Source organism: Haliotis rubra, unplaced genomic scaffold (genome assembly GCF_003918875.1).
Source record: "Haliotis rubra isolate DU_JTF1 unplaced genomic scaffold, ASM391887v1 Scf790, whole genome shotgun sequence".
NCBI classification, from domain to species: domain Eukaryota; kingdom Metazoa; phylum Mollusca; class Gastropoda; order Lepetellida; family Haliotidae; genus Haliotis; species Haliotis rubra.
The window spans coordinates 285,072-429,250 of NW_025767513.1; the positions used below are offsets into that span (position 1 = coordinate 285,072).

The 144,179-nt window shown below is 40.0% G+C and overlaps 6 protein-coding genes across 6 annotated transcripts in view; 5 read left to right on the forward strand and 1 right to left on the reverse strand.

Annotated features, from left to right (window-relative positions):
* The first annotated feature begins 30,180 nt into the window (after positions 1 to 30,180).
* On the forward strand, positions 30,181 to 52,413 carry LOC124261197. The gene is given in 11 exon segments (XM_046695515.1): positions 30,181 to 30,597; positions 32,385 to 32,492; positions 33,234 to 33,379; positions 34,358 to 34,516; positions 35,069 to 35,178; positions 35,740 to 35,851; positions 37,712 to 37,797; positions 37,800 to 37,838; positions 38,474 to 38,621; positions 39,431 to 39,546; positions 47,574 to 52,413. Coding segments are annotated over 10 exon segments (1,233 nt in total). The 5' UTR covers positions 30,181 to 30,324; the 3' UTR covers positions 39,483 to 39,546; positions 47,574 to 52,413.
* Positions 52,414 to 53,113: 700 nt separating this feature from the next.
* On the reverse strand, positions 53,114 to 75,601 carry LOC124261202. Its single transcript, XM_046695523.1, has 18 exons — positions 75,573 to 75,601; positions 68,933 to 69,157; positions 67,867 to 68,054; positions 67,157 to 67,299; positions 66,665 to 66,856; positions 63,373 to 63,597; positions 62,531 to 62,646; positions 61,891 to 62,019; positions 61,278 to 61,537; positions 60,303 to 60,498; positions 59,316 to 59,880; positions 58,530 to 58,645; positions 58,192 to 58,322; positions 57,658 to 57,860; positions 57,179 to 57,275; positions 56,748 to 56,906; positions 56,346 to 56,422; positions 53,114 to 55,639 (listed from the first exon to the last, which is right to left on the reverse strand). The coding sequence occupies exons 2-16, from the start codon at positions 69,079 to 69,081 to the stop codon at positions 56,863 to 56,865; spliced, it is 2,754 nt and encodes a 917-aa protein (XP_046551479.1). The 5' UTR covers positions 69,082 to 69,157; positions 75,573 to 75,601; the 3' UTR covers positions 53,114 to 55,639; positions 56,346 to 56,422; positions 56,748 to 56,862.
* Positions 75,602 to 75,762: 161 nt separating this feature from the next.
* Positions 75,763 to 82,385, forward strand: LOC124261191 (PEST proteolytic signal-containing nuclear protein-like). Its single transcript, XM_046695510.1, has 5 exons — positions 75,763 to 75,832; positions 78,117 to 78,316; positions 79,304 to 79,381; positions 79,709 to 79,764; positions 80,572 to 82,385. Exons 1-5 carry the CDS (start codon positions 75,781 to 75,783, stop codon positions 80,693 to 80,695), a joined length of 510 nt encoding a protein of 169 aa, XP_046551466.1. The 5' UTR covers positions 75,763 to 75,780; the 3' UTR covers positions 80,696 to 82,385.
* An 11,974-nt stretch (positions 82,386 to 94,359) lies between these two features.
* LOC124261194 (glycine N-acyltransferase-like protein Keg1) lies at positions 94,360 to 98,439 on the forward strand. Its single transcript, XM_046695513.1, has 5 exons — positions 94,360 to 94,596; positions 95,516 to 95,632; positions 96,511 to 96,622; positions 97,644 to 97,761; positions 98,133 to 98,439. The coding sequence occupies exons 1-5, from the start codon at positions 94,360 to 94,362 to the stop codon at positions 98,437 to 98,439; spliced, it is 891 nt and encodes a 296-aa protein (XP_046551469.1).
* Positions 98,440 to 126,054: 27,615 nt separating this feature from the next.
* LOC124261199 (glycine N-acyltransferase-like protein 3) lies at positions 126,055 to 137,288 on the forward strand. Its single transcript, XM_046695517.1, has 6 exons — positions 126,055 to 126,137; positions 126,938 to 127,059; positions 127,707 to 127,823; positions 133,814 to 133,925; positions 135,802 to 135,919; positions 136,545 to 137,288. Exons 2-6 carry the CDS (start codon positions 126,985 to 126,987, stop codon positions 136,957 to 136,959), a joined length of 837 nt encoding a protein of 278 aa, XP_046551473.1. The 5' UTR covers positions 126,055 to 126,137; positions 126,938 to 126,984; the 3' UTR covers positions 136,960 to 137,288.
* A 6,677-nt stretch (positions 137,289 to 143,965) lies between these two features.
* Positions 143,966 to 144,179, forward strand: part of LOC124261200 — a 2,549-nt gene continuing 2,335 nt past the window's right edge. The window contains exon 1 of the mRNA XM_046695518.1: positions 143,966 to 144,084. The gene's annotated coding sequence lies outside the window, so the exon portion shown is untranslated. The remainder of the gene's footprint in view (positions 144,085 to 144,179) is intronic.

Sequence of the window (144,179 nt, forward strand, 5' to 3'; positions counted from 1 at the left end):
CGTAGCCACTCGCTGAGAAGTAGACCATGTAACCAATACAGTACCGACCATATATAAATGACACTTGTTGTCCAGAGAGTTGTGGTGATATGACAGCTATTACCAGGTGTGTACGTCAATGTCACGAAGCCACTCGCTGAGTAGTAGACCATGTAACCAGTACAGTACCGATCATATATAAATGACACTTGTTGTCCAGAGAGTTGTGGTGATATGACAGCAATTACCAGGTGTGCACGTCAATGTCACGTAGCCACTCGCTGAGAAGTAGACCATGTAACCAGTACAGTGTCGATCATATATAAATGACACTTGTCCAGAGAGTTGTGGTGATATGACAGCTATTACCAGGTGTGCACGTCAATGTCACGTAGCCGCTCGCTGAGAAGTAGACCATGTAACCAGTACAGTGTCGATCATATATAAATGACACTTGTCCAGAGAGTTGTGGTGATATGACAGCTATTACCAGGTGTGCAAGTCAATCACGTAGCCACTCGCTGAGTAGTAGACCATGTAACCAGTACAGTACCGATCATATATAAATGACACTTGTTGTCCAGAGAGTTGTGGTGATATAAACATCATTACTAGTCATGTACGTCAAGGTCACCTACCCACTTACTGAGTGGTAGACCATGGTACCAGAACAGTAGAGATCATATATAAATGACGCTGGTTGTCGCAAGAGTTGTGGTGGTACAGCCATTACCAGGTGTTTACGTCAATGCCACCTGTCCACGCACCGAGTAGTAGACTATATAACAATCCTAATTAGCCGTCTCATACAACAAACTCTGTGTATTGGTTACCATCATCCAGCATCAAGAAATTATGAATAGTAACATCATACACTGTCAGCTGTCGCAACGTAAAGAATAGACCATTAGTGAACAGCCCATGTATAAATTCGCGCACTTTCAATTGTAGGTGGTTATTTTTGCAAGATACTGTAGGGTTGGACATATTTACACTAGTCCCTAATATCCCATAGCTTCATGGTGCCTTGACTGTAGTTGAATTATAACTTGTGGGTAATATTTCTGTAAGGTACGGTATGTCCTCAACAGTATCCCCGCACACAGTCTAACACTATTACTTCGGTCTGTCTTATTGATTTGAACGGTAGGTCAACTATAAAGTGTTTTATACTACCAGTTCTGTGCATTTTCAATGGCAAGTTAATTATATGAAGTGTTTACATGCACAATAGAAGTGTCACCCAGTGCTGTCGTGATCACACATTAACACAAAGTGATTTTTGCAGTCAATAGACTCTTAACAAAATGTTTGAGAGGTTACTATACTTTCTACAAATATTATTGCCGTGTAAATACCATGTAAAATTGTGTGAGTAACTTAGTTCATACTTTGGGGCTATATTCTTTTATCCCACAGGGTTCAGCCAATACATGTACTCTTCCAGGTTTACATTCGTGCAAAATAAATTCAGAATGTTTCAATTGAACACACCACTTCACTGCGACTTTTCACATTACATTCATATTTGTGTGAATAACTTTTTCCTCGGGAATTTTAGAATTGTGAAATTATAATCAGCATAGTACAAAGAGCGTTCCTTTAATATTACATCGTTTAGTACCTATGTAGGTATATTACATCTGTAAGTCACGAAAATTACAACTCTTTCAAGGAAGAAAGAAATATTCATAGTTACATTCAACGAGATATTTAACGCCACATCAAGGTGAAACATAGAAGCGACAAAACCATTTCCACAAACACGACAACACATTAATGTATTGCAAACAATAATCACATAATTTCATGTTGTTACAAGTTTACAGAAGATAAATACACTGTTTTATACGAATGCAAACGGGTTTTTTATCTGTCGTGGCTTCAATTTTAATTCTATCAATATCCTGTCATTAATGAACTCGGATATGTATTGGTTGTCACCCCCAGCCTATTAATACAATTGAAGGGGTGACAACCATTATTGTCATGGGTATATATGATCATGACCTGGCAAGAGATGCAGGGTAGCCTAATGGTTAAAGCGTTCGCTCGTCACGTCGAAGACCCAGGATCGATCCCCCACATAGGTACAATGTGTGAAGCCCATTTCTGGTGTCCCCATTGTGATATTGCTGGGATATTGTTAAAAGCGGCGTAAAACTAAACCCATTCACTCATTGCAATACAGATCACGAGCGATGTAGATGGTAGTTTTGGTAGATGCATAATGACGCTCACAGATTCTAATAACACCCACCGTGCTCCATTGACAATATATAGGTGATGTGGTGAAAGATTTTACAATATAGTCTTTCGTGGTAAAAACACAACCCGAAAGAACTCCTTAAAAGCGTTGGTTAGGATTAATAACTCAACCTAATAACGTCTTTCGTGGCAAATAAAAATTGAAAAGAATCCCTTATAACTGTTGGTTAGTATTCATAAATCAACCTCTTGACAATCCAATTTAAAACGTTTCAGATAATAGCGTTACAACACTCTGAGCATTAATTCCTGCGGTTCATATATATTCGATAATAGACGGGCGTGTACACACAACTCGACAGGAACACTTTGTGACAGTAATAATAGGCAGTTAACGCAGACAAAAACACGTTGTGAGGTAGAACACACACGGGCCCTTCTAATATAATTTATTCATCTAAAAGTAGTTATATGCATACTGTATTAAGTATATAAATAAGTCCAACTCTTTAATATTTTAATAAACTCTAAATGACATGCCACCCATAGGTAATACATTTAGTTCATATAAGTAATGTTTGATTACTGCAAAGATATACGAAATGAAATGCGTTGCTACGACCTGATCTATGCGGGGCGTCAGAAAGCTACACCCTGATATCAGACAGTCTTCTGTATTTGTACGAACACAGGTAAATATTCACTTTCCTGCTTCCAAGGGTGTAAATTTAAGTTGTGATCACATTAGCATCTTCGGAATGCGTTTTATGATTCACGAGCCAATTTATCTCACAAATGAGAACTTAGCATCGGGCATTGCCTCAAAATATAACATGTCATTGAAGCTTGGGGTGACCTCGGGCTGCTTTTACATAAAATACGTGACCTGATGAATAGACTCCTAAAACGCTCCGGTTCTAAAACCATGAAATGTCAACACTGTCTTTTTACCGATATCACTCTACATCGCCTCAGAGAACTATAGGAAAACTGGAGTGTTTGTGGGAGACGTTAAGTATGTAGACAAAGGCCAAACGTGTTATTTTCCCATCGAAATTACGCGTAAAAGGTGTACGGCGCATTTTCACCCTGTGTTCATTTAATGGCTGCAAATTCACTAAATTGGGTGGACTATTTCATCTCAAACGCAGAGGGTAGACAGCTGTTTCCAAGGTCATTGTTACCAAACAATTGATTGTTTGGGGATCACTGATACCTTTCCCGTCTACACAATCTCAGCCGGTCTGGTTGTTCCCGTTATAATCATCAGGATGTTTGAGCTGATTGCATTGAATATTTTAACAAGGACCGCATGGTTCAGTTTGAGGTTTTGGACAGTTCATGTAAAATGCGTCAAAAAATATTCAGGAGTGTTTTTTTCATATTCATAGTGTCATGTTATAAACAAGGCCTTGATCATCAAAATACGTTGCCAGGATCACTTTCTTTGTTGTTGGCGTAGTAATGCTCTGTTGATGTTATGTAGGTAAAACATATAACTCGTTCCTTCACATTAGGTTGTGGAATGAAATCTGTCAAATAATTAAGGGTCTCGTGAATGTGAATATGCGACACACATGTATACATACATCCGAGTACTTTCTAAATGTTTACATGAAAGCAAAACTATGACTTTTTTTTATTGTTCTTTGAGCAATATGAAATGTCGCACTTTCATTATAAATGTATACACATATTCAATGTCTTTTCTGTCGTGAGCGACTCAGTTTGGTTTTATGCTTCCTGTCACACTATCCCCGTCACCGTCATAACGTGCCACCTAAATGTGGGATGAAAGCATGATCCAGTTCTTTGGTGTTTATCACTTTGGTGAAACACACGACAGCTAGCATGATATGGTGCTGACGAACCATGAAACATAATCTTGGTGAAACGGGATTCGAACCCACAATCTCAGTTACCGGCGTGCCCATGGGATGTATCTTTGCACTGGATATCCTCTCAGAAATACTACTACTACTACTAGCACTACTACTACTACTACTACTACTACTACTACTACTACTACTACTACTACTACTCGGAATCGGGTGGTTAGGCTCGCTGTCATCGTAGCACAATTACTCTGTCATGATCTGAAGACGTCTGGGACGTCATTGGAAGACATACATGTATGGCAACGTCAACATCCACCCTGCACTCTTACTGAACTCTTACTGTGCTGCTCTCGCCAAATGACATTGGTCGACACACCAGAAAGATGTCAAATGTTGACATACCTGGCCAACAGTAATGGTCTTACCCGACATAAGTAACATTAGCTGCCAAATATTAAGTTCAAATGTGACCCAAAACCTGTAAACCTCAATCTCCTCGCGCCAACCATTGTTTGATTCAGTAAAATGTTTTTAAATGTGGTATCCTTGGCTAGCTCTATATCAACGACAATAGACCTTACTAGTATGAGAGAACAAGCACTCACACACATACCCACCCACCCCACACAGACAGAGACAGACAGACATACATACACACACACAGACACAAACGCGCGCGCGCACACACACACAATAAAAAAAATAAGACACACCGTGAGACATACATCACTAAACGCCAAAAGAAACGTTTACCTCCTTCCTTAATGACGGAGGTACCTATCTTCAGCTGGCGTTGTGATGCGTGGACGTCCACTTCTTGGTCTGTCTACGGTGACCCCAGTCTGTCTGTAGCGCTTAATAAGTCTTATAACCATGATACGGTGGCATCCGAGGGCGTTGGCATTGTATGTCCAGTGGCTCTTTCTCTCTCTTCAGCTGTTAATCATGGCCTATTTCTCGTACCTGTGTATCATATCAAGCATTCTAGTCTCTCTGTGTACCCTATAGAATCATTCTTCACGTGAAATGGATGCAAAATACTGCTTGAATATTGCTACGTTTTGGCAATTGATATTGCTATGTGTAAACAGAAAATGGAAAAAATGTTCTTTGCAAGCAAAAATGTTAACAAAGATAATTTTAGATGTTCATAAACTCTTTTTCACAATATCAAAGACATTTGTTTTCTCTCATGCAAATCAGCAGAAAATGTTTTAAAGGATGAAATCATAGGAAGGATTCTTTTACAATTTTACACACTCTACAACAGTTAGTTTCTTGTTTTAATAGTTGCGAAAGGGTGACTTTAAATGGTTTATGTTTGTCTCAAAGCAAAATTTTATTTCAACCTTTCTTTTGGACATCTAAATCACTATTATTGGTTTCTTTCGGAATGGTCGAAAATAGGACAATTTAACTCTTCTGAAAAAGATGCAGGTCACCTAAATATGAATGCATTTGAGAATTTCTTTTCGCTATTTGCATAAAGCTGTGTTATTAGGCTTTCTCGTAAACTAATACCTTCTAACATATCTTTGTTAGTTTTTCAGTAATTCATAAAGGTAGGAGGGTAACGTTTCTTTTGGCGTTTAGTGTATGTCCACGTTCAGATTTCATATATAATCGCCAATGGGACGTTCAACCCACTGCACCCAACCTTTAACCTGCAGTGTCTCAGTTATGACAGAAACATCACCATGAATGCCATTCGTCTTGGAAGCCGAGACTGCTTTGACCTGATCTGTCTCGGGAGCTGACCATGATCGAGAAGCCAGACAATCAGCATTCGCTTTCGTGTTGAGCTACAGCTTAGCGCGGTCGCAGAACAATACCGAAGAGACATTGTCACAATAAATACAAATCTGCAATAATTCAGAAAGATCAAATCTTTAGCTTCTTGTCAACGAAGATCTTGAAACATTATCGCTGTCTGAAAGTGTGAATGTCTAATGTCCCCTTGTACGCACAGTACTTCGCGTTGTTAGCATTTTTGTTGTAAACTTTGCACTCAGTACTATATTAGGTATGTGCTGTAGGTCGTGGCTAAACATTCCAGTGATTGAAATCATGAGCATCGATCGACGCAATTGGGATATGATGCCATACAACAACTGCTCTTCTTAATCGCCCTTTACGAAAAACATTGAAGATGAATTCCAACCTTGTTGGCATAAGTGGGTTGATGTTCTATCACAGTGGTCTTCATATGGGACGAAGCGTAAGGTGACTGTCACTGTGCTGATCATGGTTGGAGTGACGACGGAAAGTGAATCAACCATATTGTCTGATGGTTGTTAAGATGCATTAGGGATAGGGACTACAATGACATTTTTATCTCAAAAGAAATATATGATCTATGGGTTGAAATACCTCTCTATATAATAATGCACGTTCACTTACTACCAGTAAGGCCGTTTGCTGGTGGTCGGTAAGACTAACGCATGGTCTCTGAATACATATAATCAATATTATAATATTGATAGAAACAAACAATTCATTTTAAGCTGAAAAGGGCCCCAGTGTGAAGGGAGATTCAGAACCTGAGGAAATCTGTACTTGGTTAATATTTACGGTTGTATCATTGTCAGGGCAGCCGGTGTATAATCGAGTATGGACTATGTCATCTAGTGAGTTAAAGCATGTGTCACGATCCAAGCAATCGAGGAACGATGACACACAATCAGACCAGTAGCAGAACTCAAACATCCGTTACTCCGTAATTCATGCTTCACGCCTTATCCTCGATTCCGTTAACGTTGGGCGCGACAAGGATGGGTTGCTGAAGGCCAGTTCTAACCTGGATCTTCACGGGAGACCATTTTAATCACCACTTACGATCAACAGTGAGATGCCTACAGACCAATTATAACCCGGGACCCCAAATTTGAGAAATAGTCGGTTGACACAAACTGTGCTTCAGAAAATATCAATTATGCACCGGTGTTTATTGAAAAGCTCATGGTCACCGATGTCCGAACGTAGGGAGATCAACCACACGCCTGCTGCCCAATGTTGACTCAGGTATCTCACAACGCACGGAGGGGATTATTCTCACCTGGGTGTAATGTGGACACAGAGACTGCACGGGACGCGCTGTTTGCAGGGATGCATTCGAATAGGACCACAGGTGATGTCAGAGTTGGGGAACCACACGCGGGTTAATAGGGGGCATCGACAACAAATTTCATTGTTACGTTCAATCACATTATATATCAAACGTTTAGTTGTTTAATATGCGGTTTACCATGACACTGAAAAATGCTTGGTCTAATTCCATTCGCTACCTCAAAATTACCAGCCCTTTTCACACAAATAGCTTGGGATCTTTCAATACCCCAGCTACACATCGACAAATCCGTAACAATGACAGCCGATAACCTATTAGAATTGTGTAAGTATGTGTATAATAACCGAAGAAATTTTCATACACGGTAAAATCTATTTGAAAATCCACACCATGACAAGTCTCTTAGACCCTAGTGCTGTACAATTACGGTATTAAATGTGTATGTGTAAATGCGCGTTACATGAGAGAACAGTTGTAACAGCACACTTGTATGTGGTACAGTCTCGGAGATATACCATGTCAATTTGGGGTAAAGTAACTGTACAATAGAAAATATGTTCCTATGGAACCAAGGAGTGTGTGAGTGAGTGAGTGAGTGAGTGAGTGAGTGAGGGAGGGAGGGAGCAAGGGAGGGAGCGGGCGGCCGGGAATGCGTACGGGTGAGTGAGTGAGTGAGGTTAAAGCCGCCTATTGCAATATCACGGTGTGGGACACAAGAAATGGGCTTCTCACACTGTACCCATGTGGGGAATCGAACCCTGGTCTTCGGCGTGACGAGTGGAGGCTTTAACCACTAGGCTACCCCACCGCCTGGAACCTAGTAGAGAGACTACCCCAATTTTTAGTACACGGTTACCTACTGCATGTTTATTGTAAAGAACAGTGATGACTAAGTCTTGTTACGTTTACAACGTGCATTATCAAGAAACAAAACACAGACACCGTTACAGAAACAGTATTGGCATGTTAATCATAACACATTTCGTATTCGATTAACATTGATGCTACAGTATCAAGCATAAATGCATGAGACTATATCTTCACGTGTGTTTAGATAACATAAGCAATTTCGTTTTTAAGCCTTTAAAAATGAAACGCAACAGCAAAATATGGTGCCCACCGTTCAAGGATCATACTCGGGATGACTCTGGTATTCGATCCGACTGTCACAGGCCCTATGTAACAAATATGGGACGAGACTTTGTCAAACGAGTTGCATCGATTTACACTGCTTTTTTTATCAGAAGCAGTCTTCCGAATTGCGGACGAGATTTCGTAAAACAAGTTGCGACGCTTCACTCATCTATGGAACGAGAACGGGTCGCAACGCTTGTGAACCTGACTATCCTGTATCAATATATTCATGAGAACAAAATTTACCAACATGATAATATGATATATTTCTTCACAGGAATATGCTGGCTCGAAAACGATCCAACTAAAAATCCACATCACATGGGGCATCATTGTGTTTCACGTAACCACCAAGTTCTGAGCATGGGTCTGTCGGTCGGGGAAAAAAGAACTTAATAAAGACAAAATTATCTGAATAATTTTCTTGATTCTCATTTATTGTAATTCTTATTACAATTTCTCACGTACTTGGTTGGGACTTGTGCCCATATAAAATTTGCAATCAAAGAAAAAATATTTTTTTCTTAGCATTACGATACGTTTCAAACGCTTTGTACTTGAGGGCTGCCGTTTATACAATAACCTGTACAAAGAACGTGCTGACATCCTCCTTGACGACATGCCCCATCATCTTCCAGCACAGAGTCAGCGTACACGTATACCTGACAAAGTCACCTGTACTTGTGGCCCTGAACCTCCGTCCTTCATATTAATGTCGTCCGCATTATGTCAACAGATGCGATCTCTGCTGTCTTATAACTGGTGTTGCGGTGAGTCCAACACATTTCCTCACGTTTATACTATCTGATATCTGATGACTCGTATCGGAATAATATAGCTAAATAAACATGATTCGATAAGTCGATCCTGTCTCGAATATTAGGAATATGTTTCAAAGAAGATATCTGATCTTTTTCATAATTAATATCATATGTGAAGGCCAGGTCGCATTTGAAAAAAGACCCTATGGTGTAATCAGTTGCTGTTAGTGTACCAATGACGTTATTTTCAAATACCGTTTTTATCACTAGTGTATTCAAATGTACCTATCGTCGAACAGGGGTGTATTTTGCAATATACATAAGTACAACATGAATGCAGACACAGACCAGCCACCTTCGCGCACAGTGCAACTGAGTAAAGACGAAGAGAAACATTATCCGAGACCCACCAATCTTTTGTTGCAGTGCTGACACCAGGTGTTCATTGAACGGCTAGTATGGGATATGCTAGAAATATCAGCTGCGGAGGCTGACTATATGTGTCATCATGAAGTAGACCTAAGCAGTTGAGAGTTGACCTGTAAATGATACAAGTCAGACGTATGGTCTAAATCAAGAATTATAGACAAGAGGACCTTGTGTTATATAAGTCAATCATCGCTTTAGTAAACCAGCTTCAAGTGGGATAAGTTGTGTTAAGTGCATACTAGGTGAAGGGAGACATCTGCAGTGCTAATAGGGCAACAATCTGACATATACCCCGGCTGCGATTCTAGTTTGGCTAATCCTAAATCTTAGCATAATTTATGAATTTCTAAATATATCTGTCCAGAGTGAGAAGTGACAAGAATTGACAAGACCTTTCCTTTCCGATAAATGAAGCTTATATTTCTGTTAGCAGACAATATCTGCTCGGGCGATGCGTGATGAGTAATGATTATGAAAATGTATGAAATCCAAAATATATTTGGTTTGGGCTGTTCCACGTTTCTTTATGAGAATGAGAATGAGTTTATTTCTGTAAAGGGGCCACAGGCCCATTATACAAGTACATAAATGTTTGCAGAGTGATTTATGTTTCTTTATACTAGTACATATTGATAAATAAGTGTATACATAGCAGCAGATCCTATGTAGGCCATGAGGTTTGAAACCCCGTGGACTGGTTCCCATAATCTATCTATACTAAGCAGCAAAAGAAACGTCAGTTTGGAATTTCCTTCGCAGAAACGGATAACTGTAAACTCATTTAATGTTTTGATTGTATATTTTGACATCATCTCCAACTTTACCTGAGCAAAGGCGTTACTTCCCAAACTCAGAATGGAACCCAGGAAATTTAAATGGTCTCAAATACACAACCTGATCTCGGAGATGGTACGGCGTTCTCCGTGTTTTTCATGCAACTCATGCTGCACGTTCTGTTCACAAGGACTAGCCCTATAAAATGCACCCCCAAACCTGGTTGAAACATTCACATTACAACGTCAGCAGGGTGCCGCGACTAACGACAGCTCAGAGGAACCAGGCGCTACGAAGAATTAAAGCTGGCCACACTGCACAAGCCGTTGCCAATCACTTCCAGGTCAACTTTCGGACCATCTACAGGCTGCAGCAACGTTTCCAGGCCACCAAAACCACAAATGATCGCCCCCGTACTGGCAGACCAAGGGTGACCACAAGACGACAAGACCGCCATTTTGTGTGACAGCATGTACGGAATCCCTTCATGCAGGCATCCGAAACAGCACGTGGGAACACACGGAAGACCAATCAGTACTGATACTGTACGCCCATGTCTTAACAGCGGGAACCTCCATTGCCGTAGACCTTACTGTGGACCTATCCCCACCCCTCGTCATCGGCGTGAACGTCTACAGTTTGCCCTACAACACCCAAACTGGCGATACAGGCAATGGAGAACTGTTCTGTTCACAGATGAGAGTCGTTACTTCTTATAAACTGCAGATGGCAGAACATGAATATGGCGACGACGTGGCCAGCATTAGTCAGACCAATGTGTTATGGAAAGAGGCTCGTAGGGAGGTGCAAGCATCATGGTATGGGGTGGAATAGGCCTGAACCAGAGAGTATCTTTCAGCGTTGTCACAAACCCTAGTGTACAGTACACAACTCTGCGCACTTAAAAGAACCCACGAATCCGTTGGTATATGACCAGATGGTGGCCACATGAATACGTGCAAACACCCAGTTGCGGGTGCAGCAACGTGCAGTGAACTTGGACGAAGTACTGTGACTATGTGTCCCAGTCCACCCAGCTGTGAATGAGTACCTCGTTAGGATGTGAAAGCCACAATAACTCGGTGCGCCTAGTGGCTGCAAGAGTTGTATACTCCCAAGGGAGTTGAGATTGATAATACGATGTGCCATTGAGATTGACATCCAATGATCGAGGGAAAACATACCAGCGCCTTGAGCAAGCACTAGTTGCGTGGATATGTGCGCTATATAAATATCCTATAATAAATAAAGAGTGGGTCCTGTGGTGTTCCAGAACTTTGGTCCAGGGAGAGGAGGCGGCATCACAGCGGTGCGCTACATCGACCAAGCTCTCAAACCCAACGTCATACCACATTTCGCACGTCACTGGAACAACATTTTCCAGCATGATAACGCCCGGGCCCATACTGCCAGAGCTACACGGGACTTCCTATAGCAGAACGGTGTCAACATTATTCAGTGGCCAGCCCGTAGTCCTGATTTAAACCCAATTGAACTTCTTTGGGATGAAATTCAGAGGAGACTGAATAATGTCATACCAAGGCCGAACACAGCCGATTTATTGCGCCAGGCCTTTCTCAGAGTTTGGTTCCAGGTGCCAATGACCTTCATCAATCGATAGGTGCACTGCATGCATAGACGCTGTGCTGCAGTTATTGCCGCTCGTGGTGGTCACACTAGATACTGAAGTCAAGAGTCTGAATGGACTGCAAACGTTCACGTAATGTCTTGAAATTGTGCTGGCTATTCATTGATGTGTCAAGATATTGTACACAAAAATGTTTTTTCTTGTGACTAGGCTGTCCATAGCGTGTAATTCTGGGTGCTCGGATGACTGCTTCAAACCTCCTCCAGCAGCTTTGTCTCAGCTTCCTTATCCGGCCGGCACAGAGGATGCCCCTGATGTGTTCCAGCAGGCTGACATCTGGACTCAGGGTGGTCCTGATGAAGATGTGTGGAAGAAACTCTGTTATGAGTCGATATCGGCGTGGTCTCGCTTTATTGTCCTTGTTATCGTGTAGCCTAAGGATGATTAGCTAAATTTGGTAGACCGATTTGGTCCGTATCCGTACCTGTCACCCCGTCAGATTCCCATATGACGGTTATTATGTCCTGCTTCTGGTTGTGGGAAAGGCAGCCCCACTTCATGACTGGTGCTCAACCAAATGGAACTGTAGGACGAGTGTTCTTGAGGCGTGGAATGTGTTTGCCGCGTTTCTTTGCCAGACCTAAATTACACCCATTTGTGATACCCCAGAAAGAACTTGCTCTCATCCAACTAGTTCTAGACTTCCATTCATGTTTCGTGTGGCTCAAAGACTATGCCAAACAATCCCTGCGACGATGAATCGACAGCACTGGACGTTTGATAACTCCCCCTGACATCAAACAGGCAGTGATGACAGTTGTTTGTGGGACAGTCAGGTCCACTTCACATAGACACTTGCGGCAAACGGTTGTTGCCTAACAAGGCTGATCTTCGCGATGTTCGCGTGATGACGCCAGTCGACATCGTCCTGAACTATCGAACTAGACGGTCTTTCACCTCATTACTTGTTCTGTGCCAATCTGCTTGTTGCCAATAGCTGTAATCAAACCTACGAATAATAACTTTGGAGGACATTCGTGCATTTATTATGCTTATTATTCTCCTCCTTTCTGTCAGACGAGCCCCTCCGGGCTATGTTGATCAAGAATTAAGACTACAGATAAGAATATTTTCCAATTAAGCTTGGATTTAGCACCGACTGATAATGCGATTTCAGCAAGCCGCGACTGTATTGTTGCACGTTCAACCATCGCGTGTTTAAAGAGTCAGAATCGCTAGCAAGCAGTCACATCTATATGCATAACCGTTTTATTTGTTACATTTCGTGACAGTCATTACCTTTTTCATCCGTGCAGATCCGGGTTAGAATTGATCTTCAGTAATCCATGCTTGTCGTAAGAGGCTCGCTGACTTGGTTGACACATGTCATCATATCCCAATTGCGTAGATCGATGCTCATGCTGTCGATCACTGGATTGCGATTCAGACTCGATTATTTACAGACCGACGCCATATAGCTGAATGCGGCTTAAAACTTAACTCACTCACTCACGATTAACTTTTTCATGGGGAGCTCTACTGTTCCCCAGGTGATTATAAGTTCAGACTATTTGTTGTGTTACCTTTAAACTCTCTCTACGGGTACACTCGAACAGGCCCCACGAAACCCAGCTGTGGACAAGCAGTCTTTGTGATCAGTGTGTGCTGGAGTCTGCGTGTCTTCTACACAGTGTACTGACAGAGACCAGTCTGTATGTTGGGAGTCCTGCATTGTTGCTCCATAATAAAGATACTGATACAGATTAATTTCAATGTGAAGCACTCCACTCAATGAATACCTTTAGTGTTGTATGTGCTTTTGAAAGTTGACATAATTATACAGCTACTATAACAACACTAGGGATTACACTGTTTGGGCTTTGTTTGGCAGCTTGACTTTAATTATAAAATACAATGCTCATGGTTTGAAAACTAGACTTGGGATACTAGTACTTTCGATTTGAGAAATACTTGATTTATAATCACGCGGGTAAGGACACATGATGAGATGATGAGAGAACGCAACGAACTAAGAGGAAATATGGATTTTTTCCCGAGAGAATGTATTGATTCAATGTTATCCTGTATATTAATCATTGAAATTTGATGAGAAAATGAAGACAAAACGTAAGGAATGTCTTACAGAGAAACGTCACTGAAAGCAAGTTCGTTTTCGGATGACGTAATGTAATCGATCTGTGAAGTCATGAACAATGGATGACGCTATATCGTATCATCAACATAAAACACTGTAACGCCATGTAGTCATTTGACCTGTCAACATTTTGGAATCGATAGAAAACACGTGTAAATATCGGAAGGTTATTATACATTATCATTCTCTCATTATGGGTAATATTATAATAATGATTATGTTTACTTAACCACCAGAATAGTTTCATTTAGGTCGTTATGCCAGTACCACTCTACAAACTTTTAATTATGATAATCATGACAACTTAGGTGTTCATATAATTCTAAGAATATTTAACCTTTCTTTATACTTTTAGCATAATTTCATTACACATTAAAACAACAACTTAAATCAGCCTAATTATAATCAGAGTAAACATTACCTGCAAAGTGTTTCGCGTTCATTCACATACACGCACAGACATCCAACCCTAAATACAACCTAGAATAGCACAATAAACACCAAGTTCCTGCATGATCTAATCCTGCAACTTCTTCAGCAACCTTGGCCCCACATTAACCTCGGTCGTGAGTCGGGTAAATTAACATCGTGCACAGTGTTAGTATTTATCAGGCATTCCAGGCCGTGTCTCGCAGTTTGCTGATGTCATTGACTACATCGGCGCCCGTGGTGGCGACAAATCGCCAGCTTTACCACGGCAGAATGTGATTAATTCACTGTGGGACGCTAGAAAAGGTGCTCAATTACGGATTATTTACCCAAACAATATCTATTGCGCAACTCTGTTTTGAGAGACAATAAATGGTTTGATTGCAAACAGTAGCGCCACCTTTTCTCTAACATTGAGTGACTGATAGATAATGCCAATTATCAACATTAAACAGTACTGTTGACAATTCGGCAGTTGCATGAAACAAAGAATACAAATATCTATTGTAGATGCATATTTGGCATTGATGAAACGTGGTATCACTGAAACGATTTCGTTGCACAACAAGGTTTATTTTGATGGAACGTTTTGCGTCGCTTTGATTTAATAACTTGTGTCACGCCACTGCATTAAACTTCTTTTCAGATGAACCGTGTAATCACTGACCAGAGGGGAATAAAAAATATATATTTCAACGTTATCACTGTTAAATAAAGACAAACATGCGTTATTTCATGTTTCCTAAATTTGAACAATATATGAATTCCATCACAAACATTTACCAATGTAAATATGCCATATATCTGAATATATGAGATTACCATTCTCATGTTAAACATAAAACGTATTACAAGTACACTGAAACTCACTGGTTATTCCCCAAATGAGATGCTAATAAGACTGTGCATCCATGACACCCTGATTGTCGTCGACAGTGACCTACATCCAGAAGACATGTAATCTCCCAACTGATATGAAGGTCTTGCCACTGTTATACCACAGGCCCTCGTGTCTGGTAGGATTAAAGATGAAAACATATTGTTTTTGAGATGATCCCCGACTCAAAATGCTTCACAGTACAATACATGATTGTACTGTGAAGCATTTCGAGTCGGGGCCATCTCAAATTTATATAATTTATTTAAATCTGTAATCCTCACAAAGACACGAGGGTCTGTGCTGTATACGACTACTTAGAACTATAATCACAGTATGCCTTTTAAAACTAATTCATTTTATTCAGGAAAAAGGTTGAAAATGTTACAGCATCCTAAATAAATAACCGCTGGGGCAAAGGAGTTCTGTTACCCATACTCAAAACCGTGTCTGAAATACAGGATAAACATGAATATAATGAATTACACGCTTGGACACCATTACTCCGAAAACGTCATTACACCTGACCTCAACAGTACTAACTTGACTTCGTCAGCAATGGTGTTCCCATGACGTCATTTTATTGTTCTGAAATTTCAAAATGTCAACGCATCAAATAAAAAAGAGGGACCAAAATAGTGATGAAAACCATAATCATTATGACATCACATGTCCGCGAAGAGTGCCGACATGCCCTGCTCTACCTGTGTCGCCACTCACAATTTGTTTTGTAGGTGCCAGTAAGAACGTTTAAAACTCCTTTGTAAACATCATAACATAGAACAGCGCATCATGTTGACATGGACCCGTCGTTATACACTTGTATTTTTCTGAACTCATGAACTATATGCTATATATCTTCCCATTAAACCAGACCCAGCGCCGTCATCACGTCATGGTTACAAAACGGTATCTAGATTGTAAGAGGTCATTGTCATAACTATGTTCGAGGCCTACAATGTTCCTCTGGGGACTCGCCTGTATATAGAACACACATTCACCAGGTTTGAAATAGAAACCTGAGTCGTGCTTTTGCCGGAATATTTAACGTGACGTATGGTCAAAGGGCGACCACGGACACGAACAACTTAAGAAGAGTTGTAAGTAGTAATACCAAAGCGTCGCCAAAAAAAGTACCTTGGCTAATAAAATGTACACTTATACAGCCCACCGACCACGTGCTACCTATGTGTCGTGTCAGAGGTTAAGTCGACTTGTCATGTACATGGAGTAAATTGTAGCTGAAGATGCTGTTTACAGTTGTGGTTGGTGCTTGGGGCATATTACTATATATATGCTATGTATACAACGATAATGAGTTTCCACGTCAGAAAGAGTAAATTATAACCCGGTTTCCAGGTATCGGAATTAGATGTAGGATATTTTTTAGTTAAGTCATATTTAAATGATCTTTCAATAGAAGCAGGATATTTGGATTTGATGTACTTACTTTAGGTTGTATGCTTTTGTTTGATGCATAACGCGACACTCAGTCATACTTTAGCACTGTGACGGTGGCCTGAAATATTTTGGATCAGACAAACCATTGATATTATTAGCAACCATTAAGTCGCTTACGACTGTCATAAGTTGCTCAGTCCCATTTCCAACCCAGAATCCCCATTGGGCAATCAGTGTGCTAACTCATTTCATTATCATAACATAAAACCATTGTCACTTTGTTTTGCTACTACTACTACTACTACTACTACTACTACTACTACTACTACTACTACTACTACTACTACTACTACTAAATGCTAAATGCTAAAACAATGGCTTACGTTCGACAATGCCATTCAAATGAAGACAGATTGATTGATTGTGGTTTAACGCCACACTCAGCAATATTCCAGCAATATGACCGCCAAAAGAAGACTGTCTTTGATCACAAATCTGGTGAGGGTTCCTTCATTTTGGCAATATTTCATGACGTGATTCTCTTGAGTCGTTTGATGTCGTGTCTAGCAACACGTAGTTCTCATTGATTAAAAGGTTACGCATATTTTTCGATTCATCATTGGTGGCCATTTTTCAGATAGATCAAAGGTTTCCCAAATTCTAAACTTGTTCTGGATTATTTCGTAATTACACTTTATCGCAATAATGGTTTCCTTTATTCTGCCCTGTACATGACATGTGTCTAATTGTGTGCGTTTTAATAGTGTTATATGTTATAACGACAAAATATGCCTCACTGCATCAGACAGTTTTGATGTTTTTAGCTGAGTACTGAAGGCGTCAACAAGTGTGAAGTGTAATGAGTGAAATGTTTATATAGCTTCCATACGTGAATAAGACAGAAGAGACACATATTTATTGATTTTTTTAGTAGAATTCACAACAATTTCAAATTTTCGACACAAAATGCATTGAACTGTCAAGGATAAATCCTAAGGAAGAGCGATATTTGTGGCATTTTAGTTTTGATTTGCACAGGAGGATAAGGTTCTCTAACTTTCCTCGGAGCAAACACACCTCTCTACATCCCGCCTCACCAAACACGACGGCTCGCAAGCAATGTGCACCATGTTTATTCTTTGTAATATCAGGCTTCCGTTACGTCACACTTTTTCGACACTTCTCGCCTTATTCAATCAACATCTCGCCCTTTACAACGTGAAGTGACGAGACTTTCTGCTGAGATTTCGCCTGTCTTGACATAAGGAATAGACGATAGCTCGTATGTTTACTGAACGAATACCGGAAAACGACTTCGTTGAAAACCTGTGATAACTAAACAGAAGAGTCAAACGTCAGCTTAACCTTGGCTTTTCCTGGGGATCCAGGTAGATTTGTCGGTCAGTCGTTGTTGACCTTCATTTCAGTCCAATATCCGTCTCACGTTAGCTTCTCAGAGTTTTTTGTTGTTAAGCTTTGATGACGACTTTTCAGTTCAGTTTCAAATGTGCTTGTCTTTTTGCAGAAGGTTCTGTTCTTGTATGTTTGTCGTCGTTTTTACAATTCTGCATACTGTATAGGAGACAGAAAGGCCGGCTGTCTCAAGGACAGAGGGCCGACAAACAGGGTTTGGGATTGACAGGGCAGACGGACGGACGGACAGACAGGGAGACAGGGTGTCTGATTGACAGGACAGACAGTGTGTCGGATTGATAGGACAGACGGACAGATAGGGAGACAGGGTTTCGGATTGACAGGACAGACGGACAGGCAGGGAGACAAAGGTGTTGGATTGGCAGACAGGGAGACAGGGTGTCGGATTGACAGGACGGAGGGACGGACAGACAGGGGTCGGACTGATAGGACGGGCAGACAGACAGGGAGAGAGTGTCGGATTGACAGGACGGAGGGACGGACGGACAGGGAAACAGGGTGTCGGATTGACAGTCAGGGAGACAAGGGTGTCAGATTGACAGGACGGACAGACAGGGTGTCGGATTGACAGACAGGGAGACAAGGGTGTCGGATTGACAGGACGGGCAGACAGACAGGGAAACAGGGTGTGGGATTGACAGATAGGGAGACAAGGGTGTCGGATTGACAGGACGGGCAGACCGACAGGGAAACAGGGTGTCGGATTGACAGACAGGGAGACAAGGGTGTCGGATTGACAGGACGGGCAGACAGACAAGGGTGTCGGATTGACAGGACGGGCGGTCGGACAGGGAGGCAAGGGTGTCGGATTGACAGGACGGACGGACAGGGGTGTCGAATTGACAGGACGGAGGGACGGACAGACAGGGAGGCAAGGGTGTAGGATTGACAGGACGGAGGGACGGACAGACAGGGTGTCGGACTAACAGGACACACAGGGTGTCGGACTGAGAGGACGGACGGACGGACAGACAGGGAGGGAGGTAAGGGTGTTTGATTGACAGGGCGAACGGACAGGGATGTCGGTGTGACAGGACATACGGACGGACAGACAGAGAGACAAGGGTGTCGGATTGACAGGACAGAAAGGGAGACAGGGTGTCGGAACGACAGGACGGAGGGACGGGCAGACAGGGTGTCGGATTGACAGGACGGACGGCCAGACAGGGGGGTAACGGTGTTTGATTGACAGAACGAATGGACAGGGATGTCGGATTGACAGGACATGCGGACGGACAGACAGAGAGACAAGGGTGTCGGATTGACAGGACAGACTGACAGACAGGGAGGCAAGGGTGTCGGATTGACAGGACGAACGGACAGGGGTATCGGATTGACAGGACGGAGGGACGGACAGACAGGCAGGCAAGGGTGTAGGATTGACAGGACGGACGGACGGACGGACACACACAAGACGAAACATGAGTCTCATTAACCACTTCAGACAATGACCTACTTTCCAGCCGATCCGAATTTTCTCCTATGAAAGTGAAAAGAGACACTAAAACAACTATGGTTACACTAAATTCCATTTCCTTGTTTCATAACAAAATGGTATTTACACATTAATTGTAATTTTCAAATTTAAAAGAATCGTTCTTCTATATTTTATGTAGAGGTTTAGGAAGCATGTCGTTAACTAATACGTCACAGACGGCCCCTGTTTTAAGAGATCGTACAATGATTCACTATTCATCTGGCTCACTGGTTACACCTATTATGTGTTTTTTGCGCTTATTGAGTGTATTTTTGTAACGAACAATGTGATTGATATAATATCAAGTCCGTACCAGACCGCCAAACTTTTCTAGTGGCGGAGCCTCGTTTTGAGATTTCCACGATTTCCAGATTTCCGTTTGTCAGAGCATGCTGTACGACAGAGCACGCTGCGCGACATGTTTGCAAGGATTAGAAAGAGCGTAGTATTGCAATATACAAGTTAATAGAGGTATCAAATAATACTGATTAATATTTATATATCCAGTTGAATCAGTTGGTCTCAAAATTCTGGACTGGTTTTGTGCTAAGTTGCGCAATAGGACGGAACCCAGTCAGCAGGAAACGAGACTGTTGTGAAATCAATGTTTTGACTTGGCAGGGGCGGATACAGCTTTTTGAGAAAGGAGGGGGTGTTGCACACTATTGAAAAAGGAGGGGTGCACACTTCGTTTTCACCCGAGTTTCAATGGTCCTTTAACAAACTTTCAGCACAAAGGGGAGTGCGCACCCCTGCACCCCCCCCCACCCCCTGGATGCTTCGGAGACAGGTGTCGGATGGGCAGAACAGACAGACGGACGGACAGACAGGGAGACAGGGTGTCGGATTGACAGGACAGACGGCACCGATAGACCAGCAGATGAAAAGCTACTGAACACAAACGGATTGTATAATGGCATACCCCATAGTAACACAATAACACAATTTTAGCCATAGCGTGTTTCAGTCAGGTAATTTCAACAATATCCAGTCGCCGAATTCAAGTTAAGACTCGTGTTAAATTGACACATGTTACATAATATTATCAATTATTTTTTCATAAAATATATAGCTGTCAAGGAAAGCGTCGTGTGAATAAACCGAAAGTTTCCCAGATCCTTGTTTTTCTAATTAATATCATAATGGCATTTCCTCAAAACTTGAAATATTAGAATTAAATTAATTTTAATTAAATTAAATCAGGTTTTCTGATGACTCTGAGGCCAGTTTAATACACACAAACATATGTTCGTTTCACCACATAACGAGACCAGGAATGACGTCTGTGATTTCTTCAGTGGAATGAACAGTGACTGACATGTGGACGAGGTCGCTCAGCTACAAGTATGAAATGTTGTTTATTACATGTTTGTTTGTGATGGGCGTTAGGCCACGTTAAACGTGACCTACCGCCCTCCGCCACCTGGCGGCATATCTCACAGTTCGGGCAGAAGTGAGATAAGGCGCGTAGCAAGCCTCCTCCATCCGGGATATTTGCGCCCCGGACATCCAGGCGACGTCGTTCGACGGAGGTGGTTTTCTCAACGATGTAGGTGGACATGGTACGCAAGGTCAGTGACACAGGTAGAGACGGTCATATTAGGTCAGTCTGACCTCAGAGCACAGACACACGTGGTTCAGAGTGCCATTATAGTTGTAACCGTTTTTATCAACATTTGTGTATGATAATACAACGAAAGTTGTCTTTGGTCACAGCCACACTATTGATTACTGAGTTACAAAAATAAGTACAAAAAACATGTACATGTATATTTATGCAGTTATGATTGGTTTAGGCCACAATCTAAGTATTATGTTTCGTTTCGGGCATACCCCTAACTTCAATAATGTTTTAATATCATTGTAATATCTCTAGTAGGGTGATGTAACCCGTATACGTTTGAGAAACTAAAAGTTAATTTATGAAATTAATCATTGGCACGATGTAATGATTTGCAGTATAATCTAAACCTGATGCCCTTAACAGGTAATTAGCCACCTTCAGCTCTCTGACATCATAACACTGACAAGTGTTGGCTCAAGGACACAATAAAATACTGACAAGTGTTGGCCCAAGGACACCATAACATACTGACAAGTGTTGGCTCAAGGACACCATAACATATTGATAAGTGTTGGCTCAAGGACACCATGACATACTGACAAGTGTTGGCTCAAGGACACTATAACAGATTGACAAGTGTTGGCTCAAGGACACCATAACATATTGATAAATGTTGGCTCAAGGACACCATGACATACTGACAAGTGTTGGCTCAAGGACACCATAACATATTGATAAGTGTTGGCTCAAGGACACCATGACATACTGACAAGTGTTGGCTCAAGGACACCATAACATATTGATAAGTGTTGGCTCAAGGACACCATAACATACTGACAAGTGTTGGCTCAAGGACACCATAACATACTGACAAGTGTTGGCTCAAGGACACCATAACATATTGATAAGTGTTGGCTCAAGGACACCATAACATATTGATAAGTGTTGGCTCAAGGACACCATAACATATTGATAAGTATTGGCTCAAGGACACCATAACATATTGATAAGTGTTGGCTCAAGGACACCATAATATACTGACAAGTGTTGGCTCAAGGACACCATAACATATTGATAAGTGTTGGCTCAAGGACACCATAACATATTGATAAGTGTTGGCTCAAGCACACCGTAACATATTGATAAGTGTTGGCTCAAGGACACCATAACATATTGATAAGTGTTGGCTCAAGGACACCATAACATATTGATAAGTGTTGGCTCAAGGACACCATGACATACTGACAAGTGTTGGCTCAAGGACACCATAACATATTGATAAGTGTTGGCTCAAGGACACCATAACATACTGACAAGTGTTGGCTCAAGGACACGATGACATACTGACAAGTGTTGGCTCAAGGACACCATAACATACTGACAAGTGTTGGCTCAAGGACACAATAATATACTGACAAGTGTTGGCTCAAGGACACCATGACATACTGACAAGTGTTGGCTCAAGGACACTATAACACATTGACAAGTGTTGGCTCAAGGACACCATAACATATTGATAAATGTTGGCTCAAGGACACCATGACATACTGACAAGTGTTGGCTCAAGGACACCATAACATATTGATAAGTGTTGGCTCAAGGACACCATAACATACTGACAAGTGTTGGCTCAAGGACACCATAACATATTGATAAGTGTTGGCTCAAGGACACCATAACATACTGACAAGTGTTGGCTCAAGGACACCATAACATACTGACAAGTGTTGGCTCAAGGACACCATAACATACTGACAAGTGTTGGCTCAAGGACACCATAACATATTGACAAGTGTTGGCTCAAAGACACCATGACATACTGACAAGTGTTGGCTCAAGGACACCATAACACATAATAAGGATTGGAAGTGTTGGTTCAAGGACACCATAACATATTGATAAGTGTTGGCTCAAGGACACCATGACATACTGACAAGTGTTGGCTCAAGGACACCATGTTGGCTCAACATACCACTGATAAGTGTTGGCTCAAGGACACCATATAATATACTGACAAGTGTTGGCTCAAGGACACTATAACATATTGATAAGTGTTGGCTCAAGGACACCATAACATATTGACAAGTGTTGGCTCAAGGACACCATAACATATTGATAAGTGTTGGCTCAAGGACACCATAACATACTGACAAGTACACCATAACATACTGAGTGTTGGCTCAAGGACACCATAACATATTGATAAGTGTTGGCTCAAGGACACCATAACATACTGACAAGTGTTGGCTCAAGGACACCATAACATACTGACAAGTGTTGGCTCAAGGACACCATAACATACTGACAAGTGTTGGCTCAAGGACACCATAACATATTGACAAGTGTTGGCTCAAAGGACACCATGACATACTGACAAGTGTTGGCTCAAGGACACCATAACATATTGATAAGTGTTGGCTCAAGGACACCATAACATATTGATAAGTGTTGGCTCAAGGACACGATAACATATTGATAAGTGTTGGCTCAAGGACACCATGACATACTGACAAGCACCATAACATACTGACAAGTGTTGGCTCAAGGACACCATAACATACTGACAAGTGTTGGCTCAAGGACACCATAACATACTGACAAGTGTTGGCTCAAGGACACCATAATATATTGACAAGTGTTGGCTCAAAGACACCATGACATACTGACAAGTGTTGGCTCAAGGACGTATAACACATTGACAATTGTTGGCTCAAGGACGCCATAACATACTGACAATTGTTAAACAACATTTGGCTCAAGGTTGGGTGATACGTGTCGTTGAAAAATATTAGTCCGCTCCCGAAAACACGTCCGGACTAAAACAAGAAAATACAGACTTTCACTTGACATGGTAGATGTGTCATGTCGTGTTGTGGGTCTGTATAAACAATATACAAAGACATGGTCTAACTTTTGAACACGGCGCTAATTACAACGTCTTATCCTTGAGTGACAAGGAGCTTATTATCGAGGGCAACAGAATCTCTTTAAAGGGGATTCTGAGAGCTGGATGTTGAAGCTGCCTCACAAACTTGTACCTATGGTCAAAATAGAGTAAAATGAACAGAGTCCTTGAACTGAATTCGCAGCAGTCACAAAATATTGGCGATAAATATTAAATGACTGTTGGGTAGTGGTTGATCTGTTTGCTTGTCACGCCTTAGGCCCAAGCCTGATTATTCACAAGGGTACAAAGTGAGCACAAAACGTACGTTTGTGTGTCAGAGTATCCATTTGTGTTTGTGTTTTATTCTTATTATCATATAGAATATATATAATATCGATAATAAATCATGTTTTTCCGGTTATATTATAATATCCATTAAGGATGTTCAGCATACAGGTAAATTAAATGACAGCTCATTCTGTTGGACCTGAATACCCATTAAAGGGCTTTCAGAGTTCCCTAGTCTGTTTCCCTACTGTTTATTAAGTAGACACCGTACTAAGTACGCCATACGGTCCATATCATGATAATCGTAAGAATTTTTCAGCGATCAATAGATTAATAAAATCACAGTCACCTTTACCTTGAGTATATGTCCTTGCTTACGTTTTATACAATTTTGTTTGCAAACAAACATGTGTTCATATCGCACGGTGAAATGAGTTTCAGGGATAAAACCTTTAATTTTACAACGTATCGTACACAGACACCCACTGTTCACTTAAACCCCTTCCTATCCATCAATGAAACCGTCACCCGAACCCTTATGTTGTGTTATATCCCATCCATGGATAAAACAGCAGAAGTCTTGTCCGCGCAACAATCCAGGGATTATCCGGTCTAAAGCTGGCTGCTGCGTCTTGTCCCCCAACACTGTCGTTGAGCCCGGGGGGTTGGGGGTGCTGAACTCTGGGTAGAGGTTAACAACCTACCCTCACATGTTTGTTGACAAAAATAGGAAGAAACAGAGAGGGCAATTTGTAATTTTGAGCAGAGCTGTGAAAATGAAGTGACCCGTATTAATTTTAGTCAAGCGTTTTGACCGGATTTTGAGTATACATTGGCTGAAGTCAGCTGACCAGAGTATGATATAGGATAATTTGGTGGTGTGGGTTTTGAAAATGTGTAATGCCTGAGGGTAACTTATTTTTTAGTTAGGGGTAGTTGATGGGAGTGGTGGCTATAATTTCAAAGGGGACGTCTGCAAAGGCTTTTAACACGTACATGTAGTATGGCAGAGTGGATGATCGATAAAACCTAAAATCCTTTTCATTTGTCTAAAAATATGAATTTACTTGAAACCAGATATGATCACGATAACACTCATTAGGTGACACATGGTAAATATTGTTAACATGTGTTTACCTTCTTAACTCAATAATGGTTGAAGATAAGTAATTACTATTACAATGATGGATGATGATGGATGTTCTCTCTCTCTCTCTCTCTCTCTCTCTCTCTCTCTCACACACACACACACACACACACACACACTCACAACAACACACCTCTTTTGTATTTGTATCATGCAGAATATCTAAAATCATTTCTAATCGGGATCGGGTCGTCAGGCTCGCTGACTTGGTTCTGTCACATGTCATTGTATGGTCCCTTATTTACAGACCGCTAGCTGGAATACTGCTAAGTGCGGAATGATGTGTCATATTTCAATCAATCAATCAAGCAATCAATCAACCAAACAACCAATCAACCAATCAACAAACAACCAACCACCAAACAATGAATGAATGAATGAATTTACAACGAATTGAACGCCGAACAATCAATCAATCAATGGAATCAATAATCAATCAATCAATCAATCAATCAAACCAATGAATCAAACCAATGAATGAATCAATCCAATGAATCAAACCAATCGAACCAATGAAACCAATCGAATCAAACCAATCAATCAATCAATCATCCAATTTGCATATAATGATATGAACAGCCGGGAAACTATAAGCTTGAAAATTGGATTTGACCAAACGATTACAAACGTTTATAGGCTGAAACAGTGTCCGAAACAATGAAAACATAGGTCCAAAGCTGAAAACACTATAAACATAAGGTCCAAGACACATCCTGATACCCGTATCAAATACATCACTATAGGGAAACCATTTCGGGTTTGTTTCAGTATTAGCCAACATCAAACATACTTTTCTGTGTCAATAAAGTTCACATCTAAAAATCAAAAGATAGCATGTGCTCATGGAGTCAACACTCTTATCGAATATATACAGAAAGACACACTTCGTCAGCCATGAAGCAATTCCCTGAAGTGTGTATGTCGCGCTGTGTTACGGGGAAATACCCTGATACCATTAACATGTTTACCTGCTTTTACGTCGTTTACATTTCATGTCGTGTGCCCCAGCACATCGTGTTTCATCCCCATCCGGGTTATTAACGTTAATTGTTCAATTAACATGTGTTAGCAGAGCCCTGAGAGCACTTTTAGGTTAATACAGTCGCCCGCGGCTTTGACCCAATTAACCAAAACATGGACTAGACAGGGATATCGCTTACCTCCTATCTCCTTCATGGATGGGTGTGTTACATATAGTATTAAATATTACGTACAAGCTGTCGCCATCCCTGTAATTGTTTTACGTCTTCAATTGATATAACCATAACACCACGTTAATGCTGAGTCACAAGTAGTTTTATATCCTGTTCGGGTATGGGAATGTAAAAGACGTGTAATTATTGAAATATTCCTCTTCTGATACCAGATATTCAACTGCAGCCTCAGAAGAATATTGTTGTTCCGATGTAAGTTAAGGTAATTCAGTCACTGAAAAGAACACAACAACTTGGACAAACCAGCTGGTTTCCGGGGTTTCCGGGGTAAGGAGATATCGACGGGTGTGTCCTGCAGTAAAGGGGGCTTCCGGATTTAGAGGATATAGGTTTCCTCCCATTGTGTATACATAGTAAAACAACAAACTTAGGCTCACATTAATACGAAATTTTAAGCATACCTAACGTCATTAAGTACACATTAATCACTGTCAGTCGTGCAACCTCATGTCACTTGCACAGGCTATACCAACAGAAACGTATTACCTAATAATCGTGTGTCTAGCCACTGAATAATCCATGGCGACTCTTTCCAAACATAAGTAGACGTGTACGTTTGTTTGGATATGAGACCACAAAAATGCATTGATTGTACTGTGTGAGTAATTGTTTCACCAGGCTGCACTGAATCAGGACCGTGAACATATATATTTACAGGGAATGAAAAGCTTACATGCAAATACTGAACACATGAGAATATAAAATTCAGGATACATTCTCGTTGCATTAAAAATGAGGTTTATTGGACGAAGACAAAAATGTGTAATTCATGCAAACAACACCCGTTTCTCATGTAAAACTGCGCCAACAATCGTGTCAGTTTGTTTGCATTAGTAAATGCTCCACCCAACTTTGTAATTATATTTCTACTATTTCTTCTAATTATGTTTCCAGTCCCTTTGCGTCAGCATGAAGCCTGTGCGATTATTTACACCTGATCGGTTTCTCGGTAACATCTGTTACACTAGGATAGTGCATGATGTGAAATGTGATGTATAAGTGATGTATACTTTACACATATATAGGCAGTTGTCCCAAAGTTCTTAAGAGATGGGATCCGCCGGGGGACGGACAAAATCCCAACCGAACAAAATTTCTTTGGACAAAATCCCACACCAACATGACCAACATAGGACAAACTCCCATTTTTATATGTTATTTCTACACTTATTCATCAGTTTTAATTAGCATGTTTTCATGACAAAAGCCAGTGACATAAGTTCATTAGCATGTTTTTATTAGCATGTTTTCATGACAGAGTCCATAGAGATAAGTCGATTAGCTTGTTTTCGTAACAGAGGCCATTGGCTGCATTGATAAATTGTATACATGTAAATGTGTGTGTGATGATGACACTGTCAGTTTTTATCAGTGTTCCAAAATGGAAGTACTGAAGAGCAATACGGGATGAGTTAAATAGCATTAGATGGATTTTTGTACACTAAGAAGGTTACAAATAAGAGTAGTATTTGGTGGGAATGTTCAAGACAAATTGCATTAGAATGTCGTGGGTCCATGAAGACATCGCTACTTCTCATAGTCATCCAGCAGACAAGTCACAAGTAGAAGTCATGAAATTGAGAATGCAACTGAAAGAAGAAGCTCACGTCGCTATGGGATGTTATGAGATTGCGTTGAATCATGTTGTGCTTATGTGCATCAATTAAGATGTACAAAGATGAGGATGTTCTAGAATGATGCTTTAGATGATTACATGTACCATGAAAATATACCAGGATGATGCATTGTGTTGTGAGATTGCGTTCAATCATGTTATTAGTGCTTATGATCAATACTGCTTATTTATGAATAAAAATAAAAATATCTATTTCAAAATAAATTGTATGTCATTTTTCACACTGTTGGGATTTTGTCCGCAGTGTGCAGACATTTTGTCCTATGGGATTTGGTCCGGTGGGTTTATGTCCTACCGTCGATCCGCCGGTGTCAATGTGAAATCGTTGCTTTATCCTCGGTGAAATCAATCACTGATGTATCCGTTCCAAACTTGATTAAAGCCTGCCGACTTGAAGGTAGGTTAATGCATTCCCTCGACACAATTTTCATTCCCCCGTTTGGTACAATGTTTGAAGCTCATGTGTGGTGTTCCCCGCATTAATATTGCGGGAATATTGCTGAACTGCATATAAAAGAAATGATGGCATAAACTCCCCACTCGCTCACACACAGTCATTATTTTCTAAAAATATAGGTAAGAAAAAATAGAATTCAGCTTTAAAATTTGGTTCTTCACGTATTGGAAAATGACGCAAACAATTTTGAATCCGCGAGATGAAGGCGCAAAATCCTAGATTTTATTGGAGCTTCTCTTGCAAGTCTGTGTGTAAAGTGGTGATTTCCAGATGTTGGTAACCGAAGATGAAGGAATACAAGCTTTATATTATTATTATTATAATACGATATTTATATAGCGCACATATCCAGGCAACTAGTGCTTGCTCAAGGCGCTGGTATTTTTTCCCTCGATCATTGGATGTCAGTCTTACCGGCACATCGTGTTATCAGTCTCAACTCCCTGGGGAGTATACAACTCTTGCAGCCACTAGGCGCACCGAGTTATTGTGGCTTTCTCATACTAACGAAGTACCCATTCACAGCTGGGTGAACTGGGACACATAGTCACAGTACTTTGTCCAAGTTCACTGCACGTTGCTGTACCCGCAACCAGCTGTTTGCACGTATTCATGTGGCCACCATCTGGTCATATACCAACGGATTCGTGGGTTCTTTTAAGTGCACAGGGTTGTGTACTGTACACTAGGGTTGTGAAAGAGTCTGCACACAAAATTGACTCCAAGGTTTTTACATCCGGTCACAGGTGGGCTCGATCCCGACACCTCAACCTCGCTGGATCGCCTTAGCCAGCTCGCCCACCGCGCCCCATACCTTTGGATGTTCACAAGTACTCCATATTTCCTCGTCCTTCTCTATGTATATTTCTTTGTCAGTATTCTAGTTTTTAGTCGTTTGGCTGGTCGTATCAATTTTAAAATTTGAAACTCTTCTGTTGATTATTAATTTCATCTCCAGATAATCCAAAAGTTTCAATGAAAACATATCTTCGCCGATTATAAAATATATACTCTCATATATATAAATAAGATATACCAAGCTACTGGTCTTTCCAAAAACGGGCAGAAAAAAACCCCAATTGATATGTCGCCGGGAGCTGTACATTTCTCCTTTCTTCTCTCCTGCGGCTGCCGCTCAACTATCGAATAATAAGTTGTACGTGCTACCTGTACCTGACGCACAGGTAATTCACGGGCTTTTGCCTGTGACGTCAGGACAATTTGAATTGACCTTCTACTGTCACCTGTCAGCCTCGGACGACGGCAGACAGATATCAACATTTCATGATGTTGACTTTTCTAATTGCAGCCTTTTGAAAACAACTCCGTCTCATCATATTTGTTTCGGACAATAAGAGACCCGAACCTGCGACAAATTGGTGCTCGAACAGGGACGGAGTGAAATCAAGAAATATTCGAGATTATATAGGATTGAACCTCCAATGGTTAGAGCTCAATGTTGACTGTTGACAAGTTGTTGCTATTAGTACGTAGGTTAGAGTTACCCGCCCTTGACAAACGCTTATCAAGAAACATCTCCACATGAACTTCGACCAGAACGGATTCACCCGACTGTCAACATGATTACTCTCGTTATTGCTGGTGTTGTTGTTATTTACTGCATCAGATGGATCTTGACACCAGAGCCACCACTGAAATGCGGCATTTACGTTCAACCCAACAAATGGTACCCTCTCAAATATTTGTTTTTTCGGGTTCTTCTCTGGATGAGAAAGCGACAAAATAAAAACCGTAAAAATACAAGTGGCGAGGATGCTGGGTATGGCATGCGATCGAGAAGTTCACCAGAGGACATGGACAAAGTCCAGATACTGCCTCCTGAACACCCAAAGGTAAACGACTGACTGACTGACTGAGTTTGGTTTTACGCCGCTTTTAGCAATATTCCAGCAACATCACGGCGGGGGACACCAGAAATGGGCTTCACACATTGTACCCATGTGGGGATTCGAACCCGGGTCTTCGGCGTGACGAGCCAACGCCTTAACCATTAGGCTACCCCACCGCCCCAAAGGTAAACGAAGTGGCGGAGGTGTTATTATTACATTCAGGGAATTCATTCGAATAAAGGTTTTACTACCAGTGATCATGGTGATCGGTACTGTAACAACCACGAAAGTAATAAGAAGTTATAATTAAGAACTTCTTTATAAAAGTTGTCATGAATTGAAATCAGTTTGAATTACATTGTTTGCTGAAGATGCACTTGGTAATAATCCATCAATATATATGATAGTGAACTTGACCAGACGCTCCAGTTACTGAACAAGGGGTTGATATTATGAGAAAACCCTGTCAGGTTATGTTGACATGCGATCAACCAAGTTACTGAGTCTGACCACCTGATCCATGGACCCACCTCGACTAGTACAGGTTGTGATGGACCTTTTCTAACCCTGAATCATCCAGATTTAGTTGCCTGTTACAAATAATAATGATTGTGTTCTGGGGACACATTTTAATAAAGGTACTTCACATTCACAACCAGGGGTTCAATTTTTTTTTGTAAAGCTACTTGTCACAGGGCAAGTGACTTTTAGAAAGTAACTTGTCCTGATTTTTATGACATAATCATGATGATGTAATTATGAAAGAATAAATCAACATGGTATTTGATGTTAATGTTTACTGGACTATTTATTGAGGTGTGATAAATAGCAAAGAGAGATAACTCTTGTTTATTATCATTGCGAAGATTACTTCATTTCGTTCTCGTATCGTGTCAAATTTTAACATCTACATTTTGAGCAGATATGAAATAAAATGAAATCCATTTTTATTTGCAGTTTGAAACCGTAAGCAGAAATTATCTAGTAGCCCACGGACTAGTACGATACCATTATTTGATCGCCCGAAATTTAAACTGACTTGTCCTGGGCGTCCAGCGATGGGATTTTAGAACCCCTGAGTACTTTTTGCAATTTGCACGTAAACAATGAAAGATAAGTTAATACACTAAAGGGGTGTTGATAGATAATCCTGACAATATAATTTGTTACTAGTTATATCATTAGCCAGCATGTCAGTAATTGCAGCATCATTTAGATCTTGTTGAAATAGGTTTATGGTCTTATTTGGCGCAAATGGTCAATAACATTATGGTCATTGTGACTGGGCTGGTTGTCAGTGCCACCAACTTCATTATATTTCTGATAGCAATGAAAGGATAAAAAGGTACATGTAATGTCAATATCCATTTAATACATGTTCATATACTTGGCCAGTTGAAGCCAGGTTCAATGAAACTAATTTCTGTTGCAATGAATAATGAAGCATTCTGTCCTTTCACATCTATCTAAAACTAAGTTGCATTGAGTACAACTGTCCTTTACATCTGTAATATCAAATGCTATCCATTTCAGGTGGTAACATTTTTTCTAACATTAGTACATTCCCAAAAACATCTCGCAATCTTTATGTGTGATATACAACTGAATTGTGTACTTTTGTATTTGTATCATGCAGAATATCTAAAATCATTTATAAAGATACTTTCAGCAGTTCCAGTATAACACTGACCTATTTGTATTTCCTTATCTGTCCTTGAATTGACTTTGCATTATATTTGATTGTTCATGGTCAGGACAACATTATGTTGATAGACATGTAATATTTGCAGGCTGTGGATGCTGTCTATTTCAATGGTGGAAACAAAGAAGGGCACTTTATAGTCACAGCGACAGCAAGACGACACAAGAATCTTGTTCAGACTATTGTTTTACTTCGGGTAAGCAGTATTTATTGTTACAAGACAATATCACAGTATGTTGGACATGGTGTACATCATTGTAGCACTTTACACAACACATCCAGTCTGTATAAACATGATAAACAGTTGAAACTGGTGAATATCACATATGGAATATATGGAGAGAGTCTAGTAGTATACACATAATCCAGGTGTAATGTAAATATGTGCAACACTGTTCAGCAGTGTAGCAGTAAATATCTAATAATGTTGATATGGTCGTATGGTGATTGAGTGAATGTTAAAACTGCTGTAGACGATGTTCCAGCTACATTATAATGGTTTGTTAGTAATGGACAAACAAGTGATCGTTTGGATGAAGATTCGTGTCAAAGGGCAAGATGACATGCTCTATTGCCTAGTGGTTAGAACATCTGCCTCTAGAGAGGGAGTTTAACCTTGCACCATCATAACTAAAGATTTAAAATGAAAATGGTACGTCTTGTTTAGTTGCCTGGTGCTTTGGATTGATTAGATAAAACACAGTTGTGCCAGCTTGGGGTCAGTATACTGTGACTGAGAAAGGCTAAATTGCAGCATATTGTCTCAGTGGACTTGCTCTTTAATTGAGCTGTAGTATTGACCAGTGTAAGCAGACTCACCCACGTGCACTAGCACACAGGCACACATCGCTATGTAATATTGGTTGCTGCAGGTGTGTGTTTCAAGAATGCAGCCTATTCCTGACATCAGCCTTTTGTAAATTATTGGTTGCTGCAGGTTCCTGGGGTGGGACTGTTGATGATGCCTTCGATGCCAGACACCTGCCTTACTGGCCAAGGGGAGAGCTACTCGGCTGGTGGTCTCATCATGGAAGTTCTGGAGCCCATGAAAACATGGAGAGTTGCCTTCCAGGGGAAACTCAGGTGAACGGCAAGGGGTAGCAATGTAGCTAGTGTGTAGCTAGTGGTTACCATGGAGAGATACACTCATACTGAAATTATTTTCAGTTTAATTTTGCCATGTGAATTGATTAATCAGATCTTGTTTCATGGCAGATACTGTGTATACATGTCTCACACAGTCTTTGCGGTAGGAAAAAAAGCTTTGCGTTCTTAAAACACATTGTCCCAAGAATCTTGCATGTGCATGCACCGCAGGTATATGCCCGAGCCAGAAAGCGGCGAGGTCTCTCAGGGGGGCCTCGTAAGATTATGAATTTGAGACATCATTTCCTTGCATTTTAGAGCATGCTGTCATCATTTGCAAGTCAAATTTGCTGAGAGAAACCTTATTATATTTTGTTGTTTCCTTGGGCAAAATACCTTTTTCAGTTACTTGTGCCCAGCACACAAACTGCTTTGCGTGCACAACACGCAGGTAGAACATATCATGCTTAAATTTTGTGTGAAACGCAGGTTTTTGTGTTAACACGAACACTGTCACATCACAAAATGGGGCGTTGGGGTAGCCTAGTGGTTAAAGCGTTTGCTCATCATGCTCAAAATCTGGGTTTGATTCCCCACATGAGCACAATGTTTGAAGCCCATTTCTGGTGTCCCCACTGTGATATTGCTGGAATATTGCTAAAAGCTGGCGTAAAACTAAACTCACTCACTCACATTACAAATTTCACATTCTGGTCTATCAGGATATTACCATGATTAACATGCTTTCCAAGCCTCTGTCCCAGTTGTTAGCAGACTACTAGACTGATATAGACTGAATTTTGGGTTGAGCCATCTATGATCATATATATGCTATCATAAACATGATTCGGATAAAGGAGGACAGCTCTTGCTTTAACCTTTCAGCTTTACAAGTCCTCAGGATTATGACATATATTGTGAAGCAAATTATCTATAATAAGCATTGTAATGAAATATTGTTAATTTGAATTGCAGACTTTCTGAGACAGGGGAAGAAAAGACTGTTAGCTTTGACCTGAAATGGACAGCCATTACAAACTTCTTTGATTTTGACACTGACCTTGACCCTTCAACAACAGCAGACGCCATTGCCAGGGAGAAGTGGTCAAGGGGATACTTTGAAAATTTGAAAACGTAAGTCACTTTGATCATATGACAAATGTAACATGCATCTGTATCATTTGTTTGTGTGCAATTTGGACCAGTTTGTGAGCCTGACCAGCTGATCCCATTAGTCACCCCTTATGACAAGCATTGGTTGCTAAAGTCAATTTCTAACCCAGATCTTCACGGGTTCAACTCAGGTGTCATTGGGTACCTGGCTGGATGAGATGGTATTGTGGCTGTTACCATCTAGTGCCTTTTAGGCAGCTTGTGGTGTATGATACTTGGTGAGCTGGGAATGAAAGCTGAGTACACAATGGTTCAGTAACCATGGTAACAATTGTGTTAGGGTGTGGATTTGATGTGTTATTATAATGTAGAGTATGGATGTGAATGTAGAACCTTCTTGTGCCATATAAGGAAATTTAGGTGTATGATCCCAAAGGAGCTGAGGATTACAAATGATTTATGGTCAACTGAAATCTACTGACTAAGGAAATAATTGTATTTTGCTTTGAGATGCTCCCTACGATGATGATGATGTATTGTGCCAATACGATCTCACATTGTACATTGTCACAGAGTGCATCAGACCCACTATGAGCAATTTGGGGAGCTTGTGGGTGATGTGTGTATCGAGGGATTGGAGCCGAAGACACTCTTGGTCAGGGGAGTCCGGGATCACTCTTATGGTGAGATTCAAATTGCAAATGTCTTCTTAAGGATATCAGGGTTTGTTTACAGCTTCTTGAAACAGTATTTCAGGTACGTTGTGCCTTGTCAGCATGATGAGATTGAAAAACACTCATGTGATGTAGGTGTTAGATGTTCCCCATTTTGGTTACACCCATGAGCAGTCACCGGCTGTAAAAGGTGCTGCCAAACCTAGATACATCTTCAGGAACGATCGGCGATTTGAACCCATGATCATAGATTCGTGCATGCCAAAGAGACTGAACCCTACGCAGCTAATTGTGGCCCACCATGATGCTCTGAGAATAGATATTGGTAATATATATACATGATGTGTGTAATAGGTGTTTGAGGTAGATTTGTCAATTGTGATGTTGATTTGAAGCTGTACATATGCTGTTAGGAAATATTGAACATATAGTGTTTCCAAGGAGATAAAAGACGCCTTGGTGTAAAAAAGTATAATAGAACCATATCACTTGTCTTGCCTAATTGTTAAGTCATACTATCATCCTATTACTGTGAGCCTTCGTACCTACATTGTATATATTTACTTTCAGGCAATATTCGAGATTGGAAGTACTTCCATCGATATGGTCTGCAGTATGGCTACTTCAGTGACGGCACCTGCCTCTGTGTTGGTGCCATCTGTATGCCCATGTGTATGTCCAGGTATGTCTTTCCACAGCACCGGTGTGGGAGTGACGAGTGAGACAGTGAATGAGTGAGTGAACTGGCTTCTATGTTGTTGCCATCTCTAGGCCCATGTGTTTGGTCAGGTATGTCCTTCCACAGCACCGGTGTGGGAGTGACGAGTGAGACATTGAATGAGTGAGTGAACTGGCTTCTATGTTGTAGCCATCTCTAGGCCCATGTGTTTGGTCAGGTATGTCCTTCCACAGCACCGGTGTGGGAGTGACGAGTGAGTGAATGAGTGAAGTGGCATTTGTGTTTGAGTGAAGTTAAGAACTGGCCTCTATGCTGTGCCAGCTTTGTGTTTGGCCAGGTATTTCCTCTCACAGCACCTTTGTGGGAGTGACGAGTGAGTGTGTATCTGACTGTGAGTGAGTGGGTGAATGAGTGAGTGAACCAGTCTTTGTGTGACTATGAATTATGACCTGCCTCTCTGGGCCCATGTGTTTGGTCAGGTATTTCCCCTCACAACACCTGTGTGTGGAGTGTTTGTATCTGTATCTGTGGTCTTCCTCACTATTATGTGATCAATGCTATACGTAGTAAATAACAAGGGGCGGTGGGGTAGCCTAATGGTTAAAGCGTTGGCTCGTCACGCTGAAGACCCGGGTTCGAATCCCCACATGTGTACAATGTGTGAAGCCCATTTCTGGTGTCCCCCGCCGTGATGTTGCTGGAATATTGCTAAAAGTGGCGTAAAACCAAACTCAGTCAGTCATTCAGTAATAAACAAAGTCCCTACTGTCAAACTCCTAGTCGATCACAACTGTGTCATGGTGACATACTGATAGCTATACAAAGTCTGTATTCACTGATTTCTTGCTGGTTATGGACAGAGTTAGTGTGGGGAGATGGGTCGCAATGTATGTATCCTTGTGTTTGTAATGTGTTGTAAGGCCACTTTGTAAAGATAACAGGTTGCATGAGTAAAGATATGGTGGTTGATCTCGTCGACTGGAATTTTGACCACTGATTAGCATGGGTAAAATGTGTAAAGTTCAGAATGGTTCACTGAGATGTATCAAATGTGTATATCAAGGTTATTGTCCCTTACTTTGTTGTGGTATTATGTGAGAAGTTGTGTCTGTTGTATTGAGAATAGTGTTGAGAGACACTTTTCAAATGGCATCAAATCAAACTCAATTACTGGCCTAAGCTCCAGCAAAATTTAAAAACAATGTAAAACCAAACTCACTCTCCACGCTTACTGCCCTATGAAAATTTGGGTTAAAATTGGTCTTCAGCAACTCATTATGCTTAAGCTGGTATAGTAAGAGGCGACAAAATGGACCAGGGTTGCTGACTTGGTTGATGTGTGTCATTTTGTTGCTAAAAGATCAATGCCTATGATTTTATTCATTATTTAGTCCTTTCCAAACTTGATTATTCACAGACTTTCATCATATGACAGGAATATTGCTGTGTGCATCATTAAACAACAAACAAAAACACAAACACAGCAACATGATTTCTGTGATGAAGCATATGACTTTATGGATAACCACTTCTTGTTTTTTGTGTTGAGCGATGTTTCAGTGCAGAATCTTACACTGTTATCAAGCTGAAGAGGTAAGAATCGCTCTATGCAATAGACAAGAAGTTGTTATCTATTAAGTTGTATGCTTCATTACTGACTTACCAACTTCTAGAATGCTGATCAAACAAACATGATTTCAGTCCTGGTTTGGATTGTTTGGTCCAGAGTCAGTTATTTACAGACAGTAGAAATATAGCTGGGCTATTACTTAGTGAGGCATTAAACATGCCAAACAACCAAACATTAGCAACCAATCCAGAGAATACAACTGCCTTGGTTTGAGATGGAGTGTTTATTTACAGACTTACTGTCGGCTACATGTTTCTGAAGGATGGCACTCTAGTCCCCGTGTCTCACACAGACTTTGAATTCTTCAACCATGGAGAAGATCAGAATCCCCTAAACAGATGACTCTGGGCTTCACAGCAGGTATCTCTATCAAGATGTGATATTTATGTGTGTGTGTCATTGGTGTCAGTCTCTGAAGAGTAATGGTGCAAATGAATAATGGTGCAATGCTTCTTTTTGGATAGACAATATTAGGCATGCATTTTGTATTGTAAACTTCAATTTGCATCTGTTGTTGTCAATGATAGTTTAATTGATATGCACAGCTTTACTGGGTCTGTGGTAGCCTAGTGGTTAAGATGTTTGCTTGTCTTTCACTTCCCCTCATGGGTACAATGTGTAAAGCGTCATTTCTAGTGTCCCCTGCTGTGATATTGCAAAAGCAGTACTCACTCTAGTGAATTTACTAAAAATGCAGTGGACATTTTTAGGAGTTTTCTCATCGACACAAATATCATCATTTATATATCATGAATATTATGCGCAAAAATGTATAGCCTATTATTGAAAAAGTTTTGGCTTCAAGTGAGGTTTGAAGTGAGTTTATTCACTACCAGTAAAACGAATTTGACCAGTTGTTTATGGTTTAGTAAGCACACCCCTCTGCCAGTTATCTAATCACCAGGGGCATGTATTATCATGAATCCTGCTTCATGTGTAAAGAAAAAGGCTGTTGCTGAGTTTTGGAAGCTGGACAATTTTCCTTACTATTGCAGGTGGCAAGAAGTATGAGCTGTCCATTGATGTGGTTCAGTGTCCAGTGTTCTACATGGGGGAAGAGTGGGATGCTAAAATCTTCGAGCGTCTGTGTAACTTCCGACTGAATGGTGTGGAGGGTTGGGGCATCAGTGAGTGGGACTACAGGTACAGTTGCTAGCACTTCTCGTACATCTCTAGCAGCTTCTGAAAAGTAACATGCTGTCTCTTCCTCGTTTGTGTGTTGATCAACACCATTACACATATCATCTGCTCTGCTGTGACTTGCCTGGTTGTGTAGTGGTTGTACCATTAAAGATTAGTATGTCTGCATCAGAAATTGACATCAAGTCAGTTCACCTCTTATTGCACCCTGCCTGCTTAGATCTTGCTCCACATCACATGTAGGACAAGACCTGGGCCCACTTGCACAAAGCGATCTTAGCGCTACGACTATCTTAAGCCTATGTTGGAGAATGGGAGTTACAATCATTGTAGCGCTAAGATCGCTTTGTGCAAGTGAGCCCTGGCTTAAATGAAGAAATTGTTAGAAGTTGCTTGCTGCATATGTAGTCCAGTATAGTTGCTTATGAACTTATTTGAACTGGTCAAATGTACAGTATTATATACTTTACTGTTCAGTGTATCACAGGGGGCGGTGGGGTAGCCTAGTGGTCAAAGCGTTCGCTTGTCACGCCGAAGACCTGGGTACACTGTGTGAAGCCCATTTCTGGTGTTCCCCGCCGTGATATTGCTGGAATATTGCTAAAAGCGGCGTAAAACTAAACTCACTCACTCACTCAGTGTATCACAGAATTCTGTACTTTACTGTTTAGTGTACATACACTTTACTGTATTATTGTATTTTATTACTTGTATTTTATTTATAATTTATTGCATGATGTAATTTACTGTATGGTATAATTTTTTATGTTTAATGTACATGGTCACAAATCTTATTTTGTGTGTGTGTTCAGAAACTACGCTGGGAAAGAAGAGGAAATGAAGAAACTAAAGGCCTCATCATGACTGAGACCAGCTGAACAGTTGTGCTGCTAACTGTCTAATGTTTGAACCGAGTGACTGGAACAAGGTAGAATACTGTTGAATGAAGTGAATATTTCCTGGACCAATATGGTATGGTGCTGACTGCATCTGGTAACATGGTAACGAGTAGGCAGCACAAGGGAACAAGGTTTAAATATCTAGTCTGTTTGCTGCAGAATATATATGACTTACAGGTGGACCTGATCTGCCAATAGTTTTTGAGTCTATATGCTCATGACAAGATGAGCTTTTGTTGTACACCTCTTTTTATTACTCCTCTTTGCTGTATTGTGATAGACCTGTTTGAATGGACTGATCCATGAGTCTGTATACACACCCAATTGTTTGAATGGACTGATCCATGTGTCTACCTACACACACTACTGTTTGAATGGACTGATCCATAAGCCTGTGTACACAACCAATTGTTTGAGTGGACTGATCCATGTGTCTACCTATACACACTACTGTTTGAATGGACTGATCCATGAGTCTGTGTTCACACCCAATTGTTTGAATGGACTGATCTATGTCTAGCTACACACACTACTGTTTGAATGGACTGATCCATGAGCCTGTGTACACCATGAATCTGTGTGGACTGATCCATTGTTTGAATGGATTTTTGAATGGACTTGTGTGTACACTAATGATCCATGAGTTTGAATGTGTATGAATCTGTGTACACACCCAATTGTTTGAATGGACTGATCCATGAGCCTGTGTACACACCCAATTGTTTGAATGGACTGATCCATGAGCCTGTGTACACACCCAATTGTTTGAATGGACTGATCCATGAGCCTGTGTACACACCCAATTGTTTGAATGGACTGATCTATGTCTACCTACACACAACTGTTTGAGTGAGTGAGTGAATGAGTGAGTTTAGTTTTTACACTGCTTTTAGCAAGCTTTCAGCAATATCTCGGCGGTGGGCACCAGAAACGGGCTTCACACATTGTACCCATGTGGGGAATTGATCCCAGGTCTTAGGCGTGATGAGGGAACGCTTTAACCACAAGGCTACACCACCGCCCACACTAGTGTTGGGAATTGGTTAAAATCTCATAATTGATGATTGCTTCATTACAACCGATCAATCGTCGAAATTTATTGGTTAGCATCATTTTTGAATTTTTCCTGGTTATTTTTGTTAATGCACAAAAACATAAAGAAAAAAACATGTAGGTCTTTGTTTTTTTGTGTGGCAATTTTCATATCTTGAAAGGAAGACTAGTATGTTAGGAACATATATTTCCTGATGTCTTTAAGATAAATTCAATCATGACTTGGAACAAGCTTTTAGTGCTTATGAAATGTAACTGACAAAACCAACCTTGTGAAAAATATTGTTAATGCTAAAAGTGTTCCAGAATTGTTTGTGTTCGATTATGAGAAAACATGATCAATTGCTTGGTCGTTTAGTCACTGCGACCAATCTTCGATTATTTCAAATAATCGGACCACCACTAGCCCACACTACTGTTTGAAATAAGCTAATTTATGTGTTCATGGGGTCAAGTTTTCAGTGAATATATATGTGTTATTGTATGGACCAACATTGTATAGCAGTATCAGGTGTAAACATTCCTCTTGTGTACTGATGACTAATTTATGTGGTTTCAGAGAAGAATTCATTCCTTCAAGCTTTCTTCATGAAGAGTTTACCATTCTGACTTTATTCAGTGATGCCTTTCAGTCTTATGTAGTTATCCCATCGATAGGTGGGATGTTCGTGACAGTTGTACAAGTGACTATTTCACAGTGGACTGGAGAAATGTAGGCTACATGTTTACAAACTGAAGATGGAAGTTCAAGTACTTTGAGCTCTGAATCTTTGCTGGTTTCTTCTCTCCTTTTTTGAAACTTTATTTGTTCGAATATCCATGTCTGTAATTTTGCTGGTTTTATTTGGTGACATGGATAGGATTTAGAGAGGCTGTAGAGAACTTACTCCATGTGATTGCCAGGACTATTCTCAATCTTCAGTGTGTATGGTTGTATTCTGCAAGGCATGCCCTGTACTCTTATGGTCAGATTCCTCAAATAGCAATATGTCATCTTTGTGTTGAAAGACTTTGAAAATAAATACCAAAGTCTTTTGTCATTTCATTTGAGATTCTCTGCAGGCACTTTCCGAGCATATCCTGAATCCAGGTGAACTGCAAAGAATGTCTTGTAATGTTCGTGGAAGGTGGAATTCTTCTTGAACTTTCTTTTCAGATGTTCTGCATGTTGTTCTGCTTGAATTTTGTTGTCATCATGCTGATCTCTGATGGATTTCTGAAGGGTAGAGGTAACTCATAATCTTTCCTCAAAACATTTCACACCACTGACTCTCTGTCATCTTCTATTGACATCTCGGGTTTGTTGTCACCTCTTTCTCACTGAAGTCATAATTAAACTGATCTGTAAGTTGTTTCTGCAAGTCTGTGTTGACACGCGTCTTCAGAAAACTGAGATTCTTTGGAACACTCCTCACTGTCTGCACAATCACAATTGTTCATGGGTCCACTTACTGTTATCCGAGAAGAGTTCTCTCAATTACCTGTAATGGTTCCAAGGCTGTGGGAACATCATTCCCACTAAGTAAATGTACATCAGAACAGGTCAAAAAGGGCCGCAAGACTAAAGGGCCCCATCAGGAAGTCAAAAGGGCCGCATCAGGAAGTCAAAAGGGCTGTAGACCCCTAGTTAAAAGGGTCCCTTAACAAAATAATAATTACTTCTTTTTAAGTGTATGATAGTAAAAGGTTATACATCTGTACAATGTATACTTTATACATACTACTTTTGTTTTTAATAAGATATTTTTTCAATATTTGAATAAAAATGATGACGAAGAATAGATGTATGTGATGGTTTATTTATTTCATCTAAGTAACAAAACACTTACCACCTTATTATGACAAATACACGGGACACGTCACAGATGAGTGTTGTGGTGTCTGTTACATTCTTCCTAACGATCGCTATTCATGTGTACTTTTACAGAATTCCCTCCTCCCTGGCCTCCGGTCTTTGGGAGTCTGAGTTAATGCATATATGTACCCCAAGGACGACCTTTTTGAAAAAGAATTAACTAAACCTGCAGAGGTTTCCAATTCTTTGAAGAGAGTCGTCCATGGGTACATATATGCATTTTCTGCGGCTGAAAATGTCATGTGACAGTTGTATCAATGTTTTAATAAAAATATTGTACAATAAATAAAAATCTTTTTATTTATTATACGGCCCCCACCACGTGGAGTTACCTCCCTGCAACGCATGCGCAGCCAACCAGGTAAGCACCTAGGCCCGTATCATCATTCCTTCTGCTGAAAAAATCAGTGAACAGAATTGCGGGGAGGTGGGTGGCCCTACCCCAAGGACGACTCTCTCTGATTATGAATAATCAAAGCAAATAAATCTTTACACACCGGCCCCATAAATGTGTAGTTTTCCTTTATAACAAACATGTACCTCAAAAAACCTAAATATACTCTTAACCAAAGAATATTACTTGAATAAAATGACCTAAACAAATAAAAGAAATGTAATAACCAAACAACCTCACAGGTGAATACCATGATTGTATACAAAATATAATATACTGTGATTATGAATATTTCTCTTAAATGAACTCAAAGTTAATACTTTCAATGATATACTCCTCTAAAGTTACAGTAGTCACACAATCACATTTACTGATTTGCTTTATGAGAAGTCACTCATTTGACATTTGGTCAGTCATAGTGTCACTGACTCCAGAAGGCAGAGTTTATGGATGGGTCTGGTAAGGATTGTCCCCCTTGATCTCACAAGCACTGACCGCACCAGTCCATCTCTACCTGGGAATGTCTTTTCCACACATGCAAGTGGCCACAATTTTCTCGGTGTATTCTCATCCATAATGAGAACAATATCACCCACACAGAGATTATATGTAGGTTTCAACCACTTCTGTCTAAGCTGCAAGGTTGGAAGATATTCCCGGACCCAACGTTTCCAGAAAACATCGGACAGGAATTGTACATGCCTCCATCGTTGTCTGTACACATCTTGAGGATGAAAGTCACCTGGAGGCATCAACCCGCCTTGCCGCAATAGAAGCAAGTGGTTAGGTGTGAGAGCTTCTGCATCCCGCACATTGTCCGATACAACGGTGATTGGTCTGCTATTGATTATTGCTTCAACCTCACAGAAAAGTGTATGAAGACACTCATCAGACAGTCCTTTTTCCCTGCATAACTGTCCATTCAACACTTTGTGCACAGTCCTTATCTGCCGCTCCCATACACAGCCCATATGGGATGCTGTAGGAGGGTTAAACTCCCACTGAATGTCTTTCCTAGTCAGAAAATCATCAACTTGTTTCAAGTTCCATGCTTGAATTGCCTCTTTGAGCTTTCTGCAAGCTCCCTTGAAATTAGACCCGTTATCAGTCCTAAATTTCTCTGGTTTGCCTCTGCGACTCACAAATCGCCGAAGTGTGTCGATGAAGGAGTCTGTACTCATTGAATCCAATTTCTCGATATGGACTGCTCTGCTCATAATTTTTCTTCTTGCATGAATTTCAGTCTATCTTCAGAATTCATTTGTCTAAATGTGTTGCACATGTAGATGGCATGATCTCCAGAGCATAACTTGCAACTTGACTTAGTGTTTCTGTACTTCATGACAGTTTGTAAGGCTCTTCCCTTGCTATCGTGTCCTTAGATGGTCTCTCTTTGTTGTCAAAGCGAATATTCCCGAAGACTGGGTCGTTAGCCTCATCGGCAACCATCTCAATGAATTGAGCAAATTCATGAATGTTTGGGTAATGTCTGTGTGTCCTGAGATGGCTGACTGCTTGATTTCTCAATCTGTTCTGTAGATTGATCGGTTTTCTGTCATCTTCCTTATCCTGTCTTGGTTATCAACCTCTGTGAGTCTCCCCATGGCTGATAAGTGACTATACAGCTTTTCACCGAGTCTGCATACTGACGCAAGGCTGCATTGTCTCCATTCCTCAGTACTGGTCTCTCAGTGACTCTTGAATCCACACACGCGAAATAACAAACTAGTTGCCGAATCGCTCCTGCAGAATTCTTCTTGCCTCCTTATAACCATAGTCTTGGTTTAACAGCACAACACTCTATGACCAAAAGTGCTTTGCCACTGCAATACTGTAGGAGTCTTGTGAGTTTGGCAGTGTCACTTATTGAAGTTGATCCAATGCTATTGTCAAAGGAACGGACGAAAATCCAATACTTGAGTGGATCACCATCAAATTTAATCAGCTCTGCTCTAGGGAGATGAATCATGTTCAGAATCTCCTTGCTACTCTCAGACACTAGTGACTGTGTAAGTTCCTGTTTACGCTCTCTCTCTGGTTTGATCAGGTGACTTGGAAGAGTATCTGATTTCAGCTGAAACTCTTCAGTCCTGGGGTTCAGCATGGATGTAGCTGGAAGAGGCCTCTTAACTGTACTCCCGTTATCACTCAAAGCGCTGGTGTCTGCCTCAGCAGCGGCGATCTCTGTTTCTAACTTAAGGGCTTCCTCTTGCAGTTGCAGTTCCATCACCTGACGCTTCAGTGACTGTTGTTTCTTTAGAGCCTCGGCTCTCACACGAAGCGCTGCTGCCCTAGTCTCGGCCACCTTCACATGTGATGCTACTGACTTCACGCTGACCTGACTTGCAGAATCTTCGGGTTTAATCTCCTAACTGTCTTTGACCATAAATCCCTAATTTCTGCTGCTAATTTACTATATCTATCCTTGAGGGCATTATAATATTCATCAACTTGCTTGAATTCCACTGGATCATGGACAACTAATTCCTTCAACTGCATAGACTTCACAACAATTCTGTCTAATGTTTCTTTCATAAGTTCTAGTTCTTCAAGAGAAACTGCACTTGGGTTGCCCTCTTGTATCATCAGTCTTATTCCCTTCTCTATTTTGCAAAAGTATGACACAATTCCTCCTCTCTCCTTCCGGAGCTTGGATATTATTTCAATTTTTTGCATGTCTTCAGTGTCTTGTAAAGTTTCTTTATCTGTACATCCACTTATGACAGACATATTTGTTGATTAAAGTCGTTAAATTATAGGCAATACACTGCCGCACCTCCCGTAGAGCCGACGAGGAGAAGTGGAAAGTGCCCTCCGGCTCCTTGACCTCCCCAACGTCCATAGACTCGGCACCCGAGCCCGAGTCAGGATTGGGGTCTCCTCGTGAAGAGGATCCGAGCCCCAGACACCGAGGGAAGAGCCGAAGGAACTCCCTGCTTCGGCAACTGACTCACCACTTGAACCCCGGTCCTGAGACACGGGAGGAAGACCGGGCAGAGACGACTCCTCCGCTCTCATGGGGCGGGGCGTCACAGGGAACGGAACCCCAGGAATCCTCAACGGACCCTGCGCCAGCACCGAGAGGGGGACTGGGAGTGAACCCTCCCCCTCTGGGATAGCCGAGGTGTCTGGACCCGAAGCCAAAGGCAAAGGATCGACAGACACCTCCAGGCTAAGGGATCGAGCCGGGCTCGGCGATCCCATCCCCGGACTCTCAGTCCCCTGCTGAGAGTGGGTGAGGAACTCCTGATGGAGACCTCCAACGGACTCATGAACAAGGGACTTCACGGAGTCCATAAGCTGCTGGATAATTGGGTTATTAGTGACATATCGAAACCACCGTGGGATGACTGGGGAGGCGCCTTATGCCTTTTTTAGTCGGTTTGGACTTTTTAGGTTTTGACGGGGGGACCTCCTGGGTAAGTTCCCCTCCCGCCTCTTGCAATTCCTTGTAGAACAGGAAATCCACCGCCCTTCGTTTCTGGGCCTGGGGAGAAAAGGCCATACAAAGCTCACAAACATCAGGGTTATGTCCCACCTTTTCAAGGCAGCACAAGCACTTATCGTGCTTATCAGCTTGCGGAATGTTCTGCCCGCAGACAGAAAACCCAGTAAATGCCTGAAAGCAAACACGCAAGCATGTAGCTAACAGCGGAACCAGCAGCATAAATATACACGTACAAAACATTGAAAATTACGTGAATGCGACCACGGGAAGAAATACTTGGTTAATAACACAATATGACAACCACGTGGCACGCTAAACTTCCCACCATGGAAAAGCAACACGTGCGTAAACCACGGGACAGCTAGCGTAAAGTTTAATACAAAGTCACAAAAATGAGAAATAACACACTGCAAAGTCAATAAAACTGTCTGTCAAGAGCGAACAAAGACCATACATACAGTTGTTGGAGTCTCAGACATTCTTCTTTATCTCTCAAGAGAAGTAATTCAGCTAGGCTACTCGAACACGTGTGAACGCTTTGAGTGACAGCAGAAGGAATGATGATATGGGCCTAGGTGCTTACCTGGTTGGCTGCGCATGTGTAGCAGGGAGGTAACTCCACGTGGTGGGGGCCGATAATTTTTATTTATTGTATAATTTTTATTAAAACATTGATACAACTGTCACAGGACATTTTCAGTGGCAGAAAATGCATATATGTACCCCAAAGACGATCTCTCTGAAAAAGAATCCCTGTGTATCCAAATCCGAGACATCCGGGAAAACCGGTATAAGCGGCGGATTAGCAACGTCAATGTGAGGAAGCCTTGACGGGCAGCTTATTGCCGTGGTGCCCGGTTGTATGGCGGTAAAGTCCGTATCCGTGGCAACATCCAAATTCTGGATAATCACATGTCGACACAAGGTGCCTCAGTCCCGTTACGAAAGCCGAAACACTCTCATTCTACAGTCTGTCTGTCATATTGAAGCGTCGCCGCTCCACCATGACAGTTCGCTTTGGACTAATGTGATTCTTCATTAACTTGACTATTGCCTTGTAAGAGATTGCCCGGTTTCGATGGTATGGTCAGATTCCTCAAAAGTTTATAAGGTTTACTTCCAATCACACTCAAAAGAATTGCTCTTTGCTTTCCTGCATCTTCAATACTATTTGCAGTAAAATAATGTCCCAATCTCACAGTATATTCACCCCAATCGTCACTATCGGGATCAAATTCCTCTGTTTTTCCAAACGCCGCCATTTTGTTTGATTTTCACTTACGCGCTTTCCGTTCTCTTCAATCAGGGTCCCGGAGGATTTCCTGATGAGTTTTTCTCGCACCTGGATGCGAAATTCCACAGCCTTATAACCTTGTATCCTCGTCGCCAAAATGTGGTATCGTGACTAACATTCTTCCAAAAGCACACGACACGATTTGGAGAACAGCGGCTTTATTTCGGTCGGCTGAAGCATACAAACTTGGACGGGAAGCACGTAGCCCGATGATGTAATGGTCCCATCATGCATTGGGGTGCACAGGGAGCAGTTGTTTCCCTCCGGTAGTTAAGGGAGCGTTACGTGTCAATTTGGTCACGTTAATAGTTACATTACTACATTACTACAACAACCCTCTGGGTATTCCTTCTCCATTTGTGAGTCCATTTGGTGTTAGACTTAGGTCTTGATTTACCCAACAACTGTTTTGACAGATTTTTGACCCCTTCAAAAAATCAAGGTCTGTTAGTGCCAACTATGTTAGGCTTTGTCATATGGGTAGAGCTGTGCCCCGTCACCCCATTGTCTTTAGCAGGTGTTGCCATATTGTGTCCACTCTTTGGTCATTAACTGTGTTCGTCAACGGTTCAAAGAAACATTCTATTCAAGACACATAAAGCAGTAGGTTGTTAGTATCCATAGTCCAAACTTGATGCGAAAAACTTGAGAGCTTCAGAGCTTCGTTAATTAGTTGCTGACCATTCTAAGCAGAGTGCCAGCTGATCATTTTATGCATGCGCACATCTCACAGAGGTTCTGTTTATGTTGGTGGAATCTAATCTATGTCATCTGTATTGAGAAGAATGCAGCTTTTTAACTGTCTCATAGTCAATGGGATCTCCACTGAAAGGCTTAATGACATCATGCAGTTTCTTCAAATGTCGTGTAACAAACCCATAGTCTAACATTGGTCCATACTGAGGCATTCCTACAGGTGTGTTGTCATTAACCATATTACTTTGATCTTAGATCCTTTGCATGTGAGATTTCACAGCCGACGTTTTCACAGAAGATATGTACAGCTTGACTTGTAACGATCTCTCAAAGTCGTCGATTACTTTTGTCTTCACCTCCTCAATAGCAAGCTCAGTCTTTATTTCTAACTCCATTTCCTCCATTTTCAACTCTAACTTGCTTATCTCAAGCTTCTAAACTTCTTTTAGACTTGCAGCCTTTGCCTTTGATTCTGCTTTCTTCTGTTCCTCAAATAATCTGGATAACATAGCCAGAGAAGCTGAACTCTTCTGACTACCGCCTGACTACTTCAACTTTCCACTCTGAAACACACTATCAATTGCAATAGGACACTGTTCGACTCTGCGGTTTGATTGTCATATCACCTGCCAGTCGAACAACAGATGACACATGGATGTCCTCCTCCAATGGTATGGAGGTCTGTCCAACTCTCATGCTTCCCAGGTCAAAGTATACACATACTCCAGCTTCAGTCCTGTTAACATTATTAACTACAACAAAAGTATGCTCTAAGGTGGCACCTCTCCTATGCATTGTAGAAACTTCTGCACCTGAATCTACCAAGCATCTAAATTTATGTTTTCCAATTTTAACTGTACATGAATTTGGTCTGCCTGCTAAATTAAATTGAGCAGATATTATCTTCCTAATGGGCTTCACGATGAGGTAGTTAATCTGGTTTAAATCTTTACGACATTCTCTTCAAATGTCGCTGTTTATTGCAGAACCAAAAGGTTCTTGATTCTGTATGATTTCCAGAACCAGCATGGCCAGAAACAGTATTGACATGTTGTTATGATTTACAATCACGTGCAACATGCCCTACTTTCTTGCATAAAAAACATCTGGGGCGGGGCCTAAAGTGATCTACCTCCATGGATTGCACGTGTAGGTTCCTCTCTGGTGAAAGTGCATTAAGACTCCTAGTAAACTGTTGGTCAGATTCAGACCGCTCAGCAGCTGACCGTTCAAAGGCACCCCCTGAAACATAGCAGCATAGTCTAACACAACACATATTTTACCTGGCTTGCTTTGGTTGTAGACACTGTGATGTGGTATGTACCATGTTTTACCAACTTCCACTACAGACTCTTCTTCTGGCACTAACTCTTGCTAATCATCTAACTCATAAAATCATCATAGTCTGCGGCAAACTGAGGATTTCTATTCGTCTTTTCTTTCATCTTCTTGAAGCGTTGAAGCGCATGTTGGTGATTATCAGGTATGCTGACATTGTCCTGGCGGAATGGCAGATCAATATAGTTGTGTCCATCATTGAACTCATTTGTCTCATCAACCATATTCAGGAACTTTTCATCATCTTGAGAAAAGGCCTTCTCTTCATCTAGGATGGATTCTGGAAAATCTATGCTTTCAGCTTTTCTAGCCTGCTGATTCAGCCGCCTTATTTCCACAGTCTACTGTACTGCCAGAATGTAGATTCTAATGACCTAGTGCACTGAATGACCTTCAACCTGGTATTGATCACACCTAGCAGGGTGTTGTTGATCTGGGTAGGGAGGTTTCCTCTTGTTGACAAGGGGTCGTGTGGCTGAACATAGTGTATTCCTTGTCTGAGTCTGAGGTATTTCTGAAACACTGTCCTGATGAATGTGCACATTGTCTTGCGGAGGTTGTATGACTTGTGACAGGTTAGAATGTCTATTCACCACTTCCTCAGCCAAGCTGGCTACCTGTTGATGTAGCTGTTGTACAGTAGTCAGTAAAGTAGTCATATCCGTTTGATTGTCATTTGCAACTTCTTCCGCACTTGGTCCAGCACTTGGATTTGCCACATTGATGGTGTACAGTTCTTTGTACTGTTTCCTTGATAGTCCTTGAGGCGGTCCTATTCCGAAAATTTGCTGACTATAGATCATTATTCTATGGACCAATTTTGAAATTGGGAATAATGAAAAGGTCGGTTGTCACTAGTAATGTTCGCGTAACAAATTCTTCAATTGAACACATCTGGTAATGTGAGGATTGGCTTCTGGTAGTACTTGAATGCCTTGTTAGTTTTCTCTGGTGGCAGGAGGCATGATGGATCATTCAAAACATTCTTACTATGACAGGAAGCTGTAGCCTTGATGTAGTGATATCAAATTCTTCGCAAATTCTCCACTCACAAAACATACCAACATGGTGGGACAATAACATTGCAACTGCGTATGACCTGAAAGCAGGTTATCAACTACTGTGTATGACCTGAAAGCAGGTTATCAACTACTGTGTATGAACTGAAAGCAGATTATCAACTACTGTGTATGACCTGAAAGCAGATTATCAACTACTGTGTATGACCTGAAAGCAGATCATCAACTACTGTGTATGACCTGAAAGCAGATTATCAACTACTGTGTATGACCTGAAAGCAGGTTATCAACTACTGTGTATGAACTGAAAGCAGATCATCAACTACTGTGTATGACCTGAAAGCAGATCATCAACTACTGTGTATGACCTGAAAGCAGATTATCAACTACTGTGTATGAACTGAAAGCAGATTATCAACTACTGTGTATGACCTGAAAGCAGATCATCAACTACTGTGTATGACCTGAAAGCAGGTTATCAACTACTGCGTATGAACAGAAAAAAAAAAATACATCAAACTAAGGCCTGGTTCTAAATCGGAAATGGAGTGTAAAAAAACCGAACCTTTGCTGTGTAAACCAAGAAATATATTAGCGTAGCAACAATACATTGTAATTTGACAAATGATACCACACCACACTCAGTATTGGTGTAATATTACATTAATCCTAACATATGGCACACAGTGTGACATGTTCAAAACTCCTCGTGAGTGGACATACGGGTAACTTAATAACGATGAATAAAGCGTAACATCAATAGTCACAAAGCTATACTGGGCTATCACTCATGTGTGATGTCATCTGAAAACAAAAACATATTAACAAGCAAACATGAATGGGAAACAACTCTAGATTCAAGGTATACACGTACATAACATGATGCATGGATAGTGGTTGGTCTTCCCGTCATTATAAGCCTAGTTATTTACATTAACCATCATCTATTTAATGGTACAAGTGGTATTCCACAAGCTCATTTTACTGCTGTAGGACTAGGGGTCATATGATAATTTGGAACCCTGATGTCAGCCCATAATAATGACTGCTAGTCACAGAGACTATTTGTTAGATGAAAAAGGGGCAATGGGGTAGTCTATTGTTAGCCTAGTGTTAGCTTACCACATCATAGGTTGAGTTTGATTTCACATATGGGTACAATATATGAAGCCTAATTCTGGTTACCCCTGCTTTGGTATTGCTGGAATATTGATACAAGGGTAGTAGAAGCACAGTCATTCAGTCTTTTCAAACAAAGATTAGATATTTTGTCTGCGAACAAATGATAAATGTGTTGTGACCTAAGTTTCACATTTCACTTCATGTCCATTCACACAATGTGCATGTCGCAAGCTTTCCTGAAAATGACCCCAAAATGTTTTACAATGAAAGGATGAAGACATTCCTGTTTTACTCTGTTTATTTGAAGATATGAACAATGTTGATGCATTTATGCCTCTGGTATGCTGTGTGTTCCCTTATTTTTTACCCATCAGTATTTAATAATCTTGCACTGTTGCTAACATGACATTATCACCTCACTGAAGGTCATCACAAGGCCAGAGGGTCCACTGGTACACATCAAAGTCTAGTCCAGTCTGGACACGCTTGACTAAGGAAGTGCTCACTGAACTTGTGATTGTTTTAACTTTCATCATTTAATTGAAATGTATACCATGATGTGTAATATTGTTTGTATTGTTCAGTGCTGTTTATACACAAGTATGTGTATTTGAATATGTTAAAGTATTTTTGTACTTTTGTATTGTAATTTGATGACACAAATAAATAAATACATAATGTGTGTTTGTCAAATACCTTCCATACATTTTGTCCACCAGATCCACATCTGGTCTAGCACAAGTCGAAAAGAGCTGTGTTAATCTTGGCAATTGAGGTTTCAACGATCAGTATTGGAAAACATAATTCAGCATCACCTTGGGGCGTCTGTGGTATCAGCAATATGGGCACCCAAGAACAGTTATCTGCAAGATATTGCAAGGATGGAAGGTAGTGGGGTAGCCTAGTGGTTATAGTGTTCGCTTGTCACACTGAAGGCCCGGGTTCGATTCCCCACATGGGCAGAATATGTGAAGCCCATTTCTGGTGTCCCCTGCCGTGATATTGCTGAAATATTGATAAAAGTGGCATAAAACCCAACTCGCTCACTCACTGCAAGGATGGGGTGCAGTCAAGAGCTCCTTGAACTCTAGGCTGAAAAAAAGTGGGAAGGGTCATCACTGGGATTTGGAGATAAAAACTGAACCAGTGCAATTAAAATATCCAACAACTGCTGTTCCATGCTAGTGCTTCTGTTCGCAGAGTTGCACAAGCTGCTATTTGGAACTGTGGGGTTAAACAGTTATATTATACACTCCACAGCTCAGACCTTCCCCTATGCACTATCATCTCTGTCTTTTGCAAAACAGCGAAGCCTTGTCTGCCGTGGAGGACTCCTGGATTCCATGGTTCTTGAGACACATAACACATACAGGTGTATCTGATGAATCTAACATTATTTATTTCTGTTTAACCGGTAAGTACATAAAATTAAGACATGTGGAATTTGAGCAATGTCAAGTGCTTGTGGTTGAATGTTTTCATAACAATATCTTAAGTTTTCAAAAAAAACATTATGACATAATTCATCACTGTACTGGCTGAAGTTTCAGTCAAAGAAAAAAAGTAACAATGTTTTGTTTAAACAGTTTCAGTATTTTGGATATACTGTGACAACATGACCAATATATATATTACTTGTTTAGAACAACAAATGGTTTAACAGTTCTCTCCAGTCATACTGATTCAAAATGATAAAATGACAATCAGTATTTCTGAAGTTCTCATTATAATCCTCAGTTTACCCTTTCAATCTCTTCTTTCTAACCAGGGACAAAAACAGTGGTAAGAAAACCGTTGGCATAAAGATTTACAATTGTCTGGATCTGTTTCCTGTTTCCTGATTTAAACCATACAATCCTGAAATATCAAATGTCACCTGCTTCAACACCACCATCACTTTCTTTATCGCAAACTAATGCAGTAAATTTCACATGTAATGCCTAAGACTAGTGACCAAACAGGACACAAAAGCTCCTGCCCCTATCATGGACAAGTGTCTTTACAAATCCCTTTACTGCTAGCTGAAATTGTATTAAACTTGTATAATATATATAACATATATAGATACATATTACTGACGCAGACATAAACAAACAAGACAGACCCAGGAGGGCTGTGAAAGAATGGGAAGTTCTTAAATAGTAACATATTGGCATGATTTTAATCTATCCTTGGGGAGGGATATGATAAAACTTGACAATCACTTGTATTGGGAGTGATCTAGAAGAGGTGCTGTTGAGTTTTCATGAATATAACATCTCTGCCACATTTCTGTCATCCAATAAATGACCAATAAATGATTGATAGCAGTCTAGTCACAAGGATTGATGAAGATCTCCTCTAAATCAACATAAAAACAGATATGTGGGTAAAACTGGGACTTCCTCTCTGTATCTTGTATATAATATTTCAAAATGACTAAGGCACAGTTTATTTAGGCAAGACTATTGACAATCAAAGGTTTGCATAAGATCAATATTTGCAGAATTCACATTCAATCATAAATCACCAACTGGTTCCAATAGGAACTAAACATACAAGGATTTGTAAAAATAGAACTATAATAAAAACAAGCCACTATGTCATAACAAGTTAGTCTTAAAGCTAAAATGTAAAAGGAAGAACAACAACAATAGAATATCAACATCAAAGCAATCTGTTCTTAGGTTGATAACACTGGAGTAAAGACTCTAAACTTTGTAAACTACCACTATGTGTTGAGATCAACAATTGTAAGAATCAATAGTAACAAGATCAGCAGATCTTATATATCACAATCACAGAGTATCACATTGATAACAATCTACACTAAATTTGCGTATACTGGACCTGTTAAATGTGTGCACAGCACACTAAATCTTCATTATATCTGTAGTTGACTTGTAGAAAAACAACAAGATTCTAAACTTTCTCATACATGTTTGTTATTGTTTTGACAGTAAGTCTCTTAGGCCACAAATAGTCAAACAAATATGACAAAATCTATCCATGTGTTTCACATGAAAATGTATCATTATGAAGTAAAGCATCAATTATATCACTGAAATTGGGGTAATACTTGCATGTATTTTCAACATGGTAAAACTCAGATCACCTTTTGATGACCCCAATAGTCAGTCCTGAAAGTGTAAGTATTCTTCATCTTATGACTTCAGAGGAAATATCACAGTTATACACACTAACAAAATATTAGCGTATTTCTTTAACAATTCTTTCTTATAAGATTTTTATTTAAATGAGACATTATTCATTTCTTCTATTAAAATCCATTTCTATTTGGGACATTTCTAAACCACTAGGCTGCAATAAATTAACTATTAGCTTTCAGACAAACTTTCCTTAAAAGTGATACAGGAGGCACTTTATTTTGTCTAATTATTTTCTCAAAACAAACTGTTCAAGACACCTGTGTATATGAAGTGTCAACAAAGTGGATTCCCATGAATGTTTGGTGGGAGTATGTTAGTGCACATTTCTGATGAGGTGTGGTTTCAATAGGGATGCAGATGGTTTAGCATTCTTGTAACAGATGCTAATGTTGAGATGGTAATCCTTGTCAAACAGAATGTACCAAACAGCATGTGTTAATAATGCTGTATATATAAATAACTATAAAAGATCATATAAAGTTAACAAAATCACAGACAACTGACATATATTTTAGGAAATTTAACATATAATGAATGGGTAATAAAATTTTATATTGGAAGTTCACAATTTGGTCTCAGCAGCTATTATAAACACAAAAAATATTGACAATCAGTGGTTGCAGTGTAAAGAGTTGTATTGCCAAGGCAACTGGTTAAACCAAACAGTCAAGTCAACAATGAGATTCTTCATCCTCTACATCCACTTCTGAAAGACTTGCACCACCTTGTCCTCGTAATGCCACCTCTCCATTATCTGAAACACGAGGTACACCATCACACCACCACTACCACAACACACCTTCAGGTCAGGTAGAGTTAAGTTGTTACCAGTGCTTTACAACAAACATTGTATTACAGAGTACAGTGCAAATATAGAAAATTGTTCCTCCATCATCACTATTGGAAAATAATTTAGTAATAATTTTCTAATACAGCCTAATACTAATACCACAAACATAACCTTTTAAAATGATGGCAAAGGACAGTCATGTGTTCACTTATCTTGCAGATACACCATAAAACATACATTGTAGGTAACCTGCTGTATAAATACTATAACAGTGATGTTGTATTATGACACAATCAGCCATCTTTACCATGGCCAACTGTAAATCATTGGGTTCTCAGGACCTATTCCAACCCAAACATATCACAGCTAGTCTTTTATAAAAGAGTTGAGTTAATGTATGGTTCAATGTCTCATTCAGGGTTATTAATACAGCACTGTGCAGGGAGGTGTCAGTGTACATGTATTTGTCTTGACTTATGCTGTCTTGACTTGTAATATAACACTATGTAACTGAGATCCTATGCCACAGTTTTTTTACCAAATATAAACAACACAATCGTCAATTATCATTTGGTCTATAACATTCTAAGAACAAATAGTGATTTTCAGTAATGCTGAGCAAAGCAGTGACTGTTATAGGTGTCCTGCAGTGTATCCCCTGTGTACTCACATTATCCCAGATGTCGGGCTCCTTCCCTTCACCAGGACGTTGAGCTGGTGCTGAGCTTGGTCTCTGACGGGACATGCCTGTTACATACACAGAGTTACCACATTAATCAGATATATAAGAAAATATGATTCAAAGCATGTAGGGTCTGAAACATTTTGATCTTGATAAAGTAGGGGAGTGTTAACTGATACTTCAAATAATTTGGTATATTGTTTGTCACATGTATGCTCAAAAACATCCTTACTGGTATCCATCACTTATAGGAATCAGTAAATACATGATAGGTACAATAACCAGTTTCTTTCCTTCACCCCACACCACCACCAGTGTGAACTTCTACTCTCTCAACACCCTGTTGCAGTACCTGGCTATGGACATACTTAACCCCACACCTATACCCACCTTGTGTGAGAGCTGTCAAGGTAGATTTGATCTCCTCTTTCAGCACCCCACTGCAGTTCTGTGACATGGACAGCAGCAGGTTGGCCCCACCGTGGCATTGAACAGCTGCTTCAGGCTAATGATAGTCGCTAGTAATCAGCATCCTCGCCAAGATGATAGCTGTCAGTAGACGTCAGTGTATGATAACTGTATGGTTTTTGTAAATTACAAGTTTGATACTTCACAACATGAATTTTCTCAGCTTAAGAGTTTTGATGAAGGTGTGAGCTTTTTGGGGGTGTACACTCATAGCTCATAGTGACAGTTACTTGTTTCAAGATCTCCATTATCTTGTGTTGATCTACTCATATCCGGCAGGCCGGACCTCTAGGCCGGACTCCTCTATGGTCTAGCTAAATCAACAGCATCACACAGCAATCATAAAGTCTCACCAATAATCTCCAGCATCTCGTCGTCTTCGTTGATGCGCAGGAAGTCAATAAGGCGAGGGATACACCCCAGCTCCGACAGCTGCATGTGAGTTTCCACCTGACCATGATACATACTACATCAACAGGGCATTCAACAATATCCACTCAGAAGTCAAGCACAACATTATTCTTTCATATATCTGCCATGACAAATTAACTGTAATACCATGAAAGAATGGGATGGTCCTTAATTTCTTTAGCTTAGTATATGATGCAGGGATACTGCCTGGCTCCGACAGCTGCATACAAAAACATAGGAGTTGTAGCCTGTTATTCATTTAGTTAAAGGTATTAAAAAATGTTTGATCAATATTTGTCCGTTCATTTCCTTTTTCAAAAAGCATGGTATGTAAGTTAGTTCTTGTCTACAAGCTGACATGAAATGTTTTCATGCTGGTTGTGATGTTTGAATGTGGGAGGTTATTAACAGGAAGACTTACATTTCCATGATTGACAAGGTCATGGATCAAGAGGAGACAACTCTTCCGCACATCTCGAGACTTGCTGAACAGTCCTTGCAGGAGTTGACTGCCACAGTTGTCCACTGTCACCTTCCGACACTGCTGGGCAATCGGCTGGGTCAGGTCAATTGTCGGCTGACCACGACCAAACTTAGAAACTGATCTGTTCCTTTGACTCACATCTAAATCACGTACAAGAATACAGTCTGTCAGAATCAGACATACTATGATTATTCATCAGTAAAATAATCGGCAGATTTAGAAGTATTTGTAAACTATAGAAATAAAAATACAAGATAAACCTTCTCAGTATCTGTATTAGATCCATATCCTTGACTGACATGATGGTCAAATGTAATTTGAAACTTTTGAAATTTATGACAATATTTACAAAAATCCTAGATAGGTGATTCCTAAACAATATAGTTATACAGGATAATGAAAGAAGAGGGGTATTTCCTACAGATAAGTTTTTTTGTATATTGTACGAGTACATGTACAAGTTGTACTTACTGTACGTATCAGCTGACGAGGGTCGAGACCCTATGGCTGTCCTCATCATCCCTGACACATCAGGGGACATTCTGTACAGTGCAATGTTCACCTTCCTGTCACGCTCCTTGTGCGTCTTGGCAGACTGTGGTCTGTAGCAAAACAGTAAAACAATAGTTCAACACACTAGTCAATGCACAGGTACAGTCAATACATCAGTGAATACAAAGGTACAGTCAAACAGTTCAGTACACCATGGCTATAAGCCCCTTTTTACAACTGGTGGGATATACAATCTGTTCCAAAAGGACTTATGGTCAGTTTTCTCATACAATGTTACAAAGTACTGTATGTCTGACCTGAGCCTAGGCTTGTAGACATTCGCAGTTCCAGTGTTTGATGTCTGGAGGTCTGAGGTCACTAGCTTTTCATCTAGAGGCTGAATACCACACCTCAAGATCATGGCCGCTGTCTCCTGGAGGGTAACAATAACACCGACTATAAAAACATGTAGTGAAAAAAGGATGTTTCATAGCCAATACTATTCAGTTTTGACACAGACTTAGCTAGAAGATACACCAAGTGGATGATAGTATGAGCATCATGTTGCCTGGATATATTACAGTCAGGGAGACACTTGGATCCAATAATCATCTCTTTCAGCTAAACACATATGCAATCATACTTGGGTATGGGGTGGAAAATTAGCCTAGTGCTTAGTGCATTTGTTCATTCTGAAGGCCCATGTTCAGTTCCCACATGGTGTCTATGTGTTAAGTGTTAACCCAGCTAACAGGTTCAAAACATCATGTTGGAATCTGCTTGAAGAAATACTGGACAAGTTGAGTTATTTCTAGAAACTAAAGACATGCATCGGTAACCCATATCATACCCTCTCAATATCAAAGTAATTATATTGCTGATATCAAACATTCAAAGTTTTGGAGTGTGAGTCAGTATGGTTGAAAATAGCTTCCAGCCTTCAACAACATCTCCACAGGGGACACCAGAAATGGGTTACAGAGAACACTCATGTGAAGAATTGAAAATTTTGGTGTGTTGAGCAGACGTTTTAACCGCAAAGCTATCCCATCATCCAAAGGGCAGATACATATTTAGATGTCTCCATTTTCAAGTAGACTCACCCTCAAATCTTCATTCTCAAAAGTAACAAACGGAGAGACAAATCTGAAGAGGTCTTCTTCGTACAGGCCTTTCCGTAGCAACCTCCGATCTGCACTGGCTTCTTTCTCTGCCAGCTCCTGCTGTCTTCTCTCCACCACCTCCATTGTATCCGTCATCGACTGTCGTTCTATACTATGTGTAAGGTGGGGATTCTCCATTACCCACAATCCTTCCCTAGAACGCTGAACAGACTCTCTTTCTGGTTTCTCAACAACAATGTCAGTGTTTTTTATGAATTTCTTGTTTGTGCATGTAGCCACTGAAATGAACAGGAAAAATTCCAAGAGACTTTTCACGAGGTTGATTTCCGAATCACTCAGGATGTCACCTCGAGGAGTCTTGCTCCTCCGACCCGACATGGGTGAAGGACATCGCATGGATTGCCGGGACCCGGGACGGGCTGACAAGGGATTGCATCGAATTTGAACTTTTTCTGCGAATTTGGATAGAAGAACAGCAACTTGACGGCCACAAGTTGTCCAAACTTCTGCTGTAATCTGTCGATTTACACCTTTGAGTTTGTTTCTGAAATGAAAATATTTTGCTATCAGAACCCGATCCTCTATACAGATTAATTCTGTTACACAAGCTGAATTATCTAATATGAAAACAATATCAAAAGAATGTCCATTTTAGTTACCAAGCATGCAAGCCCATTAGACTGTTACAAGAAAATGGAGTCATTCAAGAAATGCAGATGTCCATGAAATAAGAAGACAAGGAAGCAAACTAACTACCGTTTATGGTACAAACTGTTGATGTAAAAATGTAATATTCTTGAAACACGCAGCCAGCTTCGGCAAATACGTCATGGTTCTTGCCTTATAATGAAAACAGATGGAATTAACACTGCTTTATTTTTTTTCCAGGAATGTACTGGTAGTGTGTAATGCATCCTTAACAGTTGAAGAGTTTACAGCCTGAAGTAAATTCAGACATGACCTCACCTCAGGTTTTCATCATCTGTCAAGTCTGATGGATCTAATTTCTGGACTGTCTTTGATCGTTCAACAGGCCACTGGGTGAGTTTGGTTACTATGGCAACAAGTGCTGCTAGGTAACCAAGTTGGTGACAGTTCCACTCCGTGGTTGGGTTGTCATCTATCATCAACTGCTTGCTTAACGGATCCTGTTTTATCATTGCTGGAAATAACAACTCAAGTCATGTCCTGTTCTTATCAGAACTGGCCCCGATTTCTCGAAACAAATTTTAGTTTTTACTCAAATTTCAAACTGAGTTTGACAATTTGAAACAGCTGAATTTTTAACTCAACTGCATCTTGAAATAAAAAAAGCCCAAACAACTCAGTGATCTATCCACCAAACTCAAATTGTCTACTAAGTTTGAGTTTAATATTGATTTCAGTTTATTCTGGGAATGCATTTTCCTGCGTTTTCTCAAATTTGAGTAAAAACTCTGACTTAAGTCAAGACTCAGACTTAGTTTGTTTCGAAAAATTGGGACCTGATAACACACAATCATCAATGACATTTTCATTTTAAATGCTACATTACAACTACATGTATACAAGTGAGTGAGTTAAGATTTTAAGTCACATCGGCAATATTTCAGCCATATCGTGACTAACATGTATACAAGTAAAATGAACAGTGATTGCTATTATGAGCAACACTCCAAACTGTGGGGCAAGCTGACACCAAATCTGACCACCTGATCCACAATGTCATCTCATGCAATAGTGGATATTTAGGAACACAATAAGTTGTACTTTTTCCTATCATATCGCAGGTCTACAGCAGTGCAACATCCATGCCAACTTTTTAATATGTTCTTCATGTATTGCAACTTTCAATGCATCAATAGTCTCTGTAGTTTTTACACACAATATAAAACACATTCTATTAAGTTGAAAGCACCTTACAAGACATTCAGACAGAAATAACACAATCTTAGAGCTCACCATGTTTAGTTATAAGTTTCCCAATAAGAGCCAGGAACTCATCAAATGACTGCCAGTTCCGTGCCTCTGCCTGGTGTTTTACTCTCACTGGGTAGACAATTCTGGCTGACCCCCGTGCTGTTGTGTCCCCAGCTTGATGGATGTCATCTTCCTCTGGGTGCAGGAATGCTGTGAAGTGTTCCATCACTGTGCGGGCTAGCGAGCCTTTACGACACCCACACATCGTCTGTACTATTTTCCCTGCAACCTCACGCACTTTCCTGGACAGAGCACCATTCATATTATGGATGGATCATTTGGGAAAGGGGGGATAACTCTCAGGATTATATTGTATATTGCTGACTGATTCCCCACTGAATACCACCACACTTTAACATAGAAAATATATGACTAGTCACTTAATAAAAGTGGCTTTATACTATTTCCTTGCATGTAACTCACAAGCAAATGCACACTCAAAGCTAATTACATGAGCCAAGTCAAAGGTCACCATAGAATTATATCATTCAGTCACAATGTATCTGTGATATGCAGCCATTGTGGCCATCAAATCCTCTTCAAATAAATTTATGACAAGCATTTAGTATGGACGACTTGTTTTAAGATAACTCACCTACATTTGGAGTCTCTCATCAGCTGCATCACATACAGCATCAGATCCTTGTTACTGATGACGTTGGCTATTTCAGCCTCATCCTCCACCAAACAACACACCAAGTAGAGAGCTTGCCGCTGCACACCACTACAACACATGCACAGGTGACCAGTTATGGGTATTGCTGTGTTTGACATTAGAGCCAATGCCTGATATAATTCAGTTGTAGGGGATTCTACACCATTGTATGGGTCTGACAAAATTAGTGTGAATTTGTATACATCTGTCCTGATCAGAAATGAAAATTAATCTCAGTACTGGCAGCAGTAGAGATATAAAATGCATGATGCTTTTGAATAGCTTCTTTAACGAAATAAAAATCACAAAGACTGAATTCAGCAAATACTATTCTATATGAAGTCATGCATCCTATCAGCCATAACACATTGTTTTCAAATAATTTAAGATTATGAAAGTTTTATGAAGGCAACTTATTGTGCTTGACATTCACCTACTACCAGTAATTGAAATAATCACATAAAGAGCAACATCCTCAAAACCTGCAGACACTAGGCAAACCATTTTAGCTATCTAGAGTTGATGAACATATATTTGTAAGTCTTTCTATAAGTAATATAAATCTAAAATGTTATATTACCATGGTCCGTCAACAATCATGGATGTGGTAGATCTGATGATATTCTTATCAATCATATCTGGGTATATAACATCGGTTTGACGATACAGGTTGATCACAATCTCTACAAATACTTCCTGAAAGATAAAAGGAATAGAACCAGGGCCCTTATTCTCGAAACATTCGTAGCCTTAAGAATTCTTATCTTTGATCGTAGCCAATGTGTTAAGAATGGGTTTAAGAAGTTCGTAGGGCTATGAACGTTTCGAGAATAGCTAGCCAGGAGACTATCTCACATATTATGAAACTGTATGACAAGGTCAAGAATGAATGTTTATCCATGCAGTAAAAAAATTTAAAGCACAAACTCGATTTACTAGTACTTCATGTATCATTCTCCAAGCAGCCTATGCTTGTTGAAAGACATGACTAAATGGGCTAAGTGGTCAGTCTCACTGACTTGGTTCATTGAACCCTGACGTTGGTCATAATAAATCACTGCTTTACAGACTTCAGTTATGTAACAAACATTATGGACAAAATTTTCAATGATCACAAGCACTTTGATCAATTAAAAGTTCATCTCAATTTCAATACTGAGAAACAGACCTTGAATGCCTAGTCATCAGGACATATGCCAATACAGAGTTTTTAACTTAACACAAGAAAGTCAGAAAAAAGAAGAAGTTTTCAAGACACTTACTCCAGCCCAAGTTTCATGCTGACCAAATGCTCAAATACAAATACATACAACTTGATATTTAACATGCTCTGCATGATTCACTCTGGAGCTTTACTGTGTGGTTGGGGACAAAGACTTTAAAACCTTAACTTTCAGTCATAAAGGAATTAAAAGTGTGTACCTTCATTTTGGAGCTGCTCTCCTTTAATTCTTTGACAATGAAGAGAAGTTCCTGACCCACGAGTCCAGCAGTGCTCTCATGTTTTGACAGTGTACGGAGCACGCAGCAGCTGGCATATTTCATCTCCAGTGGGTGATCACTATAGAGAACTCTCAACAACACTGCCATCAATACTTCATCTACTGCCTCTGTCAGCTTGTCAGCAACTTGACTATGAGAGAACAGCTGCAAACAGCGACAACTGCATGTTCAAATCAAAACATTTCACATCAATGAACTAAGACATGAATACAAATATTTTGGACATCTCAACCTCTCCCTGAACCCAGTGTCTCTCCCTGATTCTCCCAGAATCCTGTCCCTCCCTGATTCTCCCAGAACCCTGTGTCTCTCCTGATTCTCCCAGAACCCTGTGTCTCTCCCTGATTCCAGAACCATGTGTCTCTCCTGGATTCTCCCAGAACACTGTGTCTCTCCCGACTCTCCCTGAATCCAGTGTCTGTCCCTGATTCTGAACCCTGAACCCCAATTTCCCTTGCTCCCAGAACCCTGTGTCTCTCCCTTGATTCTCCCAGAACCCAGTGTTTCTCCCTGATTCTCCCTGAACCCTGTATTGCTCTCCCCTGAACTCACCCAGATGCATTCTGAACGTTGGCAATATTGGAACCCTGTTCTCCCAGATCCCTGTGTCTCCCAGAACCCTGTGCCCCTCTCCCTGATTCTCCCAGAACCCTGTCTCTCCCTGAACCCCAGTGTCTCTCCCTGATTCTCCCAGAACCCTGTGTCTCTCCCTGTTCTCCCAGAACCCTGTGTCTCTCCTTGATTCACCCAGAACCCTGTGTCTCTCCCTGATTCTCCCAGAACCCTGTGTCTCTCCCTGATTCTCCCAGAACCCTGTGTCTCTCCATGATTCACCCAGAACCCTGTGTCTCTCCATGATTCACCCAGAACCCTGTGTCTCTCCCCCTGAACCCTGTGTGTCTCTCCCTGATTCAGCCCAGAACCCTGTGTCTCTCCTCCCTGATTCTCCCAGAACCCTGTGTCTCTCCTGATTCTCCCTGAACCCTGTGTCTCTCCCTCCCAGAACCCTGTGTCTTTCTCTGATTCTCCCAGAATCCTGTGTCTCTCCTTGATTCCAGAACCATGTGTCTCTCCTGGATTCTCCCAGAACACTGTGTCTCTCTCCCAGAACCCTGTGTCTCTCCCTGATTCCAGAACCATGTGTCTCTCCTGGATTCTCCCTGAACCCTGTGTCTCTCTCCCAGAACCCTGTGTCTCTCTCCCTGAACCCTGTGTCTTTCGCTGATTCTCCCAGAACCCTGTGTCTCTCCCTGATTCCAGAACCATGTGTCTCTCCTGGATTCTCCCAGAACACTGTGTCTCTCCCTGAATCCAATGTCTGTCCCTGATTCTGAACCCTGAACCCCAATATTGCTCCCAGAACTATGTGTCTCTCTATGATTCTCCCTGAACCCAGTGTTTCTCCCTGACTCTCCCTGAACCCCAATATTGCTCCCGGAACTACCCAGATAGCATTCTGACGTTGGCAATATTGGCCCCATTATCAGCGTTGATTCATCCCTGTGAACCCTGTCTCTCCCTGATTCTCCCAGAACCCTGTCTCTCCCTGAACCCTGTGTCTTTCTCTGATTCTCCTAGAACCCTGTCTCTCTCCCTGATTCACCCAGAATCCTGTGTCTCTCCATGATTCTCCCTGAACCCTGTGTCTCCCCTGAGAACCCTGTCTCTCCCTGAACCCTGTGTCTCCAGGACCCTGTGTCTCTCCTAGAACCCTGTCTCTCTCCTGATTCACCCAGAACCCTGTGTCTCTCCGTGATTCTCCCTGAACCCTGTGTCTCTCCCCGAACCCTGTCTCTCCCCATGATTCAGCCAGAACCGTGTCTCTCCCTGATTCTCCCAGAACCCTGTGTCTCTCCCTGATTCTCCTTGAACCCTGTGTCTCTCCATTGATTCACCCAGACTCCTGTGTCTCTCCCTGATTCTCCCAGAACCCTGTGTCTTTCGCTGATTCTCCCAGAACCCTGTGTCTCTCCCTGATTCCAGAACCATGTGTCTCTCCTGGATTCTCCCAGAACCCAGTGTCTGTCCCTGATTCTGAACCCTGAACCCCAATATTGCTCCCAGAACTATGTGTCTCTCTATGATTCTCCCTGAACCCAGTGTTTCTCCCTGACTCTCCCTGAACCCCAATATTGCTCCCGGAACTACCCAGATGTCTCTTCTGATTCTCCCGTTGGCCCTGTGGCAAATCTCCCCTGATTCTCCCAGAACCCAGTGTTGTGCCCTGAGTGTCTCTCCCTGATTCTCCCAGAACCCTGTCTCTCCCTGAACCCTGTGTCTTTCCCTGATTCTCCCAGAACCCTGTGTCTCTCCCTGATTCTCCTTGAACCCTGTCTCTCTCCTTGATTCACCCAGACTTCTGTGTCTCTCCCTGATTCTCCCAGAACCTTGTGTCTTTCTCTGATTCTCCTAGAACCCTGTCTCTCTCCCTGATACACCCAGAATCCTGTGTCTCTCCATGATTCTCCCTGAACCCTGTGTCTCTCCCCGAACCCTGTCTCTCTGATTCAGCCAGAAGCGTGTCTTTCCCTGATTCTCCCAGACTCCTGTGTCTCTCCCTGATTCTCCCTGAACCCTGTGTCTCTCTCCTAGAACCCTGTGTCTTTCTCTGATTCTCCCAGAATCCTGTGTCTCTCCTTGATTCCAGAACCATGTGTCTCTCCTGGATTCTCCCAGAACACTGTGTCTCTCTCCCAGAACCCTGTGTCTCTCCCTGATTCCAGAACCATGTGTCTCTCCTGGATTCTCCCTGAACCCTGTGTCTCTCTCCCAGAACCCTGTGTCTCTCTCCCTGAACCCTGTGTCTTTCGCTGATTCTCCCAGAACCCTGTGTCTCTCCCTGATTCCAGAACCATGTGTCTCTCCTGGATTCTCCCAGAACACTGTGTCTCTCCCGACTCTCCCTGAATCCAATGTCTGTCCCCAAACCCTGCACCGAAACTACTCTCAGATAGCATTCTGACGCTGGCCCTGTGTCTCGTTGGCAATATTGGCAAAGCCATTATCAACGTTAGACTAACGCCTGTGAATGCTATCTGGGTATGTGTCTCTCTATGATTCTCCCTGATTCTCCCTGAACCCATAGTTCTCACCAGATTCCTCCTTAACCCTGTGTCTCTCCCTGATTTTCCTTAACCCTGCCCAAATCAGTGAAACACCTGGCTCTCTGTCACTCCCATGACCCCACACATATATATCATTGTATATGTACCTTTTCTGCTGCCTTGAGTGCAGCCACCTGGACCCTGATGCTGTGAGGTGATGAGAGAACTGTCAGAAGATCATTGAATATTTCCTCTTCAGCCATGATGACGGCGTTGTCCTCCTTACAACAGAGCTGTTCTATCAACAGCAGACCTGCTTCTCGAAGCTCTGGTTTGGTTCTGCGTAACAGTGCTTGCAGCTGCATTAGGAGTGAAAAATGTTTGTCAGGATATTCTAAAACTTTGTTAATAGTTACCAAACTTGAGCAACATTTCCTAACATTTCACTTCACATATATACATTCAGAAGGTCTATCCTGACTATTTCAGTACCTTGCCTTAGCATGATTCATACATACATTGGCATCTGTATAAATTATCATATTAATACATCATGATACGTTTGAATCAGGACATCTACATTAAAATTTCAAAGGTTCCATTATTGCCTGCAGTGGATATGTATTAAGAATATCGGCGTCAGTGATTCCTTGACATACCTTCATGACTTGTTCTGCTGTGATATAGTCTGTTATGGTGTGGTTGTTGATGAGTCTGACCATCGTTTTCATCTGAGAGGCACTCGTTGCACGCGTCATATACCGCTCCATTAATCTCAACATGTTATCGATTGTCAGAGCATCTGAAAGTATTAGTCAACATCATTACATATTTGTGTGTAGCTTAATTCCACAGCCTGCTATATTCTGTTAATAATTGAGTTTAGCTGGTACAAACCACCCTATGGGTTACCTCTTTTAAAGAGCAATACAATGATTGGGATCTATTCCATTTGAGTTAGTGAGCTTAGTTTTACGCCACACTCAGCAATATTCGAGCTATAATATGGTGGTCTGTAAATAATCCAGTCTGGACCAGACAATCCAGTGATCAACAGCATGAGCATCCATCTACATAATTGGGAACTGAGGACATGTGTCAACCAGGTCTGCGAGCTTCACCACCTGATCCCGTTAGTCACCTCTTACCACAATCATGTGTTGCTGAACACTAATTCTAACCTGGGAATAACCACATAACATATATAAGCAGAAGAAGGATTGTGTCATTAAGTTCACTTACTGATAGTTTAGAAACCAAGGCAAATTGGGCTATTAAGTCACCAAAGTCTGTTGACCAAACTTCAGATTAACAAGTTTATGTATTAACATTTTGATACACATTTCCATCTTGACAATTAAAGTCTCACCTTCATCATCACTGTCAGTGTCACTGTCCCCGCTGTCAAAAGCCATCAGTGCTGACTTGGCTTTGCTGGCTGCCTGCACATTTCTCTGACACTCACAGACCACACACACCGGTGGCAGGCCACGGTGATGCTGGTAGTTCTCAAGTCTTGCCAACACTGATTTGATACTCTCATGATCTGGGTCATGTCTGGAAATATACAGTGAAATAGACTGTCAAACAGAAACAATGTTGAATACCACAATACAGTATGATTATAGCATTCCCTTCATCAAGAAGCTTCTCCCACTTAAAATGTGATCTAACTTCCATGAAAGCAATTGTAGGAAATAAGCCAAATGTGACACTTGCTTGGACAGCTGACGAAGATTCTGTTTCTAACTTCCAAGTGTGCAACATGAGTAATCATGATCATAGTTTAAATCAAAAGGAATCTCATACATTCATTATTTTAAGCATCACCAACTTTGCTGTTACCATACTATTATCACATGAAGTTCTTGAAAGGCATTTAGAAGTCGGATGAACATGAATACATGACATGTTTTATGGATAACAATTTCTTTTTATTCCAATAAATAGAGGTTATTATTTATAAAACGTGTCATGTATCCACATTATTATAACCTTGTTGATGATCAGTGTTTTAACTTTATTTATAAGATTATTTGACAATATTAAACAAAGATGTTGTCACATGTAGACTGCCATCCATCTTTGATCCACTTGCGTTACCAAGCCTTCACAAGGCTTGACACAATACCCATTGATACACATTACATTACATTATTTTTTTATAAGCTTTGTAATGTGAAAAATGCCACTGTTTCCAGTATGAGTGTAGTGGCTATATGAATCAGTTTAAGGACTGACATTGATGCCCTTGAAAAAGAATACGTAAAAGCTAGATTTAGATAGGAATAATCATGCAAGCTACATCACTATGACATAGGGGGTTCTAATTCTATTCTAATACACAGTCATTCAATCATACCAAGATATGCAGAAAATGATAGGATGGATCATTTCACATCATGCAGGAGATGCAAGTTATGTACATCATTTACCTGACTTTATAAGCAGTGTCGTACACATGTAGTCCAGTGTTGAGGAGCGTTGCACCAGTGACTTGAAGCTCTGGATAGTCTAGGGGACGGACTGAGTATCTCTTTTGACTAAGGTAGTGGCCAGGTAGGTGGTAGTGGTGGCGGTTCATGTTTCACCACTGTCCTGCTACATCTCTTATCTACGTCATCATGTGATGCAGAAGGGAAGAGTGTGAATCCATATATCTAAAAGTAAAGTTAAAAAGTAATGTACCAAATACAACAGATGTTTGGCATGTTTTAGTCTGTCTCCCAGACTCTAGTGAATGGATTGAAAAAGAAGTCCAGCTGAAGTTGGGAATGATTGGGGAAATCTGGCCCGCGTTTCATAAAAGCCTCCTAAATTTAGGAGGTCGTAGACCATATGACCTTGTTTACGACCCTCTTCCAACCTCCTTTACGACCGTTTCACAAAGATGTCATATCCATGTCGTACGACGCGGTCCTAAATCCATGTCGTACATTGTATAAGAGGAACTTTGTTGCATAGCAACGCATAAAGCGAGACCGAACGGGCACCTGCTTATCTTGTTATTCCCAAAGTATTTCAAACTAGAAATAGTTTGAATAACAATGCAAATGTTATGTCTTTAATTGAAAGTACAGGTTATCTTATGGTAAAAAAAATATCAATCAATGAATTATTTTGGATTCTCTCACTAAATTCCATTGAAAATTACAAGATAAAATGTATAAACCATTTTCATTAATATTATCAGTTTTACTTATAAGGTTTGAATTAAATCACTGTCCATTAACCTGTTCATATGAAACTGCAATATCAGTCCCAATGTATTGAATATTGCACACTATAGGAACTAAAGTACATGTTGCAATTATGGCTACATTGATCTACTAACACGTGTGTAAAGGTTTAAAATATGGTGTGATACTCTAAATATGTCAATTTCTTTTGTAACTTTTATTCAAACAATCAAAAACTTTTAAAGAATACAAACGTATACCCTATATACACGTATGATATGATATTGAACACGGCTAAATGTAGGTACTGAAATTGGTTTCATGACAAAATATCTGAACGATACGAAAATATACATCATAGTACTGAAAGTGTAATCAGAAGGATAGTGTTTACTCTTTTTCAACCGACCTTCACCTCAAAGAAATTGCCTAATATGTACAACAATGTTGACATATGACATCACAACCGATGACCGATTTCTTACAAAATGGCGGCTTCGCTGACAAGGGTACACAGGATTTTGCGAGGACTCTTCCCTTGATTCAGGGATCAGAGCTACAGATAACTTTTTGGGTCATTGAGTTATGTACTCGCTTGTGTTCATCTCAATTGGGTATCCTGAATTTCCTTTGAGTAAACAACTAAATTGTACCCACCTCACACAAACTCAATGGGTATTTTGCCATTTTCCATTGATTGTAAAAATATGATAGAGTTTAAATGTTATTTCTATTGGATCTGAATATGAGAAACGACAAGAAAGACTGCAAGTTGTCAAGTTCATGTGTTGAAATAGAACCTCTGCATATACATCAGTTATTTTATCTATCCACCGGTACGCAAGTTGTGATTCAACATTTTTGTGTGCACGCATGTAAGATCACATTTAGTGAGTATTTACAAAAATGAATGCGTACTTGTATGCAATAGACTTAATACGAATTGAGTTTTCACATAAATATTTGAGTAATTTACGCAGATACGCAGCTTATCTGTACCTCTGAGGGATCGTTTGTACATAAATATGAGATGTAAGTAATCAGAGTGATTCTGACTATCTGTGTATTGTTATATGTTTTCATCGGTTTCATTGTATGTAAGAGAAGAAGCCAGAAATGCTGATAATTATCGTTGTCGTTCTGCGTGATTTTGCGTCTGTTATGGCTTCATGCTGCACGGAAACTTTGACAATTTCTTATGAAGTATCAAATCATTGCATCGTATCTATTTTTTAATTTCCTCTTTCTTGCTATGATACTCTTTCCATGTGTATTCTAAAGGTATTGAGCCATTGCAAGCAATGAATAGCTGGCTGGATGTCGGAAAATTGTAGAAAATGCTACGCAGTGTAAAATCAGAATTTCAAACTAGCTCAGTCTTCCGAGCACAGCATTCGTTTTCACACCCAACATCTTTCGTTTCATTTATTCTAGACAGTTGGTATTGGTGACAAAGACCAGTTGTAATTTGATTTTAAAATGTATGGGGAATTCAGTGATGCATTTGTCGCAGCTGACTATGAAATATACGTGATGTAATAGGCGTCTCAATACCGGCCTTCGTGAGATGGATTTTGTAAACACTATCCAATATGGCGGAAAGCGCACTCCGGCGTTCGTGTAAGTATATTTTTGAAAACATCCCAACAGATTCTAGGTTCATCAGCAGCGTTTCAGATTTATCATTAGTGATATCATGAAAAACTGATTTCAGTGATCATTAATATGTTATTTTTGAAATTCAATACTCCCAGTAACTATCCGATTTTCCCATTTGAAAACATACTGTACAGCAAATAATGCTGTGAATCGTGATTTCATATTGTGTCCAAAATGGCGACATTTCAATGAAGCCTATTTTGAAAGGTTATTTTAAGCACTTTAGCTTTGTCTGAGATAATAGAAACAGGGAATTTCCCACAGAATACAAAACTGGGAAGTATATGTGTTTGCGTGATATATATAGAATTTTATTGGACTTCAAAGTGAGGGTTGAAGAGGAAGGACATATGTCCATGTGGCACCCAGGGGTTTTTAATCAAGTCCAGAGACTCGGCCAGAGCACTAGCGGTGTCACAGAGTATTCTTGACACACTAGCTCTGGAAACTCCATGGACATCCCCGAATTCACTGAGGAAAGCCCCTTTTGCCAAATACCTCAGTGTACACAACACTTGCAGGGAGGTCGGAATAGCATGTGAACGCCGTGTAGGTTTATTCAGTTGGGGCTCTAACTTTCTGCACAGTTAGAAAACAACATGCCTAGGAAATCTATATCTCGACATCATGTCAACATCATCCAGAGTGTTGAGCACGTTCGACCTGTCTCAAAATTTCTCAGGTCTTCTTTGTTAGCGCGTTTTAATCACTTGCAGTGCCATAATCGTTGACGCCATCTTTGTAGTGTTTACGACCTCCTAAAGCATTTACGACAGGTCAATCGGGGTCCTAAATTTGGGCTGTTTACGGCATGTAAGGTCTTGGTGAAACAGGGTAAAAAAGTAAGAGGTGGTCTACGACCTGCTTTACGAGGTCGTACCGGTAAGAGGGCTTTGTGAAACGGGCCCCTGGATTGCTTAGCTGTAAATTTTTTACAAACCTGTAGAGGTTATGAATTCTTTGAAGAAAGTCTTCCTTGGGGTACATATAAGCATTAAAATGTCCATTTTAAAATACCTATGACAGTTGTAACAATATTTCAATAAAATATTTTACCAAACAAAAACTTGTTTTGTTTAGTGAGACCACCCCTACAGGGCCCCTCACAGGGCCCCCTACAGCCAAGACCAGGTAACTCTGGTTGCTTACCTCGTACCTCACTTTTCATGCTGAATGTGCCAGACAGAATGAGGGGAGGTGGGCGGTCGTACCCCAAGGAGGACTTTCTTCAAAGAATTCATAACCTCTACAGGTTTGTAAAATTCTTTTTCAGAAGAAGTCCTCCTTGGGGTACATATAAGCATAAGACAGACTCCCAACGATGGCGAGTCGGGAGCGGTATTCTGTCTGGCTAACATACCCTCTAGTTCAATCGAAGACACAGCCGACCACAGGCCTGAGACTGACAGGTCACCCAGCACGCCCCACCCCACCCCCCACCCTGTGAGGGAGACGTCTGTCTGAATCGAGAGAAGTGGCAAAGGGATGTCCAAGGGGATCCCCCTGGATAAATTCCCTGCCATTGTCCACCACCGCAAATGAGGAATTAGCCACCCCGGAGTGTGGAGAATCAACTCGTAACTCCGGGAGTGAACCCACATTCAAGCCAAAGCTTGCTGAATGGGTCGCATCCTCAACCGCGCTCGCCAAACAATGTCAACCGTTGCCGCCATATTGCCTAGCAACTGGAGCCAAGTCCGAGCTGAGGCCCTGGGGACTCGAGAAATTCGCTCCCAAGAAAACCAGATCCTGGGTGGGAACCAGTTCTGACTTCTTGAGATTGATAATCCAGCCCAATTTGGTGAGTATACTTATCATGGAAAGTGTCGCAAATCGACTCAAGTGAGTGGCAAGTGCACGAAGGAGCCAATCGTCTAGGTACGGGTGACAGCACCTGCCCTTTGACCTGGCTACCTGCGCTGGAATTAGCATGAGTTTGGTGAACACCCTTTGGCGCCGTGGAGATGCCGAAGGGGAGCACACGAAACTGATAGCACCTCCCGTCGAAGGAAAACCTTAGGTATTTCCTGAACTCAGGGTGCATTGGAACATGGAGGTACATGTCTTTGAGGTTGATTGACGTGAGCCAATCTCCCTTTTCCACAGATGAGATCACTGAGTGCAGTGTCACTTGAAGTACGGTACCTCTATCATGTCGTTCCAAACGGCGCCGACACCGAATGGACCGTCAAAGCCGGCGCAAGCGGTGGGGCCAAATGCAAGGGGGTAGCGGAAACTACGGGGACAGTACCCATAGCACCAGCACCAACTACCGACCCAGACCCAGAGCCGAGGCTCAGACTGGCAGTAGGCACAGTAGCGGAGGGGTGGCTGGCGACCGAGACGACGCTCGGTGCAGACGCACTCCAACAGAAGTCCCCACACCAGAGCCTAAGCTAAGGTTGGGGACACTGCCCGCCACAGAAACGGGACACCCCCCAGTACCTGGACAGACGCCAATCTCCTGACGGAAACCGGACATCACGTCAGATATGAGCAAGTGAACCGACACCATTTGTTGCTGTAAAAGATTGGAGATTAGTTCAAATGTTAATGGATTTGAAACAGGGACATTTGAAGGGGAAGGTGCCTGTGAAGTGGAAGGAATGGCTGGTGAAGGGACTGAAGATCCCGCATCAAGTACAATGCATGGGGGATATTTAACTGCTACAGCAAAGCTATTAAAATACTAGCATAAAGCAACAATAGCGAAGCCTAATTGTGCACATAACTAACAAAGAGCAACATTTGTGAGCCATACGAAATGAACACGCTACAAAATCACTCAACCATAACTTGAAAAGGAAAACCTTACAAGGGCTCCAGATAATTTTTCATGATCAGGAGTACGTACATACTCCTTATTTTTTCAATATAGGAGTACAGGAAAACAATAAGAGTACATTTAGAGTACTGAATGGAATTTAATGGCATATCAGTAATCTTGGGTTTCGTTTCAGTGATACGAAATGAACACGCTACAAAATCACTCAACCATAACTTACCAAAGTTCTCAAATACCACGTCATACCACATTTCGCACGTCAACCGAACAACATTTTCCAGCATGATAACGCCCGGACCCATACTGCCAGAGCTACACGGGACTTCCTACAGCAGAACAGTGTCAACATTATGCACTAGCCATCCCTTAGTCCTGATTTAAACCCAATTGAACATCTTTGAGATGAAATTCAGAGGAGACCGAATAATGTCATACCATGGCCGAACACAGCCGATTTATTGCTCCAGGCTTTTCTCAGAGTTTGGTTCCAGGTGCCAATGGCCTTCATCAATCGATTGGTGCATTCCATCCATAGACGCTGCGCTGCAGTATTGCCACTCGTGGTGGTCACACTAGATACTGAAGTCAAGAGTCTGAATGGACTGCAAACGTTCACGTAATGTCTTGAAATGGTGCTGAGTTATTCATTGATGTGTCAAGATATTGTACACAGAAACATTTTTTGATCCACTTATTATGTCAATTTCTGTAATGATTTGATTACAGTGCCTATCTAATTTTGAATTTGTTTTGCTGCTGAGTATATATGGCAGGTGAGTAAATGTCCCTGAACCTAAAACAGAAATCGGTTAATGTTGTAGGTTTGGTTTGTCTGATTTTGAAGAACATGCTGGATAATGTTAAACATTATGGAACATAACAGTACTGTAAGCATGTTACTGTGCATTTTCACTTTTTCACGCTTGAATGCATCTCATACAACAGAATGACAGTTCTGATCCACTTAGGAAAGTTGTCCATGGTGAGATTAAGAAAAAACGATTAGGTGCATTGTGAAATGAGGAATGGACTCATCCCTGGGTCCCTGGATTTTGGCTAGGATAAGTTTCTTTGTACAGAAATGAACCTTTCAGCTCAAGTGGGTCCCATATCCAATAAAGTAAATGCCCTTCCGATACCTTTAATTCAAAAGTTTGCACAAACGGTGATCAAAGATAAACATTTAGCAAGCAGAATCTAGAGATCTTTTCATTATGTTGATCAACATGAGTTAACATTAAATGTTAACTTCTACATGAAGCGCTCGTATAATGCTCTAATCGTAAATTAAGTAAGATAATTTCGAGGTGTATTTCAGCAAAATGAATTAAAATATCTCAACACAGAAAAACTGTAATGTTACATAATAGCCAAACGCAACATAGACATCATAAACTGATACGATTCGCCTCCTGATAACGGCGTTGTTAATATAAACAAACGGACACATACCCATTCAATGTTGAGAGGTCCGCCATGATGAATATCATCACAAGGGAGACATTATTTACACATCAAAAAGAATTTTCCAATCTAAACCTACATTCACTGAGACAATATTTTGTGTCACAGAGTAATACTTTATTAATTAATACATCGTACGCAATTTGTTGTCTTTTGTTTCTTAAAGGTATACCTCAAACCTCGCTTATCGACTGTCATGTTACGAAATACTCCCTTTTCTACCAACATGGCAGACAAGTTACCCTCAGGTAAAATCTGCATTTGTGTTTACCCGAATGTCTACTCCCCTCTTTAATATGCCATATAAAAATGTGGTTTATTTCATGACAGAAGGTTTTATTCAGCTAGTTTGATGCTTCACGTTGCACTTAGTAATACATTATGTTCATTATTTAGCGTTACATTCTTAGCAGTTTGCCAGACAACAGCGCAGCCCGACTGTGTCGCAGGTGCAGGTTGAATTGAGGTGTACCTACTGTCGTTGTGTAGATACGCACGAAGCTAACTGTACTTTATTTTTATTTTAGGTTTTCTCGTGTCGTGACTGTAGAACATTTCATTCGGTCTTTTCATTACTTGGGACTTGCATAGCGTGTGGTGTTACATCTGAAAAATGGTTGGACCTTTGCAAGGAGATTATTTCAGTAACATTAAGGGATGTCTGACCTTATAAGTATTATTTGGTAAGGCTGTGTGCTATATAGCCTCTACATTTTTGTATGTTCAGGTAAAGAAGAAAAGTTATGTCAGAAAAGATATAGATGATGCCTTCCACTTTCCTGGTAATGAATGTGCACAAATTCTTTTCTTAGTAATTGTTTCAAATCTTATTAGCTGCCTTGCAGTATGTTTGGAGGGCTCGTCCCCCATATAATGACCAGAAACAAATGCTATCCACAGTTTTAGTTTCCATAGTTAATGCAAAATACTGTTTGTTGAAACATGACGCAGATGTGTCACTGATGATAATGATGGAATTTCTGTTTTCAAGTACTAATGTTATGTTTATCTCCAATTTACCATGTTTATGAAGTAATAATGTTATGTTTATCTCCAATTTACCATGTTTATGAACTGACATGATGTTCTATTTTGATGTTTATTTCCATTAAACCATGTCAATGAGTTATTTTGTTCTTATTTTAAGCTGGATTTCTATGTTTTAAAAATATTTGGTATTCTCCCAGCCCAGTCTAACTAATATTTATTTCAATTGTTTATTCCTATCATACCCATGTATAGAAAAGTTGACAGTACCACTGCTACTACACAGTTACATTTGTATTGTACATTGCATTATGCTACCCATTCTTTATAGCCATTCTTTAGTGCTAAACTTTGACTTTAGTTTGTTGATTATGTTAAAGGTCACATGCAACGTAAAACACAACTTTGCAGATAGCACATGCGCAGTGAAATAGGTTCGCACAGCTTGGAAGCGGGTTGTCCAGTGAATACTCAGTGAAGGCTTTGGTGTGAGCTATTTTTCTAATGTTTTGTTGATATTTCAGAGGCTCGAGCTTTTTATATGTTATTACAGTAGATTACCGATTTAACTGTTTATATACTTTCATTTGTCTATTTCACCACACGTTCTTCTTACCGAGTCACTTTCTCAGTTTGATACTTAAGAGCAATGTCGTTATTTAGCGTTGACAGAATTTCTAACTGTGATATAGATATATTGTTGTCACAGACAAAACTCAATTTCTGTTTTATTGACACCTATGTGTCTGCCTGCCCGTCTGCTAATGACAATATTCAATACACAACTTCGATCACTGACCACATGCAATTTGAACTTAACACCTATCAGGCTATACACCATAAACAAAACGCATTGATTTATGGCCCGAGTTCGGTCTCTGTCACATTATGTAATTACACAGACAGGCAGGTGTGATACTTGAACACATGACATGTTATGATGTCTGTTGATTGCAAAATGTTATACACAAAAAATGAGCATGTATTTACAAAACCCAACATCTCTATATATACACACACAATGAGCCGTTAGGGCGGCATCTGCAAATGAACCAGCCATTACACTTGAGTGCACACCCACCCGCTCTGACTGGGTTCGGTATCCCGGCTGCTTCGTTTCGAGGGAGGTAAACCCAAGTACAAAATATTGCACTTTTGATTTGTGATTGTATGCTTATAATTTTGTTTATTTGTTTTTTCATAATCAGCAATGCATATTATATGTCATGAAGAAGTGATAATTGTGTTTTAATTATGTTTGATTTTTTGGTTGCATGTGACGTTTAAACTGCCATGTTTGTAGAAAGATGACCTTGACAGTCTTCATAACTGTGATGACTAAACTGATATTTCTCTTTCTCCCTAAATTTAAGATCACAAAGAGACATCAAAGATGCTGTTAGTAACAGTTTTCAGCATTTGTAGTATATTCTTCTAATTTAGTGTTTTTTTTCATTCTTTACATTTCACAGTGACAGTTGGGTCAAATCCATGTGTGGATTGTGACAAAGTGTTTCAAATTTGCCAGTATTTCAAATTACCCAGGGGTCAACACAGAGCGGGGAGAAGGAGACAGCCCAGAGAAACGGAAACTGGCTGATGATGACAGTGAGACAGCGCCACCTGTGAAGAAAAAGTTCTCCATGGGTTTCAGTTCGAAACTCACTGATGCCAAGAAGAGTCCAGTCATACAGATTGCTCCAAAACAAGCTCCAGCACCAATTAAGATGTCTCTATCAACACAGGTAAATCATGGTTCGCTCTGCTAAAATTCATATTTATATTATTGAAAAAACAGAGAACTTCTTTTGTTTCATTCACAGGTAAGTCGTGAGGTCTTTGTATAGCAAGAAATGGGAGGTCCCAACAGAAAGATACAATTTTCCACCAAAGATATTGTTGTGACGTTATTGGTGGTCATGCTTTAAAAAAGTCTGATGTATTGATAATAACTGATGATATTTCCTCTGGATGTTTTCCTCAGTTTTTGAGGATGAAAATATTGTACGTCTCCATGTACTTAACTTTTGAATGTGTGAGAGTGGACATACACTGCTTTTAGCAACCTCCCAGCAATATCACTATGAAGGACTCTAAGAATGTTCTTAACACACTGTCCACATGCAGGATGTGAATCTTTGATATGATTAACCATTTTTCTAAGGAACTGCCTCCTGAAGGCATTGTCTAAGGCGCCAAAATTTGCTTTCCTGACTTGCATCACTTTTGCGTGCCTATAATCAAGGCTATTCAAGCTGATACACTGTGATGTAATTCAAGAACTGTTCAAAGTCACTCACTCACTCACTCATTCATTGCAGTTGAATGTTGAAATTTGGGATAAAAATGTTCCAAAGCATCACAAAGTTATTTAGAATCTAGTTTTTAAAGATTTATTGTTGAAAACAATGTTCATGATCAGATCAAAGATCAAATGTTAAACAACTAATCAGACCTGTCAGCATATCAATGATTTTGTTGGAAAATCTACAAAATCCAGTGACGCATGAAATAATGTTTAATTATCTGTCGCGTAGTGTGATGACGTAGCAACTGATGACGACATTTGCTGACGTAATGTTTGCAGCTGCGCGTGCCAAGGTCATGTTTATAAACAAAGGCACGTGGTATGGTGACGCCAACAATAACACAATTTAGCATTGTGTATTTTCATAATATAGCCGTTAACGCTAAATGCGATTATTGATCCATTTCCAATCATCTGATTTCAGAAACCCAAAGACTGCCCAGCTACGAATGTATTACGGAAGAATGCTAAAGTAGCTGCTATATTTAATCCAGATGATGAGGTATGTGAACATTTGTAGGTAGTTGCTGGTAAATTCACACTGTATGAAATTAGGTATACATGAATATGTTAGGTAATTCTTCCTATGTGTATATCATTGCAAATACATACAACTTCTTTTGTCTCACTCATAGTCAAAAGGTCACCTCCTTTATATTTTGACATAGTGTGATGTTTTCAAAATATGGAAATATTTTGAAAGACTACTCTCTAAGTATGCTAATTTTTGTAAACTTTTGTGATGATTTTTGTAGAATCATGAGCACAAAGAGCATTTGCAGAATGGAAGGTGATGCTTATATTTAATTGTTGCATGTTCTGTTGACAGAGTGATGAAGAAGAAATGCCACCTGAGGCTAAGATGAGGATGAGAAACATAGGAAGGTGAGGTCAATTAGCATGATGATACCTCCAAAGGATTATAGGTTGATACGGTTATGTCTGTTAACTTCTGGGACAGATATAAACATTATGACGTCATGGTAGCAAATGTTTCACACACTCAGCCGAAGTTGTTTTCCAGAAAAGTATTATCATCGCATCAGATGATAGAACAGACCAAAACAATACAGAGGATAATAAACAGTTTGTTTTGTCACAGGCAAGTGTCTCATAATCCTCAATCCTGCAAATATTTTGCATTCATTCTTTGTTGTGATGAATGAAACAATTATGCCTCTGAGGTATGGATTTGGAAGTCTGAGTGAAAGGTATAGTAATTCTTGTAAGAACAGTTAACATCTGCATCTAACATATTAGTAACAAATGACATGCCATATGCTCCAGCCAGTCCGAGTGAAAGGTATAGTAAGGTATTAGTCTTTGTTCAGGCCTGCATATACGTTGTTACTAGGACTTCAATGGTTAATTTTGAAATACACTGAAAGTCCTGAAGACTTTGTCTACATTTTTATCCACTATATTTTGCAATCAGAGTGTGAATGTTCCCAAATGTTGCACCACAGTACCAATAAAATGATTCTGATGGGATAAGAAAGATAAAAGGTCTTGTGAAAAGTTTAAGTGGAAATATTTCAAGTAAATGAGCTTCCCATTTTGTCTATTTCATAAATACAATCCTGAACGAACCTGATGTAATATAAATGTGGGAGCACTGATTTGGGCTGGGGCTAAAAATAATGTTGACAGTTATGTTGTCCAAATTAACTCTTTTCTGCATATGTTTTGCAGAGATACACCAACTGCTGCAGGGCCCAATTCATTTGGTAAAAACCGACTTGGATTTTGTGATCGCCAGAAGATTATGGAGCGAGAGTTGAAGGCAAAGATGGATAACCTGGGAGAGAAAAAATGAACTCTATGAGATACAAATGTGATAAAACTGCCATGGAAAGTGGTAGCTCCCTCAGACCGGAACACCATTTTCTTTCCAACATACATAGGCTGAAGGTGATCACATCCAGCTGCTGGCTACATGCTCTTTGTGTTATGTTTATCAATGTACAGCTTTAGTGGCATTGCAGAGAGCATAGAGACTTGGCATATGTGAGCATGGCACGAGGTTGAACAGAACATTGAGGAATTGATGGATTCAGTCTGTGACTTCTGTCAGCTGCCAACTGCAGAATCAGGTTTTCAAATGAAACTGAATGTTGTGGGATGCAATGGTTGAGGAGCATCTTGCCTCGGGACAGATGACTTATTACGCACATTCATTGTACTTCAGAGTTTACATTCTTCATTTCATACTTTCTGGTGTTACAGCTCACAGCAAATGTAGCACATGTTTCCAAATCTCAAACTGATGGAGTGGTATTTTGTTATTCCCATTTGTAGGTGGAAGTGTTTCTGTGAAAAAAGATATGTTGGAAGAACTTGAGGAGTTTTGAATTTAGGTTTAGTATGCTACTCAACTTTTCATAGGGATATTTTGAATCTTTCCATCATACACAAATCTGATTCTCATAATATGTCATGTGTATGTTTAAATAGAATGGCATATCGGATATTCCTAACAAACATTGAGTAGTATATGATAAGGTGGCACACCATGTCACCCCAGCTGTTGTGCTATAGTATCAAGAGGTCCTGTACTAGTTGCTAACAATATAACTATTTCAGTAAAAAATAATCAAGGTGAACTTATCAAGTACAGAATAATGATAGTTTTGTGTATTACAAAACAGATAGTCAGTCTACCACTGAGAAGGTTGTTTTTACATTGATCTATCAATTGTCCTGTTACATAAATTAGTCTGATGAACTATTTTATTGTGACTCTGCTTGTGTAGTACGTAATAATATGACTACTATTTTCAGAATCTCATGATTCATATGATTTTAACATGAATTATAGAACACATCCTTTTCATTAAAGGATTATTTGCAGTTTTCAAAATTAAGGATTAAAATCAGTGGGCCCTTGCAATAACTCTTAAGTCAGAAGTTAAAACTTTAGCATGTTGCAGGGGTCCCTAGATTTCAATAGTAATTTAGAATAAGCAGCAAACCTCATGGGCCGAAGTCACCCTTTAATTTGGAACTCTAATTTAAGTAACTTCGGGGTTTATGGTTTATCATATGTTTTTTATGACCGAGGTAACGATTCATCAGATTGGCGTGTGTTATTGAGTATTTCACAGGGAACTGATTGTTCATATACATTGTATATTACAACAGTTTTCTGATTTCTGCGATCAAGCTCATATAACAACATTTATGTGCTAATCAGATTTCAGCACACACTCCATTTCGTTTTAGATACACATGACATGCAGCTTGTTGTAATTTATGGGATGCCATTAGGTGTTTTGTTTATGCTTGATGTTCACAAGTCATTATTTGTCATCCAATTTTATTTGAAATCACAGATTGGTTGCAAAATGAAAGTAGTTCTCAAAACAACTATAGACATATAATACATCTCAGTCATTACATTTAATATGGAAAGTATCTGTTGCACTTACAAAGTTTGGTGTCAGTTTTGTAAACTATGAGCCGTTGTGCTTTGTAATTAAATACTTAAATAAACAGGCTGTTTGATACACCGTGTTGTCAGTGATTATGTCAGCATTTGATACTTGCAAACTGCTTCAACCACAGCGGCATATTTGCTGATAGTGCTTCAGTAATCTCAGTCTGTTTGTGAAATAATCGTGATGCCTACGATCACAGTGAAGCCAAACACCTTTGTAGATGGTAGCTTGTATGTTCCAACAGAAGCTGTGTTAGTGAAGAAACTCAATAAGCATGAATATGATGCTTGGTATGTTATGGACAAAACCAATGTCATTGTGATACTATCTCCAAATTAGAATTCCTAAATGCATTTCTTCTACCTCACAAAACAAAACACAAAATGGGATTGACGTGTTCGTACTAAATTATTCCTCCAAGGCTTTACAAGCTTGCAGATGTCCCTGATTCAGCAAAATACTTGCACCAACAACAATACTTGTAGTTAGGATAGAGGCACAGAATGGACATTTAAGCTAAAGAAAGTTGGTAAAAGTTTGGTTCAGGTCAACACAAATTTATGCCTCCTCGTCTTTGTTTTATTATAGAATCAAGATCTATGTTGACAATATATTTCTTTTTGAATTCTAAATGTGACTGTTTCTACCTTACACTGTTGAAAATGTCCCCAAAAATATACAAAACATTATTCCTAATGCCAGTCTAGGCTCATCCACAGAATCTCTCTCTACATGTGCTTTATTGCAGTGTACAAAGCCTGGAATCAGACTGTAGCAATATGTGAATATCTATTCTGCAGGCTGTGAAAGTAGGGAATATCACTTTGGGAGGAGAAGAGAGAGAGAGCAGAGATCATGCATTTAGTATTTAGTATCTATATATAAAATACACCACAGGCACTGGTAGAGAAAACATGTCAGTCCCAGTGCAAATCTTTCACTCACTAATACCTCAAGACTTTTAATATACTGAACAACATTAGAAACGCACCACCCATATAATACGCATGGGCTGATCCAGGAATTTTGAAAGGGGGGGTTCCGCCAACACAAAAGAAATCTACAATGTGGTCTTAAGTCATTTTCAAAGGGGGTTCGAACCCCTGAAACCCCCCACCCCACCCTCTCTGGATCCGCCAATGATACAAAATATCCCCGTCAGACTGTAATGTACCCATGATACCTGAGCATCGTCGGTGCATTTTAGTGTGGTGCGTTTCTAATGTTGTTCAGTATATATACACAAGGCATATATATATTGTTGGAAAACTGATACATAAGGGTTTAAAGTTAAAAAGATTCCCAAAGATGGGAGCAGAATAATTACGTAACTAAAATATTTACGTAACGAAAATAAAGTGTAATTCTAACGAGCTGTACTGTTATGGACTGAACTCTTTCAAATTTGTAATATGTGTTTCAATATGACAATACAACTGAAACAAGAAAATATACCTGAAATAAACAATTAAACAATGTGAAGTTATTACAAGGTTATGGAGCTTGGAACCCAGTCATTAACTCACAAAGGACAAAAAGATGTAGTTGATTCTAACATATTTGAATTCAAACAACATTCTAAAGGTTCCTTACACATATCTTATTTCTTCTGTCTCCAACTTTTGGATTTCTCGACCTGTTCTTATGCACTAGATTTGTTAAGTTGACTTTAAATACATATCAGTTTGTATATTCTGTGATACTATGTAAGAAAATAGTATGATCAGTAAGGAGACGGACATGATCCTTTTAGTATGCAGGATTTGGGGTATATTTGAGGGTATTCACGGCTCATCAGTATGGTATGTGGGGTACACTTAAGAGTGTAATATGTATGCCGGTTCAAAATGTGAAAAATAGCATTGTGTACATAAATAATTTCTTTATGCATTATATTTCTTCATTATTTCAAAAGTAATCAAACTTCAAATCTCTCCCTTTTCTCATATGTGAAGAATTCAGGAATGAGTAATTCTTTGATGAGAGTGAAAAAGCAGATGGATGTTTGGTGTTCAGGATCGAGGGATTGGCACTCTCAGTAACCTTCACTGAAATACCAGCAAATAAATGGTTTACATTAGTCCACCCTATTTTAATTCATGACATCACTGCAAGATTGAATCTGATCCAAGAACAAATTAATATTACATTATTAAGTCTCTAATGAAACCGCACAGAGTTCCTCTCACATCCATGTACTGTGATATGTGTCTAAACTTTCCCAGTAACATCTGGTCATATCTTACATCTCAGGCTATTCTGTCCCCTAGACTCAAATTCCTCAGTTTTATATCAGCATTCAAATCAACCAGGAACATGGGTCCTGTTCCAAAAAGTGATTTTAGTGCTACGATAATTTTAAGTATGGGATTTACAGCCTGGAGATACTTTGTGGGACAAGGCTCTGATCAAATAAGGACCAGTCTAGATGTTTCACACATGAGAGTGGAATGACTCAAATCATGTGAATGCTTTGCACAAGCATGCCTTATACCTGTCATACAGCAGGTAGTACTGATGTCAATGTGTTTGGGGGGAAATGCAGTGCGACCCACTTTATCAACAGTGCGTATATTGGTGGGTGTGATTGTGTTGTGAGGCAGTGGCTGTGTTGTGTATGTTTGTATGGGACTTTTCATGAGGTGCTGTATATATCAATGTAGAGAATAGTATGGAAAGTAGTTGCGTGATAGACTGCCTATGTACACCTGCAGTGTCCATGCTTCCCATGAAAGGATCATGTTATCTTGGTCCAATTTTCACTTATTTAGAACATAATGATAGACTTTTATCAAAAATACACGAAGGAAGAAATAAAACCAATTGAAATATAGCTTTCTTACATTTATCAAGATAAATGAATTGATAATTACATTATTCCCATTATCACATTTATAAAACACATTTGATTTTGAGGGTTTATTTGTTTGGGGAAATATTCTATTCTTAAACTTTAGGTGAAATGGAGAAAACAGGAGAGAACAATCACAATGAAAATGTCAGCATTTCTGTAAATTATAAGAAGAATGGTTTAAAAAATAGCATTTCCAATTAATTATATATTTTTGGGACGTGTTTGCTGAGTGAATTGGAAATCTTAATGCTAACAAGCTAAATAAAAGCAGTTATATTGGTGTGACTTAAGTGGGACATTCATGATTTTATATATGCCATATATTTCAGTGTGTCACCAGGATGGTATTGCCATTTAAGATATATTGTTGACATAATTCTTGCTTCATATCCTTAATTGTTTGCTATCCTTGACCTATGAATTCCATGTGATTGGTTTTGATTAGCATTCTTCCAGCTGCACAGTATATTTATTGTAAGCCAAATATGCCTTGAACAGCTGCATGATATCATTATATATACGTACTTAATGGCTTCACTTAGACAGAAGATGCTAAAAAACTCAATTCAGGATTAGGGGCGGTGGGGTAACCTAGTGGTTAAGGCTTTCGCTCGTCACGCCGAAGACCTGGGTTCGGTTCCCCACATGGGTACAATATGTGAAGCCCATTTCTGGTGTCCCCTGCCGTGATATTGCTGGAATATTGCTAAAAGCGGCGTAAAACTAAACTAAACTCACTCACACAATACAGGAATAAACTTGTCCTCAGTCATGTGTTCCTAATTCTCTTCAATGACATTTTTCCAGTTTAAAGTAAAAAAGTGTATTTTAGTTTGCATACAGCAAGAGTTGCACCCAGTCACTTATTTATTTTTCATCCTTCATTATGCCCAGAAGCAAATTTATTGTTTTATATTATGTCATGTTCTATGTTCTTAATTATGACATTTTATGATGGATGTAACAGTTCACTGTGTTGACAATGTACAATCTATTATTATAAATATGGGCATATGGAACAACTGTTTGGACGCACATTATCTTTGATGACTTTGTTTACTTGTTAAGATTGTTTATTTATTATCAGTCATTGTTATGGACTCTGGTCCTTATAAAGTTAAGGTTATTTTTCTGGGTTCTTTTGTCAATTAAATTAAAAACAAGGGATGAGCAAAATATGACCAAATGAAAATGAAGTTTTACATTAGGATCACTGTGCCAATTTGTGTACATTATCATGTAGCATTATACAACTAATCCACACTTGTTTTTAGATTACACAATTTTGGCCCCAAAAGTTCAGGTCAGTAGGTTAAACAGAAGAAATGGATATCTTATTTATGAAAATATATTTACATGTGTGATTTGTCATTATTCATTGTGTTTTGAAGGTGTCAGCATAACTTTTAAAAATATTTTTATTGTATTTGAATTAGATAGGTATATTGATAGTGACTGTAAACTATTTTTATTTATCATTGTTTATATTTTTTGCCTATTTGAAGTTGATGTATGTAAGCCAAATATAAAAAAGGTCTGTCCCATAGAAAGTTTATTCTGTTATCTCTTTATTCATGGAAATCACTTAAAACAGTTACATACATGGTTATTCTTGAATCTCTTTCATTTTCCCATATTATTTTGTTTGTTTTGCATATCAATTTATTCCATTCCATCATTGTTTGTGTTATGTTTATGCATAATCCATGTATCACTGCATGTTACATATTACATAATATCAGATGAGGTCTTACCTTTTTTTTTGCCTGGTTTACAGATCTGCTAAACTTACAACCAAAATGGTAAGATATCTTTGACAGTATAAATGATAATGAAATCCTGCTGTTCGATTTTAGACTTTAAATGTTTGTTATGAAACAAACAAGGACAAGGTGGTTGATGTTTTATAATTACACATACACGTAACCATGACAACCTGATAATTGCAAATAATGAATTTCATACGCATGTCCATGTTACAAAATAGCACTACAAACTTCATCTAAAGTTAGTTTGGTACTTGACTGAATATTGAAAAGTGTTCTTTTCACATGTCATGGTTTCCTTTAACTATCCATTGTATTGTGGAATACTAAGTTTAATTTGTTCTCTCACAGATACATTTACATCACAAGCTAGTGAATGTGTACTGAGTACATATGTGTCCACAAGGTGTACTGGCTTCAAGGAGAAGTAAGATTTAGTATTTCAAAAGGAAATTATGTGCTGTGGAATGTTTTGTCAAAAACTGAAACCATTTTATGACCTTGTTTTACAGGTTTGTTTTTCAAAGGCAAGAGGGAAAACAAAATGAAGCTAATTGTTAAAATTATTTGAGTGACTTAGGATATCACTGCATCATGCCATCATTTTTTAAATGTTATATTTTGTGTATTAATACAAACTCACTTTTGAAGTTCAATTTTGGGAAAGAAAACTTTTGCCTCAGTTGCAGTCTTAAGTATGAGTCAGCAGGAGAGAATATGGGTTAAGATGTCATTGTAACTGTAAATTATGAAATAAAAGGTTAAGAGACACTTTGTTTCGTTACAGTAAAATGGCTACAAAGTGCAAGCAGATCTGTAAAGCAAGACATAAATTTGGTCTGTCCTGGTACTATTAAATGAAAAATGTTATGTACGTTTGTAAGTTATGTTTCCATTACAAATTGTATCTATTTCCTTTTTAGCTGTTGTTAAGTGCTTACAGCATGATTCACTTACAACAGTTTGAATAGATTCCCTTTATGCAAGTTTATATTTTGGTTAGGAATAATACAGTATATATATATATATATATAGTAATTTGTGAAAAACTTCTTCCAATGAATGTTTGTTTTGTGATGTTTCTGGCTGACGTATTTTGAACTGTTTCAGTTACTGGTATTGTGGAGGTGGGGGTTATTGATATGATACATTGTGTTTTGTAATGATGGAAGGGCAGGAAGTATGCCTGACATGTGTTACAAACAAACTTTATATTACTAAACAATTTTTGTCCGTATGTTTTTCAAATAACTATCAAATGATGTTGCTGACTAGTTGGATGAATCAAAGTGTTTTTATTATTCTCAAAGCTGATTTTTATCTAGAAATGGTTGTAAAACAGGCATATATGTTCATTATCATTTCAGTGCTTTTATATGAATGGAGCATTGATGAATATTGGTTGGGTCTATCCAGGTAACTGTTTCAATACTTTCCTCTCTGCTTTGCATATATGGTTCATCTTTATTGGAGTTGGTGCACTTTATAAGACTTTTCATATCAACAGAAAATGGTTCTGAATAACATGAAAAGCGTGACATTTATTCTATCTATATTGGGTTTTAAAGTTTAGTTACATATTCCTAGCAGTGAATTGTCAATACTGGCCATAATCAGCATTATATGGGTATATACTCAGGATCTGATTATCTTTGTTAATCACAGATCTATGGACTGACTTTGCACAAGGTGTCTAAAGATTTCATCACAGTAACACTATAATTAGATATTCAGCAAGTCAGAGAAACTTTGTCAAATGCTCACAAGCATTATGGCTGAGGTAAGGAATATTTAAAGTTTTCAGTTTCATTAAAACACAGACGTGCTCAGTCTACCTTTCCAAAATGACAAGGGGCTAAAGCGTTCGCTCATCACGCGGAAGACGCGGGTTCGATTCCCCACATGGGCACAATGTGTGAAGCCCATTTCTGGTGTCCCCCGCCGTGATATTGCTGGAATATTGCAAGAAGTGGCATAAAACCCATTTCACTCACTCACTCCAAGATTACAAAACATTTATTGCTTATGTAGCAAATGCTTTCAGATGCTTCCAGGACTTTCAAGAAGGGTTTTGATCACACCCTACAGGTAAGTCATGAAATGAGCAAAGAACAACATAGGATGACAAGTCCACATTGTCTGATATTATGTGGTACAAATGAAACGTACATATGAATGCCCATTCTGGACTATCCGCAGAAACATCTTCTATTAAGCACCCTGTGTACCCAATATTGCCCCATCCTGCCACCATAGATCTATCAGTGTTTGGTTTTGTTCCGCTCATGGGTACAGTTCATATACTCCACCCGAGCAGTCACCTTCTGCTGTGTTCCATGACCTTACTCATTCAGTTCCCCAGAAAATACATATTTTGGATGAAACTGTTTGAATTAGAGCTAAAAAGAAATAAAATTATATGAAAATGAATATGTTGACACATTAATAGTTTCATGAGATCCTAGATAACTAAAATTATTTATTTCCTTAGTCATGTTTTTGTAGCAAGAATCCATGATAAACACACCAAGAAATATTTTCATAAAAGTTCTTGAAGCAAGATATAATTTTAGTGATTTCCTATATTGTACTGACTTTACTTGGTTAAAGCATTATGTGTAGTTTCTTATATAGCTGTAGTGCAACAACAGTGTTTCATTGGTTGTAATTATGTGAGTTTCTTCATGTTGACAATGAAGCTGTTTTGTTTAACAAGTTGTACAGTGTCATTTTCAATTTTACTTGAATCACCTATAAAACTTGTATGAGGTAATATGTTTCAATATTACCAATAAAATACTTCATCAAGTTATGTCATCTCATCTTTCTGCTTGCTATGACTCCATATATGAAGGTCCAGATGTGACCTGCCTGTGAGTGTTACTCAATGTTAGGTGTCTATGAATTGGGAAACTACGGCCAGTCTGGGCCAAGGCTGTTTATAGAACTCCTTGTCTAATCCTGGTCCACACTGCCTTCAAGGCTAGTCTGTGTGACCAGTCTTTGTCTAATCCTGGTCCACACTGCCTTCAAGGCTAGTCTGTGTGACCAGTCTTTATCTAATCCTGGTCCACACTGCCTTCAAAGCTAGTCTGTGTGATCAGTCTATGTCTGGTCCACACTGCCTTCAAGGCTAGTCTGTGTGACCAGTCTTTTTTGTCTAATCCTGGTCCACACTGCCTTCAAGGCTAGTCTGTGTGACCAGTCTTTGTCTGGTCCACACTGCCTTCAAGGCTAGCCCTCAGTGACCAGTCTTTGTCTAATCCTGGTCCACACTGCCTTCAAGGCTAGTCTGTGTGACCAGTCTTTGTTCATCCTGGTCCACACTGCCTTCAAGGCTAGTCTGTGTGACCAGTCTTTGTCTTGACAGTCTTTGTCTAATCCTGCTCCACACTGCCTTCAAGGCTAGTCTGTGTGACTAGTCTTTGTCTAATCCTGGTCCACACTGCCTTCAAGGCTTCAGTCTGTGTGACCAGTCTTTGTCTAATCCTGGTCCACACTGCATCAAGGCTAGTCTGTGTGACCAGTTCTTGTGTAATCCTGGTCCACACTGCCTTCAGAAACTAGTCTGTGTGACCAGTCTTTGTCTAATCCTGGTCCACACTGCCTTCAAGGCTAGTCTGTGTGGGACCAGTCTTGTCTAATCCTGGTCCACACTGCCTTCAAGGCTGGGGTCTGCCTTGTGACCAGCTCTTCTTCAAGGCTAGTCTGTGTGACCAGTCTTTTGTCTAATCCTGGTCCACACTGCCTTCAAGGCTAGTCTGTGTGACCAGTCTTTGTCTAATCCTGGTCCACACTGCCTTCAAGGCTAGTCTGTGTGACCAGTCTTTGTCTAATCCTGGTCCACACTGCCTTCAAGGCTAGTCTGTGTGACCAGTCTTTGTCTAATCCTGGTCCACACTGCCTTCAAGGCTAGTCTGTGTGACCAGTCTTTGTCTAATCCTGGTCCACACTGCCTTCAAGGCTAGTCTGTGTGACCAGTCTTTAATCTATCCTGGTCCACACACTGCCTTCAGGCTAGTCTGTGTGACCAGTCTTTAATCTAATCCTGGTCCACACTGCCTTCAAGGCTAGTCTGTGAATAAGTCTTTGTCTAATCCTGGTCCACACTGCCTTACAGGCTAGTCCTGTGTGACCAGTCTTTGTCTATCCTGGTCCACACTGCCTTAGGGCTAGTCACCAGTGTGACCAGTCTTTATATAAAACTTGTATGAGGTAATATGTTTCAATATTACCAATAAAATACTTCATCAAGTTATGTCATCTCATCTTTCTGCTTGCTATGACTCCATATATGAAGGTCCAGATGTGACCTGCCTGTGAGTGTTACTCAATGTTAGGTGTCTATGAATTGGGAAACTACGGCCAGTCTGGGCCAAGGCTGTTTATAGAACTCCTTGTCTAATCCTGGTCCACACTGCCTTCAAGGCTAGTCTGTGTGACCAGTCTTTGTCTAATCCTGGTCCACACTGCCTTCAAGGCTAGTCTGTGTGACCAGTCTTTGTCTAATCCTGGTCCACACTGCCTTCAAGGCTAGTCTGTGTGACCAGTCTTTGTCTAATCCTGGTCCACACTGCCTTCAAGGCTAGTCTGTGTGACCAGTCTTTGTCTAATCCTGGTCCACACTGCCTTCAAGGCTAGTCTGTGTGACCAGTCTTTGTCTTATATGATACCATGACCTTGTGCCTTGTCTGAGTGTAGATTGGGAATAATTCCCAGTGTGTTTCTAATATGGTAATTGCCACCATAATCAAGACTGGTATTTGGGTCTTATCTGTGTCTAGATTGTCTCTTTGACTGTTTTCTGGGTCTGATGTTGGTCTGTACTGTCTTTGTGGCCTAGCCTGGTATCAGCATCTGATCTTTGGTCCAGACTGGTAGATAAATCTGATTCAAATCTAGACTGATACCTAGGTTTGATCTGTGACCAGACTGTCTGCATGACCAAGACTGTTATCTAGGTCTGAGCTACCACTATAACCAAGACTTGACTGCATCAAGACTGTCTCTGTGGCCTGGGCCTGCAATTGGATCCCTAGCTTAGGTTGTTATTTGGATCTGATCTGGACTGTCTCTATGACCTGGACTAGTATCAGGGTCTGACCTTAGTCTAAACATTTCAATCCCCTCAACATGAGTCTGATCTTGATCAAGATAGTCCCTGTGGACTGCAGTGGTATCTTTGTCTTACTTAGGGCTAGACTGTCAGTAGGTGTAACCTATCTGAGTCTAGAATGTGCCCATGACCTTGTGTCCAATCTGGGGCTAGACTGTCACCATTCCATAGAATGGCCAAATTGATACGATCTGAAGATGGTTGAAGTTGCAACTGTGGGGCCATTCGAGGTACCGGTTAACAGGTCAAACCAATCCAAAACACTGATAAGTGTCTTCCAAGACACATCAACATTCAACTAGAGTAGTTTTTAGGTCCTCTGGTTTGCTGGAATAACTTTGAACACAGAAAAGTACTACAAAGTACTCTAATGATAATTAAGTTTAAACACAATACTGTAGCAATAGGCAGAAAGGTATTAATTCTATGAGTGTACAAAAAATAGTACATCCCTTAAAGGCTTATATCTTTTTCATGAACTGACCCTAACTTTGAGTGGTTGTTAGTTTTATGAAAAACAGTTATGTCTGTATTGACTGTAAAATGTTAATCTTTTCCTTTCCACAGAAATATGTCAATTCATTTCTACTCTATTTGGTAATGATATCATACCTTTAATAATTGAGGATGATCAGAAAATGTAGGCTTGGGTTCTTTCAGCAGAGACCCATTTGGGAATTTGGATGCATAGTACTTGGGTCTGACAGCTGACAATCCAAAAATGTCCAATGTTTCCTTTTCCAGAATATATTTATTCATGTTTACCCAATGTTACAATGTGATAGTAAAGTGCAGTCTCCTCCCAATGTCTTACGGAGACACCCTGTGACGTTGACCTTCTAATTACTGATTTACATGTAGACAGTGTAATTACTACACTGTTTGTCTGAGACATTGACTCTCTGTAATAAGATAAACATACATCATAAAATATTGGTGAACTGGGTATTTCTGGAACTCACAATCTGGCTCATCAGACTCCCTCAGAGCAGGGTCTTGGGCCATAAATGCATAGCATGAATAAATAGATATGTTCCCGGGCTATCACCACAGTTAAGCTGGAACTTGGGAGACATCACTGATGTTCATGATCATTTCAGTCAAATGTATGCTCGAAACAAAAATAAACAGTACTTACTCTCCCAGTAGACTATATCTTTCAGAAGTGGAAATCTGTTTGTTTCTTTTCTCCAGTATAAGCGTATGCGTGAGTAATAGTGTTGGTTAATATTCACATGAACAGAACTTGCGCTGCCATAACATGCGTCGATTTGTGTCCAACAGCCGACATTATTGTTACAAATGACTTTTGTTGGCTGTATTAACTGTGGCTATGAAAGCTAAGGGCACCGTCTGGGCTCTCGTTTGTGGGTCGCTGAATGACTTCTGTCAGTCGACTTGAGGGCGTTTGTTGGGTAGTTGATCCGTGACAGGTATCGGGAGAAATGTTGTCATGGGAAAATCTCAACAATACGAAGTATTCCACGCTTGATATGAATACAACTGGGCTAAGAAGATCACCCCGGCTGTTGCGAAGGGAGGAGGTAGACGGGTCATCACCAATACAGAATTTAAGGCGTGTTTTTGAACTTTCATGAATTTTTTTCTTTAATGAATACATCATAATGAATGGGATACGATTTCTACTTCTTTTTGATGAGCGCACTGCTGAATTGATTCCTAAATATAATTCATCTGTTGTTCACACTTCAATAAGTTTCCATTCTGCGAACACAAAAGTTACAATTGATGATAGAAACAAATAATTGTTGATACATAACACAGAGTGAATACACATGTAAACATCTGGTAACTATTGGAATCAAACACAACAGAATAGGTTCAGCTGGCTAGATTTTTGCATGGACGAGCAAGACATAAAGACTTAATCATCTATCATGACGTGTATTTTATATAATTCCCACCATGTACACATCTTCCAGACCCGCCTACGGGCATCGAAAATATATTCCTTTTGAAGATGTTTCACCAGACATTAACACTATGTTAAAGAAAAATTGGATGTCGGGTAGTCTGTTGTGGTTAAAGCCTTCGTACCGGGTGCAATGTGTGGATCCGTTTTCTAGTGTTCCTTGCTTTTGCTGGAATATTGATGGAAATGGTACAATACAATAAAAACACTTTACATCAACTCAAACAGTGAGCATATAATAGTGTGTCTTCTGAAAACTGAATTTTGCATCGGATTTGTTGCTGTTTTTTTAGCGCAGGATAAAGCGCCCGTACAATATTTCAAACGGAGCTCCGAACACTGTCTATCATGGTGCTTCATCGATTTCCAGACCTATGTCGGTGTTGGGAGTTGACAACATCATCTGGACCAAGCTGTCGCATGTTGGTCAGGGTGGACATGAATCAATCGTGTATATGTTGATCTGGGGATCATTGCATAAGCTACTTAACCTCGGGACCCTGTGTCGACCCCTCTCAACGCATTGTCACAAAACTATGGCAGTCTTTCTAGCAGACGATAAACTTCCTGAGTTGAGGGACCGACTTCAACACAAGCCAAGATATTTAAAGGTCGGCATTCACCATGCTCATCATTTTAGGTAACTGTCATGCTGTGAAAAGCGAAAGGGAGGGGAGTATATGGGGACACACACACGCACGCGCCATAGTCGCCCGGCTCTGATATATTTATAAGTATGACCTATATATCTTATATCTTATCATCCTCGATGATATCTTATTAGTTCATATGAATAAACTCGTATTCCATCCAAGGTCGAGCACACCTATATATATACTGGACTAATATCTTATATATATAGGTCATACTTACAAATATATCAGAGCCGGGCGCACTCTACAGTACATCGATGGGCCTTTTAATCTGATCGCCTCCCCTGTTTGTGTCATTTTCGAATGGGACGCAGTGGTCCTAGATACGTTAACCAAATAGTCAGATCGCCAGCAGAGAACATTTGAGCCGGTTTAGCTTTTTGTATATCATCAGTTAATCCATACAAGCATTTTTGAAACGTAAATAGTCCGATCCACGATGACGATGAATTTTCTAGTGTCACTATTCCAGTTCTTGTTTGGTGCGAGTATGGTTTTACACCGCTTTTAGCAATATTCCAGCAATATCACGGGGACACAAGAAATGGGCTTCATACATTGTACCTATGTGAGGAATCGAACTGGGTCTTCAGTGTGACGAGCAACTCTTTAACCACTAGGCTACCCCACCGCCACTCATCTTTGGTAATTTAGTAGCAGACTAATAATTAATTTATACACAACTCTGTTGGTACTCTTAACAACACTGTTTCTCATTTACAGACGAACTTTGAAAAGTTATTGTTTGAATAATTTTACACATGTAACAATATGATAACAATAGATGTAAATGCTTTGCTAGGTACTAGTGTTTATTGATACAACACCAGGTCGTACATTATGATGCATGTGTACTTGCACTAGAGTCTTATTTCAGATATACAATGAGGTGATAACAAAGTTGGACTCGGTGGTCACAGGGTTTCATTTTATTGTGGACAAATGGCCGGACTTCAAGGCAGTTATTACAAAGCCTGATCCTGAGACTGTGGAGGTAGGTAGCAGCCCAATCAGTGGTTAGAGGTATTCTGAATGTAATGTTCCCAATTTTCATAATTATATGGTAGTATCCTTTGTTTTATGTTGTACACCAGTAAGCCAATTATCTATGTATTTATACATCCATCCACCAAGCTAGTCTACATACATACTCTGCTCAACTACCTAACTATTCCATCTCTTACTAGTGGTGATAAACCGTCTCAGGGCTCCAGATAAGGGTTGTATCGGAGTATGTACGGATAAAACATATGCAAGATACGGTAGGAAATAATTTAGAAAGCGTAGCAGATACGCGGCACAGCAATGGTGTACGGTCTTAGAATCATTTACAGACGATTTATCTGAAAAAGTATTGTTTTATTGTATATTGACCTGTTTACACCAGAGTAGCAATGTTGTGCATATATGAAACAAAACACAAGATTACTGATACGCCATTAATTTCCATTCAGTTCTCTAAATGTACTCTTAAGGTTTTCCAGTACTCCTATATTGAATAAATAAGGAGTACGTACTCCTGATCATGAAAAATTATCTGGAGCCCTGCTGTCTGTAGAAATGTGAATAAAAAGTGATGATAAGAAACCCTGAAAAGTAATGAGTGGTTTGAAATATTATCACGCCTTTATTTATCAGATGTAATTTCACATTTTGTCCCAGGAACATAGTATACCCATTTACAATTTTCTCTCTCTCTGTGTCTCTCTCTCTCTCCAAACCACCAAACACATGCACACACACATGCACACACACATGCACACACACACACACATGCACATGCACATGACATGTACAAGACATGTACAAAGTCAACCCTCTAAAGAAACATCATCACAGAACCTGTCTTATTCTGTACACTGATTGTTATAGTTTGAGTTCCTTAACAACATCTACAATGTGGCTGCAGAGGATGAGACGGCCTTATCAGATCTGCTGGAACAGCAAGGAGTCATCGACTGGAATAAGGGGATTGTTTTTGCATGTGAGTTGATGGTGCATGAATATTTCAGAGTATGTATCGCATACAAGTGTCTGATCTTCATGACCATTTTGATTCCTTATGGGGCGGTGGGGTAGTCTAGTGGTTAAAGTATTGGCTCGTCACGCTGAAGACCCGGGTTCGAATCCCCACATGGGTACAATGAGTGAAGCCCATTTCTGGTGTCCCCCGCCCTGATATTGCTGGAATATTGCTAAAAGCGGCGTAAAAACCAAACTCAGTCAGTCAGTCAGTTGATTCCTCATGTGGGTACAATATGTCAAGTTCATCTCTGATGTTTCCACTGTGATATTGCTGAAACAATACTGTGAAATCATTTCAATCACTTGCTCATATAGCTGGATAATCTATAATGTTGAATATCTTTCACAGTAGTTCTGTATAATAGTAAGTGAGTATTTGGGTAATTTTAATGTTTATATTTTATTTGTTGATCAGATATTATGAATATGATGGAAGAAGGGGCAAGATCTAGCCCAGAAATGTTGTGAGAAACAAACAAAGAAGTTGTTATCCATAACATTTGTCTTGTATCACTGAATATACTGTTTATATGATATAACAATTTCAGTGCTTCATTAATAAATTTGCTCTTTTCCGAAAATGTTAACCACCTGCTGCTGACAATGTTGAAAGTCTTACAATACATATTTTGGTCAGACCAAATTTAAAACTAGTTTTACAGATTGCCTGTGAGAATAGTAGCCCCAAACCTCTACATTCACATACCATTCAGAAGATTTAACTCTCAAACCATTGTTTGCCATGAACTTATATATAAACAATTTACTAGACTCATGCTTTGGTCTGGGCACATATGTACCTTATATTATAACTGTAAAAATATATACATGTACATCATTATTACATATCAAATATGCTGATGTTTTTGTTTTTAAAATTCCATTTCATACATTTATGCATATACAAGGCAGACATAAAATGTGGAAAATATACATTTCAATAATTTCAGTCATGTAATTATACTGATGTTTGTTGACAGGTGTGGACTCCACATTTTCTAAAGTTATAAATGAAGCTATAAAATGTCATGGAGGAAGCAGTGATCCATCAGAGCCCTGTTACGTGCAGTGTGTTACTCAAGAAAGCCTGAATGTCAAGTAAGTTAAAATGAATGAGTTACCACACAAGTCAGCATTATTTTGAACATTTAAAAGAATTTGCTAGGAAGCAAGTCACAGAATACCTTGTTTAGTTAGTGAAATGGGATTAATGCAGCTTTGAATAGCATTCCAGTTGTATAACCACTTTGTTGAAGTCCTTGATCATTGGTATGGTGCTGACGAACAAAAAACCATGATTGGGATGATTTGAACCTATTATCAAAGGTACTATGTCAAGGGAGACAACTCTGCACAATAATTAGAAATGCCTCAGATGACTGGGCCATCCTTGCCTCTAAGTACTTTATCTTTTCACTTTACAAATGTGGTACAAAATGCATTATGTAGTATGTCACATTGTCTTCCAGGCCTGTCCCAGATGGCTTCAAGCTTTTACCATTAACCCAAGGTGACTCCAAGTTTGTTAACTCCCAGTGGAAATTTACAGTGGAAATGAATCTCTTGCATACATTGACAAGCTCATTACGTGTTTACCTTCCTGCTGTCTGTATGACCAAAATGGCACCATTGTTGGATTTGCAATGTCCTATCATTATGGGGCCCTCGGAATGCTACATGTGGTGGAGGAGCATCGGGGGAAGGGATACGCCAAGGTCATCATGTCATATCTGGCACAGAAGAGACTTCAGACTGGCAAGGAAGCATTTGTTGTGATTGAGGAGAGCAATGCTGTATCCCTCAAGCTTCATGAAGCACTTGGTTTTAAACAAATACCCAGCATGAAGGTGGCATGGATCAGATATACACCAAACGGAACCTGCAAAGGACCAAAGTCCTGTTGTATTTGATAATAAGTACTTGTAACAAAATCATAAACATCATGACGTCCACACAATTGGTCATGATTCATAATTTAGAGAGGACTAGAAGTCTTTAACTGACCTTTATACAGATATCCAAGACAAGCAATGTTCCATAAAAAATCTGATAGGGAAAAATCTGAATTAAATTGCTGCAGAATATACCTGTTATCAGTAAGACTCAAATCACATTAATCTTACGATTTCGAGATTGCCTTATCTACCAGTAAGCTAAACACCTTAGACCTTCAGTCTAAAGTTTCAAATAACACATGATAAAAATCATAAATGTTGCATTTTATATTTTAAGGTATCTATGTCAACAGTCAAAACACATATCGGAATACCTACAAACTGATAATAACTGGTCATATTCACTTAGTTAATGCTTTTATACATGCTTTCAAGAATCATGAAATGAGACTTATTTAGATTTAATGATGACATCACTCAAGGGCTGTTTACCAAAGTACCTGATTCCAGAACTGTTAACTTGGGTCAAATGAAGTATGACATAAATCAGTTAACATTTGCTGACATTAATTTCATTTGGGCTATTCCTTTGTGGAAGAGGGTTCACTTGAGTTGTGGAGGGCTTTGGGATAGCTGTTGCCTCACTGCATGTTTGAAATCACATAGTTATTGAACATCTGAGGGCTATCATGTTGTGCATACATGTATTTCCTTCACAGTCTGTGTCGGTGCATGGTATCTGGTGCCTGGCTCATTACGCCGAAGACCTGGGTTCGGAATCCCCACATGGGTACAATGTGTGAAGCCCATTTCTGGTGTCCCCTGCCGTGATGTTGCTGGAATATTGCTAAAAGCGGAGTAAAAAACAAACCCAGTCAGTCAGTCATAGACTTCGTAGAATGCTTCCCACGAGAACAGTAGGATGTACTGTTGAGAACAGATAGAAGTGGGGAAGTGAAAAACACACCCGTTATCCCATTGTCTAGCATGTTGGAATACGGTCGGATGGGTTGTGTTGACTTATTCACTATAATTGGTGGTTGTTCCGCTCCTGATACAAGATTTGCTCAGACCTATTCAATGGTACATTCCATTCAGATGTCTAGAATACACGACTTGTAGATGAAAGTCCATCATACCTTATGTATTCAGTTATATAGTTCATGTCATTTACAAACACAAATATACCTGTCAACAAAATAAACAACAGAACGCAGAATGCTTGCAGAGGGAGGGAGCCAATGACCTGTAACAGCGGCAGTGTTGGGTCAATTGCGTTCTGCTGTTTATTTTGTTGACAGTTACATAGACAGATTCTTTAATACAAATGCATAAAATCGGTGATTACATATATTAAAGAACGAAATGGGAATTTTAAAGTACATTTACTAATCTTGGTGTAGACCATGTTAAAATTATTCATGCTAATTATCATAGTGAATCTGAAGTCACTCTTATAAACCCGTGAAGATCCAAGTTAGAATTGCCTGGTCAAGACTCGATTATTTAAAGACCGCCGCCATATAGCTGGAATATTGCTGAGTGCGGCGTAAAACTAAACTCACTCACTCTAGATAATAAGTGAAGAACTTGAATACTCTTCACTTTCAAAAAAGTACTTCGCCCAGCATTTGATGTACAATGTCAGCACAGACGACCATTAGCACTTATTAGTATACTGTCGTTGCTCATGGAGTTGAAACTTTGAGGTATGATGTTGTTTTTGAGGATCAAATAGGTTTTCTCAATAGGTTTAGATAGAAGATGAATATTATTTTTCACGGCATTGTTCCTTATACACTTGTATGTTTTCCATTTGAAATTGCACGCTAATGCTTTAGGAAAATTCTACCATTTGAAAAGACGTGCCAGTTATATAAAAACGTAACAGCTGAGTGAGTGAGCTGGGTTTAAAGCCTGTGTCAACGGTATTCCAGTTATGTAAAGACGTAACAGCTGAGTAAGTGAGCTGGTTGAATGAGGTGAGTTTGTTCAAAATTGACTCTGTTCATCCAGCAGTGAATGAGTACCCTCTGGGATAAGTCATATGCCCATCACAAGCAACTTGTGTTAAACGGGGTAATAATGTCTAAGTGCCTTGAGCATACAGGCGCTTTTTAAATATCGATATTATGTTTATGTATACTGAGTCAAAAAAGAAACTTCACAAAATCTAATTTGAAAAATAATGAATAATTTTTCTCAGATGATACATCTATGTATCCGAAATGGGATCCCTATCTTTCGACTCTAGAAAAACGTTAGCAAAACCCACTCAAACCCATCCATTCGTCGTGCAAATGACGTTAGTGCCAAATCAGGTTTTGCATGTGCAGTCGATCGCGTGATCTTCGCATCGAAGTTTTCTTCATATGCACGTGTTTGCATTGGCCTCAAGAATTGAAAAAACACTTTTAAACCACAGTTCTAACTGTACTTGAAATGCCACGATTGTCAAATGTGCAACGTGAACGTGCTGTTGGCATGTTGCAAGCGGGAAGATCAGTTATTGACGTCGCAAGAGCAATGGGATGCAGCCGTCGTACTGTGTATGACTTGCGAGGTCGTCTACAACAAACTGGCCCCACTTCTGATCGCCCAAGGTCGGGTCGTCCACGTGTGACGTCACGAGCAGAAGACCGTCAAATCGTCCTACGTCACCTACGTGACAGATTTCTACCGGCTACATGAACCAGGGCTGAGATGTTTTGAGGTCGACTGTCCTCAAAATTCGAAATCGGTTGCGGGCTGCCAATCTCCATTCTAGACGTCCATATCGTGGGCCAATATTGACGCCGTTTCATCAACGTCAACGTCTGCTGTGGTCCCAACGTCACCTCCGATGGACCCAAAGAGACTGGAATCGAGTCGTCTTTAGCGATGAATCCAGTGTCTCTGATTTGCGGACGGCAGGCATAGAGTCTGGAGACGACGTCGTGATCGGTATGCCCAATGTTGTGTACAGGAAGTCGACAGATTCGGGGGCGGAAGTTGCATGGTGTGGGGTGCTTTCTGTGGGAACAACCGTTCCCGACTTCTGGTCATCCGTGGAAACCTCACAGCTGCTGCTTACCGCGACCAGGTGTTCACCCCTGAACTCGTTCCTTTCATGGCGGCTCATGGCCCAGGTCTACAGTTCCAGCATGATAATGCTCGGCCGCATACCGCGATGTTGAAACGAAATTTCCTCCAAAACGCTGGAATCAACGTCATGGACTGGCCATCGAGGTCCCCTGACCTTAATCCAATAGAGCACGTTTGGGATGCAATTGGGAGAAGGCTTCGTGGTCTTAGGAACCAACCTCAGAATTTGCAGGAACTTGGCGCTGCCTTGCAAGAGCAATGGCGCAGAATCCCCAACCACGTGTTCACAAGCATCAGGCAGTCGATGAGGAGACGGTGTTTGGCAGTGGTGAATGCGCGGGGCGGCCATACACGATATTGAACTGAGAAATTTCGCATTTTTATTCTTGTGACTTGACATTCTGTATACCCATGTTTTGGAACGGCGGTGTAGCCTTATGGAACTGATTATGGCACTGTCAGTGTATCGAGTACATCACACAGATCTCAGCAATGAAATAATAACAATTTAACCATCTTCCCATCTATTGTTCTTTTATAGTGCCCTGAAGAAAGAATGTGAAGTTTCTTTCTTGACTCAGTATATTAGGTCTTTCAAACAAATTCCGTCACATTCAAGTATGCAAGACCACGGCCTGCGTGCGTGATCTGTTGTACACAAAAAACTGTCCTATACTATGTCCTTTTCATGGAATCAGATCTACATTTGTATTTGCATAGTCCTTTGTAAGTGCTGTAGGATAACGATCAACCATGAATTAATTTTACAATGAATACAAAATTTAAGATTCAAAGAACACAAAACATAATGTCCAGTTGGTTTCCATTTCTTTTCTGCGTGCTGACCTTGGTGTGTCAAAACTTTTCACATCGCTAAAGGGACCATTCAGCATGGGAATGTGAAGAAATGACACTTCGTACTTTTGTTTGATGAACTATAAGATAGATACATTGAATAAATATCGAAACACCCCCATATTCTTCATAGTAATATCACTATGTTTCCATATACCATGCCATTAAGGAACATATCCATACTTCAATTTAACTTAGTATATAGATAAATTGATCCTCAAGGACTAATTAAATGGCAAATCTGAACGCAAAAAGAAAGAAAAAGTGTAGTTTATTTAGGGAAGCATACATGGCAAAACATTGACTAATTTTTGTAGTACCGATAACTATGGTAGAATGGCGTTAACAAGCGCGGTCATTTTCAAGATTCTGGCATACAATCCCCAAGAAATCATATACGTATCAATAACCGAGCACAGTATCAAATTATGGTGCAACCTCCGCCAATCTACAATAACATCCCCATTGACCTCGTTGAATTTGAATTTGAGGCATTGCGTTCCATTCTCGATGGAGAGCTTGTTCCACTCCATTAAAATTTAGTTCTGGAGGATCTCTCCATTAAAATTTAGTTCTGGAGGATCTCTCTGGCGAATTTGGCTCATAATGTTCCAAACATGCACTATGAGACTGAGATCTGGACTCCTGGCCAACCAAGGTAGAGTTGTCCCCGCCTCTTGACGTCGGAAATCACTAAAGGCACGTGCACGATGTGGCCAAACATTGTCTTGCCTGTGTCCATGGTATTGTGGTCGAAGTGTGATACAACTACCCAGTCTTGTACTATTGTCCATTTAGATTTTGTCTGATCATCACAAGGTCAAGTGTACAGTCATGTGAGAGTGGCACCCCTACTTCATCAACGACCCCCAGCCAAACGGTATTTGCTCCAAGATATTCAGTTATTAGTCTGAAGAAAAGACCAATGAACCCTCACCATGATCTGAAATTCCATGATCTTGATACCAAGCTTGTGATGCTTTGAGCTCTAGGGATAACAGCGGACGTCTGATAGGTCGTCTGGTTCTATACCAATTATATTCAGGCGATTTCGGACCGTTCTCTTGGATATATGGAAGCCACTCCATGTAATTCTGAGAAAGACAGTCTCTCATGGTCGACCTGGACGCTGACGGTCCTTAAAGCAGGAATAACCCTTACATTTTCAGGCAGATAGTATGCAATACAACAATAATTACTCCCTTCGTGTCATCCACGTTTTATCGTATAAACCTTAAGTATTAATTAGTGGTGGCAACACTCGGATTACCATGACAATCTAAATAAATATTAGTGAGTGAGTTAAGTTTTACGTCGCACTCGGCTATATGGCGGCGGTCTGTAGATAACCGAGTCTGGACCAGACAATCCAATCATCAACAGCATGAACATAGATCTACGCAACTGGGATACGATGACGTGTGGGGAATCGACCCTGGGTCTTTAGCGTGACGAGCGGACGCCACCGCCCCCAAACATTGAAGGGATTGGCCATGCCAGGCTGACTTCAGCAAGTTGCCAGCATGCCAATAGACGCTAGTAAGTACACACAAAATCAATGAAGTAAATCACAACTGCATGATAATCAGAATCATTTAGACTGACAGAAATGATTGTCCACAGAGATAAAACGATCTTCTCTGAAAGAGTCAAAACCAGGAACGTTTGTTTTGTTTGTTTGTTGTTTAACGCCGCACTCAGAAATATTCCAGCTATATGGCAGCGGCCTGTAAATAATCGAGTCTGGACCAGACAATCCAGTGATCAACAGCAGGAACATCGATCTGCGCAGCTGGGATACGATGACGTATGTCAACCAAGTCAGCGAACCTGACCATCCGATCCCGTTAGTCACCTCTTACGACAATCATGGGTTACTGAAGATTATTTCAAAGTGCTATTATTTTGTAAATATATAATAAAAGCTTCAGCTAAATAATTCCATGCTGGAATATGTAATTTCTGAATAAGTTTCATTTGGTCATGGCACTCAACGTCTTTGAAGTTATGATTTTTTAAAAAACCGAATGACCAGTAGATTTGTGAAAATCGTTCATACATCTGATCACTAGTTTCCGGCTTAGTTTACGAGGACATACGTATATCTTCTCCTGAATGCGCGATTATTGCCATTTAGCCTCCGAGAGACGTGAATGGCGTCAAGGCCTGCAGGAAATACCTACGGGTTCCATGACCGATTAAGAGGCCCACAAACAAGTCAGGAAGCAAAATGTGCCTTTACTAATAACCATTTTCAACCCAAGCTCGACAACCCAAGATCTCAATAAACATTCAATAATTGCTGCCATTAAATGTGTTTATTTGTCCCGGAATGCAAACAAAGAACCGGACATTTAAATCACGCATGCATTTGTCCTTTCAAGGTCATGAAACGAATGGGACTGAATGCTATTAAATATAAATCCTCATACAAAATGACAAACAGAGTTAATGCACTTCCTATAATTTACAAACAACGAAACATGTTATGTCGACAGCAACGCTAATGTCACACACGGTTAATTACAAACACCACACTTTGGGACCGAACACGATATATTGGGGAGATGGCTGAGATTAAGTGAGAAGACTACATATTTTCCGGTTAAATTCGCATACCCCATTCCCCATTTTAAATTACACTATGCCACATAATTCATTAATTATATCAAATGTCAATACCTCACATAATAAACTTGTTAATTTCACCAGACAACATCGACACATGTGCATCATAAACTGACCCATAACTCACAGATATTTTACAATTTAGGCAGTAAGTAAGTTACATTCTTACAGCGAGACGGTACTATAATAAGAAATACATCTTTAATGCATAACAACAGTCAACAACTAATAGTAGAACTAGTGGATTACCACAGTTGTGTATTTGAAACTAGAAACTATGAATGAGTAAAATCATAACTAATACAGCACAATATCAATAGGGCAATAAGTCACAAACAACCAAAGTCAACTCACCATACAATTTACACAGAATGTTTATACATGATCCAGATGTCAGCCTCTGGGGAACACTTCCTTTTGTGAAATACACATACACATGCACTACATTTTGACATTACTGTTATGGATTTAATACACTGCATGTTCAAGCACAATCAAGTGCTTTTGGAACCAACGTGTTAACATAAAGAAATTTACAAAGTGACCTCTCGCTTCAATATACAGTTTTCTCAGAAATTATTGAGAAAATCTTAGTTTCCTAATACTGTTAATAGAATTTTAAAATAGGTGTTACATTATGTAGAAAGGTACTCAATATGGGAGGCAACTCTTGTAGGCTTAAGGATATCACGGCAGGAGGACACCAGAAATGGGCTTCACACATGTAGGGAATCGAACTCGGGTCTTCAGCGTGACGAGCGAACGCTTTCATCACTAGGCTACCCCACCACCCCATATGAAGATAATTTGATTTTCCAACAGGATAACGACCCAAAACACACTGCGGGATACACAAAACCGTAGTTGTCGGAATAAAATGTTCACGTTTTAGATTAGTCCATATACATGTATTAAATATTTGCCGAAACAACTTTCTCACTAATTCCTGGGAATACTATATAGTATTCAATGGAGCGTTTTTGAAGTTATGATTTTTAAAAACCGAATGACCAGTAGATTTGTGAAAAACGTACATACATCTGATCACTAGTTTCCGGCTTAGTTTACGAGGACATACGTATATCTTCTCCTGAATGTTCGATTATTGCCATTTTAGCCTCCGAGACGTGAATGGCGTCAAGGCCTGCAGGAAATACCTACGCGGTTCCATGACCGATTAAGAGGCCCCACAAACAAGTCAGGAAGCAAATGTGCCTTTACTAATAACCATTTTCAACCCAAGCTCGACAACCCAAGATCTCAATAAACATTCAATATTTGCTGCCATTAAATGTGTTTATTTGTCCCGGAATGCAAACAAAGAACCGGACATTTAAATCACGCATGCATTTGTCCTTTTAAGGTCATGAAACGAATCGGACTGAATGCTATTAAATATAAATCCTCATACAAAATGACAAACAGAGTTAATGCACTTCCTATAATTTACAAACAACGAAACATGTTATGTCGACAGCAACGCTAATGTCACACACGGTTAATTACAAACACCACACTTTGGGACCGAACACGATATATTGGGGAGATGGCTGAGATTAAGTAAGAAGACTACATATTTTCCGGTTAAATTCGCATACCCCATTCCCCATTTCAAATTACACTATGCCACATAATTCATTAATTATATCAAATGTCAATACCTCACATAATAAACTTGTTAATTTCACCAGCCAACATCGACACATGTGCATCATAAACTGACCCATAACTCACAGATATTTTACAATTTAGGCAGTAAGTAAGTTACATTCTTACAGCGAGACGGTACTATAATAAGAAATACATGTTTAATGCATAACAACAGTCAACAACTAACAGTAGAACTAGTGGATTACCACAGTTGTGTATTTGAAACTAGAAACTATGAACGAGTAAAATCATAACTAATACAGCACAATATCAATAGGGGCAATAAGTCACAAACAACCAAAGTCAACTCACCATACAATTTACACAGAATGTTTATACATGATCCAGATGTCAGCCTCTGGGGAACACTTCCTTTTTGTGAAATACACATACACATGCACTACATTTTGACATTACTGTTATGGATTTAATACACTGCATGTTCAAGCACAATCAGTGCTTTTGGAACCAACGTGTTAACATAAAGAAATTTACAAAGTGACCTCTCGCTTCAATATACAGTTTTCCCAGAAATTATTGAGAAAATCTTAGTTTCCTAATACTGATAATAGAATTTTAAAATAGGTGTTACATTATGTAGTAAGGTACTCAATATGGGAGGCAACTCTTGTAGGCTTAAGAATATCACGGCAGGAGGACACCAGAAATGGGCTTCACACATGTAGGGAATCGAACTCGGGTCTTCAGCGTGACGAGCGAACGCTTTCATCACTAGGCTACCCCACCGCCCCTTATGAAGATAATTTGATTTTCCAACAGGATAACGACCCAAAACACACTGCGGGATACACAAAACCGTAGTTGTCGGAAGAAAATGTTCACGTTTTAGATTAGTCCATATAGCCAGATATATTAAATATTTGCCGAAACAACTTTCAGAATAATTCCAAAAAGGAATTACTATATATTGAGGATGGAGCGTTATCTGGTCGAATGTTGGCATAAAAGTTCACACGAAAATATAATTGAAACTGACAATGGCATTCAATCCATATTATGAATAACAGCTAGTGTTCTTGACTTCTTATGGATGCGTGGACGAAAAGAACACAGTCTTATTCTTTCAAATCATGTTCATACATGTATGGTGATGGGAAACAACTCGACTAATTCAACTATATTCATAAAATGGAGCGTGAGTGAAAAGTTGAAAAATAACACTTAACACTTACATTAAATGCCAACAGCATTCCAGTTATATCACTGCGTGTCAGCTTAAAGATGGAGGAAAGTCAGAACAGATGCTTGTCTCACACATTTACATCATTAGTGAAACAAACAGCATAGATACAGTGTTGGCAAGTCCTAAACCATAAAATTCATCAGAAAATGTTAATGTATTTCCCAACCCCGAAGATTCCCTGATTTGTCACCCATTGAACACGTCTTGCATGAAATGGAACGACATGTACGACGTCATCCAAATTTCCCAACAACACTGCTGGAACTTCGCCAAATCCTTCATCGGATATGGAATGATCTTCCCGAGGACTTGCATCGACGGTTAGTGGTCTCAGTGATACAGGCGAAGGTACCAGGCCTGCATCAATGCACAAGGTGTACACACTGGCTACTAACAACGTGATCTTGCTTGTGCGCTGTTCTTGTGGACTGTTGATCGTTACCATACCTTGAAACATAACTCTCATTCCATGTGATAGCACTTGACTCGCGACAGTAGAGGGTAAACCCTGATTCTGTTTGTTTTTTGTGTGTCACAATATATAACATTTGCCTTAGAGCATAGGTTTCATTTAGGTCTCGTCGAAAAGATGTCTACAATTACACAGATAATATTGACACAATACATACACCGCATAATCATAGATTTACAATACACAGACTTTCCATAAATGCGTGGCTCATTATTGTACAGACTAAATTTCATCGCTTCGTAGGAATGAACTCCATGACCACTTTTCACAGCTGATCATCAACTTTTAGCTCTCACAGACACACGAATAATCATTGTTACGGTTCATAATAGGACGGTGCTGAAACCTAAATATTGATACAGGTATTCAACATTTTACCATAATGTCTGACCTTTGGCGGGACTGCAGTTGATCGTTTTGAAACTTGTGTCTTATGAATGGGAGAGTACAGTCCATAACTGGTGATGAAATGAGTTTCAGTGAGTACTCCGATGGTTTCATGACACCTTATCTTACCTCCCATAATTACATGTGCCCTGGAGAATTCCATATGGCCAAATTGAAGACATCCACCTTAAGATATCATTAGTACAGCAGTATGTCAATACAAAATGTGAATACCGCATACCTTTTATGTCTTAAGCTATAAATAGAAAACAGTGAATGATAGACTGGACAGCAGGACAAAAATAGCAAAAAGAATAATATCAGATTTTCGAGTCGAGGCGCCATTTCCTTTCCTTACCGATCCAGACATTCCTGATTCCCTTTCTCACAGTTCCCGACGTCATTGGTCTTCTTGCAGCAACCTCCTGCAAGAAGACCATGATGGTGTCGATTGAGGCCAAACATGGTGGCCATCAACGCCAGGCAACTCTGGCATAGGAGTATCATGAGAAAGTATGTCATTCTGGGTGCACTGCTGGAACGAGGCAGGACATCATTGATGAAGTTGAGGAACACAGATTCAGCTACGAATATGGAGACCAGGTACGACACCTTTTCCCCTGATTCGGCCGGGAGGATGAAGACAAAAGCGTTCATGTAGGAGAGAAGGGCCATTGGAAATATGATATTTGTTACGTAAAAAATACTGTGTCGTTTCAGATCAAAATGGACGTTTATCATGCTTAATACTACCCTCCCTGAATCCAGGGTTTCCTCAGTCATTGTTATGTTCAGTAGTTCCCACTCACTACTGCCCGTGAAATAGGAACGGAATAAATTGAATCCAAGTTCTTGATATATCCGAACAATCCCAGGTATGGCAACAATTCCTAATCTGCATGTTTGTTTGTCAAATGGATACATTGTGACATCAACACTGCAAGTGGTTTTGAAGACCTCACTTATGGTTCCGTAAACTTTGCCAGAATAAACGACTTGCAGTGGCACACGGATGGGAATGTTGGCTGTTCTGTCAGCGCCGTTTGGAATACATATGGACGGTGTCCATATCTCATCAGGCTGGACATACACCCTTGAAATGTCATCGAATTCCTCTTTATCCCATGCTATCGCTTCGTCAGACCATTCAAGCAGAATGATCCCACTGAAGGTAAATATCTGTGAGGATTCGTCAAGTTCTAGAAAAGCTATTGGGCTGAAAGACACATTCACAATCGGCCCTGGATGCAATGGAGAACTAGTTTTCGCTAGAATTCGCTGCAAAACCTTATCTTTGGATGACTTTGTATCTGCCCCCTTAATGGGCGATTTGGTGTCGTTTGTGGCAAGCGACATGTCTTCGCAGACAAACATCAAGATGAGACAGTATACGAGCATGGTGATTGTGGTTCTGTGCATTCCAACTACCGACTGAAGCGACTGGCGAGAGATCAATAGGTGGACAATGGATCGTATGGCATAGGTTTCGACATTAACATAATACGAAGTACATACAGACAATATTGTGTGCATTGATACTGTGGTAATGGAACGTCAAGATCCAGTTAACAAAAGTGTTGGAATTATGCTCATTATTTCACCAAGGTACATGAATCAATTGAGTTAAGATTTAAAACCATATTGATAATATTAAAGTTAACTATTTATATTCTAGAAGCGCATTGCCCTTGCCGATACCTTAAAGAAACAGCCTGAGAACCATTCATATCAGACAGTATTATTCATTAAAGTGATTATTTGTTTGATACTTATAACCTGTTCTCTGTATGCAAGTCTCCGTCTGGATTATTCGTTTCGTCCAAAGTTTACTGTTGTTGTGATACAGATACAACATGCACATATACTTGGAATACTATTGCTTCTCATCACTGTGATAAATGTATTTTTGAATAATCATTCTAATGTAACTGTTAAGAAATAAGAGAACTCTCTTCGGGAGAAAAATTCAATGCATGAAAACATTACTTTAAACTGTGATCCCCACACCAATGATATATATGATCCATGGAATAATTAAAGGATTGAATGGTTGGTTACATTGACTTATCCGGCTAAGTGATTGTATACGTTTTCTGTGTAACTTCAACAACATGGGCTTCTTACTTTTATATCCAATGCTTAATTACAATTGTTCAAGGTTACGTTTAGTCTATATTGCTTCAGTATTGATGCATGACAATCTTCTCGAGTCGTCGACTGATGATACCTCTTACATCAAAACAAGAAAGACACAGAAACGTCAATGGGACATACAGTCAAATCCCGATGAGTCAAATGCCGGTGTCTCGAATATTATGCATAACTCGAAGTACCTGTCGGTCCCGACCATTCCCTGTTATAGTTGTCATCATTTGATTTCCGGTTACACGAATTCGTCTCATAAATACACACGATGACTCGAGAAGGAACTTTGGTCCCATGAGATTCAAACAACAGCAATATTGTATACATAAGCCGAAGTCAGTCAATGAGAAGTTGATTGGTGTAGCAAACTGATCCAATACATCGATAAGTCGAATTTATTACTTGGTCCCCAGCGATTCGACTCATCGGGATTTGACTGTATATGCATATACATAATATGGATATTTAAAAAGCGCCTGTATCCACGTCGTTGTGCATGCTCAAGGGGCATGCTCAAGGCACTTAGACATTATTACCCCGTTTAACACAAGTTGCTTGTGATGCGCATATGACTTATCCCACCGGGTACCCATTCAGTGCTGGATGAACAGAGGCAATTTTGAACAAACTCACCTCATTCAACCAGCTCACTTACTCAGCTGTTACGTCTTTACATAACTGGAATACCGTTGACACAGGCTTTAAACCTAGCTCACTCACTCAGCTGTTACGTTTTTATATAACTGGCACGTCTTTTCAAATGGTAGAATTTTCCTAAAGCATTAGCGTGCAATTTCAAATAGAAAACACACAAGTGTATAAGGAACAATGCCGTGAAACATAATATTCATCTTCTATCCAATCTTTAAATTAGAAACCTTTTTGATCCTTAAAAACAACATCATACCTCAAAGTTTCAACTCCATGAGCAACGACAGTATACTAATAAGTGCTAATGGTCGTCTGTGCGGACATTGTACATTTGACATTGTACATCAAATGCTGCGAGAAATAATTTTTTGAAAGTGAAGAGTATTCAAGTTCTTAACTTATTATCTAGAGTGAGTGAGTGAGTTTAGTTTTACGCCGCACTCAGCAATATTCCAGCTATACGGCGGCGGTCTGTAAATAATCGAGTCTGGACCAGGCAATCAATCTGAATTGTCGATCTGAACAGTTGGGAACCGATGACATGTGTCAACCAAGTCAGCGAGCATGACCACCCGATCCCGTTCGTCGCTTCTTACGATAAGCATCGGTTACTGAAGATCAATTCTAACTCGGATCTTCACGGGTTTATAAGAGTAACTTCAGATTCACTATGATAATTAGCATGACTTATTTTAACATGGTCTACACCAAGATTAGTAATTGTACTTTAAAATTCCCATTTCGTTCTTTTAATATAGCCAACTTATTTCTCCAAACAAAAACTTTACTTGTAATCCGGATCGTGTCTTAGTTACACAAGTGTTCATAAAATCTGGACACATTTCTCCACTGACTGACTGAGTTTGGTTTTACGCCGCCTTTAGCAATTACACAAGCGTCCATACAAACCCGGGTCTGTGACAGCCAACGCTTTCTCCATTTCTGACAAGCAATGGTTGGATACCAGCGTATGTCACCACTAACTTCATTATTAAAGTATTCACGTAAATAGAAATAAAATGTAGGTTCGCGTACACAATATATTTTATGAAAAACGTTATATACCATCCATCCTTTATTTCTGTTATCCTAATTGATATACAAAATAATTGATATGATATGGAGATTTTTTCAGTACATTTTTAATTTTTCATGCCTGTACTCTTGTTGAAATTTTGTAATTTTTACGAGTTCATTTCATTGCTTTGATTGTCAATTGCACAATCACTATGGCGACACACGTGCAAATGCATTTTCCGGTCTAAACAGTGCTGCAGGTAGTTGTTGCCATACATTGTTAATTGTGATGTAAGTTATAACATGTTTCTAAATTTGCTGATAATAATCACATGTTTGTTGTTTTTACCTGTAAAACGGTATTCTGATTATAATTAGAGGATCAAATTAAAAGGCCTAGTTGAGAAAAACATAGTTATTTTAATATTTGTTATAACTACCTATTCTAATGAAATAATAAACAAATAAACGCCAAAATAACCATTTTATTTATATTTGCACGAGTACTTTATGTGCATATTTGGCAAAACTATGAAAAAACAACATATCGATACACGGTATTCAATGGCTGCACATACCACTGTGACAGGGTTGGTGTACTGGGAATAAGTTTGGTACCGAATGCCACCTAACAATTTATATTTTGTTACCAATAAACCAAGAACTCGACTCCCTGATTTACGACAGCTTTTACCATACGCAAATAGTCTAGGTGCTCAGTTGCAAGTAATCAGAAATAATTGCACTGATCAGAGTACCTCCACATAAAAGACAACGTTAATTTTGACGCTGAAGGAATTCTTAAGTGAACTTTTTTCGATTTGGCATTGCTACCAATCATCTTGTAAGAAATAGGCCAATTATATAATATGTAAATCGTTTTCACTTTCGGCTATTAAAACAAATCCTATATTAATCCAATATTAATACTATCACAGTCAACAAAAATATAAACCCGCAACCGTTACAATAATGTCATTAATATACAAATTCAACATAAGACAGCAAAGAGCTTTGTTTCAAGCCACACCGCATCAAACCATATCGGAAAGTGCCCGGGAAATCTTGACATGACACGAAAATATGGTCAGAGAAATAATCGTGCACAATTGTAAAGTAAATTCATGTGTGTCATGGTACTTTTAAGAGTATTACTGTTTATCTTCAATATAAAGTAGAATTGATCATACACACCAAACAGAACTATGTCCACAGATACACTACCAATGACGTTTTATTCTGTGCGTCAGTGTTTGATAATCAATTAGCGTCATGTCCATTAGCATTATCAAGAAGTTTATGTATTGTATTTGTATGGGATAGGGTACCAAACTGTTCTCGTTATATTACTGTTTATCATCTAATTCATGATGGACTTTCTATAAGTCAATGAACACGAATCAATTATACGTATATAATATACTCTCCCAAAAGAAACGCATCATGAAAATAGCAATTTCATGTAGCAATGAATTAAACGTAATTCATTTTACAAAAGGTTTTGCTCTGTTTATGAATCCTATGGTGTTTATGTTTTGAAGCATCACAACAAAACGCACCATCCATAAAATACCCGTATTTAACAGCATGATTTTCAATTTCGGCGTGTAGTGTCACAGAATACACAATTCACATGCAATGGACGTGAAAGTTGGGGATCAGATAGTCTCAATGATGGGTATAAAAGGTTGATCGCTGTCTGTCGATTATTCACTGCATTTGGAATATTGTTGACGAACGCAAAATGCCACGTCTAAGTGAAGCCAACCGTCATATCGCCATTGGTTTGCTTTGAAGCTGGCCAGTCTCAACGTGCAGATGCCCGACGCATGAATGTTCACCAAAGCACCATTTCAAGGCTCTGGGAGAGAGATATCGCCGGCAGAATGCGGTAGCAGATGCCCCTCGTAGAGGGCGACCTCGAGCGACCACTGCAGCGCAGGATCGCTACATCCGAGTACATCACCTGCGTCATCGAACAGCTACGGCGACCAGTACCGCCTCGACAAATACCTGGATTGAGGAGGCTTTCTGCACAGACCACCAGGAACAGGTTGAGAGAGGCTGGTTTACGTGCCAGAAGACCTTATTTTGGCCTCTGTGCTTCGACAACAACATCGTCGACATCGAGTTCAATAGTGCACCATACCTACCAAATTGGCGTAGAATCTGGTTCAGTGATGAATCACGATTTCTATTGGAACGACGCGATGGAAGAATGCGGGTGTACAGACGTCGACGTGAACGTTTCGCCGACGCTTGCGTTCCCCAGGTGGACAGATTCGACAGGGAAAGTGTTATGATGTGGGGGCGATCACCCGCCGTAGGAGAAGTGATTTGGTGATGATCCAGGGCAACCTGACAGCCTCAACGGTACTGTGACGAAATCCTACGCCCACACCTCCTTCCAATCATTGATCGCCAGAGGAGTTGATTCAACAGGAAAATGCCAGGCCACACACAGCACGTCACACTAGAGACTTCCTCCGGAACCACAACATCAATGTGCTCCCCTGGCCCTCAAGATCACCGGACTTAAACCCGATCGAACATCTGTGGGATGCCCTGGACAGACGGGGAGCGACGCCGTAGCCCTCAGCCCGAGACACTTCAGCAACTCGCACAGGCACTACAGGCAGAGTGGGCTGCGATTGGGCAACACGAGATTCTGAGACTTATTCGTTCGATGCCGAGGCGACGCCGTGCAGTTCTGATGCCCACGGTGGTCACACGAGGTATTGACTTCAGCGCTACCACACGTCTCCATGTGACACTCAAACTGACTTTCCTCGAGTTGGTGCCAAAGACGGATAAGTCTACATTCCCAGTGTGCAATTTCGCTATATTTCATATGCGTTTCTTTTTGGGAGAGTATATTATGCATATGTAGGTGGAATCAAAAGGCATGTGATATTATTTAAGGTGGAAATGTCTCCAGGTTCCTCATTGTGTTAACTAGAAGCAATGCACTCTCATCTTCAATTAGAATTTAGTAGGTATGTGTTCTCGTAACATTCTATCCTTTCGTACTGTAAGATGTAAGAGTAACGGAGAAACTGTGGATGAAAAATTCACATTTTACCTCGTCTGGAACAGGTTTTAATGGAGTGACACATGTAGGACATCTGTCTGAGAAATATGTTATTATATATTATAAGCAAACGGTGTATCATTTAAAACATATAATCAGTAGATTACATGTAAGTCATTAATGATCAAACCAGGCTAACTATACCACGGTTGCTGCTACAAATTTATCTGCCATTCTTACATACTCAATATAAACTGAATATGGATTGAGAATAGTTGTTCTGTTCAGGTGAGGAAACGCGTATATGTCACATGATTTCCATGAAGTCATAAACAACATATGTCCTTTAGCGGTATATTAGGGTGGACTGATGTATTCCTCCTGCCTCAGCAACTTAAACGTGGACTATTTCTGCCACGCGGGTAAAAACGTTTTGTTTCGATCGCTCCGAAATACATTTCCTCCCAGACGGAATACATGATATTTTATCTAAAACATATGAAGCAATTAGATATCAACGTTCAACACAAGGTGTGATCTGTTTGTAGAGGACCATTGTGGGTTGTATACTTATTAGCTTGGCTTGAAGGTGATGGGCTTGTTTTGTTTGTGTTTTTATAAAATCGTCTTGAAGATTTCTTCTCGGTTGTGCAGATGAGTTAAAGTCACACAGTTGACGTGTGTTAGTATACAACTGTGAGCAAGGTGAAGGGTGAAGTTGCGGTTTAACGTCGTGCTTGAGAATATTTCGCCTCATATGATGACGTGCATGCGTGTGTATGTGTATGTGCGGCTGCTTGTACCTAGCCCAGACTTAAGCTGGTTTTATAGGGCTAGCCCACTGAGATACCATGCCTGCAGTGAAGCATGAATACCCCACTCAGACACATACTATACTGACCTGAGCCGACCAGTCCTTGTTGTACCCATTAATGCCGAGCGCCTGATGTATTCTCCTGCTCAGCAACATAAACAACATATGTCCTTTAGCGGTATATTAGGGGATTATTGATGTATTCTCCTGCTCAGCAACATAAACAACATATGTCCTTTAGCGGTATATTAGGGAGTGACTGATGTATTCTCCTGCTCAGCAACATAAACAACATATGTCCTTTAGCGGTATATTGGGGAGTGACTGATGTATTCTCCTGCTCAGCAACATAAACAACATATGTCCTTTAGCGGTATATTAGGGAGTGACTGATGTATTCTCCTGCTCAGCAACATAAACAACATATGTCCTTTAGCGGTATATTAGGGAGTGACTGATGTATTCTCCTGCTCAGCAACATAAACAACATATGTCCTTTAGCGGTATATTGGGGAGTTATTGATGTATTCTCCTGCTCAGCAACATAAACAACATATGTCCTTTAGCGGTATATTGGGGAGTTATTGATGTATTCTCCTGCTCAGCAACATAAACAACATATGTCCTTTAGCGGTATATTGGGGAGTGACTGATGTATTCTCCTGCTCAGCAACATAAACAACATATGTCCTTTAGCGGTATATTAGGGAGTGACTGATGTATTCTCCTGCTCAGCAACATAAACAACATATGTCCTTTAGCGGTATATTAGGGAGTGACTGATGTATTCTCCTGCTCAGCAACATAAACAACATATGTCCTTTAGCGGTATATTGGGGAGTGACTGATGTATTCTCCTGCTCAGCAACATAAACAACATATGTCCTTTAGCGGTATATTAGGGAGTTATTGATGTATTCTCCTGCTCAGCAACATAAACAACATATGTCCTTTAGCGGTATATTAGGGAGTTATTGATGTATTCTCCTGCTCAGCAACATAAACAACATATGTCCTTTAGCGGTATATTAGGGGAGTTACTGATGTATTCTCCTGCTCAGCAACATAAACAACATATGTCCTTTAGCGGTATATTAGGGAGTGACTGATGTATTCTCCTGCTCAGCAACATAAACAACATATGTCCTTTAGCGGTATATTAGGGAGTGACTGATGTATTCTCCTGCTCAGCAACATAAACAACATATGTCCTTTAGCGGTATATTAGGGAGTGACTGATGTATTCTCCTGCTCAGCAACATAAACAACATATGTCCTTTAGCGGTATATTAGGGAGTGACTGATGCATTCTCCTGCTCAGCAACATAAACAACATATGTCCTTTAGCGGTATATTAGGAGTGACTGATGTATTCTCCTGCTCAGCAACATAAACAACATATGTCCTTTAGCGGTATATTAGGGGAGTGACTGATGTATTCTCCTGCTCAGCAACATAAACAACATATGTCCTTTAGCGGTATATTAGGGAGTGACTGATGTATTCTCCTGCTCAGCAACATAAACAACATATGTCCTTTAGCGGTATATTAGGGAGTGACTGATGTATTCTCCTGCTCAGCAACATAAACAACATATGTCCTTTAGCGGTATATTAGGGAGTGACTGATGTATTCTCCTGCTCAGCAACATAAACAACATATGTCCTTTAGCGGTATATTAGGGAGTGACAGATGCATTCTCCTGCTCAGCAACATAAACAACATACGTCCTTTAGCGGTATATTAGGGAGTTATTGATGTATTCTCCTGCTCAGCAACATAAACAACATATGTCCTTTAGCGGTATATTAGGGAGTTATTGATGTATTCTCCTGCTCAGCAACATAAACAACATATGTCCTTTAGCGGTATATTAGGGAGTGACAGATGCATTCTCCTGCTCAGCAACATAAACAACATACGTCCTTTAGCGGTATATTAGGGAGTTATTGATGTATTCTCCTGCTCAGCAACATAAACAACATATGTCCTTTAGCGGTATATTAGGGAGTGACTGATGTATTCTCCTGCTCAGCAACATAAACAACATATGTCCTTTAGCGGTATATTAGGGAGTTATTGATGTATTCTCCTGCTCAGCAACATAAACAACATATGTCCTTTAGCGGTATATTAGGGAGTTATTGATGTATTCTCCTGCTCAGCAACATAAACAACATATGTCCTTTATTCTCCTGGTATATTAGGGTATATTAGGAGTATTGATGTATTCTCCTGCTCAGCAACATAAACAACATATGTCCTTTAGCGGTATATTAGGGAGTGACTGATGCATTCTCCTGCTCAGCAACATAAACAACATATGTCCTTTAGCGGTATATTAGGGAGTTATTGATGTATTCTCCTGCTCAGCAACATAAACAACATATGTCCTTTAGCGGTATATTAGGGAGTGACTGATGTATTCTCCTGCTCAGCAACATAAACAACATATGTCCTTTAGCGGTATATTAGGGAGTTATTGATGTATTCTCCTGCTCAGCAACATAAACAACATATGTCCTTTAGCGGTATATTAGGGGTGACTGATGTATTCTCCTGCTCAGCAACATAAACAACATATGTCCTTTAGCGGTATATTAGGGGAGTGATTGATGTATTCTCCTGCTCAGCAACATAAACAACATATGTCCTTTAGCGGTATATTAGGGAGTTATTGATGTATTCTCCTGCTCAGCAACATAAACAACATATGTCCTTTAGCGGTATATTAGGGAGTGACTGATGTATTCTCCTGCTCAGCAACATAAACAACATATGTCCTTTAGCGGTATATTAGGGAGTGACTGATGTATTCTCCTGCTCAGCAACATAAACAACATATGTCCTTTAGCGGTATATTAGGGAGTGACTGATGTATTCTCCTGCTCAGCAACATAAACAACATATGTCCTTTAGCGGTATATTAGGGAGTGACTGATGTATTCTCCTGCTCAGCAACATAAACAACATATGTCCTTTAGCGGTATATTAGGGAGTGACTGATGTATTCTCCTGCTCAGCAACATAAACAACATATGTCCTTTAGCGGTATATTAGGGAGTGACTGATGTATTCTCCTGCTCAGCAACATAAACAACATATGTCCTTTAGCGGTATATTAGGGAGTGACTGATGTATTCTCCTGCTCAGCAACATAAACAACATATATGTCCTTTAGCGGTATATTAGGAGTGACTGATGTATTCTCCTGCTCAGCAACATAAACAACATATGTCCTTTAGCGGTATATTAGGGAGTGACTGATGTATTCTCCTGCTCAGCAACATAAACAACATATGTCCTTTAGCGGTATATTAGGGAGTGATTGATGTATTCTCCTGCTCAGCAACATAAACAACATATGTCCTTTAGCGGTATATTAGGGAGTGACTTGATGTATTCTCCTGCTCAGCAACATAAACAACATATGTCCTTTAGCGGTATATTAGGGAGTTATTGATGTATTCTCCTGCTCAGCAACATAAACAACATATGTCCTTTAGCGGTATATTAGGGAGTTATTGATGTATTCTCCTGCTCAGCAACATAAACAACATATGTCCTTTAGCGGTATATTAGGGAGTTATTGATGTATTCTCCTGCTCAGCAACATAAACAACATATGTCCTTTAGCGGTATATTAGGGAGTGACTGATGTATTCTCCTGCTCAGCAACATAAACAACATATGTCCTTTAGCGGTATATTAGGGAGTGATTGATGTATTCTCCTGCTCAGCAACTTAAACGTGGACTATTTCTGCCACGCGGGTAAAAACGTTTTGTTTCGATCGCTCCGAAATACATTTACCTCCCAGACGGGATACATGATATTTTATCTAAAACATATGAAGCAATTAGATATCAACGTACAACACGAGATGTGTGATCTGTTGTAGAGGACCATTGTGGGTTGTATACTTATTAGCTTGCTTGAAGGTGATGGGCTTGTTTTTGTTTGTGTTTTTATAAAATCGTCTTGAAGATTTCTTCTCGGTTGTGCAGATGAGTTAAAGTCACACAGTTGACGTGTGTTAGTATACAACTGTGAGAAAGGTGAGGTGAAGTTGGGTTTAACGTCGTGCTGGAGAATATTTCGCTCATATGATGACGTGCATGCGTGTGTATGTGTATGTGCGGCTGCTTGTACTAGCCCAGACTTAAGCTGGTTTTATAGGGCTAGCCCACTGAGATACCATGCCGCAGTGAAGCATGAATACCCCACTCAGACACATTATACTGACTCTGAGCCGACCAGTCCTTGTTGTACCCATTAATGCCGAGCGCCAGGCTGGGACCCAACAAGTACCATATTTGAACGTCTTTTGGTATGACGCGGTCGGGGTTCGAACCCGCGACCTTCCGCTCTCCAGGCGGACGCTCTAAACCACTACACCACGGAGGCGGTCCAACTGTGAGAAAAGATAATGGAGAACTTCTGAGCAACACAGCGCCTTGTTCATTGCGTCATTTGGAAAGTCTTGTCATCTTAAAGTAATTTTAATCTAGATGTCATCTGAGTTGCTGCAGTTCACCTTTCCCTTAGTAAAAGTGTTAATCTTTATTTTCCAGTGAGTTGCAACTGGACTATATCCTGGATGTATTTCTTTTCTGTTGAAGGTAGATAATCCCCTCCGACAATACTTTACACGTGTTGTATAATCTGCGAGCGGTTTTAGCATGGTCGCAATTTCCAAACAATATATCAAATCACAGCCTACAAACGTGTACAACGTGTACCATTGCCCTGCACACATCTGCTCTATGCATTGCTTCAGTATCGGGCAATGGTGATCGTACAAAATTCATGCATGGAGTAAGACTCATTAGGAGTCCATCTCATTTACGAATCGTGGCTGAATAAAATAGACACAAGTTACAATTACACCGCATAACAATCATATGCATTCAGGGATGTTGGAGGAACGTCGTGGCGATGACGATCGAAAACTTTGATTGGTATAATGGCGATGAGGCAAGGTGAATGAGTGAGTTTAGGTTTACGTCGCTTTTAGCAATATTCCGGCAATATCACCGCGTGGGACACCAGAAATGGGCTTCACACATTGTACCCATGTGGGGAATCGAAACGGGTCTTCAGCGTGAAGAGCCAACGCTCTAACCACTAGGCTACCCCGCCGCCCCCGATGAGACGAGGTAACACTTAGCTGAAGAATGACATCTGATGTGTTTACACTGTTATGTACATTGTGTTTGAACTTGTATGATTTCACTACCTTGTAGGTATGTGTAATATCTGCAGCATTCACACCAAATATACTTCATGTAGATGGTACCGCCAGACCAGCTGTTACACTACTCCCAGTAGAGAACGTGTCATCTTGCTCCACTCTAACACAGAACTTATTAAAATATGACATAAACCAATCCTTGATTATGGGGTTATGGGGTTTTATTGAAAAACAATAAAATTGTCTCAGTAATTGTTTTAAACAAATGAATGCTTATTGTGAAAAAGGAAATTGTCTGCCACTATTGTTCCATTTTAGCAAATAGCTCACAAGATATATGAAAACGTATGTTTTCATAAATGTATATAATATGATACATTCCGGTAATCATTTTCATGTTTATAACAAATGTGGTTGCCAAATGTTAGAGCTGCAGCATGGACGTAGGATTACACATTCATTAGAATGTGATACATTTGGGTGATACTGTTTCTGCCTGTTGTGCACAGCCATTATGTATACTATTAAAAAGTAGGGAGTATTTCGGTTTTTGCTGATATTACTTTGAACCAAGTTGTATGATTGTATAATTATGTATTTAGAAAATGATCATGCCATTCACAACGTGTTATGAAACACACCGACTACGTGCAGACATGTTTCATGATGTTCACTTACATGGTCAGGATAAAACCCGACCTTTTCAGTGAAAAGTGTTTCCGTGTTGTTTTACATTTCAGTGATAAAACCAGACTGAAGGTTGTTCTAATATTGTTTTAGACTCAATAAAACGTTTTTGACATGCGCCGTCTCTGCTTTTGACATGTTGGAGGCTGGAACAAGACAGCATTGTGGCACGAGCTCTCAACGTATCACAGCCAGTAAATAGTAGATTACAATTACGTTATCTCCGGACAAAAAAACAATGATAACAAAAGTCTAAAAGACGAAAGGCGAAAGACGCTGGACCAATTGTCGTTGAGCAAACGTTATGTTTTGGGGAGGTTTTCTTTGGACTTCCTTGACATGCGCAAGAGAGTGTGGCGAGGACAATGTGAGCGTTTTCATGTCGGTATTGTTAGACAGACCTATCGTTTAAGGGGTAGCTCAGTAACGGTCTGTGATCGTCTTGCAGAACAAATTTACATGCTATTCACGGACTTGTCAATGGGCTATAGAAAACAACACCCAGGAGTTACACGTGCTGACGTCGTTTTGTGTTTGAGAGTGACAAAGAAAGAGAACACAGGGCTGGTACTGTTAGGAGAACACAACCGCCTGACCATGGCACTCAGCACTCATTTGCACCCATGGAACATGTCTGGAATATCCTTAGAAGGCGCGATAATTGACGTGATGGACAATATGGCGCCTTGGCCTATAATCTAATGAAATCCATCTGATGTTCAGTGACTAATTCAAATCTCAGACCGATGTCCCTCTTGCACTGTTAAAATATTTATCTCATTTGAGATAAAATAATAATTATTATAGTTCTCACACCTTTTCCTTGAATATCCCCAACTTCGATAATAGTATTCTTTTCCATATTGGGGTTTGTTTGTAAGTTTACGCTGCACAACAGTATTGCCAACCAAACGAAATCAGCCTGTACAATTTCGTCATATTACAAAAACCCACGTTGTCGGGTACGATGCACGCAAACACCGATGCCACCGAACATGACCACCATCCATTTGGCCCCCTCTTACGACAGCATAGGTCGACCTATTCTAACCAGGATTCCTGACAGGATGTATGATCTTTGAAGAGTGTAAGAGTGACTGAATGTTTGTGTTTAAAGCTGAATTTAAGCAACGAAAAATACAGTATTTGAAGATTTTATGGGATTTCGACAATCTTTTTATCTACATTTTTAAAGCAACATAAGTTTGTTATATTCTTATCAGCTACATCTCTGTGTTTAAGCTATCACTTATGTAATTGGGGCTAAATGTAAAAAGAACACATGAACGTGGACACTATAGAGTGTGGAATATTATTCTATGTATAATCAGCTGCAGGCTGCTATATCTGTTACTCATTAAAAGCCATACAGAGAAGCGTAATGCCCTTGGGAAGAACATTTACTATAAATACCTGCTACAGTAGGGTTTTCATTACTAGCGAGTATTACATTCATCCGTTAGTACTTCTAGCATATCGATCAGCCACGAGCTGATGATAAGGACTGAAAAAGAGTAACATTCTCTCTCTCTCACACACACACACACACACACACACACACACATATATATATATATATATATATAATGTGAATAATCTATCTATCTGCCTGTCTCTCTCTCTCTATATATATATATATTTATATAGTGAAGAACAAATTATTGGCAGTTTTCTTTTGTTAGAGCAAACATGAATTATACTAATTCATAATTAGCAAACATGAATATATTTCTGAGACAACAGGAAGCTCCCATTGAGACCATAATGTCACGTCAGCATGTTTAAATGCTATGTATTCTTCCTCCAAATCAAACAGATTAGACAGACAGACAGACAGACAGACAAACAGACAGACACGGTTGTATGAGTTATTGAACAAGTAGGAAACCAGTAACGACTGAGGTACTACGTCTTGGTGTGACTACGTCACTCTTTCTGGTGTGCCGTCATGTTGCTGGAATCTAAAAGCTAAAACGCATCAGTTCACTCGCATTTGTGTATTGAATTTGTTTAAACTATCGTTGTGTAATAGGTTTTGTTTACGGACCTCTCCAAAATATATCGCGTGTATATTCGGTTGACCTCGTGATACAATGTGAGACTTGTGAACACACATGTCTGCTGTTGTTTCATACAGTACCTTTAACAAATTATTGGCGGTTTTCTGTTAGAGTAAACATGAATACTTGACTTATTTCTAAGACAACGGGAAGCTTGCACGGAAGCCATAATGCCAATCTGTCTACATGCGATATATTCTCGCTCCTCACAGAATGAATGAATGAATGAATAAAATAGAAAATACACAAAAACAGTTATGAACATGTATTTTTAACATGACATCTCTGTCACCCTGACATGTCTCTCCGTGTCGCTGAAGTGTGCATGTCTATAAGGTATACAAGTCACCATAAACCGCCACATAACGACTGGCTATAATTAGTCCATAGGAAGGGCACATAAGGAAGTGCAACACTCCATCACGTTGTCCGCAGCAACAGGACCTCGTACCTACATGTACATCTGACCGTGTTAACAGAACTGGATCTCCTGGTATATATCACCTCGTCATGTTGAGCACGCAACGGGCGCAACAATGATATCAGGGAATCTGAATACGGTGTATGACGAGGCACAATGTTATTACCTGTTTCTGGTACTGTGCTTTGCTGATATCACACCTGTAACATGTCATGATCCGAATAAAGAAGTTGATCATCCATAAATTGTCTAATTGAAGATATGTTAGAACTGATCTTCAGTAACCCATGCTTGTCGACTAACGACTAAAGGGATCGGGGTGGTCTGGCTCGATGACTTGGTTGACACATGTCATCGTATCCCAATTGCGTAGATCGATGCTCATGCTGCTGATCACTGGATTGTCTGGTCCAGACTCGATTATTTACAAACCGCCGCCATGTAGCTGGAATATTGCTGAGAGCGGCGTAAAACTAAACACACTCACTCACTTCTGTGATATAGTTAAGAAGGGAAATTATTCTGAAATGTTAGTTTTCTTTCTCTATACTACTAATAACAAACAAGAAATTCCAGCAGGGACATTTAGTATTTAACTGCATATTTAATAACATAAAGTAGCCCTTGCACATTTGATATTTTTAAGGTGCCCTCTATTCTCTATTGCTTTGTGAAACATTCATCAAAGAACCCACGATTAATGCATACAAAGTATGGCATACCGAAAATTGATTTATTCCAGCAACAATGAATTTATCTATCAAAGGGTTACCAGCTGAGAAGGGTTAAACTTCGCTTTCTCAACGTCCATTGGATCCGCGATTGGTCAGTGACTATGGCATTTCAAAATATGAATTCTACTCTATTTTCTCGGGAGTATTTAGCTTAATTTTATGGATAAAATCATTCTCACTGCATTTCTAACAGCTGACTCGTCGGTATAGGGCAGAAACAATGCCGACATTCAGTCTGAACTCACTCGCGCTCTTTGAATGACATCTCCAGGTTGAATCAGTGACGGATGTAAGCAACACGGCCAATACAACACGTCTTCTAAGTTATATCACCGTGACTTCAATTCTGTGAATCATTATCTCTCATGACGTCTTCTAGGAAGATAAATGAATCATTTTTCTGGACTAAGTAATAATTAGACAATGGTCTCATCTTGTCCCTTTGACAGAACCGGGCACCGGGCCTATAAATCCTGCTACACTATATCCCGTATTTAAGTTGGTGAAGCAAATGTTTTCCGCTGAAGAACTACAGCGGTTGTGAGGTACGTGTTGCTCATATACTTGAACACATCTGTCACTGTGGTACATTGTTATTCTGCTCGTGGGTTATTTAACGTTAAGTATAAAAGTAACTATAGCGAAATAGCATTGTGACTTATCCGTTAGTGTGGCCAACAGTTGAACTATTATTTTGACAATCAGTGAACACAACATGCCATCTTCAATGATTTTCATAAAGTTTCTTCACAAATATAAATATCTTTATACTGACGGGTCTACAAGTTTGCACAATTTTGACATTCTTCTTTATGCTACAACAGTGCATTTATGTATTGTGTAATATTGTATAGAATTGTTCCCCATTAGATTTGTCCCGATACATGTTTCAGGTATAAGCCGCATGTACTTATGCCTTGAACTAAACAGGATTAAACCACCGACATTCCGCTTTCCGAGCAGATGCTCTTTGTACTGAACTGTTAAAGATGCACATATAATTCTATGTGTTATATACAATGATATATGTCCAGCTCCCTGAAAATACCGTTGACACGCGTAGGAGGGATATTCGGGTTGTGTAATTATTTTGTGAAGATATGTGCTATGGTGCACTGCTAAACGTCGGCTCTGTGTTTCTGGTGTAAGTTTGTGTGATATTATGACACAACAAGCTAATGATTCCATCGTACATTATTCCAGGATTGAGTTACTGTGCTTTTATCGTCTAATAACATTTTATACAAGATATACATATATTTTATGTCTACCACACACGTTTATCTACAATTAACGTATATGTACCACGATGTATCCAACATTGTATAACCTCTTGTATCCCCAGAAGGAAATCTGTTGGCTGAATTCATATCATCATTCGTGCCCGTCATTATGCCTGTGATACTCTCGGAGAACCAGATGAGAGACGTCATGCACCAAGTTACTAAATATCACGGGTGGATTAAGGTAGTGTTTTCACTTTTATCTAACTAACATACTAGTATAGCCATATCCCTATTTGGTAATTACTTGCATATTTGGTAGAAAACGATGCTATATTGACAGGGTTGTTTCTAGTTTGTACAGAGATACTCGACGTAAAACTCAATCTGTTTACACAGTATAGGTACCTGTACGTTTATGCATATGTTTTTGACAAGACAGAATAGTGCTATCCACATTTGAAACCACCCGTGAAGGTCCGGCTTAGAATTGATCTTCAGTAACCCATGCTTGTCGTAAGAGGCGACTAATGGGATCGGGTGGTGAGGCTCGCTGACTGGGTTGACACATGTCATCGTATCCCAATTGCGTAGATCGATGTTCAAGCTGTTAATCCCTGGATTGTCTGGTCCAGACTCGATTATTTACAAACCGCCGCCATATAGCTGGAATATTGCTGAGTGCGACGTGAAACTAAACTCACTCATTCACTCTCATTTGAAACCGTAGAATGCATTCAACAAATAGCAAGTTCTGCATGTTGCGAAATATAACATCAATGTGGAACGATTTGTGTCACGTATTTCAGCCATATGAGAATAGCCCGAGTAAAATTGAAATGATGTCTGATATAATTCCTTCACTCAGGAAAATATTCTTTGTGATTTCAGATTTGTGGAGAAATTTCAGCCAGGTTAGAACATTTCATAACGGGGTATGAGTTCATCGTGGACACATGGCCTGAATTTAAAGCGCTGGTTGTACGCTCAAACAGGAAATCTTTACAGGTATATGCATACTTCAAACATAATGCATGTCATCACTACTGTCATTAGGAATGCCACAATGTATCGTTATTTAAAGAGACGGGATATTTGAACGTGTACTTTACGTGAATCAACAACATTGTCTTGTCAATCTATTCTTGGTCTACTCGCGGGATATGTTGTGCGGTGGTAATATGTTGCATGTATATGTGTGACGATCGATGCAGATTGGGATACAAAATGTGTCCTGGTTGTGATCGATGCTTGTATGTGCGATACAAGTGTGCCGAAAAACGCTGTGATCTAATATACTACCCATCAAAAGTTTAGATACACTTAAAGCACTCGTTATATGTTATGTATATGTATGTGGTAACATCGAAGATGAATTTCTCCACTAACCTTGGGGAGCCAACTGCAAACCTTCTGCAGATGAATTGCACAATGATCATGCATCAAATTGCTGAAAAGCATGTGCAAATATCGTGCATGTGAACAGCTGCATTTTGGTGTAAAGTTTTGTTAAGAATTCACCAATTTTCACTGAGTTTCATCTTTTATTGATCTCTTGACGATAATCTGTTCAACGTTACTAATTTGTTTTACAATACATCAGTTCATGTGTAAACAGTACCTTTAAACAGTATGGAATATCAAAATCTAGTTTAGAACAGTTGCTTGAAGTAATTGGTTACATTTACACTAGTGAGTCTAAAACTTTGATGGGTAGTATATATGAAAAGCGGCGTTTAACACAGCTCGCCAACAGTTTATACAGTTAACTGTCTTAGTATACAGCCGTCACGAACACGCTGAAATCAACATCTGTCAATATGTCAACATCTGAGTTGTAAATTTGAAAGGATGTCGATATGTACTTGAGGGAAAATACATAACTTCACCTGAATGGTATGCTCTGATGAATTCTACTTTTAAGCATTTCAACCCGATAATTGTCCTAATGTCGTAGGCATGTACTGACTGTTACAGTATCGTGCAATGACAATGGACAATAAACACTCCTTGAGACGCACATGCGCAGTGCATCACCATGTGCGTTCGAGCAGACGTCATCGTTGGAATGTAACTTGTTTGTTTACATTAAATCTATGAAACTTGACGCCTTATCATTTCATAACATGGTGTCAGATGTGAAACACCGTAGGAAACCACGCCGATGCCCCAAACTAACTTTGTGAGTGAATCTGTGGCATAAATTGTAATAATGCGCCCGTTATGTCTGGATTCAAGGCGCCTAAGATTTTCAATTTTCACTTTGTCTAAATACAAGGATGAAGATGGCGAATTACAAGTAAGTTCACTCGTCTATGCGATGGGTAGAGAAGCAGAACATATCATGAAGTCTTTTCATTTTCCTAATGAAGATAAAAAGAAAGACTTTGATTTTGTTTTGAAGTTATTTGATAATCACTTCATCCCCAAGAGAAATGTGATTTATGAAAGGGCATGTTTTAACAAGAGATCACAACAACCAGGTGAATCTGTTGAAGCATTTATTCGTCACTTATATGAACTGGCAGAATATTGCAATTTTGGGGACAAGAAAGGTGAATACATTCGGGACTGAATTGTCACAGGAATCCTAGACCAGGATCTAGCACAACAATTGCAAATGGAGTCAAAACTGGATCTTGAAACAGCAATCCAGATGGCTAGAAACTCTGAAATGATAAAGAGTCAGGGTGCGGACAGAAGTGCCACTAACTTAGGCAAAGTTAGAGGGGCCAAGCCGAAACGTCATAACAAGTCTGGTTACTATAGCAACAAGGGACGCAGACAAGGTGGATCACGGAGCAGTTTGTAACATGCCCAGCAGTGCGGACTTAACAACTCACCACCAAATTGCTGCAAGTGTGGTCATCCACAGCACACAGGCGGAGCGAGTGTTTGGGCTTGCGAGAAGTGTGCAAGATACCTGTATGGACTGGACCTGTTCCGACTACTGACAGACCATAAGCCGCTAGTACCCTTGATCAACAAGTCAGATCTTGATAGAGCACCAATCAGATGCACTCGTCTCCTTATGTATCTGATGAGATTCAACACGTAGCAGGGAAGAACATGGTGGTAGCGGACATGCTCTCACGGGCACCACTGAACTACACAGAAAATTCCAGTGCAGCGGAAATTCACAACCTGGTAGAGGAAGTAGAAGCCTACACGGAGTCCGTCATCAAGACAAAACCTATGTCGGACCATAAAGTCACAGAGATTCAGGAAGCCACGACACAGGACAAGACTCTTCAGCTTGTCATGTCACTGACTAGGAACGGTTGGCTGGCGGCATACAGAGATGTGCCAATACCAGCACACGCGTGCAGAGGTGAACTGTCAGTATCCAGAAACATTCTACTGTACAGAGACAGGATTGTGATCCCGGAAGAAATGAGAACAGACATTCTCGATAGGATTCATGAGGGACACCAGGGACTGATTGAGTGTGTTGTGGACTGAACTCAACCAACACATTCAGGATAAAGTATCCTCCTGTACATTTTGCCAGATCAACCAATCAGCACAGAGCAACTACAGCCAAGTTCCCTACCCGATCGACCATGGCAGAGAGTCGCGGCCGATCTATGCACAATTTAAGAGACTCCAATACCTTGTGGTGATCGACTACTTTTCACGATATCTTGAAGTAGTGTATCTAATGGACACTACATCGAAAGGTGTGATTGGCCAGCTCAAGTGCATATTCTCAAGATGGGATATACCAGAAGAGCTAGTTACAGACAACGGACCGCAGTTCGTAGCTCATGTGTTTGTGCAGTTCAAGAATCAGTATGGATTCAAACACACCACATCTTCACCCCATTTTCCACAAGCTAATGGGATGGCCGAAGCCGGTGTGAAAATAGCAAAACACGCTCTGAAGCAGACTGATCCATTCCTTGCTCTGTTAAGCTACAGGAGCACTCCGATTCAGTCAACGGGGAAGAGTTGATAATGGGGAGACAACTTCGTGGGACCCTCCCGACCCTAGAGAAGGTGTTGCAGCCTAAGTGGCCAGATTTCCATGCTGTGCGAGTCAGTGATAAAATTCACAAGGAGTGTTCAAGGAAGTTCTTTGACCAACACCACAATGTGAAATCCCTCCCAGAGTTGAAACCTGGTGACGAAGTTCGTCTCCAGATTGATGGGGAGAAAGGCTGGAATACAATGCCAAGATCATATTTGATCAGAACACCTAAAGATGACCTCAGGCGTAATCGCAGACACCTGCAGTTGGTGTCGCCAGGCAGTGTTGACATCACTCCTGAGTATAATGTGTATCCTCCTATCTCTCTGGAACAGAACGACAACCTTGACACTACACAGAGTGCCGAACCAAATGTCCGGTACGAGAACCCGGAACCACCAGCAGTTACCACTCCCCCTGTGTTCAGGACATCCAGTGGCCGAGCCGTGAGGAAGCCATAACGATTCAATGACTATGTTTAGGGCTTAAGTCATCACGAGATTAGGTTATGAGAATAACCAAGTATTCATATCAGTGACTTTAAGGTTTTAAGTGACTTGTTGGTTCAGGTTACAGGTTAACAGGTCTTAAGTGTAAAACCAAAGTAATAAGTAATACTTACTTATCAGAGATATCTTTATTGTTTGGTCTTGAGTTGATGTTATCCATGGTAACAAGTTATCTCAAAGAAAGGGAGATGTTACAGTATCGTGCAATGACAATGGACAATAAACACTCCCTGAGACGCGCATGCGCAGTGCATCACTATGCGCGTTCGAGCAGACGCCATCGTTGGAGTGTAACTTGTTTGTTTACATTAAAGCTATGAAACTTGACGCCTTATCATTTCATAACACTGATAAACATGGTAAACATACCTAATATTGACAATCCAAAGCGGTGACAGGTGGATTAAGGTGAGACAAAGCACTGTAGCGAAGGGCATTGCTCCTTAACAAACTGTCAGTCCTTGGGGTCACGAAAATTCCGAGCTTGCAAGGATGTGTGCAGAAGGCTTGTTCCCATTTCGCCTACATCCCATTTCGCCTACACCCTTATCAAAACAAATTTACACTTGAGTGAACATAGGATTTGTATGCTGTTCACTGTAGTTTAATGGACTAACCCAAATAATGAGAAACAAACTTTTGAGTCGGGTTGAGTTGGTTTGACCATTTTAATAATTATATATATCTATATATCTATATATATATCTATCTATCTCAAGTATATATAAAATAATATAATGATGAACTTGAACATATCAAGTTATATCAAATCACATAAGCACAAATATATCAAGTTATATGTCAAGTCATAGAAGATATCAAGTTCATATCTTTGTTCTCAACAAATCTATTGTATTTGCAGTTTAATTAAATGTCCAGCTGCGTCCAGAAACTGCAGCACTGTCTTTCTTCCAGTTGCTAACTGGTCCTTCAAGCGAGTCAGTCTAGTGTCCAGTTCCTTGTACTTGCGAGGACGTGAGCGGACTCCAGCATCATGGTCTATCTGCAAGCGAAGTCGTCGGTCAGCTGACTCAGTCTTCTTGATTTCCTTGATAAATTCCTAGAGGTTAGGATGGGACTTCTTCAACCCCTTCTTTAGTCCCAGATGGAAGCCTTCCAAGTGGTTGTTAGTTCTCGGGCCAATAGTTTCATGTTGGTTCCATATCTCTCTTGGAAAGCGTTGATTTCACCAATAGGCAGCAGGGGCAAGGAACCAACTCTGTTCACATGTGAGCGGACTGGTAGGTTCTAGTCCTTGTAATCGAGAGCCAGGTCATAGTCAACAACGTGACGCCAAAGGGCCTGACAGTAATGGAAGTAGCATCCACGGGGTGGCGACTCAGGGAACACTTCTACAATGGCACTAATGACGACAGCTTCAAAATAAGTCTGGATTACTTCTGGCGATGGTACCGTACCGGTAACGGTCTCGGTGGTGTTCTTCGGGGTGTGAGTCCAAGGTTCTTGCAGATCAACCTCAGCTCGAGACTGGGGAAGAGGTGGAATACACTTGCTTCGCTGTCGATACAGTCCGGACTTCAAGCTGTTGAAGGATGGCATGGTTGCTCCGTTCACATCTTCAGCTGCATTCAGCTCATCATCGTAGATCTACTAAACTGGAGTGATGTCGGTCTGCACACGTTCACGGAGTCGGCTTAGAAGACGCGTATGATCTTCATTCTCTCTGGGATGGCAGTGGTCGGATGCAATGGTGATGTGGTCCCCTATGGTACTGCAACGCGCCTTGCATCCTGTCTGAACACACTTCCAGTGTGTTGCCAACTGACGTTTCACATTCAGTCGATAGCGATATCCATCATATAGAACTTGCTGCCCGCCTCTCTGTGTCGTAATAAATTCTACTCTCTGAAGAAATGCGTTTGCCATTTTGACATCACAAACAACATTTCAGATCCCTTATATACTGTACATTAAAACAACAGTACACGGGGAAGAGAACATAACAAAATTGCACATTTAGCAGGAAGCCTGAGAGTAGCCACTTTATTAAGGCTTTATTAAAACAACAAATCTTATCAACATAGATATAAAGTAACTTCGATCTCAAACCTATTACAGTACTTTGCATTATTAAGCATCAAACCACTTTAATTAATAAAATAACAAAACAAAACAGTGAACATATTCTTTTGACGACACTGAGCAGGAAATGTGGGCCATCCCATTCACTGAATGAGGGATGGATGAGTTGCTATCCTCAATTACTGTAGGCGAAATGGGATGTAGGCGAAATGGGATCATCCCGTGCAGAACATGTACCCACAATGTGCCATTTACATTACCCTCATTCATTCTAGGCGTACACAGGGTGAGAAATGTTCCGGTTCCACAACATCGCAACGACCCTTCGGGATCATAGATATATATATGCTTTCATGAATATTATACCATACAAAACACATATGTTTAATGGATGCACCATCCGCTCTTATTAGCAGTTAAAGCTACACACGTTTTTATCGCCGGCACGACCTGTACTTCATTTAATTGATTTTCAGTTGCAGTTTCTGGAGCCCTCTGTGAACATCTTTGCTACAGATACGGGTGCACTAAGGGATCTCCTGCAAAACAATGATGTTATAGACTGGTCAAGAAAACAGAATTTTGAATGTAAGTCGTCACTTGTTAGAATAGGTCAAAAGCAACCCATGCTTGCCGTTATAGGCATATAAATGCATCGGATTGTCAGGTTGCTTACTCGGGTGCCATCATACACCTTCGTCGTGGATGCTTCTCACAATATCGGTCAGGGCGGTGGGGTAGCCTAGTGATTAAAGCGTTCGCTAGCCACGCCGAAGACCCGGGTTCGATTCCCCTACATGGGTACAATGTGTGAAGCCCATTTCTGGTGTTCCCCGCCGTGATATTGCTGAAAGTGGCGTAAAACTCAAACTCACTCACTCACTCAGTATCGGTCACTGGATTGTCTTGCTGATATGTGACTATTGTAGGCCCCTGCGATACAACGGGTATTTGGCAGGCAAAAACAAATAAATATAAGCCATTGTCAAATGGCCATTTTGAATATTATGTTAATAACTCAAAATGCGTGTCATGCAATCTCTTGTTTAAAATTTGCCTCTCTTCACCAAGCAGTGAATGGATACCCGGTAAGACAGCTTTGGCGGCATCCTACCTCGGAATGCGTGAACGTAATTGGGGTGCACATCGATTGAATTGCCAGGGAGATAATGTTATAACTGTAATAATGTACGAGGCTAATTTGATCTAATTTAGATACCCGATTAAAAATAATCGATTATGATTTTTGGTTCACCATTGCCCTAACAGTGCGCGTACCAACTAGGAAAACGCCAGATAATTATACCAGAAAGACTTTGTACCCACAATGTGTCATTTTCCGAAATCCACTCACTAAGTTATCATTGGAATTTGTGATTATAATGTCATGATTATTTTTCATGCCTTGCCATCTTGGCCACAGCCAATGTGAAGGGTAAACCTTCCAAGAAAGTATGATAAGGACGTGTTGCTGTTGATAAATTCGAATGTTTATTCGTTTAGGAGTTCATAAACGGGACTCACAAGTATTTCTCATACTTTACACCACGTTTCCGATCTTCATGGCTGTACAATGTTTCATTTCAATGCAAAATAAACAATTATCATATTTGACACACAAAACTCTTATAAGAATTCGACATGAATCATTTTCGACCTATTCAACGTTAAATATTCAACAAAATATCCCTTTTTGTGAGAAGACAAATGCAGAGGACAGAAGCAGTGAAAAAAGCATAAAAATCAATCAGAGCTTCAAAAGCACAAATATACATGACAATGACAACATCTGTCACTACGTACAGGAACATACGCTTACACTTTCATCTCCCTTACATGTTTGTATCAGATACATTTATATATTTTGATGGCATCACTTCAGGTAATGAGAACATTCAAGGAATGGGCATTGGGATAGCCTAATGGTTAAAGCTGAAGACCAGGGGTTGATTCTCCACATGGGTATAATTTGTGAAGCCCATTTCTGGTACAATCCTCTGTGATATTGCTGAAATATTCCCCACCCACTCTCTCCAAAAGGGTACCAGTTAGGCCAAAGGATGTGGGTACTTGATGTAATGTGATATACTCTTGCTCTCCGACCTGAACTTGCTCGGTGGGGTAGCCTAGTGGTTAAGGCGTTCGCTCGTCACGCCGAAGACCCGGGTTCGATTCCCCACATGGGCACAATATATAAAGCCCATTTATGTTGTCCCCCGCCGTGATATTGATGTAATATTGTTAAAAGCGGCTTAAAACTAAACTCACTCACTCACTCACTCCGACCTGAACTGTAAGATTATGACAAGCTAAATTGCTTATGCCCTCTTACGTCAACAGGATCCAACTGGCAACGTAGGCGGCCGCTTCTCTGCACCTGATTAAATATTCTGATAAAGTCTTTAAATATTTTATTTTCAGCAGAAATTAACATTATTATATACGATATGCATTGACTATTTAGGTGTGGACACGAGGCTGATGTCTGTTGTGATAGAAGTGATGAAACACCATCAAGTTTCCATCTCGCTTGGATCGACTGCCGTGTTCCTCCGTGTGACGGAAGATACCTTGGAACTCAAGTAAACTATGATACATACGTTGATTTAGTTGGGGCTTTAGTCATTGTCCCTTCATACCACCGCGTGGGACGCCATACAATTGAAGTTGGGCCTTTTTAACACACTTTAATACTGATTTCATTTCATTGATTGGCAGATATCTGGTATCGAATACTTGTGTCACCTTGCTTACAATTAATCCTGATATAAGGTATAGTCATGAACATATGACATAGCCATGTAAATATTCTTGCAAATGAACCACTGTCATATTAAGGGAATATTGGATGCTTGGTTAATTCATGAGGAGACTTTTTTTCATGTCTCGGGCAATCCACCTTCTTCCAGAAAAATGCAAATTGGAAGTCGGTTGAAACGGTACATTAGACAATAACATTAGCCAAATGATTCCAATATAGTCATGTATTACACTCAACATTTAACAGACAAGTTGAGACAGTGGGGGATACACTCTTGGGGATACTCTACGGCATGTAAACATATTTCATATGATGACACACCATAAGGGCAAGAATCATACACATATGTAAACTAATGTTATCATAATGATGCCCGTTCATTCGACACCACGATAGATCAGGTGCGAGTAAGCCTCGTCGTTTATATTCATAAACTTAATTTTCAGACCAGTGCCAGAAGGTTTTACGCTTAAGAGTCTCAAAGAAGATCAAGCCAAAATGGTAGATGCTTTCTGGAATTTGAGAAGAGAATATTCTGATGATTACATTCAAGAAATGATACGGAAACTACCTTCCTGCTGTCTTTACAACAGTGAGGGAGAGATGGTTGGGTTTGCCATCACCTACCACTATGGCTGCATTGGGATGTTACACGTTCTGGAGGAACACAGAGGGAAGGGGTACGCCAAGGTGATTATGTCACATCTCGCTTTCAAGTGTCTTCAGAAGTGGCAGTGTGTATCTGTGTTTATTGACCCAAAGAACACGAGGTCAATAAAACTTAATGAAGCCATAGGCTTTTCTTTAGTACCAGATTTGTTGTTTATAGCAATTAAAAGTCACTCACATCCAAAGCTTTAATATTGACGTATGCAGAACAAACACCCAAACAAGCTCATGATAACTGAGTTAAATGCCACTGAGAAGCTGCTGGGTTGGACAAAGTGAGTGAGTGAGTGAGTTTAGTTTACGCCGCAGTCATCAATATTCCAGCTATATGGCGGCGGTCTGTAAATAGACGAGTCTGGACCAGACAATCCAGTGATCAACAGCATGAGCATCGATCTGCGCAATTGGGAACCGTTGTCATGTGTGGTGGGACAAAGGAGATATTATTTTGATCCATAACAACTTTATTCGATTTGATTTATTTCAACGAATACAACCTTTCCACGTAGACACGTAACATGGTTACCTTTCCACGTAGCCACGTAACATGGTTATCGGGCAAGCTAGTATCTTCACCGACACATCGCATTCGTTATATCAAGCAAGTTGAATATCCACTAAACTAACATCCTTGCTCTTCATAACTGATGTGTATTTATTTGATTTGGTTTATGTTCAGCACAGCTTGGAAAATTGGAAATATAAGCATGAGTTGCAACTTATCAAACCATGTTAAACCGTCTCTAATTATGCTTATATTACGTGCTTGTGGTAAAAACAGAATAAAATAACTTAAATACTGACACCACATTTTGTGTAAAACTTATGTAACACATACATGTATGTCAATTCACTTAAAGCTTTGACACGCAATATTTTGTTTGTTTCATTGTTTTTCATTCGGATTATCTACATTGTCCCACTCACGCCATTCTATTTGTTCCCGCAAAGTCATTAGAAGCAAAATCTTGCAAGTGAAACCCTGTGAGCAAATGAAAAGCTTTGAATTGTTTGCTTATCGCAGCAAGCAATGGGCACAAATGTACATAACTACACACTTTACCTTGCACGAAAAGATCAAAGATTGTCATTTTTAATCGGAATTTTTCGCACTTTTAATTACTTGTCTATTGTGTTTTTTTTCAAACTTTCAAACTAAAGGTAAAAGAATGTACACAAAAAGTACACAAAAGACCCAGATATGTGTATGTGTGTTCGTACCACGTAGTATAAATACAACGTGTCGATTTAATCCTGTGTAACATACATAACCACATGTATATACATAACATATAGTGAATGCTTTAAGTGAGTCTAAACTTTTGATGGGTAGTATATTTGGGATTACACTTTTTCAGTAAAGAACAGATTCTAGTACCTGTACTTTTTCTGTTTAGTCACATAATGAGGTTCTAACACAGATGTACATAAATACAGACAGAAACACGATCCGTATTAATACGTGGCGGTTGCAATGTCAAACTCATTCTGAAACCTATTTCATTGCAATACAATACATTAGGTGGATGCGGGTTTGTCATTTTATGTGATACCTTTTCATTCATGGTTGTTCGCTCATTCAGTTGCTCTTGTAAAAAATAAAGATTGTGTCTATTGGATATTTTATAACTTTTCATAGTATACCCTTTGTATTGGCTTTTTAATTCTGACAGTGGCATTGGATAATGCTCTAATCAGGTTCTGGTCTTTTTCAGACAAATATTTAACTTCCACAGCGTATCATTTGAGTTGCATGGATATATTCTGTTAAAAATTAGTTAATGTCGTCTTCCGTCGACGTGTGACGGCTGCAGTTTTCAGAGATGACGTTTTCCGACGTCACGTCGCTCCCCTGATTGCGACACAGCCTGAAAACAACAGAACAAAGCTCGCCCACACACTGCTCAGTTTTGTATGTGACTTTCTGAGAAACAGCAGCATCAAGGCGCCACCTTTGCTATCTCTTTCACACAACAGGCACCCAGCATATATGGGACAAAATCGGACGAAGAATTAAAGAAGGCCACAGACAATACACCAACTAGAAGCATTCGTGGTGAGAGAATGGAAAAATGTTCCCCAAGTCTTCATCCAGAGATTTTTTCATTCAATGTGAAGTTCATCTCATGCATGCTAGGCAGTTCGAGGAGGTCACATGCACTACTGATGGACAATAGACTTTGTTAAGTTGAGGGAATACCCAGTCATTGATGTTCACCCATGGTAGTGACCATACTTGAAATTCAATGCAATCACGAATTATATAACTCAATAGATTTCATTGCAATGAAAAAAATCCCTCCTGCTGCGTTTCTTTTGCTGTTTAGTATATTTTAGCTATATCACTTCGGCCTCTCGATAAAGGCGACCAGGCTATGTGGTCGGAGGACAGCTAACATATTGTACTCATTTCATATCACTGCAGATTGTTTATGGGTGTATTCAGTTTCTTTTTGTGTCGAGCAATATTCCAATAACTTGTCTTCTGTGTCCACCTGTCATAATTTCTTGTAATATAAAATCGAACATCTTGTTTCTATGAAGATTTTAAAGATTATGGTACAACTCTTGCTTAAAATTTGTATTCATGTTAAGAAGAAAGTCCTGAATCGTTGAAGATACTGATTTTACTATATCTTTAGTAATCCAGCGCTTTTTCCTTCTTCATATCAATAAACATTTTATCTGCTTCGTTCAATGTTCATCTGAAGCATACGTACAATCCTGATTACATCCGCAAAGTTGATGAATTACAGAACCATATCGTTGACATAATATAACGACATATGTTTTTCAGCGACCTGATGTTTACAGTGTCGGAGAGGCAAACTCGGGTTAGAGCAAAGCTATCAATTATTAAACAGAAATCGTTAATTTCAGAGTGTTTAATGCTTTTTATGCATGACATGTATAATTACATTGCTTCAAGGGAGGTGCATAATCCACTTTAAAAATATCGCACTATCCAGAAGAAAATATATATCTTATAAACGGAGATGAGTATAAATACGTTCCGCATTTTTTATCCTTTAATCCTAAAGGCAAGGAAGTTGGAAATTGTTACCGAAAAAACGGAAACGAAAACAACGTAAATATTCAGAGCAAAATATCACTTTCGTATCACTTTATCCATGCAGTAATGTTGATTCGACCGAGGTACGTAATAATGTGCATTCAAACACTTGTCGTAGGTTAAGAGGCTCACATTTTCTGTTCGGAATTTGAATTTGACTTCTGAAACATCTGACGCAAAAAGGAAAAATCCTTTGTTTTATAAGACGTAATTGACAGGTCCACACTGTCGTTAAGAAAGGGTACTTTGTGATGTCGGAGGACGTTAAGGCCGATGTGAGTACATTGCTTGGTTGATCGCGAATATGTACTCCTGTAATGTCAGTTTTATAAAGGTTATATGGTTCTATCTCTCCACAGTAAATCGATCTTAATTCGTACATGTCCATATACTGCGCCTTCCAACACCAAGTAAGTTATTCAAGGATACTTACTGTAGAATGCAATATGTACATGGCGGCGTTCTAAACACAATCCGATATTTATTATGCATACTATGTATGTATGTATGTATGTATGTATGTATGTATGTATGTATGTATGTATGTATGTATGTATGTATGTATGTATGTATGTATGTATGTATGTATGTATGTATGTATGTATGTATGTGCGTATGTGCGTGTGTGCGTATGTTTTATATGCTATGTATGTATGTATATGTGTGTGTGTGTGTGCGCGCGCGTGAGTGTGTACATCTGTATATGTATGTATGCATGCGTGTGTATGTATAGATGTGTGTATGTGCGTGCGTGTGTGCGTGCGAGCGTGTATGTATGTGGGTGTGTGTGTGCGTGCGCATAAGTGTTTATATGTGTATATGTATGTATGCATGCGTGTGTATGTATAGATGTTTGTATGTGCGTGCGTACGTGTGTGCGTGCGAGCGTGTATGTATGTGGGTGTGTGCGTGCGTGCGCGTAAGTGTTTATATGTGTATATGTATGTATGTATGTATGTCTGTATGTCTGCCTGCCTGCCTGCATGTCTGTCTGTCTGTCTGTCTGTCTGTCTGTCTGTCTGTCTGTCTGTGTGTGTGTGTGTATGTCTGTCTGTCTGTATGTGTGTGCGCGTTAGTGTGTATATGTATGTCTGTCTGTCTGTCTGTATGTGTGTGTGTGTGTGTGTGTGTGTGTGTGTATGTATGTATGTATGTATGTATGTATGTATGTATGTATGTATGTATGTATGCCTGCATGCCTGCATGCCTGCCTGCCTGCCTCCTGCCTGCCTGGATGGATGGGTATGTATGTATGTATGTATGTATGTATGTATGTATGTATGTATGTATGTATGTATGTATGTATGTATGTATGTATGTATGTATGTATGTATGTATGTATGTATGTATGTATGTATGTATGTATGTATGTATGTATGTATGTACGTACGTACGTACGTACGTCTGTATGTATGTACATCATGGATATGTTTGTATGTGTGTGTTTATCTATGCATACAACAACATTGAAAAAGAATACTTTCCTAAGAGGGATATGGTTCTTTTCGGCGAGGCAACTATCTAACTATTAAGTTATTCTCATTTTTGCAGAGCAGATATGTACGGAAGCGTCCTAGTGCCACAGTCTGAATTTTGTTTATCTCCTAATTAGGACTTAGTATCTCCTAATTAGGACATACTATCGCCTAATTAGGAGTTACTATCTCCTAATTAGGTGATACTATCTCCTAATTGGGAGTTACTATCTCCTAATTAGGATTTAGCTATCTCCTAATTAGGCCTGTCCTCATATCGCCTACATCACCGTTTCGCCTACAGTCTTATCAAAACAACTTTATGCACCATTGCACACCATTTCCTGCCTATGTTACCCATGGAATAATGGACCAGCCTAAGGGATAGGAAAAACAAACAAATGTATGTGATTCACATTACTTTAATACATTAATAACTTTGATTTTAAATTAAAATAAATAAAGCACTTCATTGTCATCAGGAGCACACAGAGTTATGAGTTTGATTGAATTGAGTTCTCAGTTTAGCTTGAGGATGTGGCCAACAGCATCAAGGAACTGCATCACAGACTTCACACCGGTGGAAAGCTGCACCTTGAGTCTCTCGATCCTCTGATCTCGATCACGGTCTACACGTGCTCGTGGTCTCCTTATCCTCCAAGTCCATGCCTTCTCGATCTTCTTGAGCTCCTTTACGAATTGGTAGATGTTGGGGTGTGATCGGGGTATGCGTTTCTTCAAGCCAGAGTGGAATCCCTCAAGATGGTTGTTTGAGCGCGGGCCTGTGTTTTCGTGCTGGTTCCAGATGTGTGCTGGGAACTTGGCATCATCTTCAACCCAGGTGCTGGTGACGTAGTCGTTGAAGGCTGCTACTCTGTCGCCGTCGGGAGACTGCTCGATGACTTCAAACCAAGCATCTTGGACCTGGTTCAGGGGAAGGAGTGGCAAAGCAGCTGCTCGTCGAACGTGGGCTTGGACTGCTGGGTTGTTCATGTAGTCGCGAGACAGTCCCCTCTCCAAAACTTGACGCCACAAAGCTTGAGAATAATGGAATAGGCAACCTCGGACGGAACTGTCGGGGAAGACTTCACTAATAGCACTGATAACTGCTGCTTCATAGTCGATCTGGAATATTTCTGGTGAAAGTTCGATGCCAAGTCGTCTCACAACAATATTATGTTGAGATGACCCCTCATTGCAACCACAACAGACCTAATTATAATCTTTTTACTTTTATAAGATAAATCTTTTGAAGTATTAATTCTAATCAAAACAATGGGATTATCTCACCCAGGGGTAAGCATAACCCCCTTCACTAATATCCTTCACTGTATACTTAAAACAAATCATGTATCAATAGTAACTTCTCAATAGTCTTCTCTCCCATTTAGTTGCATTCGATGAAACTACAGTGGAATAGGGCCATTCCATTCCCTGAACAGGGTAGATGGGATTTGACAGGATGTTTATATAAGCTGTAGGCGAAATAGTGGTGTAGGCGATATGAGGTCAAACCCCTAATTAGGACATACTATCGCCTAATTAGGAGTTACTATCTCCTAATTAGGTGATACTATCTCCTAATTGGGAGTTACTATCTCCTAATTAGGACTTAGCTATCTCCTAAGTAGGAGATACTATCGCCTAATTAGGACTTAGCTATCTCCTAATTAGGAGATACTATCGCCTAATTAGGACTTAGCTATCTCCTAATTAGGACATACTATCGCCTAATTAGGAGTTACTATCTCCTAATTAGGTGATACTATCTCCTTATTGGGAGTTACTATCTCCTAATTAGGACTTAGCTATATCCTAAGTAGGAAATACTATCGCCTAATTAGGACTTAGCTATCTCCTAATTAGGAGATACTATCTCCTAATTAGGACTTAGCTATCTCCTAATTAGGACATACTATCGCCTAATTAGGAGTTACTATCTCCTAATTAGGTGATACTATCTCCTAATTGGGAGTTACTATCTCCTAATTAGGACTTAGCTATCTCCTAAGTAGGAGATACTATCGCCTAATTAGGACTTAGCTATCTCCTAATTAGGAGATACTATCGCCTAATTAGGACTTAACTATCGCCTAATCAGGACTTAGCTATCTCCTAATTAGGAGATGAAAAAAATTCAGACTGTGGCACTAGGACGCTTCCGTAGATATCTGAGGTAATATCAGTCGGTTGTATTCCTATTTATAGCACAGTGGAGATGAATTAAATAACACGTAAATACAACAATAGTACTCGAATATAGATAATATTGTGGCATTCTGCACAGGCTATTCACTTCAGGATATGTATGTATGTGTGTATGCCCGTGTGCGTATGCGTGTGCGTGTGTGGCAATATTCCATTCATTTAAAACACAGGGATTACATATGTACGTATTGGACATAATACCTCACATAATGTCGCCAGGACAATTCTGTATGATTGTTACACCTGTCGTAATAGCTGCGGGCGCCATAGAAACTACAACAGTGACCTTGTATTGCCGTTCAATGTTGTACTGTAAGCCTTCATACCCACCCGGTCCATCTAGGGTCGCTGAGTCCTTGAGTAAGGTGTCGCACGACCGTGACTCCTAACTGTCTGCATCACAGTCTATACACATAGCTTTACTGTTTTTTGTCTCAGTCAACCTCTCTTTCTACAACTTCACCTCAAGACAGTAGAAGCTCGCCCCATAGTGGGAAACCGAGTGACGATTCGCCTCGGTCCATCGGAAAGTCCGCATCACTCCACTTGTGTTAAATAAAGGTATCTTTTCAACGCTTCGAATATAAGCTGATCTTGATCATATGTTCACATACATCGATTTGAGATCAAAAGTATTTCTGTCCACGAACTTACCA

Coding starts and splice junctions, on each gene's coding strand:
- LOC124261202 (XM_046695523.1), bottom strand. CDS start 69,081: ATGAACCGCCACCACTACCACCTACCTGGCCACTACCTTAGTCAAAAG. Junction 62,020..62,530: donor ATGATTGTTGACGGACCATG/GTAATATAACAT, acceptor CATGTGTTGTAG/TGGTGTGCAGCGGCAAGCTC. Junction 57,861..58,191: donor CTCGTCAGCTGATACGTACA/GTAAGTACAACT, acceptor TACGTGATTTAG/ATGTGAGTCAAAGGAACAGA.
- LOC124261191 (XM_046695510.1), top strand. CDS start 75,781: ATGTTACGAAATACTCCCTTTTCTACCAACATGGCAGACAAGTTACCC. Junction 75,833..78,116: donor GGCAGACAAGTTACCCTCAG/GTAAAATCTGCA, acceptor CAAATTACCCAG/GGGTCAACACAGAGCGGGGA. Junction 79,765..80,571: donor AGGATGAGAAACATAGGAAG/GTGAGGTCAATT, acceptor TATGTTTTGCAG/AGATACACCAACTGCTGCAG.
- LOC124261194 (XM_046695513.1), top strand. CDS start 94,360: ATGTCGGTGTTGGGAGTTGACAACATCATCTGGACCAAGCTGTCGCAT. Junction 94,597..95,515: donor ACAAGCCAAGATATTTAAAG/GTCGGCATTCAC, acceptor GTCTTATTTCAG/ATATACAATGAGGTGATAAC. Junction 97,762..98,132: donor CAAGAAAGCCTGAATGTCAA/GTAAGTTAAAAT, acceptor ATTGTCTTCCAG/GCCTGTCCCAGATGGCTTCA.
- LOC124261199 (XM_046695517.1), top strand. CDS start 126,985: ATGCCTGTGATACTCTCGGAGAACCAGATGAGAGACGTCATGCACCAA. Junction 127,824..133,813: donor CAAACAGGAAATCTTTACAG/GTATATGCATAC, acceptor ATTGATTTTCAG/TTGCAGTTTCTGGAGCCCTC. Junction 133,926..135,801: donor AAGAAAACAGAATTTTGAAT/GTAAGTCGTCAC, acceptor TTGACTATTTAG/GTGTGGACACGAGGCTGATG.